The sequence below is a fragment of the Schistocerca piceifrons genome, chromosome 9, assembly GCF_021461385.2.
Source record: "Schistocerca piceifrons isolate TAMUIC-IGC-003096 chromosome 9, iqSchPice1.1, whole genome shotgun sequence".
Taxonomy (NCBI): domain Eukaryota; kingdom Metazoa; phylum Arthropoda; class Insecta; order Orthoptera; family Acrididae; genus Schistocerca; species Schistocerca piceifrons.
The window spans coordinates 26,716,661-26,860,839 of NC_060146.1; the positions used below are offsets into that span (position 1 = coordinate 26,716,661).

The 144,179-nt window shown below is 42.5% G+C and overlaps 1 protein-coding gene across 1 annotated transcript; it reads right to left on the minus strand.

Annotated features, from left to right (window-relative positions):
- Positions 1-21,497: 21,497 nt before the first annotated feature.
- Positions 21,498-95,812, minus strand: LOC124717260 (hemolymph lipopolysaccharide-binding protein-like). Its single transcript, XM_047244066.1, has 5 exons — positions 95,790-95,812; positions 69,215-69,339; positions 68,993-69,128; positions 46,033-46,275; positions 21,498-21,789 (listed from the first exon to the last, which is right to left on the minus strand). Exons 1-5 carry the CDS (start codon positions 95,800-95,802, stop codon positions 21,635-21,637), a joined length of 672 nt encoding a protein of 223 aa, XP_047100022.1. The 5' UTR covers positions 95,803-95,812; the 3' UTR covers positions 21,498-21,634.
- Between the last annotated feature and the right edge of the window lie 48,367 nt (positions 95,813-144,179).

The window sequence follows — 144,179 nt, forward strand, 5'->3', positions numbered from 1 at the left end:
TATGTAGCATTGGAAAGCGATAGTATGGGAAGAAGTAGAAGACAGAGACTCACATTATCGGCTTGGTAGGACGAATGAGAAACTAGAAAGGCTAAATGAGTTCTACAAAAAAAAATTCATTTTCACGATAAGCTGTTTTAAATTCAGAAGCGGAATATGTTTACGTAGTAAAGACCCAGGGGCACTGCAAGACTCCAGCTGGATTGCATCAGGGCCACATGGGGATTAGGAAATCAGATAATGGAACGTAACGCGTTCTGATCTGTTATAGACTCGGAATGCAATTTAGTGAGAGCTGACGCAAATTTAAGACAATCGTCTGGAAGAATCACTCTGCAAGGAAATGGGTTACTAGGGCAGTGAGAAATAATAAGATATGATTAAAGCCATACTGAACACCAAAGTAGTCAGTTAAATCGAAGACTAATGTATATAAATAAAAACGGCAATCACGGAAGTTGAACAGAGAACATATTTACAACGAAGATAACTGCGAAGAAACTTTGGGTTACGGAAGAATTACTTCATCTGGCTGAAGAAAGAAGGAATTACAAAAATGTTCAGAAAAAGTTGGGAATATAGCAATATAAATCGCTTAGGAATGAAATAACTAGGAATAGCGAGGAAACCAAAGTGAAATGGGTGCATAAAAACGGAAGAAATCGAAAGATCACCAAATCAGTATACAGATAATAATTCTGTGTCAAATTAAAAGCAAGGACGTCAGTGCTAAGAGCGCAATAAGAATAGCAGTGTTAGAGGATAGAGGGGGTAGGTAGAAAGTCTACTGAGCACAGAATATGATTTGAGAGTAAAACGAAGAAAGACAAAGGTTACGAGGAATAGCAGGAGTGAGAGGGGCGGTGAACTTAACATAAAAATAGGAGACCACGAAATTTACGAACTGAAGGAACTGCGCTACCCTCCAAGCAAAATATCACATGACGCAAGTAGGACATAACAAGCTAACTAACACAGGTGAAGAGAGCGTTCGGGGCTGAAAGAAGTCTACTAGTATCAAAATTCGGTTTTACTTTGAGGGAGAAATTTCTGACAATTTATTTGTGGAGCGCAGCATGGCGTTGTAGTGAATTATGGAGTAATGGAAATGAGGAAAAGAGGAGAATCGAAGCTTTTGAGATGTGGTTGTAGAAGATGTTTAAAACTATGTGAAGAGGTAACATGCGGAATGTGGAGAAACGCCACGGGACTGGTGAAGCGGGGAACAAGAGGAAATCACTGACACGAAGAAGAGCCAAGATGATAGGATGCGTGTTACGGCATCACGAAAAGCTTCCACGGTAATAAATAGAGCTGTAGAGGATAAAACTGAAGAGGAACGCGGAGAGTGGAATAAAGTCAGCAAGTAATTCAGGACGTAAGTCGCAAACAGTACACTGAGATTAAGAGATTAGTGCAGGAAAGGAGTTCGTGGTGGAGCGTGTTACGGCGTGGAGTCAGCGCCGGCACACCAGTCGGAAACGACAGGGAAGAGAAGGCTGTGAGAAGAAGTCAGCCAATCACACGCTGACCGGACCTCCCTTCCAGGACGACAACGCGACAACAGTGGCCTCTGTGTGAAGAGAACATAAACGTTTCAGCCCGCTTCGAGAGCAGCGTCTACATTAGCCACTTCGTTAGGAATCTTAGGAATCTCTGTATAGCACAGGCCCATGTTTGTATATTCTGAAGACGACTATTTTGTATGTCGCCCTTTGCTTGCGACACATCTGTGTAATCCAAGTTCTGTAATTGTCTTTTGTAATAAAACTCATTAATACGAGTTGTTTGATTGTTTGTCTAGCGAACCGAGTAAGCAGAGTTCCTAGACACAACAAACTGCATCAAACTATTCAGAAGATTCTACATCTACATCTACATTTATACTCCGCAAGCCACCCAACGGTGTGTGGCGGAGGGCACTTTACGTGCCACTGTCATTACCTCCCTTTTCTGTTCCAGTCGCGTATGGTTCGCGGGAAGAACGACTGCCGGAAAGCCTCCGTGTGCGCTCGAATCTCTCTAATTTTACATTCGTGATCTCCTCGGGAGGTATAAGTAGGGGGAAGGAATATATTCGATACTTCATCCAGAAACGCACCCTCTCGAAACCTCGACAGCAAGCTACACCGCGATGCAGAGCGCCTCTCTTGCAGAGTCTGCCACTTGAGTTTGCTAAACATCTCCGTCACGCTATCACGCATACCAAATAACCCTGTGACGAAACGCGCCACTCTTCTTTGGACCTTCTCTATCTCCTCCGCCAACCCGATCTGGTACGGATCCCACACTGATGAGCAATACTCAAGTATAGGTCGAACGAGTGTTTTGTAAGCCACCTCCTTTGTTGATGAAAAAAGATTTATTACTTGAAAACTACCTAACATATTCTGTGAGATAATTCACCATCATATGGCATGTAGTACTGCATGCAACTTAATAACTTTATAAAACTGAACGGAGTGCTTTATGCACATATGAACAGCTCTCTCTCTACTTCATAACCAGGATCTATAATCCCAGTGTCCCATGGGTCACGTGAGCGAAGTCTGAGTAGTGTGGGTATTTGTACCAGACACATATATCTACTTCGTTTTAGAACCATATCGTCATTTGTTGATACCAAACAATGTCTTTACCTCTTAACTTTCTTTTAATTTTTTTGTATACAGCTCAAAACATTAAATGTATAGCTGCCGAGTTCTGGTAAAACTGTGAAGTATGTTGCTAAAAAAGAAGAAAAGAGTACTGTAACGGCAGAAACTACCTCAATCCATTGCCTGAAACTACCAAAACACAGTAGCTAGAGTTCATCAGCACAGGGCCGAAAAAATGCAGGACACTCAGAGAGTGTGTTCAGTGGTAGCAGTGTGCTATATGTGCATACGGAGGGTTTTTAATGTTAGTGATTCATCTGTGACCAGGTGGCGCCCAGGAGGGCTCTATTCTGACACTTGTAATCGTACTTGACTTACGTAACCATTATGGCACCTCAACTCAACCTCTCGATACCAGCAATATTCTACTGTGTTTCTGTAAAGTAGTTGACATATTTCTGAGACAACATTCAGATTTGATTTCATTAATGTAGAGGTACTTTGATACATCGATATGTTTATATTGCAATGATATTATTCTTACGTGTATTCTTTCTTTTGTCACTATGATCTTTGACGTACTTGTAACTCTTGATTTTTGGGCGCGTAAGCAGTTGTTAGAGAGTTGGATCTTTAAAAAGTCAAGTCTTGGACGTCATGTTGGAAAGACGCATATTGTAGTCAGCTTATAAAATGTGAACTTTAACAGTGAGGAAGATGTTTTCAAGTATGTTTTGTATTGTGAACTGATGTTTTGTGTGTTACGTGATATTGCAGCAAAAGTAATAAAAAAGAAGTGTAACTTAAATTCGGAGTGCTGATTAGTTTTTTACATCACCATTGTCCTGCAAAAGTGTAATCAAGAATGGTTTGTGAAGCGCATCTACAAAACTTTTGAATATCGCACAATAAAACCTAGGCCTCTTAGCATCCGAGCTTGAAATCATCACCACATAGATTTTCGACGATTGAGCCACGATTTTACAACGAGACCAGCGTGGGAAACACGAAAAGATGAGTGCCTAGTTTATTCATTATTACATGAAATGACTTTATTAACTGTGCTCTAATGACACCTGCCACACAATAATTTTGTTGTTGCCCGAAAATGCAAAATTTAGCAGCGTGAGCAACACCACAATCATTATTAAATTTTGACCTTTGTTGTGGTAGGGTTGTTAGACACTCGACAAAGTAACCGTGCTGTGTTTAGAGGCAAACGGTGTTCGCAACGTTCGTTCTAGTGCACAACCGTGCCGTTCCGACGAGTACAGACTTGTGCTGAACAGCTTCAGACATTTGAATGTGACCGCATTGTGGACCTGTGGGGAGCTGGATGGATGTATGGAAGGAGTGCTGCCTGTATGGGACACAGCGTATCGGAGCTGCTCTGTGTTCTGACGCGTGTCAAGATCGACCCACTGTGTGAAGAACGTAGCCGACCGAACATCATCCAGGGACAAAACCTGGGCACGTGTTCCAGCTGCTGCGTCATCAGCGACCTCTCGAACCGCCTGCTTGCATCAGGGCTAACAACACGTGTCAGTCACGGCTGCTGTGGTGTCGTGAGAGCTGACCGGAGAGTGTAATGGCGCTCTGCTGAGGGCAGGTTCTGTCTGTATCCGATGAGGGACGTGCACTGCACGGTTGGAGCTGTGAGCGGCCTATTCCGGAGAGCATTCGCCCACGATTCAGAGGTCGGACCCCAGGCTACACGGTGTAGAGGCCAGTCAGTTTGTAAGTAGGCTGTTTAGGTTTTTTTTATTGGTAACGCCACGTAGCGCTCTGTATGAAAATCACTGGCTGTGCTGTGTGCAGTCTGTGGCTGGTTTGCATTGTTGTTTGCTATTCTAGTGTTGGGCAGCTGGATGTTAACAGCGTGTAGCGTTGCGCAGTTGGAGGTGAGCCGCCAGCAGTGGTGGATGTGGGGAGAGAAATGGCGGAGTTTTGAGAGCGGATGATCTGGACATGTGTCCATCAGAGACAGTAAATTTGTAAGACTGGATGTCATGAACTGATATATATTATGACTTTTGAACACTATTAAGCTAAATACATTGTTTGTTCTCTATCAAAATCTTTCATTTGCTAACTATGCCGATCAGTAGTTAGTGCCTTCAGTAGTTAGAATCTTTTATTTAGCTGGCAGTAGCGGCTCTCGCTGTATTGCAGTAGTTTGAGTAACGAGGATTTTTGTGACGTAAGTGATTCATGAAAGGTATGGGTTATTGTTAGTTCAAATGGTTCAAATGGCTCTGAGCTCTATGCGACTTAACATCTTAGGTCATCAGTCCCCTAGAACTTAGAACTACTTAAACCTAACTAACCTAAGGACATCACACACATCCATGCCCGAGGCAGGATTCGGACCTGCGACCGCAGCAGTTGCGCGGCTCCGGACTGAAGCGCCTAGAACTGCACGACCACCGCGGCCGGCTATTGTTAGTCAGGGTCATTCTTTTGTAGGGATTATTGAAAGTCAGATTGGGTTGCGCTAAAAGTACTGTGTTTCAGTTTAAGCACAGTCATGTATAATTCTTCTAAGGGGACGTTTCAAATTACACCTCGCAGTCATATTCGTGTTTGTGCAGAGTAGCCGCTGTACTGCGCAGAAAGTAGTCCCCACGATACTGCCATTCATTCAGCAGGAAACTGAAGCGCTTTTCAGCGTGACAATGCAATTTCCTGTACGGCTGTAGCAAAGAAACGTGTTCTTCGTGGTGTAAAACTACTGGCCTAGCCAGCGAGATCACCAGGTGTCTCCAACTGAACGCGTACGGGACGGACACGATGCAGCGGGAAATTAAGTCGCTCTCCAGGGCCTGCAAGAACCACTTTTGTGATCGTCTGTATGCTGAAATACATGCCTGAGTTGCCAACAATGAGGGGGACCGGGGGGGAATGCGGTGTGAAAAGGAGAGGCTGTTTGGGCAGCCTTTTGCGTGACACGTGTGTTTCATTTGGTCCGGATTTGGTATCACGTACTCCTACAGTGATGTACAACCCGTCACCTCACTTGTTAATAGAATGAGCTTATCCTTCACGGTGTTTGTTTTTCGGTATTTTATTTATTATAATTTGCTTCTTATCTCGTTCATTGGAATGTATCATGTTATAAATGTCTTCTCTGTCGAAAAATAGCCACTTTTTTTTTTAAAGTTCTGCAAGTCCTTTTGCGGAAAAGGGTGACTAAATCGGACCTCTTAGGATGAAATGAATAGTCACTGGCCGTACGAATCAGATTTTCGGACGAAAATTAAGAAAAAGAGCATAAAAACTTATTACACTAACTACAAAAGCAAATCAGGGCCGCTATAAGAATGATTTTCTTTATTTTATAAGGTACTCAGGCAGACCGATTAAGGAACAAAAATTTCTAAGTTGATGCACAGTGTAACATTTAAAACTGCAACCTACACTTTCTTCTTTTAGTAGCAGTTAACCTAACCGTACTTTTCTTGCCACATATCCTCATCTACATATCTACATCTATAATATGCATTTGACCTTACGGTGTATTGCGGAGGGTATTTCTGGTACCAATATCAGGTCCCCGTTCCCTGTTCGTTTCGCTAATGGCGCGGGGGAAAAATGACTGTCGGCAAACATGACTTGTAATTTCCCGGATTTTCTCATTGTTGTTATTTCGCGACACGTGTTTTTGGAGGAAGTAATATGTTGGCCATGTCTCTCCGGAACGTGATCTCTCGCAGTTTTAACGTAAAATATTTGAGTGAGGCATAACGCTACCTTGTATCCTCTGAAGTTGTGGTTTGTTGACCATCTATGAAAATCTCTCACGCCGACTAATCAATCAATCCGATGGCGAAGCGCGCCGCTCTTCGTTGGGTCTTCTCTCTCTCTGTCTCTTAAAAAAAGGGTTCAAATGGCTCTGAGCATTCTGGGACTTAACATCTAAGGTCATCAGTCCCCTAGAACTTAGAACTACTTAAACCTAACTAACCTAAGGACATCACACACATTCATGCCCGAGGCTGGATTCGAACCTGCGATCGTAGCGGTCGCGTGGTTCCAGACTGAAGTGCCTAGAACCGCTCGGCCACAACGGCCGTCTCTCTCTCTCTCTCTCTCTCTCTCTCTCTCCTACTAATCCACCCTAGCTAGCGTCGCAGACTGATGAGTAAAATCAAAGGACAATCGAACAAACGTTTTGTAAGCCAATTGTGGATGAATTACAATTCCTTGAGAGTCTCCTCATGAATATCAGACTGGTACCTGCTTTGCTTTATGTAGTCATTCCACTTTAGGTTTCTCTATATTCTTACCCCCAGAAGGCCCCGGGAGTGGACAACATTCCGTTAGAACTAATGATAGCCTTGGGAGTGCCAGCCGTGACAAAACTCTTCCATCTGGTGGGCAAGATATAGGAGACAGGCGATGTACCCCCAGATTTCAAGAAGTGTATAATAATTCCAATACCAAAGAAAGCAGGTGTCGACAGGTGCGAAAATTACTGAAATATCAGTTTAATAAGCCACGGTTGCAAAATACTAACACAAATTCTTTAGAAACGATTGGGAACACTGTTAGAAGCCGACCTCCGGGAAGATCAGTTTGGATTCCGTACAAATGTTGGAACACGCAAGGCAATACTGACCCTACGACTTATCTTAGGACGTAGATTAACGAAAGGGAAATCTACGTTTCTAGCATTTGTAGACTTAGAGAAAGCTTCTGACAATCTTGACTGGAATACTCACTTTCAAATTCTGAAAGTGGCAGGGGTAAAATACAGGGAGCGAAAGGCTATTTACAATTTGTACAGATAGCAGATGGCAGTTGTAAGAGTCGACGGGCATGAAAGGGAAGCAGTTGTTGAGGAGGGAGTGAGACAGGACTGTAGCCAACCCCCATGTTATTCGATCGGTATACTGAGCAAACAGTAAAGGAAACAAAGAAATTTGGAGTAGAAATTAAAATGGATGGACAGGAAACACAAATCTTGAGCTTTGGCGACGACATTTTAATTCTATGACAGACAGCAAAGGACTTGGAAGAGCAGCTGAACGAACGGAATGGATAGTGTCTTGAAAGGAGGACACAAGATGACAAAAGCAAAACGAGGATAATAGAATATAGTCGAATTAAATCAAGTGATGCTGAGGGTATTAGATTAGGGAATGACCCACTTAAAGTAGTAAATAAGTGTTGCCGTTTGGGGAGTAAAATAACTGATGACGCTCGATGTAGAGAGGATATAAAATGTAGACTGGCAACGCCAAAGAAAGCGTTTCTAAAGAAGAGAAATTTGCTAACATTGAGTATAGATTAAGGTGCCAGGAAGTCTTTTCTATAAGTATTTGTATGGAGGGTAGCCATGTATGAAGAGAAACATGGACGATAAATAGTTTAGACAAGAAGAGAATAGAACCTTCCGAAATGTGGTGCTACGGAGGAATGCTGAAGATTAGATGAGTAGATCACGTAACTAACGAGGAGGTACTAAAAGAGAATTGGGGAGAAGAGGCATTTGTGGCACAATTTGACTAGAAGAAGATATCGGCTGGTAGGACAAGTTCTGAGGCATCAAGGGATCATTAATTTAGTACTGGAGGGAAGACTGAGGGGTAATAATCATGGAGGAAGACCAAGAGATGAATACGGTAAGCAGGCGCAGAAGAATGTAGGTTGCAGGAGTTATTCGGAGATGAAGAGGCTTGGACAGGATAGAGTAGCATGGAGATCTGCGACAACATATCGTTACCCCTGGATATTTCACAGTAGTTAGTGTTCACAGCGACTTATAAGCAACAGTGTAATTGTACTCCACTGGACGCTGTGTCCATCCTGTGCCACACGCCAGTCCCCTGCATTCGTCTGGCGTTGCTGCCCTGTCATAGGCACACGTGAAGAGCCTCGTGTAGCTTCCGGCCTTACGCACCATACCACGTATGTTTTTACTGAAAATTGTAACGGTCCTGTAACAAACCCCTGTGGTACTCCTGAATTACCTTTACATTCATTCATTTTGTTCCCTTAAGAGCGAGTTGCTGAGTTGTATCTCCAAGGAAGTCGTGAATGAAGTCACAAATCTGCTCCGGTAGTCGGTAAGCTCGTTTTCCTTTTCTTTTCTCTTTTTACTGAATGGCAGTGCAGGGCGGTGTGAAGTGTCTTTCTGAGGTTAAGGGCGCTTTCGCCTACGATGCTTTAGAACTGATGAACGAGCAGAGCGAGCTGAGTTTCGTAAGATCTTTGTTAAGGAATTTATATTGATTTTTGTAGCTGATCACATGGTATCGATGGCTGGCAGACCCTATAACATTTAACTCTTTTACAGTATTATTAATAATGCCACAGGTAAAAACCATGTTTAACATTGAATCTCCTGGCAGACAAAAACAAGTATAGCACTGCTCTTGTGTAACCTTCTTTTCTAAACGTGTCCACGTGTCAGAATGTTCGAAGAAATACCTTCTCTAAGAAATTTCTTGTTGCCTGATGTTTACTCCTTTTCTGCTGTGTGATGATACTTATCTTGTCAAGTCTGACATATATTCATTACTTTGTCCAAATTCTTCTTGTTGCTATGTTGACTGAAGCACGACAAATGACTTTAAATTACTTCTTTCCACAGGTACAATATACCTAGTGCACTGTACAAACCTTCCTTTTGTCTCCTCATGTCCTATTTCTTCCATTAGTTAGTGGAGCTCCTATTTTTCCCTTGTGCGTGTTTACTATGCAGAGATAGTTAGCCTACATGCTAGTATAAATTGTTTTTATGTAAACATAGAGATGTTCTTGCAATTATATGAAAAATATAGATTGTCATAAAGCTACTATTTTTGGACACTTCTCTGAATGTACACAACTATTTTATAGAACTGTGTTACTCATGTTACCGAATGTGACATACTTTGCTCTTGATAACTATTTTCTCACATGCCACCACTATAACTCGGTGTGTAAAGATTCTGGTCATACTGCAATTAAGCTTGCACATTACACTGAATGTAACGGGCTGTTCCCATGCCATTTGTATGCACTATAACATATTCGAGTTTGTGTATACTCTTTTCTTGCTGATATTGTTACCTTGATTATTTGCTTAGTTTTAAGTCACGTCTTTATTGTTAAGTATTGTGATATTTTTGCTCTTTAAGGTCGAAAATTCTTGTCTCACGGCAACTAAGTTTGCACTTTACACTGACATGTGGACTTCGTAAATACTTTTGAAAAACTGATTATTTGCTTAGTTTTAAGCTATTTAGTTAGCGTTAAGGTGTACTGTATTCGTTTTTTTTATTTTTTTGCACTTTAAGGTAATATCTTCCTCATTTTGTTTCTCTATGTAATGTGTGTACTAGTTCACCATTGTATTTCATTGTGTGGACATAGCCTCTTGTTTTATATGAAGCATTTTCACTTTATTTGCAGACTGCACAGATGCTGAAATATTTTCATTGAGAGGCACTGTTAGCTCTCATATTTGGATTATACCCAGGCTTGTGATTAGTCTCTACTGCACTTAAGACTATACAATTGTGGATGCCTCATGGAGACATGCTTGAAGTGAGCGGTTAGCTTCTTGCTACAGTGTGGATGGGCTAGTTTTTAGCACATTCTGAGCTTACTAGCTCCTCATTTCTGCCAATATCAAATACATCTCATGTTGGGGCCAGTGGGACTGCAAGATTGACTTGCACTGATCAGTTCTAACAAATACTTCTCATGACAGGGCCAATGGGTCTTCAAGATCGTCTCTCTGTGCTTTTCAAATAATATTTATACTGTAATAGTCTGTGGGACTGCTATATTTTCCCTCAGTGTGTCATATAGTTTGCCTACACACTTATGGTTGGCAGTTACTTACAGGTTTTACTGCTCTCAGGACACTTTTTTGTGCTCCAGTGTAGGGTGGTGATGAACATTTTCTTTGTACTTAGGACGCTACTATGTGCAGTGCATGTATGTATTCTATTGGCTCTCTGTACTAACAGTCTACACGTGAAATGCAGTTTGCACTACTGTGAGTGTACCCTAATATTTAGCAAATACTGTACTTGGAAGAGCAGTTGAACGGAATGGATGGTGTCTTGAAGGGAGGATATAAGATGAACATCAACAAAAGCAAAACGAGGTTCATGGAATGTAGTCGAATTAAGTCGGGTGATGTTGAGGGTATTAGATTAGGAAATGAGACACTTAAAGTAGTAAAGGAGTTTTGCTATTTGGGGAGCAAAATAACTGATGATGGTCGAAGTAGAGAGGATATAAAATGTAGAATGGCAATGGGAAGGAAAGCGTTTCTGAAGAAGAGAAATTTGTTAACATCGAGTATAGATTTAAGTGTCAGGAAGCCGTTTCTGAAAGTATTTGTGTGGAGTGTAGCCATGTATGGAAGTGAAACATGGACGATAAATAGTTTAGACAAGAAGAGAATAGAAGCTTTCGAAATGTGGTGCTACAGAAGAATGCTGAAGATTAGATGGGTAGATCACATAACTAATGAGGAGGTGTTGAATAGGATTGGGGAGAAGAGAAGTTTGTGGTACAACTTGACTAGAAGAAGGGATCGGTTGGTAGGACATGTTCTGAGGCATCAAGAGATCAGCAATTTAGTATTGGAGGGCAGCGTGGAGGGTACAAATCGTAGAGGGAGACCAAGGGATGAATACACTAAGCAGATTCAGATGGATGTAGGTTGCAGTAGGTACTGGGAGAAATGGTTCAAATGGCTCTGACCACTATGGGACTTAACATCGGAGGTCATCAGTCCCCTAGAACTTAGAACTACTTAAACCTGACTAACCTAAGGACATCACACACGTCCATGCCCGAGGCAGGATTCGAACCTGCGACCGTAGCGGTCGCGCGGGTGCAGACTGAAGCGCCTAGAACTGCTCGGCCACCACGGCCGGCGTCCTGGGAGATGAAGAAGCTTGCACAGGATAGAGTAGCATGGAGAGCTGCATCAAACCAGTCTCAGAACTGAAGACCACAACAACAACAACAACAACAACTGCACTTGTAACAATATGTTTATCTCCAGCAATGATTGGTACCTATTTCCAGAAATGCAACTGTTTTTGTCAAGCAATAATTTGTACCTATTTTCAGTTATGCAACTGTTTATGTCGAGCAATAATTTGTACTTATTTTCTGCCATGTATAGTTTTGTTATCACCTGTGTACTCGTATTGTTTATTTAAACTTTTGTACTCACCTTTCTACATCTTTCTATCAGAATATTGCTTTTATAAAATAAAATTTCCCAGTCTCAGCAATATCACTGACATCACTTCTCACGTGAAATTTTGGCCCGTCGGACCTCGGGATAACGATAGGTGTCATGTAGAATTTTGGTATCTGAATTTTTGATATCTGAGCAGCGATGATGTAAGCTTTATCGCAGAAGTTAAGCTAACATCGCTGATGTATGCGAGGGTGCAGTGCAAGCTGTCAATATCAAGCTTTGGCAGAGTGAGGCAGTCCAAGTGCAGCTGTGTTAAGAGTTAGACTGACAGTGTTAAGCAGTGTTAGAGTGAGGAAGCTATGGAAATGCTACGATTCAAGTTTGGTGTCTCAGTTTACCATTTTATTCAATCAACATGATTATGGAACGTATTTGTGAAGGAAGAAATCTGATGGAATCTCAGGTAAATACAATAATGATGTTACTTTTTTTTCACTACTGCTGCGCCATCCAGTGAACTTGGTTATTCTACTGAAAGTTGTTAGATTTGAGAGATAGGAAAGTGTATTGTTTAGATGATGGGTAGTTCATTAAATTTAAAATCTGGCTTGAGCACTTTTTCTCAATATACCAAAAAACATGTCATTTTTGGGCATTTTTCATTTTCTTGCCAGCCTTTCTCTTACAATTCTTTTTAATGGCACATGTTCGATAAACTGTTCGATTTGCAATTAACAGAGAACTCTGCACCTCTCGAGTGTCTCTGTGCAGATACAGTAATCTGCAGCTTTAGCATAGCGGCGCGCAAGACAGAGCACTACTGCGACGCGGTATCCAGATTTGCACAGAATAAAATTAAGGAGAAAAGATTGTGACTTTGTTTTATTTATTCAATCAGGGCCAACTTATGTTATTCAGAGAAAGTTTCTGTGATCAAATTTTGCAAAGCCAGTGACTCTAGGTTTCATGACGAAGTTAATTATTCAGGCAGTTTATACTGTTCAAAAGTCCTGCAGTCAGATTGCAAACTTTTTTTGTATGAAAAACTTTCCTTTTCATTACGATGATTAATTATTATTACAGACCAGTTTTGCTTTCACAATACGACAGTTAATTTATTATCACAGCTCAGGCTTATAATCAGAAGCAGAGTACTTCAGGCAATATTTTTATTTATATAGATAACTTTCACCTTTAGTGAGAAAAAGAGCTTCAGAGTATCGGAGCAGGTTTGCGACTGGATTCAAGACTTCCTTGCAGATAGAGCTCAACACATCGGCCTTAAAGGAAGAACAAAATCGACAGATGTAAAGGTAATTTCCGGAGTACCCCAACTAAGTGTGGTAGCACCGTCACTGTTTACAGTATGTGTAAATGATCTAGTAGAAAGCGTCGGATTCTCTTCAAGGATGTTGACAGATGATGCGGTTGTCTGTAAAAAAGTAGGGACGCCAGAAGGTAGTAACAATTTGCAGAATGACCTCCAGAAAATTGACGAATGGCGCACACTCTGGCAGTTGACCCTAAACGTAAATAAATGTAACATACCGCGCACACTATTGTACAGCTGCACTATAAATCACAAACCTCTGGAAACAATATCTACCTTAAAATAACTAGGAATAGTAGTCCAGGACGATCGTAAGTGGAATGACGACATAAAACAAATGGTGGGTAAAGCAGATGTCAGATTCCGGTATGTAGAAAGAATCTTAAGGGAATGTAATTCATCCACAAAGGAAGTGGCTTATAAGGCGCTTGTTCGACCGATTCTTGAGTACTGTTCATCTACCTGGTATCCATACCAGGTAGGACTGATAGAGAGCCGGCCGGAGTGGCCGAGCGGTTCTAGGCGCTACAGTCTGGAACCGCGCGACCGCTACGGTGGCAGGTTCGAATCCTGCCTCGGGCATGGATGTGTGTGATGTCCTTAGGTTAGTTAGATTTCAGTAGTTCTAAGTTCTAGGGGACTGATGACCATAGATGTTAAGTCCCATAGTGCTCAGAGCCATTTGAACCATTTGAACTGATAGAGAACATCCAACGCCGAGCGGTACATTTCGTCACGGGGTCATTTAGCTGGCGAGAGAGCGTTACGGAGATAGTCAACAAATTCCACTGGCACATGTTACAAGAGAGGCATTGTTGCATCAAGAAGTGCTCTGCTATTTTAATTTCAAGAGAACAGTTTCCGAAAAGATTCGGACGACACATTACTTCTCCCCAAATACGTCTCGCATGATGACCACGAGAAGAACTTTCGAGTAATCAGGGCCATTACGGAGGCTTACCGGCAATCATTCATCCCACGAGCTATTCGCGAGTGGAACAGGGTTGGAGGGCTCAGTTAGTGGTACAGAAAGTACCCTCCGCCACACACTATTAGGTGGTTTGCGGAGTATAATGTAGATGTAGATTAGCAACGACTTCACTAGAACAGGGGACAGAAATACAGAAGAAGACGAATGGGTAGCTTTCAGAGATGACATAGTGAAGGCAGTTGAGGATCAAATAGGCAAATGATGTTTTGGTTTTGGTTTGTGGGGCCCTCAACTGCGCGGTTATCAGCGCCCATACAAATTCCAAACCTTTGCTCAGCCCAATCTCGCCACTTTCATGAATGACGATGAAATGATAAGGACAACACAAACACGCAGTCATCTCGAGGCAGGTGAAAATCCATGACCCCGCCGGGAATCGAACCTGTGCTCGGGAAGCGAGAATGCGAACGCGAGACCACGAGCTGCGTTCTCAAATAGGCAGAAGGACAAGGCCTAGTAGAAAACCTAGGATAACAAAGGAGATATTTAATTCAACTGGTGAAAGGAGAAAATATAAAAATGCTGTAAATGAAGCAGGCGAAAGGGAATGCAAACGTCTAAAAAATGAGATTGGCAGGAAGCGCAAAATGACGAAGCGGGGCGTAAGGATTTAGAAGCATATATCACTAGGGGAAAGATAGATGCTGCCTACAGGAAAAGTAAAGAGGTCTTTGGAGAAAAGAGAAGCAGCTACATTAATATCAAAAGCTCAGATGAAAAGCCAGTCGTAAGCAAAGAACGAAAAGCTGAATGATGAAAGGAGTGTGTAGAGGGTCTGTACAAGGGAAATGAACTTAAAGGCACTACTACAGAAGTGAAAGAGCGCGTAGATGAAGATGAGATGGGAGATATGACACTACAAGAAGAATTTGACAGACCACTGAAAGATCTAAGTCGGAAGAAGAACCTTGTTTAGATGCGTCCTATCACAACTGCTGACAGGCTTAAGAGAGCCAGGCATGACAAAACTCTTCCATTTGATGTACAAAATGTATGAGGCAAATGAAATACCCTCAAACTACGAGAAGAATGTAATAATTCCAGTTCCAAAGAAATCAGGTGCCGGTAGATGTGAATATTACCGAACTATAAGTGGTTGCAAAATACTAACACGAATTCATTATCGAAGAATGGAAAAACGGGTGGAAAGCCGACTTCGGGAAAGATCTGTATGGATTCCTGAGAACTGTAGGAATATGGGAGGCAATCCTACGATCTATCTTGGATCGGTTAAAGGAAGACACGCCTACGTTTGTAGTATTGGCAGACTGACAGAAAGCTTTTGACAATTGTGAGTGGAAAACACTCTGTGAAAATTCTGGAGGTATCAGGGGTAAAATACAGGGAGCGAAAGTGTCTGAAAAACACAAACCAGACGGCAGTTCTAATGATCGAGAGGCATGAAGGGAAGCAGTGATTGAGAAGGGAGAGAGGGGAGGGCTGTTGTTTACCGGCGATGTTGTTAAATCTGTAGATGGAGCAAACAATACTTTAAGGTTTGTAATTCTGTCAGAGACAGCAAAGGACGTAGAAGAGCAGCTGAACGGAATGAACAAAGTCTTGAAAGGAGGATACAAGATTAACACCAACAAACGTAAAATAAGGATGGAATGTAGTTGAATTAAATCATGTGATTCTGAGGGAATAAGACTAGGAAATGAAGCACTTGAAGTAGTAGATGATTTTTTTTTATTTGGGCAGCAAAATAACTGATGATGGCGAAGTAGGGAGGATATAAAATGTAGACTGCTAATGGCAAGAAAAGTCTTCTGAAGAAGAGAAATTTGTACCGTCGAATATAAGTTCAAGCGTAAGGAAGTGTTTCACAAAGTATTTGGATGGAGTGTAGTAACGCATAGGAGTGAAACATGAACGATAAACGGTTTAGACAAGAAGATAATAGAGGCTTTTGAAATATAATCTGCCGTCTGGTTTGTGTTTTTCAGACACTTTCGCTCCCTATATTTTACCCCTGCTACCTTCAGAATTTTCACAGAGAGTTTTCCATTCAGAATTGTCAAAAGCTTTCTGTCAGTCTGCCAATGCTACAAACGTAGGCGTGAACGCTGAAGATTAGGTGGGTAGATCGCGTAATTAACGAGAAGGGTACTGACCTGTGGAAAAATGAAATTTATGGCACAAATTGACTGTAAGAAGGCATCGGCTACTTGGACACATTCTCTGACTTCAAGGGGTCACCAATACTGAAGAGAAGTACGGAAATTTATGGTAAGTTCCTACGGGACCAAACTGCTGCGGTCATCGGTCTCTAGGCTTATACACTACTTAATCTACTTTAAACTAACTTACGCTAAGGACAATACACACACCCATGCCCAAGGGAGGACTCGAACCTCCGACGAGGGGAGCCGCGCGAACCGTGGTAAGGCGCCTCAAACCGCGCGGTTGCCCGGCGCGGAGTGGGAGGTATTGAGGGGGGGGGGGTGATAGGGGTAAAAAGCGTAGAGGGAGACCAAGAGATGAATGCAGCTAGCAAATTCAAAACGATGCAAGTTGCAGTAGTTGTTCGGAGGTGAAGAAGCTTGCACATTACAGAGTAGCATGGAGAGCTGAGCCAAATCAGTCTCCTGCTGAAGACCGCAACAGCAACAACAACAATAATAATCTCAAAGCAGTGGTGTAGAGTCCAACGGAATAAACGCTTAACTTCTCCGCAGAGAAAACAGGGTAACAAAAAACTAATGCAAATGTTGAAGGAAGACGTAAAATTGAAAAGTCATTACGGTTACAGAGAAAAATTACAAGTTTACTACCGAGACAAAATTTATTCAGCAAAGAAGAAGTAAGAGGAGATACAGTCAGAACCCCTGGAGGGTGGTAGGTGAAGTGAAAAAGCGTTTTCTGTACTCCTGTTCATATACAAACTCTACAGTCTGTAGTCAGAGTATTACAACAAATAAATAGACGATTGTAGTATTGTGCATCATTTTTTGTTGGAAGAAGCCAAGAACAGGTGATATGACGTAGAGCAGGAAAATCAAAGCATATGCGTTTGTACTTGCTACGGAAATAGCTTTGAAAAACTGCACACTATCGTCTGTAAATTGCCTTGACATTGCTTCGGATGCTTAGCTAGCTACACGTGCGCGGTTGTCCAGTCCACAGTTCACGCTTCTGCAGTCGTGAACGCTTGAATATCCGTTAGCCGTCACCAAAAACATACCGTCACTATCGTAATTACAAAGCGTTCACCATCGAATAGTGTTTCCCGATACCGTAATAAATGTTCCCTTCGCAACTTTAACAACAATTTTTCCTTGTTCTGTCTGAAGCAGGTTTCGAAAGAGAAAACCATTTTGCGCAGTTTTGGGCTTCCGTATTCCGCTTAGAACTGAAACAAGGTGTTCTCATGAAAACATAGGGGTGGACAGGATGGAAATGAAGGTTCAGAGTTGAAGGCGCGTAACGGATTAGCTTCCACTTGGTGAGAAAAGTATTTTGGGAGCGGACTGTCAGGCGCACAACAAACAGGGCGTACGTGTGCTGCGCCACAGACCAACGTTATTTGCGTGTCTTTTACAGCAACGAGGCGACACGCCCTGCCCGGCCTTTCTCTACATCGTTATCGCATTTCGGGGCGGGATAGCTGATGACCGTGGTCTTGCGTAGCAGGAGACAGCCGAATGTTTTATACATATGCAGATACAGAGGCCGAACAATGAGTGCAGAAAGGGCAGAAATATACAGCCAGAATGTCCAACGACAATGAATTACATGTACAATAAATGAAGGAACACACGTGTAACTTCCAAGTTCAAGGTAGAAACTTCTCTTCTTTAATGAGATGGTGCAATTACGTCCATAAAACATGCTAAGTTTAGAGATTATTCTTGATAGACGTGAATTATAACCACGTAGGAACTTCGTGATTAACGCCATGGAAAACCCCAGGGCATGCTGAAAAGTAATGCCTCCGAATTTTTATGCGAAAACTCTTGAAAATTTCTGAATAAAACAGACATTATTAACATTCTGCACCTATGTATTCGCATTGCTCTGCCGCTAGAGGTCTCCGAAATGCGGCGTTTTGACTGGCAGGCTGCGGCGTAATTGTATCGATGAGTGAGAAGCAGAGTGCAGTAATCGGGTTTGGGATGTGAAGTGTCCGTCCACACGTGGAGCAGCCTCTCTCTCAGCACGCCAGTGTCGGACCACACACGAGCGCTCCATCAGCGTCCGTACGCTCCCGACTTGGCCCCATCCGATTTGTCTCCAAAACTTGAACAACAGCTACTCGTACTTCACTCCGATAGTCATGAAACGAGGAAAGCAGAGGCGTGGTTGTGGCTGCATGAACAGAGATTCTACAGTGACGGCATCAACTGTAACCGCCCTTTCCAAATTGGTAGAAACTTCGTCCGCCGGTGGCGTAATTTTGAAATGAGAGTTAGTATGATAGTAGAATAATAAATATTTCGCGTGAAGCGCCGTTGCGACACAGCAAAGGTCAATTGTGGAAACTAAGCCATCGAATATTAACAGTAATGTTATTAAGGAATACATCCGACTGGCTACCCAAAATAAGAGGGCACGTACATTCACGAGTGAGTGGTTTAAGATAAGAATTAAAACTGTAAGGGAAATGGGTGATAATTGTACTTACGTCGGTACACACTGAGTTGTATACGAACGTACTATCGGGATAGTTCTAAGTACTATCGTTCCACGTGGCCTGGGTAACGAGAATTGTAGTTAAAATGCATTTATTCACCTGAGAAAGAAAATAATCGGACTTCGTAATTAAATGAAAAGAAAGATTGCAGGTTCTGAATGTCGCGGCAAATGTGAGATAAATAATGAAACTGTCATTGGTGGCCACTAAGGGAAAGAGATGAACACATTCACGTACGTCTGTCGAGCAGCGCCATCGTGAAGATAGTCGCCTCCGTCTACATTCTCCATACCAAATTAAAACAATAATAATCTCCCAGAGTTACAGGAGATGGTATCCATGGTATCGTAAATGAGAAAATCGTACTGTTCATAAATTGCTTTCATTATATAACACAATTTGACTTTAAAATTACACAGCGCGTCTTATCACCAGGACATAAGAACAACGAAAGGTAACTAGTACTAAAACTAATAAACGAAGAGCGTAAATCTTCTTTTGTCAGTCAGCGTTAAACACTTTTCAGGTGGATCTTTGGTCTGAGTGTCGAGTAATTATCTACACATTTATCAATAAAAAAATTATTAAGTTCCTTTATACAACAAACTGGTCTCTCGTGCAAGAAATGTGTTTGTCGTCAAGATGACTATGATGAGCAATAAATATGTAGAATGTTAATAACTTTCATTTTATTGAAAAAGCATATACAAAAATTCGGAGGCATAGCTTTTCAGCACGCCCTCATCCAAGGAGAAAACAACCCGTGGTCTGTCTTACGTGAAACTTACAAGAAACAAAACGGCTTACTAATAAACATAGTTAAAGCAAACAAAAGAATGATAATGGCATTAAATATGTGATTGGAATTACGCATTTCGAATTATAAGATCATCATAGTTCTTAAGAAGAACTGAAAGCGGAGTAACTTTATTTATCGATTTCCTTGGCAAATAAAACAACCAAATAATTATATGGACAAGATTATCGCTGTGTCAACAAGGTCACAGACTACACACATGGATCTTCAAAAACAAATTACATACTATTTTTGATATTAACTCATGAACAGTGACGTATGCCGCTGCAAATAAATACAACTGTCTGCTAGGGAATTGTGAATGTATCAGAGAGTTGATTAGCTACTCGTCGTTTCATTTGTCTCAACGTTCCAGTAGATGATGAAGGGGTACTTCCCTCTTAGTACTGAGATGCTTTCAGACCAGTTGGAATATCAACAAGTATTCTTTCCCTTTACGAAACACGCTTCTGTAATAACTTTAAATATGTCAAGATTCTAAGCCACATTTCTTAAATTCCTTCTCTTATTAATGTAATGTGGTAATATAGACCTGTAGTTGTATACTGAAATACCCTTTTCACAATGTATGTCGTTACACACTTCTCAAAGATGGGACCGAAAATGCTAGGCTACAACAACTAACATAACAGCACACATAATTATATCCAAGATTTGTAACACATGGGAAGCAACATACTCACGTTTGTACGTTGTTACACTCCACGTATCTGATTGTGCTTACTGTAAGCAGCACTGCATGTAGTATAATCAGCACAGTCTTTTGTCATAATGATGTGTCATAACTTATATGTTCAGGCATTACCTGAAATGTGGCACGTTCTTTTTCCCTTTTTTTTTTACATAGTTGCCTCTCTACGTAGGCTTTAGTGTACGTTGAAATGCTTCTAGACTTTCGAATCTCGTAGCTGGGATGAGTTCAAAAGTTAAAATGCATCACGATGTGCCGCTACGGAACCTATTTTTAGGACAGAACATGAAATAATGACATTCCTGTGGCTATTTTTCGGTAAAAGAAACATGTTGCAAAAAAAAAAAAAATTCTTCTGACATGGAATATTTTCTGCTGTTCTCCTTCTTCTTATTCTTTCGTTTCACTCTCTTTGGGGTAGGGTGGATCAATCATTTCCTAGTGCGTTGTTCTTTTCTTAGGTCCCAGTATTTCTTCATTCTTTCTGATCTTGTTTTCCTCTCTTCTTCCGAGATGAAGGGTTTGGACTTTTGTGTAGATTTGTCTTGGAACCTTGTGTTTTCATCTTTGGTAATTAATTTAGCTGTTCCATCGATAAGTGAATTTTCTGAAATCTTTAATTCTACTAGGTCTTTCTCAGTTTCTATAAAGCAGATGGGTTTCGTTTTGTGGTTACCGAAAAAGTCAATGATTTGTTTGGTTAATCTGTTGGAAGTCATTCTCCGAAGATGACTATAAAAATTTATCCTCCTTTCTCGCATAGTATCTGAGAGTTTTTCAGTTTTCTTGTAGAAAGTTTCACTTTTGATGTATATAATCTTATTGTCTTGAAATTTTAGTCCTACGATTTTTCTTAAAATTTTTCTTTCCTTTAACTCAAGTTTCTCCATTTGGCCTTTGAAATTCATGTTAAGTGTTTCTGCTGCATATAGTGCTTCTGGCTTAACCAGTGTCTTGTAATGTGTAATTTTGGACCCCCATGAAAGGGACTTTTTGTTCTATGTATTTTTTGTTAGTTGGAAGGCCAATTCAAGCGTATTTTTTCTGGATTCCATTTTTTGCTTTTATTAATGATGTAAGAAGTTTTTCTGTCCTTCTGCAGTACTAATAATGAAACCGGTCTTATAATCGACAGATTTCTGTTCATCTATAAAAAAAGCATAATATTGGTGCAGTCCCAGTCAGGCATCAAACACTTGGAAATACCTCAAGATTTGGGTGTCATTGGGTGCATACTGGATAACTTATGCTGCGAGTACATCCTTCACCTAAGTAACTGGATGTTGTACGAAATCAGGAAAGTTGTATTATATCTAATGAAATTAGAACAGTTTATTTAAATTAACAAGTTTTACACACGCTTGAAGACAGTACTGTGTGCGAGAATACGACGACGACGACGAGTGGAGATGGGTGGGCTAGAGCGGCACCTCGCAGACGAAGTACCTCTCGATGCGACAGCTGTCGTCGTCGATGACTCCTTCGTAGCTGACGCTGGCGCAGTTTTCGCCCGAGACATACCTGGGATGGTCGGAGTTCCAGTTCTGATATCGGAGGGAGCTGAGAGAGTCACCTGAAATAATGGGAACAGTCAGTTTAAAATTTACGTACTTGGTTGAGATGTAGCAAAGAAAAGATTTATTCTTTATTTACTTAAAATTTAGACAATACATCTGTTTATGGTTGCGAAAAGTGACAACTGGCCCTAAATAATGGAAGGTGTTGCGTGATCCACATGTTTACTGAAGGAAATCCTTAAAATTTGGGTTCCGCAATAAATCTCACTAATTGAAAGCCCATAAATTCAACTAAATACCTAAGGATTACAACTACGAACAACGTAAAATAGAAAGAACACACAGATAAAGCTGTGAGGAAGAAAAGCAAAGACTGCGTTTTGTTGGCAGAGAACTTAGAAGATGCAACAGGCCTACTAAAGAGACTGACTACTCTACGCTTGTTCGTCTTCTGCTACTATGCGGTATGGGGTCCTTAGCATAGAGGATTGACGGAGGACATCGAAGAGGATCAAAGAAGGGCATCTCGCTTTGTATTATTGCGAAATAGGGGGGGGGGGGAGGCGACAGTCACGGATATAATACGCTAATTGGTGTGGCAATCATTAAAATAGAGTCGTTCTTCGTTGTGGCAAGAACTTTTCACGAGATTTCAACAGTATACTTTCTCCTCTGAATGGCAAAACATTTTACTGTCGCAACCTACAATTGGAGAAATGATCATCGTAATAAAATAAGAGAAATCAGAGCTCGTGCTCAAAGATTTAAGAGTTCATTTTTCCCAAGCACCGTCCGAGAGTCGAACTGCAGAGATAAAGTCTGAAAGTGATTGGATGAACTCTCTGCCCGGCACATTGGAGTGAATTGCGGAGCAGTCGTGATACACCTGTAGATGATATACATTCCTTTCCGAAAGGCCTATATATCCGATCCCAGGTGCTGTTCATGATCTCTTTAATCCTCTCGAATCAACGGCGCATTGAAGTTTCCTCATTGTTATGAAACACGCAGATTTACTGAAATGTGGGTATGGGAAGAATTAGAGACGAGAATTAAAGTTCAAGGAGAAGAAATAAAAGATATGAGGCTTCCCAATGACATTGTAGTTCCATCAGAGACAGTAAAGGAACGGAAGAGCAACTGAGCGGAATGTATAATGTCTTGAAAACAGTTCATGAGACTGACATCAACAAAAGTAAAACAAAAATAATGGAATGTAGTTGAATTACATCGGGCGATACTGAAGCAATTAGATTAGGAAATGAGACACTGAAAGCAGTTGACGAGGTTTGCTGATGATGATCGAAGTAGAGAGTATATAAAATATAGAACAGCAATAAGAGGAAGCTATTTCTTGAGAAAAAGGTACATTTGTTAACATAAATTTAATTGTTAGTAAGTCCTTTCTGAAAGTGTTTCTCTGCAGTGTAACCCTGTAAGGAAGTGAAACGTGAAGTTTAAACTGAAGGCAATAGAAGGTTTTGAAACGTGGAACTACAGAAGAGTACTGAAGCTTAGGTGGGTAGATCGCGTAGCTAAGGAGGATTTACTGAACTGAATTGGGGGAAAAGAAATTAGTGGCGCAACCTGACTAAAAAATAGGATCAGGTTCACGGGACTCGTCGTGTAGCATTAAGGAATCGTCAGTTTGATGATGGAGGGAGGTGTAGTGGGTAAAACTGTACATCGAGGGCAAGTATTGACTATACTACAAAGATCAAATGGCTATCGACTGAAGCAGTTATTGTGGCCGAGCGGTTCTAGGCGCTACAGTCTGGAACCGCACGACCGCTACGGTCGCAGGTTCGAATCCTGCCTCGGGTATGGATGTGTGTGATGTCCTTAGTTAGGTTCTAGGGGACTGATGACCTCATAAGTTAAGTCCCATAGTGCTCAGAGCCATTTGAGCCTTCTTTTTTTTTTTTTTTTGGGAAGAGCCACATCGAGCCAGTCTTCAGACTGAAGACCGCAACACAAACTTCTGACTAATGTAATTCCGTGTGTTTACACTAGTGTGCAATTAGAAACAGGTCGGATGATAACGGAATAGCGAGTAGGAGATAGGGAACGTGCTGTCTTCCCGCGTGTCGACACACGTAACGCAGGACAAGAGGCGCACAACTTGACACGATTATGCTTCAGAGGCCACATCCTGTGCCAACTCTCAGTGTTAATTTTTTTTTTTCCTATATGCTGTGTGAACGACGAGTGGCTGAAGGCTGAGGTGAAGATGTATTGTTAGGCCTTAACGTCACTCGCAATCACGAGAGAAAAAGCGGAAGAAGTGCGCACGTATTAGTGTGCAGATGCAGCTATAGCAAAATTATGAGTAAATATTTCATTAGATCCACAAAAGAACTAATCAGGACTTTTTAATGAGTGCGAGTTGTTCTCCGGAAAGATGGAGAACTCAAAGTACGAATGGGACGCAAATACGTATATGTGATGTACATGTATAGAAAAACAAATGATTATAATTCAGAAAAATTGGATAATTACTCGAGACATAGAGCTTCACAAATAGAACAAGTCAACAATATGTTGGTCCACCTCTGACCCTAAAAAAGAAGTTATCGGCTTGGCATTGATTGATAGAATTTTTAGATGTCTTCATGAGGGGTATCGTACCAAATTCTGTCCAATTGGCGCGCTAGGTCGTCAAAATCCCGAGCTGGTTGCAGGGCTACGCTCGTAATGCTCCAAACTTGTCAGATGGGACGAGATCCGGCGACCTTGCTTGCCAAGGTAGGGTTTTACAAACGCAAAGACAGAGGAATCTGTCGCCATGTGTGGGTGGGGATTACCTTGCTGAACTGTGAGCCAAGGACTGCTTCTTGCCATGTGACAACAAAACGGCGCGTAGAATAGCGTCGACGTACCTGTGTGTTGCGAGGCTGCCGCGGATGGCAGCCAAAGGGGTCTTCCTATCAAAGGGAACGGCACCCCGGACCACTGCTACCATCATACGTGATGGGCGACAGTCCGACTGGGCCGCCTCTACCTGACCCTCATGTACGGGGGTGCGGGGCAGACCGCGGCATCTGCCCCTGGTGCAATTTCAGAGGGCGCCGAAATCGTATTCTCGAAGAAACAAACAAAGCGCCTAGCTTCCAGCGCACATTGGTCTATCGATTGTTCGTATGATTTCGAAACGCTTCCCTGTTGGTTTTTGAACATTATTGAACACATTCTAAGTTGATTTCTGAAGAATAAAAGAGTTGATTTTTGAATGTGTGACTTCTGTACGTGATGTCTCCGCCAGGGGAATCTCTGTCGCATGTTGTTGTTGTTGTTGTTGTTGTGGTCTTCAGTCCTGAGACTGGTTTGATGCAGCTCTCCATGCTACTCTGTCCTGTGCAAGCTTCTTCATCTCCCAGTACCTACATACTTCTGAATCCGATTAGTGTATTCATCTCTTGGCCTCCCTCTACGATTTTTACCCTCCACACTGCCCTCCAATGCTAATTTGTGATCCCCTGATGCCTCAGAAGATGTCCTACTAACCGGTCCCTTCTTCTTGTCAAGTTGTGCCACAAACTCCTCTTCTCCCCAATTCTATTCAATACCTCCTCATTAGTTATGTGATCTACCCATCTAATCTTCAGCATTTTTCTGTAGCACCACATTTCGAAAGCTTCTATTCTCTTCTTGTTTAAACTATTTATCGTCCATGTTTCACTTCCATACATGGCTACACTCCATACAAATACTTTCAGAAACGACTTCCTGACACTTAAATCAATACTAGATGTTAAAAAATTTCTTTTCTTCAGAAACGCTTTCCTTGCCATTGCCAGTCTACATTTTATATCCTCTCTTTTATATCTTCGATCACCATCAGTTATTTTGCTCCCCAAATAGCAAAACTCCTTTACTACTTTAAGCGTCTCATTTCCTAATCTAATTCCCTCAGCACCACCAGGGTTCATTGGACTACATTCCATTATCCTCGTTTTGCTTTTATTGATGTTTATCTTATATCCTCCTTTCAAGACACTATCCATTCCGTTCAACTGCTCTTCCAAGCCCTTTGCTATCTCTGACAGAATTACAATGTCATCGACGAACCTCAAAGTTTTTATTTCTTCTCCATGGATGTTAATACCTACTCCCAATTTTTCTTTTGTTTTCTTTACTGCTTGCTCAATATACAGATTGAATAACATCGGGGAGAGGGTACAACCCTGTCTCACTCCATTCCCAACCACTGCTTCCCTTTCGTGTCCCGTGACTCTTATCTGCCATCTGCTTTCTGTACAAATTGTAAATAGCCTTTCGCTCCCTGTATTTTACCCCTGCCACCTTTAGAGTTTGAAAGAGAGTATTCCAGTCAACATTGTCAAAAGCTTTCTCCAAGTCTACAAATGCTAGAAACGTAGGTTTGCCTTTCCTTAATCTTTTCTAAGATAAATCGTAAGGTCAGTATCGCCTCACGTGTTCCAACATTTCTACGGAATCCAAACTGATCTTCCCCGAGGTCGGCTTCTACCAGTTTTTCCATTCGTCTGTAAAGAATTCGCGTTAGTATTTTGCAGCTGTGACTTATTAAACTGATAGTTCAGTAATTTTCACACGTCGCATATAGAAATAAAAAACTTTCCCGCAGACAAAACGGGACGGGGCAATACGAGCTGAGCCGAATAAACCCGAACGGGTGAATGCTACTCGCTATTTGTTTATGTGGTTGATTAGGTGTGCGAATGATAACCGTTATTAGCGAAATCCGTGGAGTCAGGCTACCAGAGTGGAAATAAACGACTAACAGGAATAACGGGTAAGAAAGATTACACATTATTTTCTCAGTGTATCCAACAAAATGAGGTTTCGACAGAAAGATTTTGCCAGATCACTACACTACTAACGGCCATTTGTACAGTCTGCAGTTAGCAGTCGCTTCAGTTCTATTCTCGGAATAGCGCGTAGGACGCGCTGTACGAACACGTAATGACGCCTAAGCGGAGAATAAACGCAGGATACCTAGTCCGATGATTCTGGGAGGGTTAGTGAAAGTAACCCGGAGAAAAAGTATTGACAATGGCAGGAATAGGTACAGAATTAGTGATGGCAATATTGTTTGTTACAACAAGGAAGGAGAAGAACGGCGACCTCGCAAAAATTTTATGGACGAATATGACGATTCCAAATTTATATAAAAATGTCGTACTACTATTTTTGGAAGTCATGCTTGTGAAACTGGAACGTATGAATGAAATGTGAAAGTATTTCCTAAAATGAAACTTCTTGCTTGTAGGAGGCCTAATAGGCATTTGATATTGCTGCTTCGTGAATTATATGCCGTCATGTTACTTATGTAAATAAGGTAGGTAAAAAATGACCACTTCTGCCAAATTAGTCTCGGTTATTTGGCGTGCGTTACAATTGCTACATAAAAGAAGATTATTAGCTAATAGGCAACACACAGTGCAAACTTTCTGAAGAGTTTCTTATTCTCTCGGTTACAAATAATCTCACCTAGTATGGTGATTTTTAAGGGGAGGGAGCGTGGCAAACCGCCCGATTGGAAGCAGCACATTGTGCAATTTCCACTGTCCTGAATATAGGCTTGAGGACATACATTATAAAATATTTCGGTCACTTCCGTTTGTATCTGTTAAGCACCGTCGTTAGGGGCCCACGGCAGTTGGTCCACGGCGAGCGTCTGAAGTGGTAAGATCTCCGGCTTAGCGCATCTCTGCCAAGTCCGTAGGACAATGGATTTCTAACTGAAAATTTAATCACCTTTATTTCAGGTTTAGATCTAAAATATCTAATGTTATCTTAAATTGCAACGCAGTGTAATTCGAGTGTGAAGTTCAGAATATCTTCCAGTAGTTGCTTTGTCACTACTTTGTGAGTAAAGTGGAACCACGTGTTGGTCAGTAACTCTAACTAAGATCATCAATCTTAAATGCGAATGTGCGTGAGATTATAAAGTCTCATCTTGACAATATTTTTCAATATAGCAACTTTTCTTTATGTTCAACCCACGTGAGGTGTACTTTGTGATACCAGTACCACGTGCTTATACAATTGTTTGACCCATCAGGATAATAGTAAGACGATAGTAACCAGTTCGAGGTTTTTCTTTTGTAAATTGCGTTTCGATGTAATTTATTGTAATTATCAAAATTATTGTGGAGTTACACTCTTTTTGTCAACCAAGTTGACCACGTGAAGCATGTGGTGTAATCATCAGCTATTCTTTTCGGGAAGATTTCACAGAGAGTTAGTGTGAATTTAGTATACCAGTGTGTGGTAATTTCATGACGGACAGGATTGCGCTACGAACGTAACTTCTTTGGGTGAAAATTGAATCGGTTGGTTGTGGCTAATTTCCTCTCGCATATGTTTGAACGTTCTTCGTGTGTTATTTTATGGATGCAGTGTTGTATGCAGTCTCCCAATCTTGGCTCCATATTTGATGTGTTCTATAAGATTACAAACTCACATTTTCACAATCCTAAATAAGGCACTAATTTAGTTATGAATCAAGTTTAATATGCTGAAATTTTAACCGAATAGTGATCAATGTTAAAATAAATGTCCAAATATAAACTGATTTATTTCTTTTTATTTAAATTCTCTTATATATATATATATATATATATATATATATATATATATATATATATCAGGTTGTCGTATGGCTATTAAAAGATTATAATTAATGTTAGTCTGGTTGGGAATGTGGTAAGCTAGACTGGATACCTGGTGAAACAGTTGCTCAGTAATGCAAGGTTAACTTCCCCAGATAGCTCACAGCTTTTAACTCGCTTTTATTGTCTTGAATATCAGCACCGCTTTCAGAACAACTTAATGCGTCACCATTACAGTGTGTCAAGGCGTCCTGGACATCAGTGGGATACGAACCTGACTGTCGCTTGCCATACGGCCCGACAACTAAGAGTGATGGTCTGGGACGCCATTTGATTTCATAGTAGGACTCCTTTGGTGGTCATCCCCGGAGCCCTTACAGAACATTGACGAAATTCCACGGCCCGGCCCATTGCCCTTCATGGCAAGCCATCCGGGGCTCGTGCTTCACCAAGGTAGTGCCCGCCTGCACAAAGCTGCGAGTTTCTCCTGCTTGCCTTCAAACAGTACGTCGCCCAACGAGGTCGCCCGGCCTCTCCTCAGTTGAGAAGGTTTGGAGCAGCTCGGGATTTTGATGATCGATCTAACGCGCTAACAGGACACAGAATTTTGCACCGAATCCCTCAAGAGGACATCCAACAACTCTGTCAATTAACACAGAGCCGAAGAGCTTCTTGCTTAAGGGCCGGAAGCTACCAACGCACTACTGGCCATTTAAATTTGTGAATCTCTTCCTCTTGAATAAATCATCCAATTTATCCGAAACGGAGATCATTTGTTCGTCTGTACTCTTACATTGGATAGACCGATTTCCGTCCCATTCGGATAATTCTTTCGTGGCGTGTCGTTTCCTGTGTCTTAGAATATATCATCCATACGTGTGTAAAGGAAGTTACACAAGAAACGTCACCAGTAAAACTTTCCAAAAGAGAAGTTGTTGTAGGGAAAACGTTAAACCAGCAGAAGCTGCATGTCTGTTAGTGTTTCGTTTGCCCGAAAAAATGTGGGGAATGATTCGCTGACAGATGCAACAATAGTTTCATTAAAAAAAGCTTGAGGTATAGAAAAGTAAAAGTCATGCGATTATGAAATACATTTAGAACAACCGGAGCTGAAGTAAATCTACTATGAAAGGAGATCGCTCATGCGAATAGTGAATCAGATCTCCTGCGTCATTCTAAACGTAGTGCGAAACCGAATATCATAGCTGGCACAATGTTAGAGAAACTTAAATGTAACAATAACAAGAGAACATGGTGTGGTATGTGTTTATTCTGCACATTGTATTCTTGGAAATTAAATCCCCAAAGGATGAGTTGTTCTCACTTATTTTGGAAAAAAATTTCGGAAATTTAGAATGACAAATGCCGATATGGAAAAAAGACACATGTTTCGAAAGTAATTGCAGGCTATTTTCAGGAAGCACAAGATGCAAAAAGCTCAATTCACTAATTTTTGAGAACGATGACGGTTGAAAAAGAACTGCATTTCAAAACTTGCCTGGTAGTTTATGTTTTCGTTAACTTAGGGTAATACACTACTGATGAGTCTACAAATTACCTTTGTAATCATGCCCTAGTGTTTGCGTTTGTTCCTTTGCTGCTTAACTGGACTCAGCTCGTTGCTGTGTGTGGAAAGTTGTAGCGCTACCTCTGGTCCAGTCGCCTCTCAGATATTGCTACAATGTATTGATTATCCAGCTAGATCAAGCAGTAACAAGAATTCAGTTCAAATGGTAGTCAACAGAACAAAAAGCACGTGAAACGTGTGCGAATTAGTGCCATAAAAGACAAGTTACTTGTTCTATACCAATTCCAGCTAACAGAAGCAGATGAATACGAATATTTTCGGACGCTATACACATATCAAACTGTCAACGGAAGGTATTATGCTGTTGTGGAGTCACGACAGTGATTGGTACTTGAAACTATCTGAATAACACAGTGTAGATAATTTTATTTATCTTCGAGGACCAGTACGTTTCGTATCATTAGGGATATGAACAGCTTGACGTGCTTAGGACTTCTGTTACTATCGGCGCTTTGTGTAGCAACTCTGAGGCACGTAAAACTTTAATGGAGTCTAGAAGCATCGTCGCCGAGAAAAGTAACACCTTTGCTTCAAATATAACTCTACAGTACAATTATTATACATCAGTAACAACCTTCTTCTAAAACTATCATTATCTGCCTGGGGAAACAGTGAATATACAAGTGAATATTCGTTGACGTAGTATGAAAATATCATCTAATTTTCATAATGTAATTTTTTTCCCGCTTCGTTGACGTGTTCAAGTGTTCAGTTGTAGCTTGATCGTTTCTTTTGGCTTCGTAGGTATCTAAATGAAAGACGTGATTTCAACCTGTCACAGTTTTCTCTGCCAACAGATTAGAATAAACTTACCTGACGATCTGCTGTTCTCCGAACCGTGACGGCGTTGGTGTCGTCTTCACCTACGGAAAGGCTTTCCGTTGTTTCCTGAAATTAATTGGTTAATGAAGAGAGGAGGGGAGACTCAGGTACCGTAACGGACAGCTAAGAGAAGGCACACATACTCGTATTCTCATAAATAAATTGCAATGAGACGCACTCTCGATGCAAACAGATGATAACCAGCCAGTCCATAATTTCTGACAACACAGGCGACCAGCAGGATCGCTGTTTGCCAAGCCAAAAGTGCATGGAAAGACATAAAATACGAACAAATACAACTTTATCTGCTCCAGTCACTAGAGATTCGAGCCACGCGGCTCCCCTCCCCCCCCCTCCCCCCCCCCTCCCCCCCCCCTCACCGCCTCCTCGGAGGTTCGAATCCTCCCTCGGGAATGGGTGTGTGTGTTGTCCTTAGGATAAGTTAGTTTAAGTTAGATTAAGTAGTGTGTAAGCTTAGGGACCGATGACCTCAGCAGTTTGGTCCCATAAGACCTTACCACAACTTTCCAATTTTAGAAGATTCGAGCAACCAAGTTGCTGTAGAGAGCTATGATCAGAAACACCTTACAGGCACTCGGACAGGCGAAGCCCGGCAGTGACTATGGCTGTTGTATACGACTGCGAACGGCAGCTGTTGAGCGTCCTAAATATGTTGCCAGTGTCTCTCAGACAGTCTGTGTAGTTGTGAGTGGGCCATGTCGGAGCAAAGTGTGTTCGAATGTGTGCAGACTGCTGGAGGTCGTACGGAGACTGCTTCCGTAATCGGCGTGGACGATGTGTTTGCTGTTTGAAGAGGCATCGTGTGGAAGAATTATACCGCATACAGGGAAAACGTCATCGACTAAGTCACGCTCAGGACGAAATTGCGTGTCGAGTCATCCAAACGGACGGTCATTACACCGGATTATGACTTAAAATAAGAGGGCAACAAGTGGAAAAATCGCTACGGAACTGATTGTCGCACTCGCAAAACGTGTTAGCGCCAAAAGAACACCAAGGGAGCCATAACATCCGGACTACGGAGCAATGGAAGAAAGTCATTTTGTCTGATGAGTCTTGTTTGCACTATTTTTAGCGTCTGACGGAGTTTACGTCTCATGAATGAATATGGCGGAGTGCGATGATGATTTGAGCAACCACATGCAAAGATTTCTCTGCAAGTTTCCATTACTGCCACAGATTATGTGACCATTTGGGCTGGTCAGCTACACTATGTGTCCAAAGTACCCGGAAACCCCCCAAAACAGGTTTTTCATATTAGGTGCATTGTGCTGCCGCCTACTGCCAGGTACTCCATATCAGCGGCCTCAGTAGTCATTAGACATCGTGAGAGAGCAGAATGGGGCGCTCCGCGGAACTCACGGACTTAGGACGTGGTCAGGTGATTGGGTGTCACACTAGGTCCATAGCGAGGGGGAAACGTGAAGCGACACGTACAGCACAAAAGCGTACAGGCCGACCTCGTCTGTTGACTGACAGAGACCGCTACAGTTGAAGAGGGTCGTAATGTCTATCCAGACCATCACACAGGAATTCCGAACTGCTTCAGAATCCTCTGCAAGTACTATAATAGTAAGGCGGAAATTGAGAAAACGTGGGTATCATGGTCGAGCGGCTGCTCATAGGCCACGCATCACGCTGGTAAATGCCAAACGACGCCTCGCTCGATGTAAGGAGCGTCAACATTGGACCATCGAACAGTGGAAAAACGTTGGTGTAGTGACGAATCACGGTACACAATGTGGCGATCTGATGGCAGGGTGTGGGTGTGGCGAATGCCCGGTGAACGTCATCTGCCAGCGTATGTAGTGCCAACAGTAAAATTCGGAGGCGGTGGTGTTATGGTGTAGTCGCGTTTTTCATGGAGTGGGCTTGCACCCCTTGTTGTTTGTCGTGGCACTATCACAGCACAGGCCTACATTGATGTTTTAAGCACCTTCTTACTTCCCACTGTTGAAGAGCAAATCTGGAATGGCGATTGCATCCATCGGTAACGCTGGAATTCAATATGGTGTTGGCCCCCCTGGCCTTGATGACAGCTTTCACTCTCGCAGGCATCCGTTGAGTCAGGTGCTGGAAGGTTTCTTGGGGAATGGCAGACCATTCTTCACGAACTGCTGCACTGAGGAGAGGTATCGATGTCGGTCGGTGAGGCCTGGCACGAAGTCAGCTTTCCAAAACATTCCAAAGGTGTTCTATAGGATTCAGGTCAGCACTCTGTGAGGCCAGTCCACTACACGAATGTTATTGTCGTGTAACCACTCCGCCATAGGCCGGACATTATGAACAGGTGCTCGATCGTGTTTAAAGATGCAATCGCCATCCCCGAATTGCTCTTCAACAGTGGGAAGCAAAAGGTGCTTAAAACATCAATGTAGGACTGTGCCCTGATAGTGCTACGCAAAACAGCAAGGGGTGCAAGCCCCCTCCATGAAAAACGCGACCCACCATAACACCACCGCCTACGAATTTTACTGTTGGCACTACACATGCTGGCAGATGACTTTCACTGGGCATTCGCCATACTCACACCCTGCCGTCGGATCGCCACATTGTGTCCCGTGATTCGTCACTCCACACAACGTTTTTACACTGTTCTGTCGTCCAATGTTTATGCTCCTTACATCGAGCGAGGCGTCGTTTGGCATTTACCGGCGTGATGTGTGGCTTATGAGCAGCCGCACGACCATGAAATCCAAGTTTTCCCAACTCCCGCATAACTGTCGTAGTACTTGCAGTGGATGCGGATGCAGCTTAGAATTCCTGTGTGATGGTGTGGATAGATGCCTGCCTATTACACGTTACCACCCTCTTCAACAGTCGGCGATCTACGTCAGTCAACAGACGAAGTCGGCCTGTACGCTCTTGGGCTGTACATATCCTTTCACGTTTCCACTTCACTATCACATCGGAAACAGTGGACGTAGGGATGTTTAGGGCTGTGGAAATCTCGCGCACAGACGGATGACACAAGTGACATCCTATCATCTGACCACGTTCGTAGTCTGTTTCCGCCTAGCGCACCATTCCGCTCTCTCACGATGTCTAATGACTACTGAGATCGGTGATATTTAGTATCTGGCAGTGGGTGGCAGCACAATGCACCTAATATGAAAAACGTTTGTTTTTGGGGGTGTCCGGATACTTTTGATAACGTAGTGTATCACCTAGCTGCTGAGGTACCACGCGATGGATAGATGGGAGAGAGCGGATGGAAGTGACGGAGTCTACATGGCGCCCATGGCAACCCGTCTTCCAGCCACACAGGTAAGCTGAGACAGGCCCTTGTCTTTGCGTAGCACACAGCCCTATGTCGCAGGCAACAGGTAATTTAACTCCATCTACATCCATCCGCATTTGTGAAACCTACTTACATCTACATCTACATCCATACTCCGCAAGCCATCTGACGGTGTGTGGCGGAGGGTACCTTGAGTACCTCTATCGGTTCTCCCTTCTATTCCAGTCTCGTCTTGTTCGTGGAAAGAAGGATTGTCGGTATGCCTCTGTGTGGGCTCTAATCTCTCTGATTTTATCCTCATGGTCTCTTCGCGAGATATACGTAGGAGGGAGCAATATACTACTTGACTCCTCGGTGAAGGTATGTTCTCGAAACTTCAACAAAACGCCGTACCGAGCTACTGAGCGTCTCTCCTGTAGAGTCTTCCACGGGTGTTTATCTATCATCTCCGTAACGCTTTCGCGATTACTAAATGATCCTGTAACGATGCGTGCTGCTCTCCGTTGGATCTTCTCTATCTCTTCTATCAACCCTATCTGGTACGGATCCCACACTGGTGAGCAGTATTCATGCAGTGGGCGAACAAACGTACTGTAACCTACTTCCTTTGTTTTCGGATTGCATTTTCTTAGGATTCTTCCAATGAATCTCAGTCTGGCATCTGCTTTACCGACGATCAACTTTATATGATCATTCCATTTTAAATCACTCTTAATGCGTACTGCCAGTTAATTTATGGAATTAACTGCTTCCAGTTGCTGACCTGCTATTTTGTAGCTAAATGATAAGGGATCTTTCTTTCTATGTATTCGCAGCACATTACACTTGTCTACATTGAGATTCAATTACCATTCCCTGCACCATGCGTCAATTCGCTGCAGATCCTCCTGCATTTCAGTACAATTTTCCACTGTTACAACCTCTCGATATACCACAGCATTATCCGCAAAAAGCCTCAGTGAACTTCTGATGTCATCCACAAGGTCATTTTGTATATTGTGAATAGCAACGGTCCTACGACACTTTCCTGCGGCACACCTGAAATCACTCTTACTTCGGAAGACGTCTCTCCATTGAGAATGACATGCTGCATTCTGTTATCTAGGAACTCTTCAATCCAATCACACAATTGGTCTGATAGTCCATATGCTCTTACTTTGTTCATTAAACGACTGTGGGGAACTGTATCGAACGGCTTGCGGAAGTCAAGAAACACGGCATCTACCTGTAAACCCGTGTTTATGGCCCTCTGAGTCTCGTGGACGAATAGCGCGAGCTGGGTTTCACACGATCGTCTTTTTCGAAACCCATGCTGATTCCTACAGAGTAGATTTCTAGTCTCCTGAAAAGTCATTATACTCGAACATAATACGTGTTCCAAATTTCTACAAGTGATCGACGTTAGAGATATAGGTCTATAGTTCTACACATCTGTTTGACGTCCCTTCTTGAAAACGGGGATGACCTGTGCCCTTTTCCAATCCTTTGGAACGCTACGCTATTCTGGAGGATTTTCCTCTGTTTTAGCTGCCAATGAGGCGAACGTTGTACAAGTTTTAAGGTTTTGTCAAATATCTGACTTGAAAAAAAAAACAAAAAAAGGGGGAATGCCTATGTGGTAGCTCAGCACGTATGCAACTAACACGCAACAAATAGTTGCTGTTGCGTATATCAGAGAGAAACATATTTAACAATGTCAGAGAAATGAAAAGGCCTGTTTGAGCCGTGGCGGGACTGGTGGCAGGACTATCGTTGGTTAGGCACTTCGATTCCCTCTGGCAGAAGTCTGTCTTTGGAGCGTGGGCCCGCTCGGGATATAGCGGGCAGTACGGAGTGGAAAGGGGGACAAGGTTGGGCACGGCAGGCGGAAGTGTGCGTATTAGTGAGACGACGGCGAACACGGCGTGACCGAGTACGGGCGGCAGTTAGCGCTTGACCGTACTGGGGTCAGTGACAGCGGGCCGGCGCTGTGGCTTCTGGGCCACCTCGTGAAGCTATGCGTGCGCTCGCTTCCGTGAAGGAACACGCTGTTAGTATCGGACTAAGCAACGTCTGGTGTCTTCGCCACATCGATCCAGCAGCTGGCATCAAGTTAAGTAATTCAAGTCCTACCGACGATTAGTGAAATATAATGATGATTGCTTTTGAGGCAGCAAAGTGTTGCAAGGTCTGTGATGTGATATTTCGTGCCTCTTATTGTGTGCTTCGCTCCTTAATAGTATTGTTCTTACTTCATCTGGCAAGTGTCTAATTGACACGTGTGCGCAGCCTTACCGAACGATCTATGTTCCGCGCCTAAAGATTGCCCTGTGGTACCTTACAGGCCCACATAAGGTGCTCCATGTGATGCTTGGGTTTTAATGAGCAATTTCCGTTTGCATCATTCGTGTAAGTGGTTCTGCTTAAAGGAATGAAATCAGTTTTATTATTGTCAATTTTATCAAAGTAGTTTTCTGTATAAGTTTGAGTATTAAGGTGAAGGAACGGTTGTTTGGTTCCCTGTTGTCGCTTCTGATTTATATTTCAGAGATCGGAAGCAATGGGCCACCGCAATGCAGAGTTCCCCTTTTAAATTAGTAGCGGGCGTACGGGTGGTGGACTTCGGCTGAGCTCGCGTGTGCTGTTTGGTTATGATTTCGGTGTTCTGAACGGGGTGGAAGTAAAAACGGAGTCCAGTCCTTAATTCGAAGATAAGTACTCAGTCGCGTCCACCGCTCGTGGCCAAGTCGCGGCCTCACAATCTCGGGCCTCAGCTATTGTGCAAGCTGCAGTTTTCTAAAACTTGTGGTGGTTCTGCAAAGGTTGCCCGGGTTAAATGTTTTAAATATTTGTCTTAAGAATTTTGAGGAATTTCTAGAAGCATGTGTCTTAATTGAAACCGTTTTCTAAAATTGGTTCCTTTGAAAGCGCACGGCAGATTTCCAATCTGATCCTTCGCTAGTCCAAACTTGCGCTCCATTTCTAATGACCCCGTTGTCGAAGGGTCGTGAACCTCTAACCCTGTTTCTTTTTTTCACAATGCAAGATAGAAAACCACCTTCCTGCACCCACACCTCCATTCGCCACAACTCACTGACTGTACCACGAACTACTGCTAGTCATTACCTTTCCTATTCAGTTGGCAGATGCAGCAGGGGAGAAACCACTGTCATTATAAGCCTCTGTACGAGCGCTGACATCACTTATTTCATCCTCGTGGTTCTTATGCGAAATGTACGTTGGCAGCAGTATAATCGTTGTGCAGTCGGCCTCAGCTGCCAGTACTCTAAATTGCTCTCTCGTGAAAAGAACGTCCGCTCCAGGGATTCCTATCTCAACTCACGAAACATCTCCATAATACTTGCGTACTGATTCAAGTCGTAGAAATGACAACAGCGAGAAACTTAACATCAGGATTGATGGTCACGAAGTAGATGAAGTTAAGGAATTCTGCTACCTAGCCAGTAAAATAACCAATGACGGACAAAGCAAGGAGGACATCAAACGTAGGATAGCTATCGCAAAAAGGGCATTCCTGGCCAAGAGAAGTCTACTAATATCAAATAACGGTCTTAATTTGAGGAAGAAATTTCTGAGAATGTACGTCTGGAGTACAGCATTGCATGCTAGTCAAACATGGAGTGTGGGAAAACCAGAACAGAAGGGAAGCATTTTGAGATGTGGTGCTACACATGAATGTTGAAAATTAGTTGGACTGATAAGGTAAGGAACGAAGAGGATCTATGCAGAATCGGAGAGCAAACGAATATGTGGAAAACACTGATAAGAAGAAGGGACAGGATGATAGGACATCTGTTAGACATGAGGGAATGACTTCCATGGTAGAAGAGGGAGCTGCAAAGTCCAAAAACTGTAGAGGATGACAGAGATTGGAATACATACAGAAAATAATTGACAATGTAGGTGTAGGTTGCAAGTGCTGCTGTGAGATGAAAAGGTTGGCACAGGAGAGGAATTCGTGGCGGGCCGCATCAAACCAGTCAGAAGACTGACGGCCAAAACGATAACTGATCGAAACTACCGGCAGCAAATCTATCAGCACTCCTCTCATCTGGTGGGGTGCCCAAACACTCAAGCAGCACTCGAGAATTGATCACACTAGTGTTCTATACGCCATCTCCTTTGTAGGCGAGCTACACTTCCCCAAAATTCTCCCAATAAAACTAAGCCGCCCATTAACCTTACTACTTCGCAGTACTGCACTGCTAATTGTGTATTCGAACGATATAGAAGGTGGCAGGGGTAAAATACAGGGAGCGAAAGGCTATTTACGATTTGTACAGAAACCAGATGGCAGTTATAAGAGTCCAGGGACATGAAAGGGAAGCAGTGGTTGGGAACGGAGTGAGACAGGGTTGTAGCCTCTCCCAGATGTTATTCAATCTGTATATTGAGCAAGCAATAAAGGAAAAACAAGAAAAGTTCGGAGTAGGTATTAAAATCCATGGAGAAGAAACAAAGACTTTGAGGTTCGCCGAGGACATTGTAATTATGTCAGAGACAGCAAAGGACTTGGAAAAGCAGTTGAACGGAATGGATAGTGTCTTGAAGGGAGGATATAAGATGAACATCAACAAAAGCAAAACGAGAATAATGGAATGTAGTCGAATTAAGTCGGGTGATGCTGAGTGAATTAGATTAGGTAATAAGACACAAAGTAGTAAAGGATTTTTGCTATTTGGGGAGCAAAATAACTGATGATGGTCGAAGTAGAGAGGATATAAAATGTAGACTGGCAATGGGAAGGAAAGCGTTTCTGAAGAAGAGAAATTTGTTGACATCGAGTATAGATTTATGTGTCAGGAAGTCGTTTCTGAAAGTATTTGTATGGAGTGTAGCCATGTATGGAATTGAAACATGGACGATAAATAGTTTGGACAGGAAGAGAATAGAAGCTTTCGAAATGTGGTGCTACAGAAGAATGCTGAAGATTAGATGGGTAGATCACATAACTAATGAGGAGGTATTGAATAGGATTGGGGAGAAGAGACGTTTGTGGCACAACTTGATTAGAAGAAGGAATCGGTTGGTAGGACATGTTCTGAGGCGTGAAGGGTAAAAATTGTAGAGGGAGACCAAGAGATGAATACACCAAGCAGATTCAGAAGGATGTAGGTAGCAGTAGGTGCTGGGAGATGAAGAAGCTTGCACAGGATAGAGTAGCATGGAGAGCTGCATCAAACCAGTCTCCGGACTGAAGACCACAACAACAACAACGTTACAGTATTGATTACCTACTCATAGGATATATTTCATATTTTTCTTCATGTTACTCAACTAGAATTTCCTTCTAAGTTATCTCGTATTCTCCTGCAGTCGCTGAATGGCGACAGCTTAGCAGACAGCCATGACTCGCTTCTCACCCTGACCTCAGCCCTTTTATGCATATCGAAAATTAGAGCGGTCTTTTCACACTTCCCTGGGGCACTCCCGACGATAACCTTATCTCTGATGAACACTCGCTGTCGAGGACGGCGTACTGCGTTGTATTACTTAAGAACGCTTCGAGCCACGAACGTATCCGGGCACCTAATCCGTACGCTCGGACCTGCGTGCAGTGGCGCCTCGCGTCAGACGCTACGAATACGCAACCTCCGTGGCGCCCTTCATCGGCGGTTCGCAGGCTGTTATGCGAGACACGGACCAGCTGAATCTGGCACGAGCGACGCTTTCCAAGTCCGTGTTGGTTTGGAAACAGAAACTTCTCTGTCTCAAGGAAACTTAGTGCTTTTGAGCTCAGAACACGTTCACAATTTTTCTAATAAATCGATGTCGAGGCTGTAACATTCCTGGCAATAGACGCAGCAGCACATCTACGTCAACATGGATACTCTGCAAATCACATTTAAGTGCCTGGCAGAGGGTTCATTGAACCACCTCCACAATTCTCTATTATTCCAATCACGTATAGCGCTCAGAAAGAACGAACACCTATGTACCGGGTTATGAAAAAGTTAGTATAAATTTGAATACTTAATAAACCACGGAATAATGTACATAGAGAGGTAAAAATTGACACACATGCTTGGAATGCCATGGGGTGTTATTAGAACAAAAAAAAAACAAAGTATTGCTAGACGCGTGAAAGATCTCTTGCGCGCGTCGTTCGGTGATGATCGTGTGCTCAGCCGCCACTTTCGTCATGCTTGGCCTCCCAGGTCCCCAGACCTCAGTCCGTGCGATTATTGGCTTTGGGGTTACCTGAAGTCACAAGTGTATCGTGATCGACCGACATCTCTAGGGATGCTGAAAGACAACATCCGACGCCAATGCCTCACCATAACTCCGGACATGCTTTACAGTGCTGTTCACAACATTATTCCTCGACTACAGCTATTGTTGAGGAATGATGGTGGGCATATTGAGCATTTCCTGTAAAGAACATCATCTTTGCTTTGTCTTACTTTGTTATGCTAATTATCGCTATTCTGATCAGATGAAGCGCCATCTGTCGGACATTTTTGAACTTTTGTATTTTTTTGGTTCTAATAAAACCCCATGTCATTCCAAGCGTGTGTGTCACTTTGTACCTCTCTATCTACATTATTCTGTGATTTATTCAGTTTCCAAATTTATACTGACTTTTTGATCACCCGGTATTTCTGTAGAGCTCTGATTTCCCTTATTTTATCATGGTGATCGTTTCTCCATATGTAGGTCGGAGTCAGCAAAATATTTTCGCATTAGGAGGAGAAAATTGCTGATTGGAATTTCTTCAGAAGATTTCTCCGCAATGAAAAACGCCTTTGTTTTAATTATGTCCATCCGAAATCCTGTATATTTCAGTTACGCTCTCTTCCCTATTTCGCGATGATGCAAAACGTGCTGTCCTCCTCTGAACTTTTTCGATGTACTCCGTCGATCCTATCTGGTAAGGATCCCACACTGCACAGCAGTATTCAAAAATAGGAAGCACGAGCGTGATGTAGGCAGTCTCCTTAATAGATCTGTTACATTTTGTATGCGCCCTGCCAATAAAACACAGTCTTTAGTTAGACTTCCTCACATCATTTTCTATGTGTTCCTACCAATTTAAGTTGTTCGTTATTGGAATTTCTAGGTATTTAGTTGAATTTCTAGTTTTTTTTAAAAAAATCGGTGAATATGAATCTGTATGTGTCTGGGCTATTGTGCTAATGTTCATATTGTAGGTGATCTGACTCACTGTTACTTAAATTAATAAAGTTCCTTTCCTTTCCTTATCTCCTTACTTTTTTTTAAAAAAATGACAATCTATTGGCACTGTGAGATTTCTTATATGCAGGAGTCACCTGCTTTTTTTCCAGTCCCTTGCGACTTTGTGCTGCTCGAGAGATCTGTGTTAAGTGCAAGACTTCTTCGTTCTCAAGTCTTCCAGCTGCTTCTATACGTGAGAAACGCCTAGCTCCATGACCGTGCGCTAGTCTGCACGACACCTTAATTTGTACAATCTTCGTGGGTTAAACGTGAAAATTAAAGCTTCAGCATTCAGTGCGTTTTCCGCGCGATAGCAATGGACATATTGCGCTGCCAATGCAGAGTAACTAAACATAGTTTTCCGACATGCCTTCGCAAAAGAAAACGAAGTAAATATTCCAGAATTCGAATCAAGAATAGCTGTCAGGATGAGTAACGTAGATATCCTCGGAGTAGTGAACCAACTTGACCAAAAGTAAGTCTTATGGTCCAGACTGTATACCATTCTTGCTGCAAAAATAAGATCCATAGTATCTCGGTCTTTCCTGAATGCATGTTGTTGTTCCTCAAGCGAAGGTTCTACTATCTTTGTCATTCTCATTTCTATGATCGTTTATAGCAGCTTCAAGGGGTGTGACAGCAACGTGATGCCTCTTTAATTTTCACATTTTCGTGGACTGCCCTTTTTGAACAGAACGACTCCTTTACTCCAGTTTGCTGGGATTTTGTTGTGCCTTTATATACAACCACTAACTCGGCGCAAGGGAGACAGTCCACCCTGCCTAACAACTAGTTGAGTAATTCTTGCCTGGCGCATCCACGCTGTGGGGGTGGGCATCCTCCACAGCTGTAGGCCGGTCTGAACGAAGTTCACGGAGGGACCAAGCTCCACGGGGTACAACGTGGAACCCATCTCCAGGGTTATGGGCGAGGACCGTAACGGCAGCTTCGGCAGAGAAGGAGCGGCAACCCATCCTCCCTGGAGATAATTAGAAGAGGACGCCATTGCCTTGTGGAGAAGAGGGACCTACAAAGGCTAAGGGAGTAAACCCTGAAAGAAAATCCTCACCTGTATTAGGCCTAGCAAGTCGGCAGCTGAGCAAATACATACTTCTTTCAAATCCAAACCAAGCCTCGAATGGAATTAAACACAAGACAAAGTTTGTAAATAACAATGTGGAAAATTACTGATCCTGAAACATGGAAATTTTGTATCAGCTCGTCAATAGTTAAGCGCCCGCTTTGGCGAATCGCCTCATCAACATTTTGTGTGAAGTCTTCATTCGTGACAGTAGGACATCCAGATCGTTCATCATCGTGTACATTTGTTCTTCCTCAAATAAACAGCCTACACCACTTATACGCACATTTCCATCATACACCACACCTGCACCATAAACTTCAAGAAGCTGCAGGTGAGTTCATGAGCTTTTTTTGCATTTCAGAATCGGATAAGCGAGTGCACTTCCTGATCGGCGTGATCCCTGATCGGCATGCCGAAGGACGAAGCAGTACGAGCAACCAACCAACCATCACCGGCAGAGACGTGAAGAGTAATGGCGGCCTACGGAGAGAGTGGCCGAGGGTGGCCGACCGTGAAGGGGCAGCCTGCGACGACACGACACGTGCTGCCGCTTCTTACTTTAAAAATTACCCTCGTAATAGGTAGTTTTCAACGTTTGGTCGTCAGTTCTGATATGTGCCTAATTCCAGCACGTAGCGACGTGCTTTCGGAACTTGGAGAAAAATGCTTCGGGCGAGTCGCCCACTTCACCGATTTTCAAAAAACGTCAACTCAAAATTTTCTTGGTAGTGAATATCTCTCCAATCACTCTAATTCGAGGTCGTCGCGCAAAATTATTAAAACAACTCTACAGTGGATAAGCAAAATCTGGTGCCATACGACATAATGAACACGATATTACACTACTGTCCATTAAAATTGCTACACCACGAAGATGACGTGCTACAGACGCGAAATTTAACTGACAGGAAGAAGATGCTGTGATGTGCAAATGATTAACTTTTCAGAGCATTTACACAAGGTTGGCGCCGGTGGCGACACATACAACGTGCTGACATGAGGCAAGTTTCCAACCGATTTCTCATACACAAACAGCAGTTGACCGGCATTGCCTGGTGAAACGTTGTTGTGATGCCTCGTGTAAGGAGGAGAAATGCGTACCATTACGTTTCCGACTTTGATAAGTTTCGGATTGTAGCCTATCGCGATTGTGGTTTATCGTATCGCGACATTGCTGCTCGCGTTGGTCGAGATCCAATGACTGTTAGCAGAATATAGAATCGGTGGGTTCAAGAGGGTAATACGGAACGCCCCGATGGTTCCCAACGGCCTCGTATCACTAGCACTCGAGATGACCGGCATCTTATCCGCATGGCTGTTACGGATCGTGCAGCCACGTCTCGATCCCTGAGTCAACAGATGGGGACGTTTGCAAGACAACAACCATCTGCACGAACAGCTCGACGACGTTTGCAGCAGCATGGACTATCAGCTCGGAGACCACGGCTGCGGTTACCCTTGACGCTGCATCACAGACAGGAGCGCCTGCAGTGGTGTACTCGACGACGAACCTGGGTGCACGAATGGCAAAACGTTATTTTTTGGGATGAATCCAGGGTCTGCTTACAGCATTATGATGGTCGCATCCGCGGTTGGCGACTTCGCGGTGAAAGCACATTCGAAGCGTGTATTCGTCATCGCCATACTGGCGTATCACCCGGCGTGATGGTATGGGGTCCCGTTGGTTACACGTCTCGGTCATCTCTTGTTCGCATTGACGGCACTCTGAACAGTGGACGTTACATTTCAGATGTGTTACGACCCGTGGTTCTACCCTTCATTCCATCCCTGCGAAACCCTACATTTCAGCAGGATAAAGCACGACCGCATGTTGCTGGTCCCGTACGGGCCTTTCTGGATATAGAAAATGGCCAGCACATTCTCCAGATCTCTCACCAATTGAAAACGTCTGGTCAATAGCGCCCGGGCAACTGGCTCGTCACAATACGCCAGTCACTACCCTTGATGAATTGTGGTATCGTGTTGAAGCTGCATGGGCAGCTGTACCTGTACACGCCATCAAAGCTCTGTTTGACTCAATGCCCAGGCGTATCGGGGCGGTTGTTCTGGGTACTGATTTCTCAGGATCTATGCACCCAAATTGCGTGAAAATGTAATGACATGTCAGTTCTAGTATAATATATTTGTCCAATGAATACCCGTTTATCATCTGGAATTCTTCTTGGTGTTGCAATTTTAATGGCCAGTAGTGTATAACTCGCACCAAAGAAACAGCGTATTACCTTCTGCTGGGTAGAAGCGCTCCACGGCATTCTCGGAAATAAAGCAAGAGATAAGTTCAAGCAGCCACTTACGTGCATAAAAGAAACATACAGCAGTAGCAGCTGCAGACGTTTTAAACGTCCTCGGGATAATAGTCAAAGTGGCGCGGGAACGCGGGATGGCAACGTACATCCACATTAAAAGGCTGAGATTATGCCAGAATTAACCCAGTTGAACATAACAAGCTCTGACATGAGAAATACCAAGGTTCCACAAGACTTAAGAGCATCGTAACGTGCCTCCAAGGCAGTTGTACGAAAGATTTACATTGGATTGGCTTCCTCGAATCCCCATTACGTGGCTGGGGTAAAGAAGATGGTGCAAACCACATCTTCGCCTTTTGGCGCAGCGCTGACAAGCATTACGGACTTCAGAATGGAGCACCAGTTAGTTTCATTTTCAGTTGAGGTGCAGGACACTTTCTAATGCATTTTGGTACAAGTATATTTATGGTGATGGCTCGTCACCTTTAGATGCCAAAAAGCAAAAAATAAAAGAGAAATATGTAGAGGCTGGTACGTCTTTGTTGCCTATTGGAGGATCGAAGTCATCTGACATCCCACCACTTAATTTAATTTTCTCTCGCTTTTAACAGTTTTATCACTTCCGTAAATGCTTTCATTTCACAGTATTTTCATTATTTTATTGTGGTACTTCTTTCACATTAAAATACTGATTGATGTTAACTTGTTGCCTTCCGTTAGATTTCTCGAGTACCTCTACACGTGTGGTGTTTAATGGGAAACTGGCGTAGGAGCCGATACCCAAACCATTCATCTATTTTTTTTTTTCAAAATGGGAAACACTCCAATTTCTTTTTTTGAGAAATGTGTCTGGTATGAGTGAAAATATCTAAATGTGCGAATCTTTTCGTTATTCGTGTTACGTTGACTCTCTCTCAATCGTAGAAGCTATTCCCGTTCTCAATCAAGTCTTTTTCCTCACTCTTTTTTAGTTTCATTTCACTACGCCATCCTATTATTTCACTCGAGACTTATTTATTAATCAGTTTTTGATCTTTTGTTTAAGACTATTGCAATACACCCAAATCTTACCTTACATAGTCCGAACAAAGCACGTAAGTATTCGTAGTCACAGAATAATAGAGATATTTCGGTAATATCCGAGGCCATTATATAACGTAAAATTTTCGATTAAAGAAAACTGGATAACATTTCATTAATTTTCTTGAATACTCGAGAAGATTTCTACAATTCCTACAAAATTTGACAACACAACTGAAGTTTTCCGAGCACGTAAAAGTATTCCAGAATACACCGAAAATATCTGAAAAATTCAGGATGTTTAACATCAAGAAATTCGACAACACTATTTAAATACTAGAAGTGAAAGAGATAACTTGGATTTGGACCCACATGACTTTCCAGAAAGAAGAAGAAAGGAAAAATTAAAAATGCACATTCACATACGTATAGTGGAAGGTACTAGACTACACACACAGTAATACTGACTTAAAGCATTACTTACCGAGAACGGTTCTAAATTCCTCTTTATCATCACGGTGCAATCCAATATAGGCCCATTCGGTTCCACTGTCTTTTACAATGCCTTTGACGACGTCTTCCTCCCTCTTGGAATTGATGACAACCAGATGGGCACCTTCGTTGCGACATGTTTCATTTGCTTCATTCCAGTATGACCCTCTTTTGTGAATTTTGTAATATCCGATTCCATCGTACAATTTGTAATCTGGATGGACTTCAGGAGGAACTGTTGAACAAGTAATACACATTAACATAATGCAAATACTATAGAGACGCTAACAACTTTACTTGTTTTGCAGTAATCATAAATTGTGACTGTTTTTATGCCTGTTACTATTATTATTGTTACTGGCTGATAATATTCATGTTTTTAACTGCCCAACGTGATTTGAGCGAAAACCAACACCGAATAACGCACGTGGAGTTAAATTATGATGGATATTTAGTTGATATTGGATACTCGAGAAATTCTCATGGGCCAATGTAGCAAGGTACAATTTGTGTCTGACGAGTTAAAACAATCAGAATTTCTATGGTCTATTTGTTGGATGTCGTTACAATCGCTATTGGGTTATTCAAACTAAAAGTCACTTACTAACCTAGATATTGGTAACGCAGAACACTTAAGATTCATTCGTTTCTCTGTGCTATATTTATATACACAAGGTGTTTTAAAAAAGGTGTCCCATATTCCTAGATATGTCCGGATGTAAATACATCTTCAGATATGAGCAGTACCGCGGTATGATCATCGGCCTGTTTCTACTGCGGTCGTTATGACCCCTCCCCAGCCCTCTTTCTCAAAGTACCACCTGGAAAATCTGGCTGCCATCGGATGTGGTCATACGGAAGGGACACAGATTCTTCCAATGTGTGCACGTTGTCTTTGAATGTGGAATATATCAGTTCCTTTAAACATTCTCGTAGCAGAAATCTGACACATTATGGGGGTATGAACGGTGTAGCCAAGCAACTGCGCATCGTCAATCAATTTGTTATGCATTAAATGTTAGTTACTGTCGCACGAGATGTAGAAAATGAAGAGAATGCGCGTCGTGCCTAAGACACGTATGTTGCTCTTACGCTAAGGCAACGATCTTTAATAGCGCAGGTAATGTGTCAGGTACGGACTGGTAACAAATTGTAACTGTTAAACTTCTCGATAGAATGTGTAGTCCTATGAGTTACTCAAACACGATTCCCTTGTTTGTAATGTATCGGTATGGGGGAGCAGGAACTGAATCGTCATATGCCACATCACTCATGTGTTTACATCTGACCTCTTCAACCCAGTGTGAAGCGCATGGCAAAGGGTACGTCTTTCGGTACACGTACGTTATTAGGATTTCCTCCGGTTCCATTCGCGTGCGGAGCGCGGGAAAAAAATGATTGTTTAAATGTCTCTGTGCGTGCTGTTATTAATCTAATCTTGTGCTCACCATCTCTGTGGGAGTGGTCCGTAGAGGGCTGCAGTGTATCCCTAGAGCCATCATTTCAAGCCAGTTCTTGGATATTCACAAGTAGGCTTTCTCGGTACAGTCTATATCTTCATGAGCCTGGAAGTTTAGATTCCCCAGCACCTCTGTGACACTCGCCAAACCAAACTTTGGGTATTCGTGTTGCCCGTCTATGTGTACGTTCAATATCTCTTGTTGGCCCCATTTGATATGGGTTCCACATGTTGTTGTTGTTGTGGTCTTCAGCCCTGAGACTGGTTTGATGCAGCTCTCCATGCTAATCTATCCTGTGCAAGCTTTTTCATCTCCCAGTACCTACTGCAACCTACATCCTTCTGAATCTGCTTAGTGTATTCATCTCTTGGTCTCCCTCTACGATTTTTACCCTCCAAGCTGCCCTCCAATACTAAATTGGTGATCCCTTGATGCCTCAGAACATGTCCTACCAACCGATCCCTTCTTCTGGTCAAGTTGTGCCACAAACTTCTCTTCTCCCCAATCCTATTCAATACTTCCTCATTAGTTATGTGATCTACCCACCTAATGTTTAGCATTCTTCTGTAGCACCACATTTCGAAAGCTTCTATTCTCTTCTTGACCAAACTATTTATCGTCCATGTTTCACTTCCATACATGGCTACACTCCATACGAATACTTTCAGAAATGACTTCCTGACACTTAAATCCATACTGGATGTTAACAAATTTCTCTTCTTCAGAAACTCTTTCCTTGCCATTGCCAGCCTACATTTTATATCATCTCTACTTCGACCATCATCAGTTATTTTGCTCCCCAAATAGCAAAACACCTTTACTACTTTAAGTGCCTCATTTCCTAATCTAATTCCCTCAGCATCACCCGACTTAATTAGACTACATTCCATTATACTTGTTTTGCTTTTGTTGATGTTCATCTTATATCCTCCTTTCAAGACACTGTCCATTCCGTTCAACTGCTCTTCCAAGTCCTTTGCTGTCTCTGACAGAATTACAATGTCATCGGCGAACCTCAAAGTTTTTATTTCTTCTCCATGGATTTTAATACCTACTCCGAACTTTTCTTTTGTTTCCTTTACAACTTGCTCAATATACAGATTGAATAGCATCGGGGAGAGGCTACAACCCTGTCTGACTCCCTTCCCTACCACTGCTTGCCTTTCATGCCCCTCGACTCTTATAACTGCCATCTGGTTTCTGTACAAATTGTAAATAGCCTTTCGCTCCCTGTATTTTACCCCTGCCACCTTTAGAATTTGAAAGAGAGTATTCCAGTCAACTTTGTCAAAAGCTTTCTCTAAGTCTACAAATGCTAGAAACGTAGGTTTGCCTTTCCTTAATCTTTCTTCTAAGATAAGTCGTAAGGTCAGTATTGCCTCACGTGTTCCAGTGTTTCTACGGAATCCAAACTGATCTTCCCCGAGGTTGGCTTCTACTAGTTTTTCCATTCGTCTGTAAAGAATTCGTGTTAGTATGGGTTCCATATACTAGAGCAATATTCTGGGACGGGTCACACGAGTCATTTGTAAGCAGCCTCCTTTGTAAACTGATGCACTTCCACAGTATTCTACCAACAAACCGAAGTCTACCACCTGCATTACCCACTAATGAGCCAATCTCATCATTTAGTTTCATATCCCTGCAAAGTGTTACACCCAGGCATGAGTTGGCCACGTCCAACTGTGTATCGTTGACATTATAGTCAGTGGATACTACTGTTTCCCTTCTGTGGAGTGCCCTATTGTACACTTCTCAACGTATAAAGTAAATTGCCAATCCTCCCATTAATTTGAAGTCTCATCAAGATCTAACTGAAAATTCGTGCTGCTTCTTTCACACACGTTTATTGCGTCAATTGCAAAATATCTGAGGTCGTGGACTTGGACATATTGCCGGTTCAGAGTAGAATGCATCTGAGTTCCGAACAGCAATCATTCAATTCCTAAATTATGCAAATATTGAAAAATGTGAATAAAAATACAAAGCAAATCAGCACAATGACTATACTGAAAACTGGTCTAGGCAACAGAGTAGACACGACTTCTAAAAAAATGGAAACAAAAGTGACAAAATTGAAAAGTAACATGACTGATCACAAAAGTCATATTATTTCTAGAATTAAAGCAAATAGCGCTATCTAGAAAAGTGAACGATTAATCTGAAAAGTTAAATGATTGATAGCTATAATGATATGATTAATAACATCAGTGAACTGAGTATTAGGTTAAGAGATATAAAACGTAAACAGAACGAATGTATTACAAATTTTAGTGTGTCCGTGCGTTCCGTTGGGAAACAATTAAGTGAACTTCAAAATCATGTCACAAATATTTTCCCTAGATTCGATTCAGAAGTACAAAGAATGGAAAAAATTATCGAACCTATTACAAAGATGAAAATACTGGGGTCAATTTCAGTAATGGAAACTGGACTTCATGAAGTAATGTGATTAGAAATCTGAAAACTGTGAAACACCATTAATACGAACAAAGTAATGTAGATTCTTCTGAAAAACTGTAAATGAATACGTACGGAATGCATGAAAATACTACGTCAGAAATCTGCAGCAAAGTGGAATATTTGCAACAGTAATAAAGGAGAAAAGTTGGGTCCACAAATAGAAGTGGAAATTTGTCCCCCAGAGGACTTTAGCAAGAACTGTGAAAGAATTTTACCTGCGAAAATGGGTAACCGGAGAAAAAAAATCAACATTGTTGTTGATGCTCTGCCCAGTACCACAAAAAGGTGGGGCTTAATTTAAATATACCGTTTATCGTCACTGCTAGGACGGACATCGAGAATGAGACTGGTGTACCAGCTTAGCAATACAGATCTTCCCGGTTTTGTGTCCACACAGCATACGGCGTAGACTTGATATCATTTGGCAAGGTTCTTTGACAGCGTAATCTAGGAGGGAAGTGTACACACTCCAGTTGTCTAGTTGTGCTGACGTTTCAAAAGCTTTCTGTCCGCCAACATTACCTAGGTACACAGTTTTTCTCTTGCCCTTGGCTTTTCCCTCAGTTTGCTACGGTAGCTTTGTGTAAGCGCTGTTGGCGATTCTTGGCCTTCGCGTTTTCGCTTATTCCAGTCTGTGCTTTTAGACTTGTGCGCGGTTTTTACAGGTTTTTACAGTCGACGCCTTCGTACTGTGAGGCACTCGCCATTTCCTCAGAAACCGACACGTAGCAGTCCCTCACCTGGATTTTGCATAATTGAAGTGGTGACCAACCTGACTCATGTGCGTTTAAGCTCCTAAAGTCTGATGAGTGGTTTCTGGAGCCTCGGCAGTGTCAAATAACACTGCAGGAACAAAAGCAGGAGCCGATACTGCTCCAACAAGAGCAACAGCACGATCAGATGCGACAGCATCTGCCGCTACACCAGGAGCAGTACCTGCTCAAACAAACGCATTGCTGATCCGAAACGTAAGCGTGCAGCCGGTATACTTGCGTGGCAGTCTTCGTCACCATTCGCTGTGTCTGACGACACAATAGAGAGGTGGAGAAACCACCTGTGTAGATTTATGGTGTATTGCTAGAAAGTATACCTTTTGAGGGATGGGGAAGATGAACCATGGTTTAATAGCCGAGTTAGAAAAGCGCTACGTAAACAAAAACCACTTCATCCCAAATGCAGGAGAAAAAAAAAAAAATAAAATGGCTCTGAGCACTATGGGACTTAACAGCTATGGTCATCAGTCCCCTAGAACTTAGAACTAATTAAACCTAACTAACCTAAGGACAGCACATAACACCCAGCCATCACGAGGCAGAGAAAATCCCTGACCCCGCCGGGAATCGAACCCGGGAATCCGGGCGTGGGAAGCGAGAACGCTACCGCACGACCACGAGATGCGGGCAAATGCAGGAGAAGTAAAAATCTAGCTGACACACAAAAGCTGAACGAAGCGAAAATGAGCGTAAGGAGAGCAACGAGGAAGTGTTCAATCATTTTGAAAGTAAGACGTTTTCAACGGACCTGAGTAAAAATCCTAAGAGATTCTGGTCGTACGTAAAATCAGTAAGTGGGTCAAAATCGTCTATTCATTCTCTCAGCGAAAACGCCGGCACCGAAACAGAAGATAACAGAGAGATGGCGGAAATACTGAATTCGGTCTTCCGAAATTGTTTCACCGCGGAAGATTGTAACACTGTCCCCCTTTCATTCGTCGTGCGATCGTCCAAATGGCAAATATTAAGATAACCAATCGCGGAACTGAAAAGCATCTACAATCGCATAGTAGTGGAAAAGCCAGGCAACGTTGATTTATCAGCGGCTAATCTTCAACAACTGGAACGGACTTCTGAGAAAATGAAGACCAATAAGACCCTACCCAAACGGTCTTTTCTAAGGCCACTTGTGATGATGTCGATAAACATTGAAGGAATATCGAGAGACAAAGAAGTTTTATTATCTGACTTGTGTAAAGAATATCAATGTGACTTCCTCCTGATTCGAGAAACTCATCGGGGCAGTACAAGTCCCACACCCAAAGTAGATGGAATGAAGATGATCTTGGAGAGACCACATGAACGATACGGTAGTGCCATCTTCGCCAGGCCACGAATTAGAGTCACTTCTGCATCATTGACTGACAGGCAAGACATAGAGATATTAACTGTTCGAACTCGTTACCTCTGTATACAAACCCCCACAATCGGATTTTGTCTTCACTGAGCCTGGCAATTTCAGTTACCAAGACTTTAATTTTGTGTTGGGTGATTTCAACTGTCAGATCACTACATGGGGCTATAAAGAAACTAACAGCAGCGGAATGGAACTAGAGACCTGGGCTGAGGTACACGATCTACTGCTCATACATTACCCGAAACTGCCAAGCTCCTTTAATTGTGGCACATGGAAGAAACGGTACAATCCCGATAACATCTTTGTTAGCAAGAAACTCGCTGGCCAATGTGGAAAACTGATTGGGGAGCCAATTCCCCATACGCAGCATCGGCCCATAATTTGCACGGTCAATGCAGTTGTTAAGCCTGAACAAGTTCCTTTCAAAAGAAGGTTCAATTTTAAAAAGGCCAATTGGAAGAAATTTAGAGAGCTCATTGATGCAGAAATAACAAAAATCCCTCCACAACCTGAGATGTACGACTCTTTTGTCAAACTCGTTCAGAAGGTGTCTAGGAAAACAATACCGCGAGGATGCAGAACACAGTATATTACTGGACCTTCTGAGGACGCAAAGCCACTTCTGGAAAGATACCAGAAGCTCTTCGATAACGACCCATTTGATGATGAGACACTTCTAGCAGGCGATGAACTCATGTCAGTCATAGCTGAGAACCGCAAAGCCAAATGGTGTGACCTCATGGGGAACCTGGACATGAAGGTGAACAGTAGGCGGGCTTGGAAACTGTTAAAGAACCTTAACGGTGACGCCACAAAGTCAAAAGATAAATTTACTAACGTCACGGCAGACCAAGTCGCCACTACACTCCTTATGAATGGCAAAACCCACGGCACAAAGTACCAGGAACCATCAGCACGTGATCCGGCAGAGGAAAGTCATCACCTCAAGGCACCATTTACAATGTCAGAACTCACTGCAGTCATTTCCAGCTTGAAGATTAACAGAGCTCCTGGTATCGATGAACTTAGAGTGGAGCAAATTAAAAACTTTGGCAGTAATACCCTACAGTGGCTGCTAGATTTGATAAACGCATGTGTAGAAAGGCTCCATATTCCAAAGATGTGGAGGAAAGCCCGAGTGGTTGCACTTCTGAAACCGGGGAAGGACTCTGATGATCCAAAAAACTTTCGACCTGTGTCTCTTTTATGTCACTGTTTTAAGATCTTGGAACGCCTGACGCTAAGTCGCATAGAAAGCGTCCTGGAACAACAGATCATCCCACAGCAGGCAGGTTTCCGACCAGGCAAAACGTGCTGCGGTCAAGTCCTGAACCTGACCCAACATATCGAGGATGGGTTTGAGAGGAAAGAGATCACGGGAGTAGCATTCATAGACCTTTCAGCTGCATACGATAGTGTAAACCATCGGAGGCACCTTAGGAAAGTATATAATGTGACAAGAGACTGCCATGTAACATCACTGATAGGTACTTTCCTGCATAACAGGAGATTTTTCGTCTGTCTCCAGGGCAAGAAGAGCAGGTGGAGGAATCAGAGGAATGGCGTACCTCAGGGAAGCGTCCTCGCCACAGCTCTGTATAATATATATACAAGTGACCAACCAGTGCCAAGCATCACGCGCCAATTTATGTATGCCGACGACACTGCAGTTGCAGCCCAAGGTAACAATTTCATGGATGTGGAGGAGAAACTAACCAGTACCTTTGAAGCTCTCTCCCAGTATTATGAGGCAAACCACCTAAGGCCGAACCCTTCCAAGACGCAGGTCTGTGCATTCCATTTAAAGAACAGGGAGGCAAATCGTGAATTAAATGTAATATGGAGAGGTGAACGTCTCGAGCATTGTAAAACGCCCAAATATCTTGGTGTCACTTTGGATCGCACACTGACCTATAAACATCATTGTAATGCCACAAGGGAAAAAGTTTCAACTAGAAACAATATCATCAGGAAACTAACCAGCGGATCCTGGGGTGCAAACCCGAAAGTCCTGAGAACTTCAGCCCTTGCGCTCAGTGTGTCAGCCGCAGAATACGCCGCTCCAGTATGGTCTGCATCAACACACGCGAGGAAAGTTGATGTCGCGGTGAATGAAACGGCACGGATTGTTACCGGATGCTTGAGGCCAACCCCAGTGCACAAGATGTGCTTAATCATGGGGATCACACCGCCCGACATACGACGTGACATCGCTGCCGAAGCCGAAAAAACCAAGCAAGAAAAGGAAGAATTTGCTGTCACGTACCCGAGCCCTGGAAGGGTCGGCTGCAGAGAATCGTTTGAAAAGGTGGGAAATCGACCTGAGAAACCCCCATAAAGATGTAAAAGTTGAACTGGCGCCTGGTGGAGACCTACCATACACAGTCTGGAGAACGCTAACCGTATGAGGGTGGAAGTGCCAAAGTGCAAGACAAACCTGCAGCAATGGGGTTTCCTAAAAGAGAATGAGAACACTCTCTGTCTGTGTGGTTCTGTCCAGGATCCTCGACACCTGCTTATCTGTCCGTACTTAGACCAGCCCTGCACAATGGATGACTTATGGGAGGCAAATGACAAGGCCATATTGGCTGCTGATTTTTGGAAGTCTGAAGTCTAGTTCCGGACACGGAAAGTAAGTAAGTAGGGCCAGATGAGATACCTAAAAGATTCTATACAGATTATGCGAAAGAACTTGCTCCCCTTCTAGCAGTAATTTATCGTAAATCGCTTGAGCAATGAAAGAAACCTAACGACTACAAAAAAGCGCAGGTCATTTCCGTTTTTATGAAACATCTTAAGATAGCTACATACACAATTATAGACCTATATCTTTGACGTCAATCTGTTTTAGACTTATGAAACATGTTTTGTGCGCAAAAAGATGACGTTTTTCGAAAATGAACATCTCCTCTACAAAAATCAACATTGAGTTTGGAAACTTAGCTCGCTCTGTTGGTCCATGAGATTCACAGCGCAGTGGGCAACGGCGCTCGGGTCGATGCCGTGTCCCTTGATTTCAGTATGGCAATTGACATCGTCCCGCATTGCCCTTTAATGAAAAAAATACGAGCTTATGATCGGAGTAGACTTGCGATTGGATTCAAGACTTTCTTGTAGATAGAACTCAACACGTCATTCTTAAAGGAACAAAATCGGTAGGTGTAAAGCTAATATCCGGAGTACCAGAGCGAAGTGTGATAGGACCGTTGCCGTTTACAATATATATAAATGATCTAGTGGGAAGCGCCGGACGCTCTTTAAGGCTATTCGCAGATGATACAGTTGTCTATACCAAAATAGCAACGCCAGAAGATGAGCTGCAGAGAACTGATGAAAGGTGCAGGCTCCGACAGTTGACCCTGAACGTAAATAAATGTAACATACTGCGCATACATAGGAAAAGAAATCCACTACTGTACAGCTACACTATTGACGACAAACAGCTGTAGACAGCGTCTGCCGTAAAATATCTATGCGGAACTATCCAGAGCGACCTTAAGTGAAATGACCACATAAAACACATAGTGGGAAAAGAAAATACCATTCATCGGAAGAATCTTAAGGAGATGTAACTCATGCTCGATTCTTGAGTATTGTTCATCATCTGGCGTTCCTATCAGGCAGGACCGATAGAGGAGATACAGAAGATCCAACGAAAAGCGGCGCGTTTCGTCACGGGATCGTTTAGCTGGCGAGAGAGCGATACGGAGATGCTAAACATACACCACTGGCAGACGTTACAAGGTAGCCGTTGTGCATAACGGAGAGATTTACTATTGAAATTTCCGGACAGCAGTTGTCAGGACGAGTCGGACAACATATTACTTCTCCTCACATACATTTCACGTATTGAGCAAGAGGAGAAAATTCTAGAAGTTAGAACCACTACAGAGGCTTACCGACAATCATTCTCCTCACGAACTATTCGTGAATGGACCAGGGTTGGAGAGATCAGATAGTGTTACCAAAAGTACCCTCCGCCACGCACCATATGGTGGCTTGCGGAGTATGATGTAGAGTAGATGTAGATGAAACATGTCAGACAAGAGCATCTACATCTACATCTACATACATACTCCGCACTCCATCATACGGTGCGTGGCGGAGGGTACCTCGTACCACAACTAGCACCTTTTCTCCCTGTTCCACTCCCAAACAGAACGAGGGAAAAATGACCGCCTATATGCCTCTGTACGAGCCCTAATCTCTCCTATCTTATCTTTGTGGTCTTTCCGTGAAATGTAAGTTGGTGGCAGTAAAATTGTACTGCAGTCAGCCTCAAATGCTGGTTCTCTAAATTTCCTCAGTAGCGATCCACGAAAAGAACGCCTCCTTTCCTCCAGAGACTCCCACCCCAGTTCCTGAAGCATTTCCGTAACACTCGCGTGATGATCAGACCTACCAGTAACAAATCTAACAGCCCGCCTCTGAATTGCTTCCATGTCCTCCCTCAATCCGACCTGATAGGGATCCCAAACGGTCGAGCAGTACTCAAGAATAGGTCGTATTAGTGTTTTATAAGCGGTCTCCTTTACAGATGAACCACATCTTCCCAATATTCTACTAACGAACCGAAGACGACTATCCGCCTTCCCCACTATTGCCATTACATGCTTGTCCCACTTCATATCGCTCTGCAATGTTACGCCCAAATATTTAATCTACCTGACTCTGTCGAGCGCTACACTACTAATGGAGTGTTAAAAAATTACGAGATTCTTTTTCCTATTCATCTGCATTAATTTACATTTATCTTTATTTAGAGTTAGCTGCCATTCTTTACACCAATCACAAATCCTGTCCAAGTCATCTTGTATCCTCCTACAGTCACTCAACGACGACACCTTCCCGTACACCACAGCATCATCAGCAAACAGCCGCACATTGCTATCCACCCTATGCAAAACATCATTTATGTAGATAGAAAACAACAGCGTACCTACCACGCTTCCCTGGGGCACTCCAGATGATACCCCCACCTCCGATGAACACTCACCATCGAGGACAACGTACTTGGTTGTATTACTTAAGAAGTCTTCGAGCCACACATATTTGGTAATCAATCCCAAATGCTCGTACCTTAGTTAGGAGTCTGCAGTGGGGCACCGAGTCAAACGCTTTCCGGAAGTCAAGGAATATGGCATCCATCTCATACCCTTCATCCATGGTTCGCAAGATATCATGTGAAAAAAGGGCGAGTTGCGTTTCACAGGAGCGATGCTTTCTAAAGCCGTGCTGATGCATGGACAGCAACTTCTCTGTCTCAAGGAAATTCATTATATCCGAACTGAGAATATGTTAGAGAATGGCGCAACAAACCGATGTTAAGGATATTGGTCTGTAATTTTGAGGATCCGTCCTTCTACCCTTCTTATATACTTGGTTACTTGGTTAATCAGCAGCAGTAGTAGTAGTTTGAACGACGTCATGCAAGAGCTGTGTCCGCACGGAAACCTTGATTCATCAGCATTGCGAAATTTGCTACATGGACGTTTCTGCCACCAAACGGGTATTGTGGAAGCGAGTTTAAAGTGTAACCAATACGGGGAGTGTGGCGAACACTCTTATGCGCCCCAGACAGCGGACTGGCCAGGCCACGCCCACTAGTGCGCAAACTCTGGTGTTCTATAGCTGAGCCTTCAATCAGATAAGCAGTCGTAAGATTAGCGAAAGACAAGCAAGTCCACTCTGGAACTTCGGAATCATCCAATCTGACTTAAAAGCACAACCGAAATATTGGTAAAACGTCTCTGCTGCAAAAAGACGTTTTCCGATTGTTGGCAGATATCTCTGCTCTCCGCCACGCTTTCATAACTTAGGTCCCCGCATGGCACCCAGAGTGTTACTCCTGAGCAACGAAGCGTTTCTTACTCCCAATAGATTTCAGCAGACGCAGCCTAGCCAAGCGTTTAGTGATTTCGTACGTTTCTCAGTCAATACGAAAAATTCTGCCACTGCGTCGGACATTTCACTTGGGAACAGGCACACAGACAGACAGAGTTCTGTTTTTCTATGTGCAGCGTATGACAAAGACCGCTCAGCCTCGTTGTCTAGAATGTTGGACGCACCACGAGCGTCCCCAGTTTCCACTTCTTTTTTTCGGTGTAAGCTGCAGTTTCTCAAGCAAGGCACATGGTAATAGTGTGCCAGGGTAGGAAAACAGCATGGCAGGCCAGAGCAACTACATCAATGCAATGCATAAACTGTGTGCGTAACACCTGTGTGACAGGTGCTAATAGGAAAGAATGCACGAACGATTTCCGAACACTGTTCCAGCGGATGGTTAAGAACAGGCACAAGTGAAACTTGGAGAAACGCAAGTTCTTTGCACTGTTCACGCAGTACTTGGTGTAGATCTTAAGCTGAAAATGTAACACTCTGATGGTAATTGCAACCTTTTCTGGAAAAAGTGAGCTACTATGGAAAGTTCATCCCTCAGGCAGCTCACGTAATACGTCCACTGAAACATATGAGGAACAGTGGCATTCCGTTTGTTAGCTTTCAAGAGTGTTACAAAACATTCCTGCAGTTGACTCAACACCCGAGGATCGGCTAGTGTGTAGCGACGTTCACAGCAGAAAAGCTGCAGACCTTTGCAGCCCAAATGTCACGATATGGAATTGGAACCGTTCTATACCATAAGAATGTCGATGACACAGTGCGTCTAAGACTAATAATCACACTAAAATTACTCACAAACTAAGAAGGAGGCAATGGTAATTGTGCAGAACATGAAAAATTTCCATCTTTCACCATATGGGGTAGCGTTCCAGTCACTCACTATAACAAAATCCTCATTCCTCTTTACGGTCCGTTCTCATCTTCCAGACAAAACGGCAGAGCATTTGCAGCGTTGGGCACTACCCTTCAGCAGTTATCATTATGACATTCTTTTTCGTCCCACTGGACAGCACGCAAACGCCTCGATATTGAATTTCGACTCCAGGAAACAATGTGCTTTCCCTGGAGCAGACTGTGCACCACGTCTTGCTAGATTTCCCGATCACTGGTAGAGACATAGCAGTAGCTACTAATCAGAACTCCCTCTTGCACAGAGCACTGCCAGCAGAGCTAAAATCACAGCCAGAATGGCTCCCAAAAGGATCAGAACCGGCGCTGTGAAATCATTTTGCTTAACGTCGTTAAGGGAGCAGTACCTTTGTCTACAGAGGGTGCCGAACGTCGCGTCGCTGGTCCACTTCCGCTCAATGCTTGCATCTTTTACTTGCTCTGCAGCGCGATATATCGAGGAACAAAGCTATACCTCGATGGCATGTTTATCGGCCAGCAAAAGACAGCACACACAGCGCACACTGCGACGCTTGTGCACACAACCAGCCGCTCCCAGCCAAAAGTCTTTTAATATAGCTCTGGCCTGAGCACCCACTGCAGAGGGTGCAAATCGGCTTTGGCGATCTTCTTCAGGTTGCAACGTGATTGTTGATTGTGGGTACATTGCCCAGTTTTTCTTACAAGGGAACCTCCCCATCGCACCCCTCTCAGATTTAGTTATAAGTTGGCACAGTGGATAGGCCTTGAAAAACTGAACACAGATCAATCGAGAAAACAGGAAGAAATTTTGTGGAACTATGAAAAAATAAGCAAAATATACAAACCGAGTAGTCCATGCGCAAGACAGACAACATTAAAGGATAGTGTGAGCCAAGGAGCGCCGAGGTCCTGTGGTTAACGTGAGCAGCTGCGGAAGGAGAGGTCCTTGGTTCAAGTCCGCACTTGAGTGAAAAGTTTAAAAAAATGGTTCAAATGGCTCTGAGCACTATGGGACTCAACTGCTGAGGTTATTAGTCCCCTAGAACTTAGAACTAGTTAAACCTAACTAACCTAAGGACATCACAAACATCCATGCCCGAGGCAGGATTCGAAACTGCGACCGTAGCGGTCCTGCGGTTCCAGACTGCAGCGCCTTTAACCGCACGGCCACTTCGGCCGGCAGTGAAAAGTTTAATTTTTTTTATTTTCAGACAATTATGAATGTTCAGACACTCACACATAATCAACTTCGCTCTGCAAAATTCCACGACATGTTCAGATTTGCTTGCACATATGAAGAATTTGACGGTCTACACACGGAAAAATTTGAAAACGTTAAAAACATATGTTTTGACATAGCACACGGAAAACTGTGCTACTGTGAAACTATTACCTTCATTTGTTGCAGTTTATGTGACAAACTCTTATGTTTTCATCACTTTTTTGGGAGTTATTATCACATCCAGAAGAAAACCTTCTCGTTTCGTAAGCTCTTTTCTGTTTATTTTGTTTTATTATTATTATTATTATTATTATTATTTGCGTAACAACGCATATACGAAAAGAGCCGCGAAATACCTTTTAGTAATGCTGTGCCATGAAGTTCTGTATAATCATTAATTCTCAACAAAACAGAATATATTGTATTCTTATTGTTCTGTATCTGGCTTTCTATTAAAGGAACATTTTTCGTTACTGTAACTCACTATAAAACTCAACATATCTTCCCTACTTTATAGTTATTGAAAATGTTAATGAAAATTACTTTGTTATGAATACTGATGTTACAGTTCGCAATGATTGTTCAACAACAAAATTTTGCAGTGGATTTTTGTTATCAGTAAAACACCAATAAGTACCACGACTAGCACAAGAACATGACACTATTATCTGAGAAAAATACGTTTTTTTTACTATAAGGTCAGCCAGACCAGAACTAAGCACAGCAAGATTCCTATTATATTACGAAGGTAAATTATATTTTTTGTACTGTTAGTAATATATTATCAGCAGCCCGCGTCAACCTGCAAAACACATCATAAAATCTGCTGCTCTGCTCTGCAAGTCCGGAAGCTGAAAGAAATAATTTTATTTCACTATTACCTTCCCGCTTCTTTGCGGTATGATAGATTTCATTTAATGCAGTTTGAATACGCCGCGGCAGCGGCTCGTTCGTTCGTAGCGTAACTCTGCCCCACGGATAATATTTAAATAACTGAAAATGTCTTAAAGGGATGGGATAATATGCCAAGCAAGCTGCTACAAATAATAATGCAAGGTTTCATTAAATAACTCTATTCAAAACATTTAAATATGTTAATTATTACACACCTTTAAAATGAGTACGTAATGGCGTACATCTCTCAGTCTCGACAAAAGAATGCTACGTTAGCATACAATACAACGTCACAGGCTATCCTACTCACGTAACTCCAAGAAGAAGACAGAGAAATTAATGTTCGTTCTGTATTATTTATACTAGTTGCATATTCTCATCTTTGTTTGATATTTATCGTCTGTGGCGGTTTCAGTACTCGCCGACCCAGATATTATCTAAAATAAATAATAAAAAAAGTACATAATTCCATACAATAACAAAACATGATACACAATGTTTTCTCTTTATCACATAATATGTCTTTTGCTAAGAGACGTTACAACCTAAATCGGGCAAGGTAGAAGAATCTTTTTACCCATTCGCCAAGTGTACAAGTTACGTGGGTGGACAACATATTCCTGTCATGTGACGCACATGCCGTCACCAGTGTCGTATAAAATATATCAGACTTGGTTTCCTGTGGAGGAATCGGTTGAGCTATGACCTTGCGATCAAATGTTTTCGGTTCCCATTGGAGAGGCACGTCCTTTGGTCTACTAGTCGCGCGGTTTTGCGGTGCGGTCGCAAAACACAGGCACTAAACTTATTACTGTGAACAGAGACGTCAATGAACGAACGCACAGATCATAACTTTGCGAAAATAAAGAAAATAAACTATTCACTCGAGCGAAGACTTGAACCAAGGACCTCTTGTTCCGCAGCTGCTCACGCTAACCACGGGAACCACGGCTCTCCTTAGCTTACAGTATCCTTGATGTTGCTTATCTTGCACATGGACTACTAAGTTTGTATATTTTGCTTATTTTTCTCATAGTTCCACAGAACTTCTTCCTGTTTTCTCGATTGACCTGTGTTCAGTTTTTCGAGGCCTATCCACTGTGCCAACTTATAACTAAATCTGAGGGGGGTGCGATGGGGAGGTTCCCTTGTAAGTATTACGGGAGATACCCGTGCTCTATGATTTTATTCACAAATGGTGTGCCGTGTACCATATTATCCGACAATATACTCCCCAGTACGAAATCCAATTCACGCCTTAGCCCATTTTGTTGTTTGTATTGGGGAGGGAGATGTACAGGGTGACACACGGGAGACGGACGGTTTTTAATGAAATAATACTCAGCCAATTTTAAAATTAATGCATGTTTACTTACACAAAATCAAAGCTCATTATTCGCCATTTTAGTTAACAAAGTTATTTGTGAAAAATAATGTCGTCAAGATGATGTCCATCATTTCGAATGCAGGACTCACGTCTCTTCTCAAAATCCTCCATCACACGGACTAAAATCTCTGCAGGGATGGCAGCAATTTCTTGAATTATTGCATTCTTCAACTCGTGCAAATTTCGTGGTTTGTGGTTATAGACACAGTTCTTAAAGTAGCCCCCACAGAAAAAAGTCACATACTGACAAGTCGGGCGACCTGGGAGGCCGAGGAACATTGCCAAAACGTGAGATGATCCGGCCAGGAAACGTGCGTCTAAAAACTGTCATTGAAGTGTCTGCAGTGTGCGATGTTGCCCCATCCTGCTGGAGCCAAACGCGTTTTAAAGGGATTTGTCGTCTTCTTAGTTCTAGTTTCAAGAGTGGTTCAAGCACACAAATGTAACGAACCGAATTAACAGTAACTGTGGCCCAAAAAGTAAGGTCCAATAATGCCAACAGAGCCAAGAGCACACCAGGCTGTTACTTTTTCTGTGCGTAGAGGACGCCGGTGGATAAGGTGTGGGTGCTCTGCAGCCGAGTAACGTAGGTTCTGCTTATTCACGGTCCCGTTTAAATGAAAATGAGCTTCATCGCTCATCAATAAAATTTCATTTTCATTCGATCCCCAAATCACTTGCATTCTGTAAGCGAAGTCTTCTCGTAGAGCAGAATCAGTTTCCTTAAGTTGTTGGACAATGAGCATTTTATAGGGATGTAATTTTAATTCTTTATGCAAAATTCGTCTAACCGATCCACTATTGATTCGTAACTCACTAGCACGACGTCTAGCTGACCGTCCTGGGCTTCTGACTGCCGCTCGCCTCACCCTTTCAACATTTTCTGGTGTCGTTACTCTTCGTCTCGGGCCAGGATGCTTCTTATCCAGTATGTTTCCAGTTGATCTGAAGTTTTCCACCCATCTGAGGATTATGTTACGGCTCGGAACAGCTCCATGTCGACAGACATTAAACCGCGCACGGAACAATCGCTGTGTACCAATAATAGACTGACCACTTTTCACGAAACTGTCATAGACAAACACTCGACGTTGCAAGTCCCACTGCTCCATAGTGACTGAGTAAATGAAATGGCGTCTTGTGTGGATCAGAACTATCCCCACCACGACCACCTCCCACCACCGCGCCCTCAGTACTACGCAGTTCAAAACCGTCCGTGTGTCACCCTGTACTAGGGTAATCTGTGCAGCTGTGTTATGCACATCGCCAGCGTCAGCAGTGGTTAGTGAGCAGGGGACACAGAACCGAATACCAGATTTGGTTCAAACGTGAATTCATTGCTTCGACCTACATTCATTATCGTAGATAAACTTGAGACTTAATATGTCTCTGGAACATATAATTTCACCTGATTAATGCCTCCATGTTTGTTCCGGCAGAATTTCAGGGGTTCTGCGAAAGCAAAAGGATTACAGCACGACCACTGCCCCCTTCCACTTGTTGTCAGTGGACAAAGTTGTCAGAGCGTGCAGGACGCCAATGAGGAAAGCTCAGGTGTCGATGTCATCTGAAGGAGGCTTAACAACGTTTCTTGTAACATACCGAGGCACCCCAGTCGACAGTCAAAGCCTGGCTGAGGTCTTTCACGGGTGCAGGCTGCGCACGGTCCCGCACCTGCTGTGACCTGCACCTTTGGCCCAGAGCTCAGATTACACTCTCTCCTACCAGTGGGGTGCCCCCCACAGGGCTCACACATCCGCAAGGAAGTTGAATTGGACACCAGGCACCGTTCTTAGCCACAAGGGGCGCCAAATGTTCCTTGTAGTGGCCGGGCAGGAGCACTGCAACCGGACGTGGCTGCGACATTCTCCGGACCAATCCCCACTTTTCGAGCCAGCGCTGGGGACCTCTGCTCCCATTACTCTCAACGACCGCACTTTTAGGTCTTCCCCGCGGACTGCAAGGCATGACAGGTCGCACCTGAGCCGCAGCTGTGGCGCCATCATTACCAACAGTGCCACCATCGGATGAACGAGCACTTGAAGGCTGGCAGCTCATTGAGGATGAGTCACTTCCAGCAACCCTGCAATTGCCAGTTCTCTCGGTGACTCAGCTGTGGCAGCTGCCACAACAAGTGGACCAGTCACCAAATGGAGAGGATACCGCAGTGATGGAAAGCCCAGATTTTGAGATGCCGCTGGAGGCCCTTTTTCCAGGTGGACAAAACACAGATGCGCCATTTAAAGTGGCGGAACGCTATAATATCCTCACTGCAGTCAGACATCAATGTCGGAACACAGACACTAGCATGGGTCGTGAGGAGCTGTTTGGCCTCTCGTCCGTACCACGGGCGGCGTGGAATTCCCATCAGCTGGCAAGATATTCTGGCGGCGTAAGCTAGAAAGGAAGTGTGCGCGCTTATCTCGTCAAGTTGTGTTGATATTTTCGAAGCTTCCCAATCGCCAACATTACTTTCACACACAGTTTGCTATTTTGGCTTTGTTTGTGCACTGTCGACGATTCTTTGTTTTCACGTTTTTGGGTTACTTTCCGGTTGTCCTTTTGGGTTTGTGTACGGTTTTCGTCGTCGACCACTCTATCCTTGAGTCTCGGTCCGGCACACAGTTTTAATCTGCCAGGAAGTTTAATATCAGCGCACACTCCCCTGCAGGGTGAAAATCTCATTCTGGGCGCTCTATCCTTGCTGCCTCTCGCCATTTTCTGATTCGTGGCAGTCAAAAAATGACTTGCGTATTACTAAATACTGAATATGACTTTTCTTAATTTAAAGAAAGATTAGTAGAAGAATTTTTGCCGGAACAGGGACAAGACAGCCTGTGATGATAATTTGTCATTACGTAAATGCCACACCTTCAAGGAAAGAATTCAGTGAAAAATTAGTATAACTAAACGGGAGAACGTTTTAATCTGAAACTATGTGTGACTTTTGAAATAAGCTGCCCAATGATTCATAATATACGTCGTCAGAAAACGCAAAATGTTTTCAGATTTGTATGAAAAAGCAGAAGATGACGATAACTGGCATGGAACACGCAATTAAGGGACATCCGAAAAGTTAATATGTCTGACGCGCTCGAAAGAAGCGGACATCAAATTCATTTCATGGGAGGGCGCGAGGGAGAACCGTATTCTAACCGTGGCCACAGTAGTTACAGGAACTGAGAGCGACGATTAAGAAGGGAAAACAAGTGCTGTGCAGGTTGTGGAGCTGTCGAGCGTGGAACGAAATGAACGCCTGTAAACTAATGTACATTAGAAGAGCAGCAAGAGCAAAAAAGTGTTCCTGTCAATATAGTTTCCAAAAGGAAGATTTATACGAGGATACGATGGGAATAAAAAATACAATAGAAAGAACAGAGTTGATTGCACAGTATGATAAAGAAGAAATCTGTTACAGATTGGGATATGACGGAAATTGTAGAACAAAAAATGAAACTGTGTAGCTGTGGAGGGCTGGTCAAAGTCGCAAGGGGAGGATCACAGTGTCGTTACAAGTGTCTGAAGCAGACAAAAAATGCTGAAGTCCAGAGATGTTGGTGACGATTACAGGAATCTTTTACGGATGTCTGACAGTTTCTGAGAATATGGTGTAATAGAGAAAAGTGTGAACGAATAAAAGCTGTAGTGATCTGATAAGGGTTCTAACAAACGCAACAGAAAGCTGTAGTGATCTGATAAGGGTTCTAACAAACGCAACAGAAGTCTAGCACGACGAAGAGACAGGGCCCGCTGCAGGCGACGATACCGTGCCTTTCTCAAGAAATAAAACTAGACTCAGTTCAAAAAACGAATTAATTCTTGAACGTGATTGGCACAATCCTGATATGGCTCTGGTGGAAACCCTTCTTGATTCTTATGTTTATGAGATAAAACAGAAGCGTATGATCGACAGTGATAATGATCCTGTATCGACCACTAAAGAAACAACTATGCCCAAAGGAATAGACGAGTGAATCAAAGGATTTCATGAAATACAAACGTTTAGGAAATACGGTGTTCATAAATGAAAGAAAGATGATGGTGACCTTATTCAGCACAAATAGGCTAGAAAGATGGCTGATAGGAGAAAGAAAAAAATGTTAGAAGAATGTTATAGTTTTAAAGTAGGTAAGATGTCTTGGACCGACATTACTGTAGGAAAGGATATTTTGTTGAAATATAATTAGCACAAACACACAAATGACTTAACATGGACGATCATACCAGTAAAGTTTTACATAAGTAACTCATATGTCTTTCTGTACACTGACATACAAATTGCTGTGGTGTCGAATATGTTCTGTGAAACAAGCAACAATCTTGGATAGTGATAAAGCCAGTAAGTAGTATTATATCAGTAGGCACAACTGGAAAAGTAAGCAAAAGTATCTAAAAACAAGTCGAGTTTGCTCCAAAATTATTTTGGGAATATTCTGATTAGTAAAGCAGCAAGTCATAAATTACTCTAATAGGTACATGATGTCCTGCATAGTGAATGGCTGATTATTGCGAGTAGAATTTGAGGGAGTGGGTGAGGCAAAATTAAATTAACGACCCCCTGGATTCTGTAAAAATTGTAAGTAGCCTTTCGCTCCCTGTTTTTACCCCTGACACCTTCGGAATTTGAAACAGAATATACCAGCAAACGCTATCGAAAGTTTTCTCTAAGTCTACAAGTGCTAGAAACGTAAGTTTACCTTTCCCTAGTCTATCTTCTAAGATAAGTCGTAGAGTCAGTATTGCCTCACGTGTTCCAACATTTCTACGGAACCCAAACAGGTCTTCCCTGATGTCGTCTTCTACCAGTTTTTGCATTCGTCTGTAAAGAATTCGTGTCAGTATTTTGAAGCGGTTCCTTATTAAACTGCAGGTATACAACCTTCTTTCATGATTCACAAACCGTTAGCTATGATTATGTTATGCTGTATGCAAAATTCTACCAGGCGGCTTCCTCTTTCGCCGGCCGCGGTGGTCTAGCGGTTCTAGGCGCTCAGTCCGGAACCGCGGGACTGCTACGGTCGCAGGTTCGAATCCTGCCTCGGGCATGGATGTGTCTGATGTCCTTAGGTTAGTTAGGTTTAAGTAGTTCTAAGTTCTAGGGGACTGATGACCACAGATGTTAAGTCCCAAAGTGCTAAGAGCCATTTGAACCATCTTCCTCTTTCATTCCTTACACAAAGTCCATATTTACCTACTACATTTTATTTTCTTACTTTTCCTACTATCGAATTCCAGTCCCCCATGACTATTAAATTTTACCATAGTCATTGTTAGTATGACTTTTACGTTCTTGCAAGGTATACGAAAAAGAGCGGGATTAACAGTTTGTTTCAGAAATTGTGCTTGCTGGCTCCATCAAAGTCAATAAAAGTACTGTAATGATTTTGAGTGAATAGACAGAAAACTCTCTCAAACGAGCTCCCTTCAGGACAGACGTCCATATCGTTTAGCAACTAGTAGACGTATGTCTTCTAAGGAGGAAAATTCGAATGTACTGTCTCGCATACCAGCAGTGAATGCAAGCTCTGTGGTTTAACGGACCTCTCAAGAACATTGAATTAATGACGAAAGTAAAAATTAACTGCATGTGAAAAGTAATCAGGGAAAAGAATCTTTTTAGCTTCCATTAAACACTTGGGAAACACACAGTTGCCTTAGAAATACTCCAAGGAGCTCTGTGTCATGATTAAACAATTTATGAATCTAGATTCACTAATACCGTTATTGGAAATCACCTCTTTCAAAGTCTAGCTGTCCTAAAATCATAAATTCCTTATGCAGAGCTAATGCGGCTGTAGTCTTAGGTATATGTAACTAGCTCGTGCGAGTATCAATACGCTACACGGCATACGGAAATTAAAATCTCGTGAAAAAAAAACTCGAAAACTAATATTACAAGTCGATGCTACAAGTTTCGGAAAATGGAAGATTCACAGCTGCGAAACCATCTGCAGAGTACATCCCACAGTACGTCCTTACATTAATTGAACCGCAACATGTCATGTCCTGAAGTGGAGCTGGCAGTCCTGTTTGTGGCTACGGATAACTTGAAATCAACCGTGATGTGCACTTGATTGTCTTCTTTGAATGAAATATCGGAGGAATTTCAGCAAGTTCGCTCAAGTACATTGCAATTCCTCCATTTATTTTTCTTTTTGAGCGCTCTCAAAATGATGAATCCGTGCTCACTATTTCGTGTCTTCCTTTTTTCTTCAAAATAGACTGTTACATTCTGGCTCCCAGGGGTTATCCCCGCAGTGCTATGATGTATCAATTCACTGCAAGTTCCGCTGCAGCAATGCTGTAGAAGTTCCGAGACTGACGCTGCCGTCTATTTTCTCCAGCAAGTGATGTGAGTGATGAAACAATCCAATAATTTGTCCTTGCAATAGATGTGCTGCTCAATACAGCTCGTGAAAACAATATAAGTAAGTTGTCACCGAATTATCCTCTCTACATCACATAACATGTTTACAGTCAGTACATGGGTAAAAACAGATTGGTGCTTCGACTCCAGCCCAGTACCATGGAGCAGCTTACCTCTTCTCATGCTATTCTGTTACCCGTTCGAAACATAAAGGCCCAGCATGATGCTTAAAGACAACAAAGACAAGACATTAAGTACCTGTTACTAAAATAGTCGTCACCAGCGACTGCTGATTGTTCCGTAACAGACTCGTAAACGACAAGTCGTATGTCCCCCACACTATTGTCTGTTCATTATCTTCGGGCCGTCTCTGTCCATCGTGCAGTACTGCTGTCTGGAAAGAAAGGGCACACGTCAGGCACACAGCTGGCTGGCTCCGGAGCCCCTGCAGTTAGGAGCCAGTCCCGCGGCTGTACTTACGCTGACGGTCCAGTGGCCCGTTGCGTTGCGGCTGACCGCACTTCGGAAGTGCACTGACCGGTCCGCCGACGACAGACCGCATGACGTCAGGACAAACGCCAGCAGTTTCACGCCCAGCGGAAGACCTGCAAAGCAGTCAGGCGGATACTTTCCAAAATTCACAATTAGCCATAAAACATCCACATTCCTTGCTCATAATACACTGAAGAACCAAAGAAACTGGTGCAGCTGCCTAAAATCGTGTAAGATATTTCCTAGATAACAGAACGCAGCATGTCATTCTCAATGGAGAGAAGTCTTCCGAAGTAAGAGTGATTTCAGGTGTGCCGCAGGGGAGTGTTGTAGGACCGTTGCTATTCACAATATAGATAAATGACCTTGTGGATGACATCGGAAGTTCAATGAGGCTTTTTGCGGATGATGCTGTGGTATATCGAGAGGTTGTAACAGTGGAAAATTGTACTGAAATGCAGGAGGATCTGCAGCGAATTGACGCATGGCGCATGGAATGGCAATTGAATCTCAATGTAGACAAGTGTAATGTGCTGCGAATACATAGAAAGATAGATCCCTTATCATTTAGCTACAAAATAGCAGGTCAGCAACTGGAAGCAGGTAATTCCATAAATTATCTGGGACTACGCATTAGGAGTGATTTAAAGTGGAATGATCATATAAAGTTGATCTTTGGTAAAGCAGATGCCAGACTGAGATTCATTGGAAGAATCTTAAGGAAATGCAATCCGAAAACAAAGGAAGTAGGCTACAGTACGCTTGTTCGCCCACTGCTTGAATACTGCTCAGCAGTGTGGGATCCGTACCACATAGGGTTGACAGAAGAGTTAGAGAAGATCCAACGGAGAGCAGCGCGCTTTGTTACAGGATCATTTAGTAATCGCGAAAGCGTTACGCAGATGATAGATAAACTCCAGTGGAAGACTCTGCAGGAGAGACGCTCAGTAGCTCGGTACGGGCTTTCGTTGACGTTTCGAGAACATACCTTCACCGAAGAGTCAAGCAGTATATTGCTCCCTCCTACGTATATCTCGTGAAGAGACCATGAGGATAAAATCAGAGAGATTAGAGTCCACACAGAGGCATACCGACAATCCTTCTTTCCACGAACAATACGAGACTAGAATAGAAGGGAGAACCGATAGAGGTACTCAAGGTACCCTCCGCCACACACCGTCAGGTGGCTTGCGGAGTATGGATGTAGATGTAGATGTAGAAGGCGCCAGCGACCACGCCGCAAAACGACGTAGCGTGGGCTCGACTACTGTCTGAAGTAGTGCTGCAGGGAACTGACACCAAGAATCCTGCAGGGCTCTCCATAAATCTGAAAGAGTAAAAAGGGGTGAATAGCACGTTGCAAGGCATCCCAGATATGCTCAATAGTATCCATGTCTGGGGAGTTTGGTGGCCAGTGGACTTCTTTAAAATCAGAAGAATGTTCCTAGAGCCACTCCGTAGTAATTCTGGACGTGTAGGGTATCGCATTGTCCTGCTGGAACTGCCCAAATCCGTCGGAATGCTCAATGGGCCCGAAAGGACGCAGGTGATCTAACAGGATGCTTACGCACCTGTCACACGTCGGAGTCGTAGCTAGACGTATCAGGGGTCCCATATCACTACAACTGCACACGCTCCATACCGTTATAGAGCCTCCAACAGCTTGAATAGTCCCCTGCTGACATGCAGGGTCCACGGATTCATGAGCTTGTCTCCCTACCCGTACACGTCTATCTGCTCGATACGATTTGAAACGAGACTCGTCGGACCAGACAGCATGTTTCCAGTCCAATGTCGGTGATGACGGGCACAGGCGAGACGTAAAGCTTTGTGTCGTGTAGTTCTCAAGGGTACACGAATGGGCCTTTGTCCCCGATAGGCCATATCGATGAAGTTTTATTGAATGGTTCGCATGCTGACACTTGCTAATGGCTCAGCATTGAAATCTGCAACAATTTGGGTCAGGGTTGAAATGCTGTCACGTTCAACGTTTCTCTACAGTCGTCGTCGGTCCCGATCTTGCAGTATCTTTTCTGACCGCAGCGATGTCGGAGATTTCATGTTTTACCGGATTCCTGATGTTGTTGTTGTCGTCTTCAGACCGGAGACTGGTTTGATGCAGCTCTCCATGCTATCCTATCCTGTGCAACCTTCTTCATCTCCCAGTACTTTCTGCAACCTACATCCTTCTGAATCTGCTTAGTGTATTCATCTCTTGGTCTCCCTCTACGATTTTTACCCTCCACGCTGCCCTCCAATACTAAACTGGTGATCCCTTGATGCCTCAGAACATGTCCTACCAACCGATCCCTTCTTCTAGTCAAGTTGTGCCACAAACGTTGTAGGGAAGCAGCCTACTCACGCTGTAATAAATTCACATCAGTTTCCGTTGTGTGCCAGCCAGTCTGCTGTAACTAGCTCTGACGTCATAAATGTTGCGCAATACCTTAAAAATCAAGCAAATGAACTAAAACTTTTCTAGCATGTCAGAAATAATACTAAATTAATGTGTGTTAAATATCAGTTCGATAACTTCAGCCATTTCCGAGATTTGGACGTTTTTCTGGAAAAATCATTGGCGCAACAGAAAAGAGCTAGAGACTTCAAAATTTATATTTAGATTCATCTTTCATAATGATTTAATAAAAACAGTACTTTGGATTTCACAAATTAAGACTTTAGTGGAAATTCATGATTTTCTGGTTTTCGTCTCAAAACTGAAGGAAGCAAGATAGATTAAGTAGGTTAATAAATAAGGCTAGGATGTTTAGATTTAAATAGGTTGGAGGTCCGCTATGATTATGAAGATGTGTAAAGTTTCCTTTTAATACCTATAAAATTATAGCGATAGCGGATCTCAAAAGGGACAGTTCAGAGCTCATCTGCTGCGTGCAGGGTAATTAGATTAATTCTCTCGCTCAAAGTATTTAACTTAGCCACGTCAAAATTTTATTATCAATACTTACCTGCGTGCTGAATGCACGTTTAAATTAAGAGCTTCTTCGGCCATCAGCCAAAGAAGCTATAAATTGTTATGTAACTTGAAGTGGTGCGTTACTAGCCCAGCGGCTAGTCGGGATAGCGGATTTGATCAGGCGTTCCCTCAGCCGTCCGCACCGCGGCTTTATATATAAGAACACTGCGCGAGGAAGCAAGGCCCCAGTTCTCTCCAGACGCTGAATGACACGCCATCTGTGTCGGTAGTCGCGTCGCATCAGTGTATCTGCTACAAACAGCCTCGGGTGCCGTATTAAGTTACTAGAGATACGCGGAACCATGAAAACATTTCATGTGAAGTGTTAATTCTGGAATGATTTTCATTATCTAGCTTCAGTTTGCGTACTGTCGTATTTTCACGTGCCGTCGCGGGACAGACATTCTACCAAATATTTAGCGTGGCGTTTGATGAAATATTTTCATCAAATTTTGGCGAGCATTCTTTTTAACATTTGATTCGGACATTTATAGTTGCATCAGCGCATTAGACTCTGAACTGTTCTGTTAGTTAGGTTGTAGGGATACTTGTGGTTTTTATTAGTGAATTTCAGAATATACTCAACTATTTTGGAAAACCGTTTTTGATTAGAAATCCCGGACAATCTCCTAATTCCTCAGAGCTATAAGCTGCAGCTATAAAAACATTCTCAGGTAAAGTGGGCACTAGGATATCTATTTACTGGCTCCAAGTTTTATTAAATCACTTTCTGGGGGTCACGGAGTAAATAGAGAGCCAGTGTTGAGAACGGCAAAAGACAGTAATAACAACATTCTAAAAGCTAGAAACTGATTCAACACGCAAGCGTTTATACAGCAATCAGATTTTTTAATTATTTTTACAAACACATCCGCCGCCCCACATATGGTGCATCGGCCGGGAAGCCAGTCTCGCCGTACCGCAGTCGTCCCCTGGAGCAGCCGGCGCAGAGCCTGCAATTGCGGGCCACGCAAACACACAACAGCCGTCGGAGAGCCGTCTGCAGTTCAACGTGCCACGTCGCATCAGGAATCCTGGTACGCCGCGCCGGCAACGCCATACGTCGTGCAGAAGGAACTAAGTTAAGTGAAAAGCTGTTAAAAATTTTATTAACCTGCACTAAAAGACTGTCGGCGATGGAACCGCCAAAAGAAACTGAGTTTAAACTTAAATCAGAACCTATGTCTGTTGAGGGAACTGTAAATACAGACAACGGTTCGAGTGTAAATATGCATGAAAGTAGTAATGTTAAAGTGAAATATGAAGTATTGTCTCCTGACAGTAGTGTGGGAAGGGGCAATGATTCAATAATAGAGACCCCTGTAGTAAAGCGGAAAGTAGAAATTGTAAATTTATTGGATGATAGTTCCTCTGATGAATTAAAAATGAAACAGTCATCAGAGATGGTAGAGTTTAAGAAGGAGCAGTTAGATATGACTAATCAATCAGAAGTTTCATTTGGTTTTGATGATTCTGGTATTGGAGCTAGTTTTTCGTCACCTGAGTGTGATAAAAAGCCAGCTCGTGAGCAACCCATAGATGCTGGGGCTGTGGATCTAAATGTTATATTACAAGCAATAGCTGCCAGTAATGCACAAATGATAGCTGAATTAAAATCTGAAATAAGTGAACAGGTCAAAAGCAGTAATGCTGAAATGTCAGCCAGTAATGCTAGAATGAATGCTGAATTAAAGGCTGAAATAAGTGAACAGGTCAAAAGCAGTAATGCTGAATTGTCAGCCAGTAATGCTAGAATGAACGCTGAATTAAAGTCTGAAATTTTGGCCAGCCAAACAAATTTTAATAAACGATTGGAGGTAATGGACGATACCTTCAAGGCTGGTTGCAATAAGTTGAAAGAGGATCTAGACAGTTTGAATTATAAAATTGATTGCAATCATGGGGATATTAAGAAAAAGGTTGCTCAACAGTTTTCTGAAATGTATAAAACAGTTAAATCCGAAGTTGCTGAGGTTCGCAAAGACTTCCAAATGGAAGATGCGAAGCTGGAGCACAAGTTAACAGAAAAGATCGAGGCGGAATCTGAACTGTGCTCAGATAGATTTAAAGATGTTAATATAAAAGTAAATATATGTCAAGCAGAAGTAGAAGCAATCAAAACTGACACTACTCATATTGTGCAAAGAGTAGATAATGTTGAAATGAAAGTAGAAAATATCAGTACTAACATTGCTAACATTGAAAGTAAAGTAGCTTCAGTAACTTCTGGTAATGGTAGTATACAACAAGTTGTAGCTGCAAACGCCGCTTTTATCGGGTGTCCGCAGTTCTTGCGGTTTGATCCAGATAAAAATATCCACCCGCTAGATTTCTGGAACGATTTTGAAGATGTGATTCCACCGACTTGGTCTGAACGAGAGAAAATCTCATTTATTAGAAGCCATTTAGCAGGTGACGCCATGCGTTGGTCAGCTGATGTTATGTTGAAATGTAAAACATTAGCGGAATTTAAAACAGCTTTTATTAATGAATATTGGTCTAGCAATAAGCAAAATGAAGTGTTGAGAGAATTTTGGAGTGGAAAACGCTTCAATGCAGGCAAGGAATCTATTAAAGAGTTTGCTAGGTCATGGATTTCACGTTTGTCACATTTGACGGAAAAGCTAAAACCAGAAATGATTATACTAGGTCTGGAAGCTAAACTGCCATGGTACTGGCAAACTAGAATTATATCAGCCCCTAGAGACAATCTGGATCGTTTCATTGAGTATTTGGAACGTGTAGAACGTGTTGCTGCCAATGAAGAGCAAGCACGTAATAACCGTAATGCCAATAATAATAATAGTAATTTTAGGAACGAGCAAAATGGCAATGTAAACATCAGAACAGTAGGTGTTCGTCATCCTAAGAGAGGTAGGAATTGGGGAAATAATTATCAGAACCAACAATGGCATCCAAGGGATAATAATTTTGTTCCAAACAGAAATATGCATGTAAACAACAGTACGGAAAGTAAGGCTATGCCAGTTAACTATAATGAAACTAAAGGAAACAGTAGTAGGCCGAGGCAGGAAAACTAGTTCCCGTCTATGAGGACACTGGCGCTCACCAGGCGGTTACTTTTCCTATGCCAGTAGTTAAGAGAATTGGTAAGACAGATCAGAATATTCAAACTGAACATGTGGATGAAGAGTCGGTAGCACCTAAGGATACAACAGAAATATTAGATCACTCACAGTATTTGATAGATACCGTGTTAGAGACGCTTTCTAAGTGGGAAGAGAAAGAGAAGGCTCAGCAGTGTAACGATAGGGACGAGCTACAAAATACTGAATTGACAGGTGAAGAAGCAGAAGAAATTCATGCTTATATTTACGATGAGGATGATGCGCTCTTATCTAAAGTGCCTGTGCAGGATGTTGATAATGTACTAATAGATTTAGGACAGGAGATAAGTGGGAATGTAGAGGGTAGGCTGTTTGGGGTCGATGAACCCAGTAGCTGTGACCAGTTGTCACTTGAGAAGGAAACCGACGATAATGGTGAAAGTGGTTTAGCTGTAACTAATGTTATGCCCGGTCTGGAGGCGCAGAATAGCTCAGACTACAGTAATTTGGGTCATGTTCAGCAAACTAAATGTAATGAAGTCGTGCGGTGTTTCGATTTAAAATTAATAGACCGACTGGAAAAAGCAGCTGAGAATGTAATTCAGGAAACCCCTACACACTGTGACCTAAATGTAATGAAGACAGATGTTGATCACTTTAGTTGGAGACAAATCCAAAAGGAACTATTAGATGAATGTGAGGAACCACCTGTACAACCTAGAATAAGCCACCCTATAATAATAGTGAATATGTTGGGTATCAATGTACGTTGTTTCTTAGACAGTGGAAGTGAGGTGAGTGCAATATCGCAGTCCTTCTTTGATGCATTACCTGGTAAAGACAAGCTTACAGTAATGAGGGTATCAGGACTAAGAATAATTGGTGCTACTGGCAAGGTGTCAAAAACGATAAAGCAAGAAGCTTTACTACCCTTTAACATAAGTGGTAATTTAATTGATCATCCATGTTTAATTGTAAACAATCTCAGTATTGAGGTCTTAATTGGCATAGATTTCTTGTCAAAATATCAGTGTGTTGTTGACTTTGAAAGAAGCCAGTTAAAAATGGTCTTGCCAATAACCGGAGTAATTATAGTACCTTTTAGTGATAAACATGTAGTAACTGATCATGAAACTTGGGAGCTGCCTATACGAGTGCTGAAAAATAGGAGGTATTGGGACGAAGGTGTTAATCTTAATAACAATAAACTGAATACAGAAGAAGAAGAAGCAATTATTTTAGACAAAATAGAAACTAAATTGCAGGAAATCGATAGGATTTCAGGCAATCAAAAGGAAGAACTGAGACAGGTTCTAAAAAGGCATCATAAAGTATTTTCAGATCGACCTGGCAGATTCATAGGTAGCCACTGAATGCTGTAGGGAGGAGGTTGTTCTGTAACCTCTACACAGTGTGGCAGCTGTGCAGTCCCAGCTGTGTGAGATCTTCTTTCCCATTTCAGGTCTCACTCATTCTTCAGCTTTCCTATCCTCAAAAATTTCGACATCTTCTTCCAACACATAAAATTTTCCGGTATGGTTACAAATACAGCATTAAACCAATGAATGCTGTAGGGAGGAGGTTGTTCTTTAACCTCTACACAGTGTGGCAGCTGTGCAGTCCCAGCTGTGTGAGATCTTCTTTCCTTTTCAGGTCTCACTCACTCTTCATCTTTTCTATCCACCTAAAAATTTTCTAACTCTTCTTTACAGCATTAAGCTAATGAATGCTGTAGGGAGGAGGTTGTTCTTTAACCTCTACACAGTGTGGCAGCTGTGCAGTCCCAGCTGTGTGAGATCTTCTTTCCTTTTCAGGTCTCACTCATTCTTCATCTTTCCTGTCCTCAAAAATTTCGACCTTTTCTTTCCAAATACTAAAATTTTCCGTTATGACTATCAAGCCATGAGTTATGTAACCATTCTATCCACCGATTAGTGAAAAAAGAAAAATACCTAATGTGACAAACCTAATAGTGACAAACAATAGAGAAGTATGACGTAATTAAGATACAAATGTATTTGAGTAACAATTATGTATAGTACCCTGGTAATATAGTAAGTACAAAGTGTTGTTTTATTGGAAATGGTCCACCAACAGTAATTTAAAAAGATATATTAGTTCATGTACAAGCAGGATCTGAAGTGGTAGTGAAACCTAGTGTATGCTGTAGAGCTAACTAATTAATAATAAAAGAGACTGCTTAGTGTTATGAAAAATATGCAGATAAGTTGTAAGGATAAACTCACCTGGTATAGCAAGGAAAGGCAGTGTAATGGAACTGAGCAGTGTTTGTGGTTGAGACGTGAAGGACACGTCCCTGAAGTATTTATAAGGTTGGAGCTGGCCATTATTTTAGTGTAGTGTGTGATAGGATACACCTACACGTATTGAGGTTATGAGTTGGAGGCGTGAATGCGACCATAGGTACCCTTATGTTAGATGAGACAGAGCAGCTCATGGTGTCCTATAGGTTTAAGGAAATTAGCATTACGCTCGTCCATAATTATTTGATGCAGTTTAGTAGTAGGTCTGAGAGAGACTACTTGTGGTTTCAGCGTCCGATCGAGTGGAAATGGATTGCCACGTGAGCAAACTAATCAGCTGCAATACACTATGAATATGAAACAAATGTGCTATCATATGCTTTAAATATTAATAGAGTGAGTGTTAAATAAGTACCTACACTAGCAAAATAAATAAATAACATACTGACAGAAGTGAAACATTATTTTAGCTCAGCATAAATACACTTCAAAGTAAGTAAGTACCTAATTGCAGATGTGGAACTGGCAACAGCAGAGGACCAATAAGTGGATTTTATAGTCAACTAAACGTAGTGTGTTTTGAACACTCAAAACTGTACTATTACCAAAAGTTACTCACATGTACAAAGAAGCTGAGAAAACAACCACTAATCATACTCATACTATCTCTAAGAATAAGGTAATCAAAGATGAGTTAGTTAAGTGCTTAAAATGCAAATGTATCAAGGATGTACCGAGCATTGGTTCAGTGTTCCGGCCCAGAAATAAGAAATTCAGATTAAATATGATTTATGATTGTATGCCTTAGGAGCATAAATTTTCTCCAGTACGTGACTAACGGCGTTTTGAGCCATTTGTTTACCGATTTTATGACAGTTAAGTAACCGTGAGAGTAAAATTAAAAAGGTTCTGTTAACTTTGTTCCAGCAACATATCAAAGGATAAAATGTATATATCCCCATTTCATTGTGACCCACCCTTAGATATTAAGTGAACAGAGTCTGAGGCACTCTTTTTGTTTGTTCTACAGGACAAACCAGATAATGGCAGCCTGGTAGCTGCGTGAAAGCGTGGAGTGACTTGGACACAACTCACAGTGACCCCTCCCCTTTCCCCCCATGTAATTTAGAGTGATCGAGAAGGACGCACACCATAGCAACTTCCCCTCCTCTACCCTTGTGAATGGAAGTGTAGGACGCCAGCCAAAGCGGCTACAACCACGTGTGTAAAAATTATTTGTGAACTTTTCTTTCAGGTTTAGAAAAGACTGCTAAGAGATAATCATCTGTTTATGTGTCATGTAATTTTCTTTGAACTTGTGTATGTAAAAATGTATTTAATGTAGTTAAGATTTTCATAATTTTTCAATTTGTATGTGTTTGTTTGTCTAAGGCAATATGTATGCCAAAATATTTCGTTGACTTTGCTTAAAATTTTGAGTAATGACATTGTTTAAAAAGGCAGTGAACATGCCTACAATTTAAATAATTAATGTAGGTAATAAGTTTTCTTTAATGTTTCTACAGGTTTATATTTCACTTTTGAATTTTCATAGGGAGTTAAACTGTACTCTTGCTTCCCTTTTTGTAATTAAATTTTCTTTCATTCATTAACATTCATAAACAAAAAATTTAAGTAGAGGGTGATGTAGGGAAGCAGCCTACTCACGCTGTAATAAATTCACATCAGTTTCCGTTGTGTGCCAGCCAGTCTGCTGTAACTAGCTCTGACGTCATAAATGTTGCGCAATACCTTAAAAATCAAGCAAATGAACTAAAACTTTTCTAGCATGTCAGAAATAATACTAAATTAATGTGTGTTAAATATCAGTTCGATAACTTCAGCCATTTCCGAGATTTGGACGTTTTTCTGGAAAAATCATTGGCGCAACAGAAAAGAGCTAGAGACTTCAAAATTTATATTTAGATTCATCTTTCATAATGATTTAATAAAAACAGTACTTTGGATTTCACAAATTAAGACTTTAGTGGAAATTCATGATTTTCTGGTTTTCGTCTCAAAACTGAAGGAAGCAAGATAGATTAAGTAGGTTAATAAATAAGGCTAGGATGTTTAGATTTAAATAGGTTGGAGGTCCGCTATGATTATGAAGATGTGTAAAGTTTCCTTTTAATACCTATAAAATTATAGCGATAGCGGATCTCAAAAGGGACAGTTCAGAGCTCATCTGCTGCGTGCAGGGTAATTAGATTAATTCTCTCGCTCAAAGTATTTAACTTAGCCACGTCAAAATTTTATTATCAATACTTACCTGCGTGCTGAATGCACGTTTAAATTAAGAGCTTCTTCGGCCATCAGCCAAAGAAGCTATAAATTATTATGTAACTTGAAGTGGTGCGTTACTAGCCCAGCGGCTAGTCGGGATAGCGGATTTGATCAGGCGTTCCCTCAGCCGTCCGCACCGCGGCTTTATATATAAGAACACTGCGCGAGGAAGCAAGGCCCCAGTTCTCTCCAGACGCTGAATGACACGCCATCTGTGTCGGTAGTCGCGTCGCATCAGTGTATCTGCTACAAACAGCCTCGGGTGCCGTATTAAGTTACTAGAGATACGCGGAACCATGAAAACATTTCATGTGAAGTGTTAATTCTGGAATGATTTTCATTATCTAGCTTCAGTTTGCGTACTGTCGTATTTTCACGTGCCGTCGCGGGACAGACATTCTACCAAATATTTAGCGTGGCGTTTGATGAAATATTTTCATCAAATTTTGGCGAGCATTCTTTTTAACATTTGATTCGGACATTTATAGTTGCATCAGCGCATTAGACTCTGAACTGTTCTGTTAGTTAGGTTGTAGGGATACTTGTGGTTTTTATTAGTGAATTTCAGAATATACTCAACTATTTTGGAAAACCGTTTTTGATTAGAAATCCCGGACAATCTCCTAATTCCTCAGAGCTATAAGCTGCAGCTATAAAAACATTCTCAGGTAAAGTGGGCACTAGAATATCTATTTACTGGCTCCAAGTTTTATTAAATCACTTTCTGGGGGTCACGGAGTAAATAGAGAGCCAGTGTTGAGAACGGCAAAAGACAGTAATAACAACATTCTAAAAGCTAGAAACTGATTCTACATGCAAGCATATATCCAGCAATCAGATTTAGCTTACTTTCTTTCCGCCGCCCCACAACGTCTCTTCTTCCCAATCCTATTCAATACTTCCTCATTAGTTATGTGATCCACCCATCTAATCTTCAGCATTCTTCTGTAGCACCACATTTCGAAAGCTTCTATTCTCTTCTTATCCAAACTATTTATCGTCCATGTTTCACTTCCATACATGGCTACACTCCATACAAATATTTTCAGAAATTACTTCCTGAAACTTATATCTATACTCGATGTTAACAAATTTCTCTTCCTCAGAAATGCTTTCCTTGCCATTGCCAGTCTACATTTTATATCCTCTCTACTTCTACCATCATCTGTTATTTTGCTCCCCAAATAGCAAAACTCCTTTACTACTTTAAGTGTCTCATTTCCTAATCTAATTCCCTCAGCGTCACCCGACTTAATTCGACTACATTCCAATATCCTTGTTTTGCTTTTGTTGATGTTCATGTTATATCCTCCTTTCAAGACACTGTCCATTCCGTTCAACTGCTCTTCCAAGACCTTTGCCGTCTCTGACAGAATTACAATGTCATTGGTGAACCTTAAAGTTTTTATTTCTCCTCCATGGATTTTAATACCTACTCCGAACTTTTCTTTTGTTTCCTTCACTGCTTGCTCAATATACAGATTGAATAGCATCGGGGAGTGGCTACAACCCTGTCTCACTCCCTTCCCAACCACTGCTTCCCTTTCATACCCCTCAACTCTTATAACTGCCATCTGGTTTCTGTACAAATTGTTAATAGCCTTTTGCTCACTGTATTTTACCCCTGCCACCTTCAGAATTTTAAAGAGAGTATTCCAGTCAACATTGTCAAAAGCTTTCTGTAAGTCTACAAATGCTAGAAACGTAGGTTTGCCTTTCCTTAATCTTTCTTCTAAGATAAGTTTAGGGTCAGTATTGCCTCACGTGTTCCAACATTTCTACGGAATCCAAACTGATCTTCCCCGAGGTCGGCTTCTACTAGTTTTTCCATTCGTATGTAAAGAATTCGCGTTAGTATTTTGCAGCTGTGACTTATTAACCTGATAGTTCGATAATTTTCACATCTGTCAACACCTGCTTTCTTTGGGATTGGAATTATTATATTCTTCTTGAAGTCTGAGGGTATTTTGCCTGTCTCATACATCTTGCTGACCAGATGGTAGAGTTTTGTCAGGAAATTTGATTTTTTTACTTACTGTTGGCCGCATTTGTTGCTATAGGTACACTTTTCTTCATTAGCAAGACAGATTCTTCGATGAATTTTGCACAGCGTACAAACCATACTCGTAGGTGCATGAAACTCTAGAATTTATCTAATTTATGAAAAAATGAATTAGCTGTTACATTTTAAACTTTATGTTTAGAAAAACTGAAATTTTATTGTTACTTATATTAATTTTTGCCACAGTTCTTAAAGGATTAGGAAAATTCTAAAGTTTCATACATCTGTATCTATGGTTTGTATGCTGTGCAAATTTCGTCGAACAATCTCTGTTACTTATAAAGAAAAGTGTACCTATAGCAACAGATGCTGCCAAAAGTAAGTGAAAAAATGATGGAATTTCACAGGTAAAAAAAAAATATTTTGTGAGGCTTTTGAACTTCCACTTCTATGAGTGTGAATTCTGAGTCCTTCCTGGTCGTGCCGGCAAAGTTGTATGAATTTATTTGTAGAATTATAGACAGTGGAAATTAAAATGTCCTGTGATGCCTCTCCTACTCCAATTCAGCCGTTTGACGTCCTAACCCTTAAGTCAGTCTTTGGAGAAGGTGACTGGAAATCGTACCTACCGGAAAACACCTACGACTAATCGTCTGAAGCGATAAAAAGACGAACGACAGCATAAAACTACGATCCTCGCCATTAAAATTGGAACGACGCGAAGGCGTTCCGCTGAACTGGCGTGCTTCGACGCGCAAATGATTGGCATTTAAGCGCAACCACATAAAAAGCGGTACTAGTAACGCCATATAACTTCGGCATGTAATGAAAGATGAGACAGTAGAATTGCCACTCAGAAGTACTGGTTGTCTTGAGAAGATCGCGTTAAGCCTCGTGAAGGGAGGAGGAACGGCCAGCAGCAGCTGCCGGGACTCCACAGCGGCCGGGCCGCGCCTGGTTGGGCCCTAACAGACCTGCGCTCACCGTCCCGCGGCGTGGACGTCGGCGACCCACGACCGCCGTGCGAATGTCGAGGCGCTGCTTGCAGAGTCCCGCATGATAGCCACGGCTGTTCGTTTTGGGAACACAACCTACGACCAGCTGAGAGACAGAAGTGACGACACTTTCTGCAGGACATGACCATCATTTTGCAAGGCAATGCTCAAGCACGTACAGTGCAAGCTGTTACTGATTTGTTTAACCGATGGGGCTGCTAAGTGCTATACCACCTACTGCAGTCTCACGACTTAAGCCCTCATAAGTTCAACTCGATTTCTAAACTGAAGGAAACACTTCACGGCATTCGTTTCAAAACTGCTACAAATTTGTCGGCCAATAGACCGTGCCGCTCGGACTGTCAACACAACTGGCACTGCTAAGAGTATCCTACGACTTCCACATCGCTGGCAACGGGTTATACACAATGCTGGTGACTGCTTTGAAGGTCAGTAAAACTTTGAAACACGTATCTAGTTTGTACAAGCTGTATATAAATAGTTGCCACTATTAAAGTTCCAACCCTCGTACATATTGGTTGCAAATTCCCGAAAAATCAGTAAGCGGGTCAAAATCATCAATTGATTCTCTCAGCGACCACACCGGCACCGAAACGGAAGATAAAAGAGAGAAGGCCGAAATACTGAATTCGGTCTTCCGAAGTTGTTTCACCGTAAGTAAAGGATCGTAACACTGTCCCTCCTTTTAATCGTCGTACGAACATCGAAATCGTAGATTTTGAGACAACCGGAACTGAAAAGCAGCTACAGTCGATTAGTAGTGGAAAGGCTTCAGGACCAGATGAGATACCTACAAGATTCTATAAAGATTGTGCGAAAGAACTTCGAGCAGTAATTTATCGTAGATCGCTCGAGCAACGAAAGGTACCTAACGACTGGAAAAAGCGCAGGTCATTCCCGTTTTTAAGAAGCGCCGTAAGACAAATGGTTCAAATGGCTCTGAGGACTACGGGGCTTAAAATCGATGGTCATCAGTCCCCTAGAACGTAGAACTACTTAAACCTAACTAACCTAAGAACATCACACAACACCCAGTCATCACGAGGCAGAGAAAATCCCTGGCCCCGCCGGGAATCGAACCCGGGTGCCCGGGCGCGGCCGTTAGCCAGATCCACACAATTATACACCTATTTCTTTGACGTCAGGCTGTTGTAGAACTATGGAACATGATTTATGCTCAAGAATTATGACGTTCTTGGAAAATGAACATCTCCTCTGTACAAGTCAGCATGGCTTCCGCAAACAGAGATCCTGCGAAACTCAGCTCGCTCTGTTCCTCCATGAGACCCACAGCGCAGTGGACCACGAGGCTGAGATTGAGGCGGTGTTCCTTCGTTTCAGTAAGGCTTTGACACCGTCCCGCATTGCCGTTTAACGAAAAAAGAACGAGCTTACACAGTATCGGAGCAGACCTGAGGTTGGATTCAAGACTTTCTTGTAGATAGAACTCAACACGTGGATCTTAACGGAAAAAGAAACATCGAGTACCACACCGAAGTGTGATAGTACCGTTGATGTTTACAGTATATATAAATGATCTAGTAGAAAGCGTCGGATGCTCGTTAAGGCTATTCGCAGATGATACAGTTGTCTATACCATAGTAGCAACGCCAGACGATAGTAAGAATTTGCAGAACGACCTGCAGAGAATTGATGAATGGTGCAGGCTCTGGCAGTTGACCCTGAACGTAAATAAATGTAGCATATTCCGCAAACATAGGAAAAGAAATCCACTAGTGTACAGCTACACTACTGATGACAAACAGCTGGAGACAGCGTCTGCCGTAAAATATCGAGGCGTAACTGTGCAGAGTGATCTTAAGTGGAACGACCATATCAAACAGATAATGGGAAAAACAGACACCAGACTCAGATTCATCGGAAGAATCTTAAGGCAATGTAACTCATCCACAAAAGAGGTGGCTTATAAGGCGCTTGTTCGTCCTATTCTTGAGTATTGTTCATCTGTCTGCGATCCCTATCAGGTAGGACAGATAGAGGAGATAGAGAAGATCCCACGAAGAGCGGCGCATTTCGTCACGGGACCGTTTAGCTAGCGATGGAGCGTTACTCAGACGCCAATCAAATTCCACTGGCAGATGTTACAAGAGAGACGTTGTACGTCAAGGAGAGATTTACTATTGAAATTTCCGGACAGCACTTTTCAGGAGGAGTTGGACAACATATTACCTGCCCAGACATTCATCTCGCGTATTGACTAAGAGGAGAAAATTCGACAAAGTAAAGCCAATACAGAGGCGTACCGACAATCATTCTTCCCACACACTATTGGAACAGGGTTGGAGGGATGAGACAGTGGTACCGAAAGTGCCTTCCGCCTCACGCTATTAGTTGGCTTGCGGAGTATGATGTAGATGTAGATACGTCTAGGACTAGTGGAGGAGAGTGACTGCATAACATTTTGAATAGGAACCCATGTCAGGGAAACGTTTTCGTACTACAGTCGTTTGAAAACACGTTTGTTACGTAGGCATGCAACACGGTAGTCATGAGAGGGGGAGGGGGGGGGGTGGTTACGTCAGAACGTCTGTCCTACCTCTGTGACCTGGTTCCAGCCTTCTTCACGTGCCTGTGAGTGTTAGAGCAACACAGCCGTGTACATGTTTGCAGAATACACAGACGTGATCCTTCCGAACGGCGAAGCTCACGGCAACGGATCGTTCTCCACGACATCCGGTTCCATCTCATACCGTTTTCGCTAAACTTACGCAACGACTTCGAGAAAGGGTACCTTCACCGTCAGCAGGCGTGACCGTGTTGCTCCACGGAGAGGCTGTACACCTGAATTAGAGAACTCCGTACTGCGTCAGGTTGAAGAGTAACTGTCAGCCACCACACGAACAATTTCGTTCGCTATTAGTGAGTGAAACAGTAAAACAACTAATGAACTGCTTCACGCCTAGTCAATTACTTGTAAAATTGGTCGGGTTAGCAACGTGTTTTCAAAGTGTTGCAGCACAGGAACGGCAAGTTCCCGTACATGGAATCCACTTTGAAATATTATGTACTGACTATGTTCCCTTGCAAGTCGTAGAAGTTTGTAACGGGAAACGGGAAATGTCGAACTCCGTATATATATATATATATATATATATATATATATATATATATATATATATATATATATATTTTATGTGTGTGTGTGTGTGTATTGCATATTATCTTATATTGTAGCAGTTTCAAATATGTACACTATGTGATCAGAAGTATCTGGACACCTGGTTGCAAATGACTTACAAGTTTGTAGCGCCTCCATCGGTAATGCTGGGATTCATTATGGCGTAGGCCCACCTTTTAGCCTTGATGACAACTTCCACTCTCGCAGGCATACGTTCTGCCAGGTGCTGGAGGGTTTCTTAGGGAATGGCGGCCCATTCTTCACGGAGTGCTGCACTGAAGAGTGATGTCGGTCGGTGAGGCCTGGCACGAAGTCGGCGTTCCAAAACATCCCAATGGTGTTCTATAGGTTTACAATTCAGGATTCTGTGTAGGCCAGTCCATTACAGGGATGTGATTGTCGTGTAACCACTCCGCCACAGACCCTGCATTATGAGCAAGTGATCGATCGTGTTGAAAGATGCAGTCGCCATCCCCGAATTGCTCTTCAACAGTGGGAAGCAAGAAGATGCTTAAAACATCAATGTACGCCTTTGTTGTGGTAGTTCCACGCAAAACAACAACAGGTCCAAGACCCCTCCATGAAAAACGCGACCACACTGTAGCACCACAGCCTCCGAATTTTACTGTTCGTACTTCACACGTTGGCAGATGACGTTCACCGGGCATTCGCCACACCCTGCCATCGGATCGCCACATTGCGTATCGTGATTCGTCACTCCACACAACGTTTATCCACTGTTCAATAGTTCAATGTTTACGCTCCTTACACCAAGCGAGGTGTCGTTTCGCAATTACCAGCGTGCTGTGTGGCTTACGAGCAGCCGCTCGACTATGAAATCCAAGTTTTCTCACCTCCCGCCTGTCATAGTGCTTACAGTGGATCCTGATGCAGTTTGGAAGTGTGATGGTCTGGATAGACGTCTAGCATTACACATTATGACTCTCTTCAACTTTCGGCGGTCTGTCAGCCAACAGACTAGGTCGGCCTGTACGATTTTGTGCTGTATGTGTCCTTTGACGTTTCCACTTCACTGTCACATCGGAAACAGTGGACCCAGGGATGTTTAGGTGTGCGTACAGACGTATGACACAAGTGACACCCAATCACCTGACCACGTGGTAATACCGTGAGTTCCCCGGAGGGCCCCATTCTGCTCTCTCACGATCTCTAATGACTACTGAGGTCACTGATGTGGAGTACCTGTCAGTAGGTGGCAGCACAATGCACGTAATAAGAAAAACGTATGTTTTTGGGGTTGTCCGGATATTTTTGATCACATAGTGTACTCGTAAACTGTAATTCTGTAAACTGCATACCAGTTTCAAATATGTACTTGTAAACTGTAATTCTGTAAACCACATAAGGAGTGAAGCTCCCTTATCTCTCATCCAAGTTCAGTTCCACTCAAATCGAACCACACTGAAGCCTCTGCTGCTGACAGAGGTAGCACATTGTCCTGCTAAATACGGTACCCTGTACACCTTCAGATCGCCCACAACTTTACTCCTGTATTTTTCCCACTCTGCGTACACGATGAGAAAAATTTCGTTATTTGCTGTCCATCCCGGTGCTTTAATTCTACTGGCCAGTCACGTAGATGCAGCAAAAGCAAATATCGTGCTAAGATTCTTTGGAAGATTCATGAAGAAATAAAACAAAATTCACCCACGAAAGAAGTGGCCAGTAAAAAATTTGTTCGAAGAGGGTGTAGGAAGGATGTGTTAATTTTTTTTATTTACACGACAAGTTCCGCAGGACCAAATTGACGACCAAAGCTCCAAGGTCATGGAACATGTCGGTACATGAAATGACAAGATAAGAGTAGATCAAAAGAAAATGTTTATGAACCCGAAAAATTCAGGCCATAAGTTTAAGTAAAGGCAATCAAAAATACAACAAGAATCAGCTTAATTTTTCAAGGAACTCCTCGACAGAATAGAAGGAGTGACCCATGAAGAAGCTTCTCAGTTTCGATTTAAAAACATGTGCATTGCTGCTAAGATTTTTGAATTCGAGGGGTAGCTTATTGAAAATCGATGCAGCAGTATACTGCACACTTTTCTGCAAAAGTTAAGGAAGTCCGATCCCAATGCAGGTTTGATTTCTGCTGAGCATAAACTGATTGAAACCTGCTTGTTCTAGGGAATAATTTAATATTGTTAACAAGAAATGACAGTAAGGAATATATATATATATATATATATATATATATATATATATATATATATATATATATATATATATATATTGAGAGGCCAGTGTCAAAATATGCAGACTCATGAACAGGGATCGACAAGAGATTCGTGAACTTACACCGCTAACTGCCGGAATCGCCCGTTTCTGAACCAAAAATATCCTTTTAGAATGGGGAAAGTTACCCCAAAATATAGTACCATACGATATAAGCGAATGAGAAAAAGCGAAGTAGGCTAATTTTCCTGTCGAACTATCACTTACTTCAGATACCGATCGAATAGTAAAAATTTAAAAAAAATTAAGTCATTGAACAAGATATTGAAGGTGGTCTTTCCACAACAGTTTGCTATCTATCTGAACACTGAGAAATTTATACTTTTCAGTTTTACTATTCATATGCCCGTTCTGTGCAATTAAAACCTCGGGTTTTGCTGACTTGTGTGTTAGAAACTGTAAAAACTAAGTGTTACTCTGATTTAGCGTTAGTTTATTTTCTACAAGCCATGAACTTAGGTCATGGACTGCACTATTTGAAACCGAGCCAATGTTGCACACAACCTCCTCTACTACCGATCTAGTGTCACCAGTAAACAGAAATATTTTAGAGTTAGCGGTAATACTAGAGGATTTGTCATTTATATAAATAAGGAACAGGAGTGGCCCCAACACTGATCCCTGGGGCATCCCGCATTTGGTTGCACCCCACTCAGATCCCACGTCACAGCCATTCTCAACGCTCGTTGCGAGTGCGTGTAGCAGGCGCGAGAGTGCGTTACTGACACACTCGTCAAAACCACAGTACCAACAGTAAAAGAGAGACGCTACACATAGAAGGGAAGCTTACTTTTAAAATTCCGCGAGAGTATATACAGACAATATTCATGCTAGGTGCCACAAGTATTCCACAAAATGGAAACATTGCAGAAAACAAAAAAGAAAGCTTACGAATTTATGCATTCAACTGCATAATTTCTCACGCAACTTTCGGCCCTCTGTGCCCGGAGTCACTAGTCTTACGCAATGTAGATATAGATATACTTATTGAGGCTACACATTTCTGCTTGCAATCTCGGCGGAAATCCAGCTGTAACTCATTATGGCAGAAGTAAATCGGACACCAAATACGTTAAAATAAAATTTAATACTGTTTAATGTAAATATAGCTGTCAGGAAATGTGCTTCTGAAATTTTCTCCATGTATGGTAAAGTAAACATGAACAATACCAGCACTAGCTACTCAGTGTGATTCAGGGAACTGCCTTTTGTTGCACAACATTAAGTGGATTGCCGACAAAAGGAGCGATGCGATCCCAAGCGTGATACTTATGACAGGTGAATAATCTGAGAAGGAGCTTACAGTATGAAAATACTAGAAACTTTTAATTTTCACGGTGCTACCTCTACGTCGTATGTGCGAAACGGGCTTCATGTTTACACTCAGGAGGGCAAACTACACTACTGGCCATTAAAATTGCTACACAAAGAAGAAATGCAGATGATAAATGGGTATTCCTTTGGACAACTATTTTATACCAGAACTGACAAGTGATTACATTTTCACGTTATTTGAGTGCATAGATCCTGAGAAATCAGTACCCAGAACAACCACCTCTGGCCATAATAACGGCCTTGATACGCCTGGGCATTGAGTCAAACACAGCTTGGATGGCGTGTACTGGTACAGCTGCCCATGCAGCTTCAACACGATACCACTGTTCATCAAGAGTAGTGACTGGCGTATTGTGACGAGCCAGTTGCCCGGCCACCATTGAGCAGACGTTTTCAATTGGTGAGAGATCTGGAGAATGTGCTGGCCAGGGCAGCAGTCGAACATTTTCTGTACCTCGAAAGGACCGTACAGGACCTGCAACATGCGGTCGTGCATTATCCTGCTGAAATGTAGCGTTTCGCAAGGATCGAATGAAGGGTAGAGCCACGGTGCGTAACACATCTCAAATGTAACGTTCACTGTTCAAAGTGCCGTCAATGCGAACAAGAGATGACCGAGACGTGTGACCGATGGCACCCCATACCATCACGCCGGGTTACACGCCAGTATGGCGATGACGAATACACGCTTCCAAAGTGCGTTTACCGCGATGTCGCCAAACACGGACCGTCATGATGCTGTAAACAGAATCTGGATTCGTCCGAAAAAATGACGGTTTGCCATTCGTGCTCCCAGGTTCGTCGTCGAGTACACCATCGCAGGTGCTCCTGTCTGTGATGCAGCGTCAAGGGTAACCGCAGCCATTGTCTCCGAGATGATAGTCCATGCTGCTGCAAACGTCGTCGAACTGTTCGTGCAGATGGTTGTTGTCTTTCAAACGTCCCCATCTGTTCACTCAGGAATAAAGACGTGGCTGCACGATCCGTTACAGCCATGTGGATGCCTGTCATCTCGATTGCTAGTGATACAAGGTCGTTGGGATCCAGCAAGCGTTCCGTATTATCCTCTTGAACCCACCGATTCCATATTCTGCTAACAATCATTGGATCTCGACCAACGCGAGCAGTAATGTCGCGATACGATAAACCGCAATGGCGATAGGCTACGCGAGGCATCACAACAACGGTTCACCAGGCAACGCCGGTCAAGTGCTGTTTGTGTTTGAGAAATCGGTTGGAAACTTTCCTCATGCCAGCACGTTGTAGGTGTCGCCACCGGCGCCAACCTTGTGTGAATAGTGTGAAAAGCTAATCATTTGCATATCACAGCATCTTCTTCCTGTCGGTTAAATTCCAAGTCTGTAGTACGTCATCCTCGTGGTGTAGCAATTTTAATGACCAGTAGTGTAGTTGTTTGGTAGACACCGGTCTGGCGAGCCACTGGGTGTTTGCAGGAGCACTTCTCCAGCTGCCTCTGACAGCCAAGCACTGTAGTAAACCTATTACGTTGCAGAATATTGTTTTAGTTGTGAATTATAGTCCAAACTTTTGATTTTTAAGTATTTCGTTAATTTATTTTTGATGTTGTGTTTTTCTTTAAATTTGGTTCGTTATTTAGAATGCTAGGCGTTAATTGTCAGGCTGTCGAGTCCTTTCCACTCAAGAACAGCAGTCACAACAACAACAACAACAGCAACAACAACGTCGTTTGCAAAACACTTGTCGATGTGATTTCTGTGTTAGACACAATGATCAAAATTTGTCCGGTTTTACTAGATATCGAAGAGCCTGAGATCAAATACGTGTATAATGATTTACCTTTAACGAAAATTATTTATCACTCCGCTTCTATTCACTTACAATGGATGCTCCAGAAACTGTGCTTAATGCAAACCTATAATACTGATTAGTGATTGACGTTGTCAGTTTGCATAATGAACTACGATTTTCACTGTAGGACTTTTTATCCAACTAGTGCGACTTAGCTCTGAAACGTACTTCGAATGTAATGAATCTCATACACTGAATGCTATTTGAGACTGACCTGCAGATTGCTCGGTAACCGGCAGTTGGCAAGAAGGCAGCGTGTATGCAATAGATTTGACCAACTGTCAGAGTTGAGTGGAGAGAAGCCTCGTGTAGCTGTAGATGTAGGGAACATGCAGCAGTCCTCAGCAATTAGGAGGCCTAGGTTAGTTGTAGCTAGGTACTTCTCACGGTAGAGGTGTGGGCCACCAGTTGCAGGAAGTGTTGGGAAGTGAGTACCAGGTCACCAGCATAGTGAAGCCTAGTGTAGGGTTGGCTCAAGTGAATGACAGTGTAGGGGAGTTATGTAGGAACTTTACGAAGGATGATCAGGTAGAGATAGTGGGTGGAGCAGGGAACAAGCTTGATAGGGACGGGGAATGTGATGTCGGCTGTGACCTGGTGAAGGTAGCTACTCAAACTGGTGGCACTAATGTGCATTTCGTGCAACTGTTTAAGCTTCATGAGCAGCCTCACCTTAATGCGGCTGTTAGGGGCGTTAACATGGGGCTGGGGAGGGCGCTGATGGCAGAGGGCATGGGTCGCACCTCAGCGGTGGCAGTTGGGTCTGTTAGTAGATCAGGTTTCACTAGGCAGGGCCTGCACCTCAATAGGTATGGGAAGGGGGGGCTGGCTAAGCTTATAGATAACAGTGTAGTGGGTGGTGGTGGTAGTGGTGGTGGGATCACTCATGGAAAAATTCCTGTAGTAGTTGGTGTTAGAGCTGCACCGTTTTTAGATTGAAGTCAGCTGATAGGTATACCTGCTAAAGGAAGTCCCTCTAACTAAGGGTTCAACTTCCGAGAATGTAATATTTCCAAGTAGAGACGGAATTAGCATATTTCATCAAAATATAAGATGTACTAGAGATAAAGTTAGTGAACTGCTTATGTTCAGTTTCACTAATCATATGCCTGTTCTGTGAAATTAAAATGTCGGGTTTTGCTGAATTGTGTGTTAGAAACTGTAAAACTGAGTCTACCTGTGATTCAGGGTTAGTTAATTTCTACAAGCCATGAAGTTAGGTCATGTTGTGCAGGGACAGCTGAATTTAGTGAAACTAAACTTCAAATTGTTGTTGATTATAGGTCCCCTAACTCCCACTTCAGAGCATTTCTGCTCGAGCTAGAGAGGGTTCTTGATTCCTTTTCTAGGAAGTACCAGGAGTTAGTTGTATGTGGTGAAAAAATGGTTCAAATGGCTCTGAGCACTATGGGACTAGGGTCATTAGTCCCCTAGAACGTCGAACTCCTTAAACCTAACTAACTTAAGGACATCACACACATCCATGCCCGAGTCAGGATTCGAACCTGCAGGTTTCGCGCGGTTCCGGACTGAAGCGCCTAGAACCACTCGGCCACGGCGGCCGGATTGTATGTGATGACTTCAATATTAATTTAGTATATGATGGTGCAAGAAAAAGGCTCTCCTAAATTGATATGATCTGATTCAGACTGTGTTTTTTTCCAACTAGGGTGGAGGGGAACAGTAGCACAGCTGTAGACAATATTTTTATTCATTCTTCATTACTAGATGGGCATTCTGTTAGTAAAAGTGTGAATGTCCTTTCAGACGACGATGCACAAATTTTAACACTAAAAGGCTTTTGTATTCAAACCAATGTCATATTTAATTAAAAACTATGTAGGAAAGTTAATCCAACAGCAATACAAAGTTTTTAAACCTTGTCAAGGAACGAGAGTGACAGGATGTTTATAGTGCTAATAACATAGATGATAAATACAATGCTTTTATTAACACATTTCTCATGCTCTTTGAGAGTTACTTTCCATTACAACGCTCTAAACGGGGTACTATCAGTAATGGAAAGCCTGTGTGGCTGACTAGTGGGATAAGGATATCTCGTAGAACAAAGCGGGAACTACATCAAAATGTTATGAGTAGTCACAATCAAGCTACAGTAGCCCATTACAAACAGTATTGCAAGGTACTTAAAAATGCTATTAGAAAGGCAAAGAGTATGTGGAATGCAAATGGAATAGCTAATTCACAGGGAAAAATTAAAACCATATGGTCAGTTGTGAAGGAAGTGTCTGGTCAGCAGCACAAGGCTGACGATATAAAATCAGTTCATAGTAAAAATACTTCTGTTACTGATAGATCAGATATATGTACAGTATTTCACAATCATTTTATGAGCATTGCTGGTGAATTAAATAAAAATTTAGTTTCTATAGGGAATCATATGACTTTCTTGGAAAATGCATTTCCGAGACGTCTGAAATACTCCTCTGCGATACAGACAAGAGGAAATTGAGTCAATAATTAAATCACTAAAGACTAAGGATTCATGGTTATGATGGAGGGTGTAGCAGAATATTAAAGTACTGTGCTGCACATGTTAGCCCTGTATTTAACCATATTTGTAATTTTTCCTTTAGTAATGGTCAGTTTCCTGAGCAATTAAAGTACTCAGTAGTAAAGCCGCTTTATAAAACGGGAGAAAGGGATAATGTAGATAATTTTACACCTATTTCTATGCCATCAGTGTTTGCAAAAGTTATTGAAAAGGCTGTGTATGTAAGGATAATTGATCATTTCATATTACACGATTTGCTATCAAATGTACAGTTCGGCTTTAGAAGTCGTTTAACAACTGTAAATGCTATATTCTCTTTTCTCTGTGAGGTACTGGATGGGCTAAACAAAAGGTTTCGAGCACTTGACATTTTTTTGATTTAACTAGGGCATTTCATTGTGTTGATCACAAAATATTGATTCGGAAGATGGATCATTACAGAATACAGGGAGTAGCTCACAATTAGTTCACCTCTTACTTTAGCAACAGGCAGCAAAAGTTCATTATTCACAATGTTGATAACAGCTGTGATATGGGATCTGAGTGGGGTACTGTCAAGTGGGCGGTGCCCCAAGGATCAGTGTTGGGGCCACTCCTGATCCTTATTTATATAAATAATTCGCCCTCTAGTATTACGAGTAACTCTAAAATATTCCTGTCTGCTGATGACACTAGCTCGGTATTAAAAGATCTTGTGTACAACATTGGCTCGGTTTCAAATAGTGCAGCGCATGACCTAAGTTCATGGCTTGTAGAAATTAACTAACGCTGAATCACAGGTAGACTCAGTTTCTAACACACAATTCAGCAAAATCCGACGTTTTAATTTCACAGAACAGGCATATGATTAGTGAAACTGAACAGTTCAAATTTCCAGGTGTTCAGATAGATAGTAAACTGTCATGGAAAGCCCACGTTCAGGATCTTGTTCAAAGACTTAATACTGCCATTTTTACCATTCGAACGGTATCAGAAGTGAGTGATCGTTCGACACGAAAATTACTCTAGTTTGCTTATTTTCATTCGCTTATGTCGTATGGCATTATTTTTTGGGGTAACTCTTCCCATTCTAAAAGGATATTTTTGACTCAGAAACGGGCTGTTTAGGCAGTAAGTGGTGTAAGTTCACGAACCTCTTGTCGAACCCTGACCAGGTGTGTGGGTATTTTGACATTGGCCTCTCAATATATATATTCCTTACTGTCATTTCTTGTTAACAATATTAACTTATTCCCAAGAATAAGCAGCTTTCACTCTGTTAATACTCGGCAGAAATCAAACCTGCATTTGGATCGTATTTCCTTAACTCTTGAGTAAAAAGGTGTGCAGTATACTGCTGCGTCCATTTTCAATAATCTGCCACTCGCATCCAAAATCCTTACCAGTAATTCACGCGCTTTCAAATCGAAACTGAAGAGTTTCCTCATGGGTCACTCCTTCTATCCTGTCGAGGACTTCCTTGAAAAATTAAGCTGATTCTTATTGCATTGTTGATTGCGTTTACTTAAACTTATGGATTGACTTTTTTCGGGTTCATAAACATTTATTTTTATCTGTTATTTCTTTTATGCTGTAATTCCATGACCTTGGAGATTTGCTCTTCAATTTGGTCCTACGGATCTTATTGTGTAAATAAATAAATAAATAAATTAGCCCAAACCGGTAATCAGTAAAGAAAATTGGCGATCTTGACGTAGATTTTTATCTGCGAGTGTTTGAATGCTGAATAATTGCAAATTCGACTTCAAGGGTCTTTATTTCACACGTTAGATCGGAAAATACTAAGCAGCAGTTGCTCTACCTACCTCTTCTAAATGCAAATTTCAAAAGCTGTTAGCTACTTTTAAGTGAAGCCTTCTACTATGTGACACATGTTAGTACCTTCAGCAGCCATGGCGCGCAAGTTGAGGCAGGAAGGGCGACTGACCTTGCTTCTGGACGCGTGATATATATATGTGCGTGGCATGAGTTCTTATGTGCCTCACGAGGCGAGTTTATCTCTCCTACTCAGCAACTTCTATTTGTCAGATCTTTCATAATTAGCAGTAACGACGCTTCTGATGCCTAGCTAGTTATTTTCCACTAACAAGATATCACCGTTATAAAGAGACCTTTTGGCCAGATTAACAGAGTTTTTCTATTTCCTCACTAACGTCTAAAGAAAGTAGACCTTCCTACGAATGTATCCCGTTTCTTTTCTCGTGTCGTTAATCAGGTACGGGACTGTCATTAGACCATGCCATCCACTAAAGACTATCAGCTAACGATTAAGCTTTTGAACTTTTATACAAAGCTAAAAGAATATTTTTTTTAAATGTGAATGTTTTCAAATGCCAAGTTCAGCAGCTGAATGAAATTACGAGGAAATGCTTTGACGAAATACAACGATGATGCACACCACTTCGGTTGTTGTTGTTGTTGTTGTTGTGGCCTTTATTCCGAAGGCTAGTTTGATGCAGCTCTCCACGCTACACCCTGCTGTGCGAGTCTATTTATCCACAGATAACCGCTGCAACCTACACCCTTCTGAATCTGCTTGCTGTATTCATCTCTCGGTCTCCCTCTACGATTTTTACCGCCAACGCTTTCCTCCAGCACTAAAGTGATGATGTCTCAGAATGTGTCCCATCAACTGATACCCTCTTCTGGTCAGGTTGTGCCATAAATTTTTTGTCCCCCCATTTACATTCAGGACTTATGCGTTAGTTACGTGGTCTACCCATCTAATCTTCACCATACTTCTGAACCACCACATGTTGAAACATTCTATACTCTTTTTGTCTAAACTGTTTATCGGCCATGTTTCACTTCCACACATGGCAACACTCCTGACTAATACTTTCAAAAAAGACTCCTTAACACTATATTTATATTCGACGTTCAGAAATTTTTCTTGCTCAGAAATGCTTTTCTTGCCATTACCAGTCTACATTTTATATCCTCTCGACTTGGGCTATCATCAGTTATTTTGCTGCCCAAATAGCAAAACTCATCTCCTACTTTAAGTGTCCCGTATCCCAATCGGAATCCCGTAGCGTCACGAGATTTAATTCGACTACATTCCATTATCCTTGTTTTGCTTTTGCTGATGTTCATCTTATACTCACGTTTCGAGACACTGTCCATTCCGTTCAACTGCTCTTCCACTTCTTTGCTGTCTCCGACAGAATTGCAATGTCATCAGCAAACCTCGAAGTTTTTATTTCTTTTCTCTGAACTTTAGTTCCTTCAACAAATTCTTCTTTGCTTTTATTAACTACTTGTTCGATGCACAGACTAAATAACGTCGGGGATAGGCTACTACTATGTCTCTCTCCCTTCTCAACCAGTGCTTCCTTTTCGCGTCCCTCAACTCTTATTACTGCCGTCTGGATTCTGTACAAGTTGTAAATGGCTTTTCGCTCCCTGTATTTTACCCCTGCTGCTTTCAGAATTTCAAAGAGAGTATTCGAGTCAACATTGTCAAAAGCTTTCTCTATTCCTAGAAATGCTATAAATGTAGGTCTGCCTTTCCTTCTTATGGTCAGTATTGCCTCTTGTGATCCTTCATTCTCCGTAATCCAAAGTGATCTTCCCTCAGATCAGCTTCTACCAGTTTTTCCATTCTTCTGTAGAGAATTCGCGTTAGTATTTTGCAATCACGACTTGTTGTTGTTGTTGTGGTCTTCAGTCCTGAGACTGGTTTGCTGCAGCTCTTCATGCTGCTCTATCCTGTGCAAGCTTCTCCATCTACCAGGACGCCGGCCGTGGTGGCCGAGCGGTTCTAGGCGCTTCGATCTGCACCCGCGCTCAAGGGTACACGAATGGGCCTTGATGTGTTGGCAAATGTGCCAACACCTTGTAGATAGAGGAGGCCGAAATGCACGCTATCTAACGCAGACGGGCGTGAATTCTGGAACAGGATAAGTAGTGAATGCTAATAAGAAAAATTTGCAGCTCCTCGAATACTTAACTTTTAATCCTTGTTGTATACATCGTTCTTGATGAGACATTTCATACGATAACTATCAAACTATGTAAGGCTAATGGCGCCTTGCTAGGTCGTAGCCATGGACTTAGCTGAAGGCTATTCTAACTGTCTCTCGGCAAATGAGAGAAAGGCTTCGTCAGTGTAGTCGCTAGCAAAGTCGTCGTACAACTGGGCGAGTGCTATTCCGTATCCCGAGACCTGCCTTGTGGTGGCGCTCGGTCTGCGATCACACAGTGGCGACACGCGGGTCCGACATGTACGAGGGCAGTTCAATAAGTAATGCAACACATTTTTTTTCTGAATCAGGGGTTGTTTTATTGAGAATTGAAATACACCAGGTTATTCCCCAATCTTTTAGCTACACAACACTATTTTTCAACGTAATCTCCATTCAATGCTACGGCCTTACGCCACCTTGAAATGAGGGCCTGTATGCCTGCACGGTACCATTCCACTGGTCGATGTCGGAGCCAACGTCGTACTGCATCAATAACTTCTTCATCATCCGCGTAGTGCCTCCCACGGATTGCGTCCTTCATTGGGCCAAACATGTGGAAATCCGACGGTGCGAGATCGGGGCTGTAGGGTGCATGAGGAAGAACAGTCCACTGAAGTTTTGTGAGCTCCTCTAGGGTGCGAGGTCTTGCGTTGTCATGAAGAAGGAGAAGTTCGTTCAGATTTTTGTGCCTACGAACACGCTGAAGTCGTTTCTTCCATTTCTGAAGAGTAGCACAATACACTTCAGAGTTGATCGTTTGACCATGGGGAAGGACATCGAACAGAATAACCCCTTCAGCGTCCCAGAAGACTGTAACCATGACTTTACCAGCTGAGGGTATGGCATTAAACTTTTTCTTGGTAGGGGAGTGGGTGTGGCGCCACTCCATTGATTGCCGTTTTGTTTCAGGTTCGAAGTGATGAACCCATGTTTCATCACCTGTAACAATCTTTGACAAGAAATTGTCACCCTCAGCCACATGACGAGCAAGAAATTCCGCACAGATGGTTCTCCTTTGCTCTTTATGGTGTTCGGTTAGACAACGAGGGACCCAGCGGGAACAAACCTTTGAATATCCCAACTGGTGAACAATTGTGACAGCACTACCAACAGAGATGTCAAGTTGAGCACTCAGTTGTTTGATGATGATCCGTCGATCATCTCGAACGAGTGTGTTCGCACGCTCCGCCATTGCAGGAGTCACAGCTGTGCATGGCCGGCCCGCACGCGGGAGATCAGACAGTCTTGCTTGACCTTGCGACGATGATGATACACGCTTTGCCCAACGACTCACCGTGCTTTTGTCCACTGCCAGATCACCGTAGACATTCTACAAGCGCCTATGAATATCTGAGATGCCCTGGTTTTCCAACAAAAGAAACTCGATCACTGCCCGTTGTTTGCAACGCACATCCGTTACAGACGCCATTTTAACAGCTCCGTACAGCGCTGCCACCTGTCGGAAGTCAATGAAACTATACGAGACGAAGCGGGAATGTTTGAAAATATTCCACAAGAAATTTCCGGTTTTTTCAACCAAAATTGGCCGAGAAAAAAATGTGTTGCATTACTTATTGAACTGCCCTCGTACTAATTGGACCGCGGCCGATTTAAGCTACCACCTAGCAAGTGTGGTGTCTGGCGGTGACACCACAGGCCTTTGTCCCCGATAGGCCATATCGATGTAGTTTTATTGAATGGTTCGCATGCTGACACTGGCTAATGGCTCAGCATTGAAATCTGCAGCAATTTGGGTCAGGGTTGAAATGCTGTCACGTTCAACGTTTCTCTACAGTCGTCGTCGGTCCCGATCTTGCAGTATCGTTTCTGACCGCAGCGATATCGGAGATTTCATGTTTTACCGGATTCCTGATGTTGTTGTTGTGTTCTTCAGCCCGGAGACTGGTTTGATGCAGCTCTCCATGCTACTCCATCCTGTGCAAGCTTCTTCATCTCCCAGTACTTTCTGCAACCTACATCCTTCTGAATCTGCTTAGTGTATTCATCTTGTTCTCTCTCTACGATTTTTACCCTCCACGCTGCCCTCCAACGCTAAATTTGTAACCCCTTGATGCCTCAGAACATGTCCTACCAACCGGTCCCTTCTTCTTGTCAAGTTGTGCGACAAACTTCTCTCCTCCCCGATTCTATTCAATACCTCCTCATTAGTTATGTGGTCTACCCATCTAATCTTCAGCATTCTTCTGTAGCACCACATTTCGAAACCTTCTATTCTCTTTTTGTCCAAACTATTTATCGTCCATGTTTCACTACCATACATGGCTACACTCCATACAAATACTTTCAGAAACGACTTCCTGACATTTAAATCTATACTCGATGTTAACAAATTTCTCTCCCTCAGCATCACCCGACTTAATTCGACTACATTCCATTATCCTCGTTTTGCTTTTGTTGATGTTCATCTTATATCCTCCTTTCAAGACACAATCCATTCCGTTCAACTGCTCTTCCAAGTCCTTTGCTGTCTCTGACAGAATTACAATGTCATCAGCGAACCTCAACGTTTTTATTTCTTCTCCATGGACTTTAATACCTACTCCGAAATTTTCTTTTGTTTCGTTTACTGCTTGCTCAATATACAGATTGAATAACATCGGGGAGAGGCTATAACCCTGTCTCACTCCCTTCCCAACCACTGCTTCCCTTTCATGTCAGTAGTTCCAATGGAATGTTGTCTACTCCCGGGGCCTTGTTTCGACTCAGGTCTTTCAGTGCTCTGTCAAACTCTTCACGCAGTATCATATCTCCCATTTCATCTTCATCTACATCCTCTTCCATTTCCATAATATTGTCCTCAAGTACATCGCCCTTGTATAGACCTACTCCTTCCACCTATCTGCTTTCCCTTCTTTGCTTACAACTGGGTTTCCATCTGAGCTCTTGATATTCATACAAGTGGGTCTCTTTTCTCCAAAGGTCTCTTTAATTTTCCTGTAGGCAGTATCTATCTTACCCCTAGTGAGATAAGCCTCTACATCACGACTTATTAAACTGATATTTCGTTAATTTTCATATCTGTCAACACCTGCATTCTTTGGAATTGGGATTATTATGTTGTTGTTGAAGTGTGAGGGTATTTCGCCTGTCTCATAATCTTGCACACAAGATTACGGAAGTATCAAAAACACGCTTGTGGCCACTGCTCAGTGCGAGCCTGAACGCTGCCTGGTGGTGATGCTAGCGTATGGCGCGGTTGTGAATGTAAAGTGCAGCAGAGGCGATTGGAGAATGCCTGCGACGACGGTACAGGGCGCCGATGCTCAAGCGACTTTGGGTGGGCGCCAGTTACGAGTGTTGGGTCTGGGAACGTGCGTAAGGGAGCGGCGGCGCTGCTCAGCTGGCCGCGTGCCTCTGCCCTGGGAACTGATTCAACGTGGCCGAAGGTCGATGGAACCAGAGGAGGCGACAAGGCGTTGGACGCCCACGCCTCTTCGCGCAACTTAGTGCTCGAAGCTTGCTAGATCCGTAAATCAGGATTTGCTGCGACCTGTGACAAATCTGACGAGTACAACGTCGGTGCTGCCACAGATGTATCGGAGCACACCGTTCAACGCTCGTTGCTGAACGGGGATTCCGCAGCGGAGATCGGATGTCCTCACGTCCACTCGACGACATCACCAATTACGTTTGCAGTTCACGCGGGATCACGGAAAGTGGACGGTGAATCAGTGGCAACGAGTCGCCTGATTGGGGAATGGAGTTTCATCCCATACCTGGCGGCCGTCGTACAGGCAAACGGTTGACAGAAACATTCAACGCTCAACGGACCCAAAATGGTGGGAGGACATTTACCTGGACTCCCATGGACCAGTCCAGTGATAGAATGCGAACGCACGACAGCTCTGGACAATGTGCACGCCCTAGCAGGCTAGCTGCATTCCTTATAGTTGGACGCCTTCGCCAAGGCCGTGGCATCTTCCAGCTGGATAACTGTGCACAAGGCCAGAATCGTGATACAGTGGATTTTGGAGCACAATAGTAAACACATGTCGATGATTTTACCACCAAATTCGCCTGGTCTGAACCGAATAAAACTCATCTGGAACACTATGGCGCGCCAGATCGACGCCAACGAAACGGCTTTGAGTAATTTACGAGAATCGGGTGGCTTTTGCGTTGACATCTGGACCTCGTACCTCCGGATTCCTACTGCGGACTTGTGAAGTCCCACAACTGATACTGTACTGAGCTCCAAAGGTGAAGTCACAGGAACTTAAACAGCTGGTCATAATGTTTTGACCACCAGTGTATAAAAATTTGGTACTACCTGTTAGAACTGGCATTGCCCGAGTATTTTGTATCAGAAACGAGCACAAAAAATAAGACACGTTTCTAGCGCAATATCGAAAAATTTCATTTCCATATACGATAATATTGGAAGCTACAGATATGAATTAAAATTTGTGTCACAGCCAAAACCCGAACTCAGGTGTTCTAGGTTACTACGCGCAAAAGCTGACCATTACCACACCGCACCACTGTAATCAACATTCATGCACGAACTAGTCCGACTGCCCTCCCCAACACAATTTTCAATTCATATCTCAAGCTTATTTTCCCCATACATTGCCACTATTACCAGGGCTCCCCGACATTGAAACAGCAATCCAGTGTTGGACGTAATGGGAAAGTCCTGTACTACTTGTAATCGTATAGATCTTATAATTAAAGTTTCCCCGAGACATTTAAGTATCATCTTTATCTTCGATAATGTTGGAAGCTGCAGATATGAATTAAAATCTGTGCAGCGGCTGGGACTCGAACATGGGTCTTCTTGCTTCCTAGGCAGAAACGCTGACCATGGTGCTGCGGTTGTGTAATGGTCAGCATTTCTGTCTAGTAAGCAAGAAGACCGAGGTTCGAGTCCCGGCCGCTGCACAGATTTTAATTCATATCTGCAGCTTCCAACATCATCGTAGATAAAGTTGAGACTTAAATGTCTAGGCGAAACTTTAATTATAAGATCTATACGATAATGTCCTTATGTCCGTGAATACAGCTGTGCAGGTATGAAACACTTGTAGAAAAGAAACATGCTTAATGCACAAATGTATGAGCACACTATCCCTGACAGTTTCTTTGTGCTGGGTCCAGCTGTCTCGTCTGTCTACAACGTGACCTTGCAGACATCTCTATGACAATGCCTCTTCATACCCCTGTAGACGGCTATTATTTTCGCTACAGCCGCTTGCGCTTCGCACGCAGTACAAAGCTGTCAAAAGTGCCGCCGGCGGTATGGGTATTCCTTCATGAAACTGACCGAGAATGTCAATTTTCAATTAATTTTTTATTTATTAGTAGATCATTTGCAATAAGTTCCCAAAGTTTCAATGATGAAATTATATCTGAAGCGCCTGAAAAATGATTACCATGCGTGACTAAACCTACTTGCCACACCAGATTTTTGAAGCAACACTTCAATACTAGCTCGGAGAACAAGGATTCCCGTGGATTACTTTCAAGCAATAGTGCGCGGGATGCATCTAGAACGCTGCAATGGACGCATCCACAAGGGACTGGACTCTACACTGAGGCCACTTGTCGGTGATGTGAAGGGCAAGAGGTTGGAAGATGGAAAGGGCGTTTGTTGACACAACAGACTCGCAAAGAAGACGATGGACACTAGTGTATTATGGCAAGGGTATCAGACAGAGCCAATCCAGTGTAAGTAACACGATAAATGCGGTATGGGCTACATATCTCCACGTGACGTCAACAGATTAACACCCCATTCATCATCTGTGTCACATTAGCTGGTGTAAATATCTTAGGTTCAGAGGCATCACAACAGCTACATCCTCAAGAAGAGGCTTACAAATTCTATCCTCGATGTTGTCAAGCCTACGTACGGGTTTCTGGAGGATCTGGAACTTCTAAAATAGTGTGTTCATGGCAAGAACTACTCAAATGACTCTCTAAATTCACTAATACGCCAAAGCTAGTTTAAAACCACACTGTCATCCGCTACAGTTGTCCGAATTGCAATTTATGATGCAGTTCTTGTAGGAACGATCATGTACGAAACAGAATGGATTTTAAGGTAGGAAATTTGACACAAGATGTCTTGAGAAAAATAAATTTACAGTGCCTCTCTGGAACTGAAAAGTCAGTTGAAGACCTGGCAAAGAAGAGAAGGTAGAAAGAAGAAACCAGAAGAGAAGCCTTGAAGGGAAAGAGAACACTGAGGAGTTCTGAAGATGTGACAAGAAAAAAAAGGTCTATTGAACCTTAAATTACGTTTCCTGAAAATTATGTTTTTTAAAGTTTATGTACGTTTTTCTCAGAAACGTGTTTCTGTAAGCTCAGTAAAGTTTGTCCGGGAGTGGCTTCCGGAATTCTGGGTGTGAGCTGAGATATGAGGCAAACTACTTGGAATTATGAATTAATTTCCTATTATACTTACAGAACTATAAATAAAAAATTATTAAATTTTACATATTCGATACATTCACAAAACCTCTAGAGAGAAGCTTACCGTATACAAAAACATTAAAGAGAGAAAATTTTGTAGCAGTTCTTGAATAATGCCTGATAAAAAAGTACATATATTATTTTTTGACAAACAATTTTTTCTAATTGCAAAAAAAATTAATGATGTATAATCGAAGGAACATAATAATAATTGTCTTAATATCATATAAAGCATGGTACAAAATTTCATAGCGGTGTCTTCAAAACTGTGGATTTGGTGCAACTTTTAAATAGTGTGCGTTTCTCATCAAAGTTTCCCCTAAACCTGCTGAATCGACTGTAGGAGTGTCTTAATCGTAAAGAATGAACGTTTTTTTAGCATCTAAGCGCGTATGACGTCGTATGTTCCGAACTATGTGTGGTGCCTGGTGCCATGACACAGTTTCGTAAATGCGTTTAGCGGCACATGTGAGTATTGTCTACGATATTTGTTGCGAATATAGTTAGCAGTACAGAAGTAATAAATTTAAACTTCGTGCATGATGCGGCAGTTTTTATCGCTAATCATTGTTTATAACATCGTGTCTACTGAACTATGATAGGTAGGTGATTATTATCCCCACAGCAATTGTTGCTGACAGTGAGGGACATATGTACGAACTTTGGATGAAACCAGACTAGTGACCTAGGAGGAGATGTTAAGCATACATAACACACGTAGGTATGGATGGATTTCTGTCCCCTTTATTCACAGCGTTTCACGTGGAATGTCTGTAAATTTTCCGAATCTGAAGCAGCTTCTCTATTATTATCCGTTGTCGATCCTCCCAGAACATCCGATTGCGGCCAGTTTCAGTATGTCCGTCTGAGAAACCCACGTGTCGAGGTTCAGCATTTTGCTATTGATGAGTGAACTGACCGCTTGCTAGCTGTATGTTTGTGAGGAATACCTCACCACGTTTAAAAAACAGTCTTTCTTTGTACTTTCACGTTAAAAGGCACTACACTGCGCTTCAAGTTGATTAACACGCACTAGTGGTGATGGTATTACGTAAGGCATGTTTCTAAACAAGGGGCAAAAATTTAGCAAGTTCATGAACAGAAGAAATAATGGATACATGAAAGGGGAGAAACAAGTGTAAGCAAGTCTCAAATCGGAATTTTGTCCCTGTACACTTCTCTTTCCTAAGGCTACATGGTTCAGACCCAACCACAAGCAAAGTGTTGGCACATGTTAATTCCTAAGCCGTGGTTGCTCTTTCATTCTAGATGTTTCTAGCATTTTGGTGAATTTTACAGCGTAATGCCACAAAACAGCGATCTCTGCCACCATTGACGATTGATGTCTGTATGCCCGCACAACTAACATCAGTTATATGACAACGCTGCATTCATGACGAGTAACAGTTTGACGGTCGGGCTGACTGTCGTCGCTTTCATATCGAAGACTGTCCTGATGGAACTCTCCGTGGCCGCGTACCCTATGCAGGTATCCTCGCCTGTACACAACTACCGTAACGTACAACCATTTGAAACGGTTGACTACGGCCAAGCTTCCGTCTCCGTTTACATTTCCGATTCACACATTTATTTTAATTAACAAATTAACTAGTTCTCGATGCCATAGCAACCTAACCCTCTTTCAGTTGGGCCACATATTTCGTTTCTTCCCCATTCGATTCCCTACATATTCATTGTTTATCCGATCTTTACATGATGCCACTTCAGTATTCTTCTGTAACAGCACATTTCAAAACATCGACTTTCTTTATGCATATTTCGTATTCAATCTACGTTCGACTTCAGTATAAGGCTACACACCATTTATTCGTTTATGGAACACTTTTCTTGATACACACACTGTGGACGTTCTTCTTCAGTCGTCACTTATTTTGCAGCCCGAATTGTAAAACTCTTCTACAATTCAGCAACTCGTTTCGTAATCGAATTCCACTAGCAGCTCTTAATGTAAATTCAATCACGCATAATTAAATCGTTCTTCATTCATTCATGTTATCTTGTCACCACGCTAGCATTTCTGTTCAATTAATCGTCCAGTCTCTGACGGGCCTATAATATCGTCGGCAAATTTTAATGTTTTTATTTGTTTCCCTGACTGTTAATTTCTTTTCCAGATTCCTCCTTACTTCCCTTTACTTGGAAGAAAATGGATAATAGGCGGAATCCCTGTCTCACTCCTCAAATACTGTTTCTCTTCCGTGTTAATCAGCTCTTAGAGCTGCAGTCTCGCCTCTGACCACAGCGCATGTAACTTCTCATCCGCGATAAATTTAGAACTGCATGAAGCGTATCCCAATTACCACTGCCAAAAAGATTTCGTATATCCGCAAATGCTATAGTTGTACGTTTACCTTCCTTTAATATATAACAGGGCGTGGGGTGAACATTGCCTCTCCTGTTCCTACACCAATCGCCCTCTGCTCTGTAGATGATTAAATTTTTGCAGCTTGTCATATTAGACTAATAGCTTGGTAATGCTCTTACGTGTTAGCGCCTGCCTTCCTTTTGGAATTGAGATTATTACGTTCTCCGTCAGAGGCTTGGGAAATAAGAAACATAGAGAAGACGCAATTACAAGCCATGGAAATTGGTCACTGAGGACGAAGGGTTGGAGTCTCAAGATTATAGCATATGATAAATGAAAAATTTAGAAACATGATGGAAGTGGAAATGGGCATGAAGGAAGTTATTGAAAGGAAGAGGTTGCTATGGTATGGCCATTTAGAGCGAATGGACGGGACTAGCTGGCAAAACAGTTACGGGGGTGAAGCGTGTTGTGGTAGTATATGTGATGCCCGCTCTAGATCCGTATGTAGATAGTTCTTAAATTTTCGGCAGCGACACAAGAGCTTCTAAGTACACTTACTCTGTTGTGAAATTTTTTTGTCAACAGTCAATCACACTTTGAAAACAACAGCAACAATAATGAACATAGCACCAAAAGCAGGTATGACGTATAGTATCATAAGTCGTAAAATTAATTTCAAACAGGAAGTGAAATCATAATTGTTTGACTGCTATTTTCGCTCGATGCAGTAATTTGTGTATGTATGCTAGTACTGTGTGTGTGTGTGTTGTGTGTTTTTCAGAGACTGAACATAGTTTAGATCACTGTATCTCATGGGAAGAGGGAATTATGATGAATGAAACATGTAGAAGTAACTAAGTGATCCCAGAGGGAAATGGATTTGAGATCGATCGCTTAGAAGATGGCTGAGACTCATCAAGAAAGTAAGGACTCTAGGGACCTTAAAGACCTATTGGGTAGAGGGCATGTCGTAGCGCTGCCTAGTTCCCCATTAACCGATGGGTGAGATTTTTCGACTTTGATACTTTATTTGGAAATTTGTGGTAAGTTCCTATGGGACCAAACTGCTGAGGTCATCGGTCCCTAGGCTTACACACTACTTAATATAACTTAAACTAACTTACGCTATTGACAACACACACACCCATGGCCGAGGGATGACGGAGGGTGTTGCGTGAACCGTGACAATGCGCTCTTAGTCCGCGCGGCTACCCCGCGCGCCTTTTATACTTTAAAAAAAGTGTCTGCTCTGTTAAGTGCAACACGACTGGTAGGTAAACTTTATCACAGTCTGCAGGTCTTCCGATGGCCTACTTAAAAAATACGTTTTAATTTTTTTGATTTCGTCAAACATTCCCAATGTAATATGTCACGGTGATCAATCACACACTCATTAAAACTATCATATGAAAGTGAATAAGTAAACCTGCCTGGGTCGTCAATTGAAATGTATCTGCAAATCGGGAGAGCTAAATACAAGAAAAGTCCTGTTCTAGAGCATGCCAATTGAAAAACGATTGCCATCTGGGTGAAGGTATGTGCAATGCAACTGTCAAAAGAAACATATCCCTCATATATAAGTACGGATGATGGCCAGGTCAATTCGTAATCAAATAGTGGCAGAGGTTGTTAACTTCGAATTAATAGCAGAAGGAATTCATATTTATTTCACAGCAATCTACACATATGTTGAAAACTAAGCCTTAGGGACGTCTTAGTTCAGAATAACAAAACGGCATATGAAGCGTTAATGTCAGTTACACATAATACACACGTGACTCAGCAGCAAGGTACTGGCAAACATAGTGTAACAGAGGTTTAACCTCCAGATATCGCGACTGGACCAACTTTGAACATATATCGGAAATAACTACTATACTCGTGAGATGAAAGGAGATGGTATGGTACTCAGACACGCACAGGAACTAACACGTGCGCTTCCGTTTGGGGGGAGTTAGTTCCAAGCGTCCCTACACGAGTATTTTCACATGCTCCCCTGTATTCCCTCGCCAGCCTCCTAAGCTGTTGCGAGGAAGATCAGCTGTGCACGGCTGGGTTTCGTAACGGCGACAGCGGCCAGCTGCGTCGTTATCTCAGCGACCGCGAAAACAGAGCCAGGGGCTTCCCCGACGTTTCGCTGATTTGGTGCACATGCAGTGAGAATGTCGCAACCCAAGGGGTTGTGACCGCCGGCCGAGACCACGTGCGATGACATGACCGACATGACATGACAGGATGACGTTGAAATAGTCGTGCAAGACATTTAGAATTTACTATCGAATACTTTCACGTAATGAAATACAAACTGTACATTTTATCGTGCTTTTTGATAATCAACATAAATGTGCAAATTCGTGAAAACTGTTCGTAATACAATAATGAAATTTTATATTTTTAGGAAAGTACAGTCACATTGACTAGCTTTTAGTACCAAATGATATTTTATACAAATAAACAAGAACGCTTTTGTTCTACAGTATTACTTTTATTGTTTTAACCAGTTTTCGGCTTACGAGGACATCTTCAGACATTGACTGAGTATTGCCACCAAATATGTTACAATGTTTGTAAACAACATTGGAAGAGACGTTACACGTCTAGATTGAAGCTGAAACATACAGTATGTAACATCTTTGACAGTGTGGTGATAATGCAATGAAAACCTAAAAAAATTGAACAGTAAATATATAAAAAAATGTGATAGAAAGGAGACACATTAACACAAAATAGGAACAGCATGTCTACATAACAGTTTCTATTAATAAATAAAACTAATGAAATAAAATGAAATTAGTACTTGACAAGCCTACTTCAGGAGGTATAAAACATGGAGAGTGATACACAAACAAACTAAAAGAAGAAAAAATTATCATTGTAACTACAGAATTCATAAGGAACTTAAGCAATGTCAATAAGATAAACATAAATAAATAAATGCAGGAAAACGGAGGAGTTTGAGGGAACATACAGTAAATGCAATCTTTGAGAGTGTGGTGGTACTGTATTTTATAAAGTAAAAAGGCTGAACAATACATAAGTACAAAAGGAGCAAACAGGGAAAACATTAACATTATATTCAAAACTGTGGCTATTTAACAGTCTGCATTAAATATTTAATGTTCGAACTCCTTCTGTAAATGGACGTTCATGCCATCTTTCTGACCATCGTTCACCTTCAAAAAACTGAGTGTAACACAACACTGGATTCGTCTCGACAGCCGCTATCAAAAAATAAGTACTAAACTATAGCATCTCACTAAAAAAAAAAGGTTGACCTTCATATCTCTGAAGCGATCCCACGTAGCAACAAAAAACCAACGTCATATTATGGCCCCCGTTGTCTCATGCAAAGTTTGTCCCACTATCATACTCCCGGAGTTATTCTAGGTGGCAATAGTTAGTGCCTCACCCTGTATGCTCTCCGAGCATTTATGCCTGCTAAATCTGGTACATTATAAAATGTATGGACAGGCTACCTCCTTCCGACAGTTTCCATCGTGTACTTGCAAGCCAATTGGCCAACAACATCTACTTTGTACTTTGTTTCATTGTCTCAGGCGTTGTCTTTGGTCATTTCCAGCTTTTACATTTGAAGGCAAGGAAATGAAATTTATTACATTCTTTCATAACCTTCCTCGATGCACTTGAGGAATGTATCGTCGCTTTTGAGAGCAGCAATCCCTTGTATGTCCTTGAGTGCTTTCTTCGTGCATTCAGGTACTTCCCATATGATTTTGTACACTGTAGCAAGAAAGGGCGTTCAGTTCATTTTCAGTTATTGTATCAGTGAAAGTGAGATGAACTATTTGTGACAGGTAATATTCCTTCGCCGGGCGGGTGGACGAGCGGTTCTAGGCGCTACAGTCTGGAACCGCGCGACCCCTACGGTCACAGGTTCGAATACTGCCTCGGGCATGGGTGTGTATGTGATGTCCTTAGGTTAGTTAGGTTTAAGTAGTTGTAAGTTCTAGGGGACTGATGGCCTGAGAAGTTAAGTCCCATAGTGCTCAGAGCCATTTGAACCCAATATTCCTTCCTTTATTTAGGTATAGACCTGAAGATGCATCACTACAGAGTCGCTAAGATGTTCACCACAAGGAGGAGTTTCACGTTTACCAAGGTGTTGTTGTTGTTGTGGTCTTCAGTCCTGAGACTGAGTCCTGCTACTCTATCCTGTGCAAGCTTCTTCATCTCCCAGTACCTACTGCAACCTACATCCTTCTGAATCTGCTTAGTGTATTCATGTCTTGGTCTCCCTCTACGATTTTTACCCTCCACGCTGCCCTCCAATGCTAAATTTGTGATCCCTTGATGCCTCAAAACATGTCCTACCAACCGAGGTATGGAAAAACATTTAGCATCTATTTGGTATCCCTACCGACAACCATGCTGTACTTCTCCTGAAAACTGTCTGGTTTGGAAGCCATGATCTTAGTGAACCAACATTTACAGTCGGACGGGCACAACTGTTCGTCGACGCAAATTACACGCTCTGTCAGTTTGCTACGAATTTCTGTAATGGATTTGAGATGAGAGCATGCTTGTCATCTCTTAGTCGCCCCTCATATCGAACCTGAAGTTCCTCATGATTTCTAAGAAACGATTCCGTAACTTGGCGGTTTGAAAACTTGTGTTCTCCGCTTCTGACCGATGATGTACAACATCTATTTCTTCGGATTCCGTGGCACCCCTGAAATACAGAACAGCAAGAAACTAAACAAGTTCTTCCAAAGTCATGAAAATTCTTCACCTCTCAATATTGTAATGACAACGGCCTTGCAGCAGTGGTAACACCGGTTCCCTTCAGATCTCAGAAGTTAAGCGCTGTCGTGCTGGGCTAGCACTAGGATGGGTGACCATCCGGTCTGCCGAGGAGTGTTGCCAAGCGGGCTGCACTCAGCCTTTGTGAGGCAAACTGAGGAACTACTCGACTGAGAAGTAGCGGCTCCGGTCTCGTAAACTGACATACGGCCTGGAGAGCGGTGTGCTGACCACATGACCCTCCGTATCCGCATCCAGTGACGCCTGTGGTTCTGAGGATGACACGGCGGCCGGTCGGCACCGTTGGGCCTTCCTAGGTCTGTTTGGACGGAGTTCAGAGTTTAGTTCTCAATATTGAATGCGCCTAAGTTTCGGTGCACTTTTCAGTCTGATTTGACTAGATTCGTCAATAAACAAATGCCAATGGCTGTAGGGAAAAATCCCTGATGACACACCTTTTCGCACACGCAAAAGTCCCAGAATCCTCCCAGAGAACGATGATGATGATGATGATGATGATGATGATGATGTTTGGCATGTGGGACGCTCAACTGCGCGGTCATCAGCGCCTGTACAAAGTCCCAATTTCTACACAATCCAATTTTTTACACAGTCCGGTCTAGCCACTGTCGCGAATGATGATGATGATGAGATGACAAGGACCACACAAACACCCAGTCCCCGGGCAGGAAAAATTCCCAACCCGGCCGGGAATCTATCCCGGGACCCCGTAATTCAGAGGCAGCATCACTAGAGCACGACCTGCAGACTCTCGCGGAGAGCGTTTTGCTGTCCACTGCTCCCAGGAGTTCCATTACTAGTGGGAAGTAGTTTCCACTTCGTTCCTTCAGGAGCTTCAAACTATGTACTGACAGTGAAATTACTGAGAAAGATCTTTTATCTGAATTATGCAACATTTGCTTTGCATGACAAACATAATCAGCTGAAATCCTTCGGATTCAGGTTCTTCGACATTACTTTACCAAACTACCATCTGTTCATGCACGGGAGTGTGACGGGAGGAGGGGGGGGGGGGGGGGCACGCTGCACAGCTTTGCAATGCCTGTTGTTTATTCTAATTATACAAAGTTACATTCGTCTAAGACATCACACTTACAGTTTCATGCTGGCACTGCTGCAACAGACTCAGTAGACACTTCCAACAATGTGTAACAATCGACAGCGCTTAATTTATTCAATGGGACAAGAAATTCCACACCGGCAGTACTAGGGATTTATTGTTTTTTTCTCCGAAACTTAGCAACTCACAGCGAGCTTTCGTTTCAAAGTGTACTAGGCTGAAAGAGAAAAGAATATTAAGCTCATGAACCCTCATCCACTTTCTACAACAATTCGAAGAGGTCACAATTTTACTATGGGGCAAAAATTTCTCATCAGCCGATCTCGTGTTAATGTCCCCTTTCGTCTTGGATACACACTAGTTTCGACAGATTTTGTATAACATTAGCCTAAGAGCCCACTTTAAGTCAAACTGGGATGTAATTTTTTTCAATTAATGTTACACTATGTGACCAAAAGTGTCCAGACATCCAGCTGAAAATGACTTACAAGTTTGTGGCGCCCTCAATCGGTAATGCTGGAATTTAATATGGGTTTGGCCCTCTGTTATCCTTGATGACAGCTTCCACTCACGCAGGCTTATGTTCAGTTGGGCGCTAGAAGGTTTCTTGGGGAATGGCAGCCCATTATTCACGGAGTGCTACACTGAGGAGAGGTATCGATGTCAGTCGGTGAAGTCTGGCACGAAGTCAGCGTTCAAAACATCCAAAAGGTGTTCTGTAGGATTTAGGTCGGGACTCCATGCAGGCCAGTCCATTACAGGGATGTTATTGTCGTGTAACCACTCCGCCACAGGCTGTGCATTATGAACAGGTGCTCGATCATGTTGAAAGATGCACTCCCATTCCCGAATTGCTTTTCAACAGTGTGGAGAGAGAGGGTGCTTAAAACATCAATGTAGGCCTGTGCTGTGATAACGCCACGAAAAACAATAAGGGGTGCAGCCCATGAAAAACCCGACCACACCATAACACCACTACCTCCGAATTTTACTGTTGGCACTACACACACTGGCAGATGACGTTCACTGGGCATTCGCCATACCCACACCCTGCCATCGGATCGCCACATTGTGTACCGAGATTCGTCACTCCATACGACGTTTTTCACTGTTCAGTCGTCCAATCTTTATGCTCCTTACACCAAGTGAGGTGTCATGTGACATTTACAGGCATGATGTGTGGCAATGAGCAGCTGCTCGACCATGATATCCAACTTTTTGCACCTACTCCCTAACTGTCATAGTACTTGCAGTGAAGCCTGATGAAGTTTGGAATTCCTGTGTGACGGTCTGGATAGATTTCTGCCTATTACACATTACAACCCTCTTTGACTGTGAGCAGTCTCCGTCAGTCAACAGATGAAGTCGGCCTGGGTTTACGTGTCTCTTCACGTTCCCACTTCACTATCACATCGGAAACAGTGGACCTAGGGATGTTTAGGAGTGTGAAAAACTCTCGCGTACAGACGTATTACACAACTGACACCCAATCACCTGACCACATCCGTGAATTTCGCGGAGTGCCTCATTCTACTGTCTCACGATGTCTAATGACTATTGAGGTTGCTGAGATGGAGCACCTGCCACTAGGTGGCTGCACAATGCACCTAATATGAAAAATGTAGGTTTGTTTGGGGTGTCTGGATGTTTTGATCACATAATGTATATTATCCCTCTTGCTTGATATGTTCTTCAGTGAAACGATTTGAAAATTTTAAAGCATGGTTCATGGTGTGGGTTCCTGTAGTCATGTCCTAGTTCATGAACCACGGGCAACGTATGAGTGGCCAAGTAAGTGGTCCCGACAGTCGGGATACCAGTTACTTTGGAATAAGGCTGGGCATCTCGGACATATTCTGAGTCGTGGTCACCTTTGTGCTCATACGACAAAGACTACCAAATCCACTGGTTAGTCCCTCAGCCGTTAGGGGTAAAACCCAATGGGACTCGGGGCAAGTAAGGCTAGCAACCTGCTTCCCTGGTACTTTAAATATGATGCTGGCAACAATCAGAGCAAAATGCCTCGGACCTTTGGAGGTGTCGAAGTCCCACCTCTAACTGACAAACCAGGGACTCCTAAGATACGACTTGGCAAACAAATGGTAATGAGATGGGGAGCTATTAATATCAATGGGGGCTACTCTTGGAAGAAGGTAGAGCTGGCAGAGGCTGCAAGTAAGATGGGGCTGGACGTTTTAGCTGTTAGTGACATTCGGGTAAGGGGTGAGAAAGAAGAAGAAGTGGGAGAATACAAGGTCTACTTGTCAGGAGTCAAAGCAGGAATAGCACAATGGGGTGTAGGGCTTTACATCAGGAAAGAAATGGAACCCAGCGTAGTTGCAATAAGGTATGTAAACGAACGACTGAAATGGATAGATTTGACAGTGTCTAGCAAGAAAATTAGGATTGTGTCAGTATATTCGCATTGTGAAGGGACTGATCAAGATAAGATGGATAGTTTTTATGGGGCACTCAGTGATGTAGTTGTTAGAGTAAAGGACAAGGACAGTGTTCTGCTCATGGGTGATTTTAACGCCAGGATTGGAAATCGAACGGAAAGGTATGAAAAGGTTATGGGTAAATTTGGAGAGGATATGGAGGCCAACAGGTACGGGCAGCAACTCTTGGATTTCTGTGCCAGTATGGGCTTAGTAATCACAAACTCCTTTTTTAAACATAAGAACATTCACCGGTATACTTGGGAAAGCAGGGGAACCAGATCTGTCATTGACTATATAATAACAGATCAGGAATTCAGGAAGGCTGTGAGGGACACACGTGTATTCAGGGGATTCTTTGATGACACTGATCATTATTTAATCTGCAGTGAAATTGGGATTGCGAGGCCGAAAGTGCAGGAAGTCAGGTCCATATGTAGGAGGATAAGAGTGGAGAAACTTCAGGATAAGGAAATCAGGCACAAGTACATAACAGCGATCTCAGAAAGGTACCAGTTAGTTGAATGTAGTCAATTACAGTCATTGGAAAAGGAATGGACAAGGTACAGGGACACAGTACTAGAAGTGGCTAAAGAATGTCTTGGAACAGTAGTGTGTAAAAGTAGGAGGAAGCAAACAGCTTGGTGGAATGACACAGTCAAGGCAGCCTGTAAAAGGAAAAAGAAGGCATATAAAAATGGCTACATACTAGAACTCAGGTAGACAGAGAAAGTTATGTTGAAGAAAGAAACAAAGCCAAACAGATAATTGCAGCATCCAAGAAGAAATCTTGGGGAGACTTTGGAAACAGGTTGGAGACATTGGGTCAAGCTGCTGGAAAACCATTCTGGAGTGTAATTAGCAGTCTTCGAAAGGGAGGTAAGAAGGAAATGACAAGTATTTTGGACAGGTCAGGAAAACTGCTGGTGAATCCTGTGGATGCCTTGGGCAGATGGAGGGAATATTTTGAAGAATTGCTCAATGTAGGTGAAAATACGATCAGTAATGTTTCAGATTTCGAGGTAGAATGAGATAGGAATGATGATGGAAATAGGATCACGTTTGAGGAAGTGGAGAAAATGGTCAATAGATTGCAGTGCAATAAAGCAGCTGGGGTGGATGAAATTAAGTCGGAACTCATCAAGTACAGTGGAATGTCAGGTCTTAAATGGCTACACAGGATAATTGAAATGGCCTGGGAGTCGGGACAGGTTCCATCAGACTGGACAAAAGCAGTAATCACACCAATCTTTAAACATTGTAACAACTACAGAGGTATCTCATTAATCAGCGTTGTGGGTAAAATCTTCTCAGGTATTGTTGAAAGGAAAGTGCGAGTATTAGTTGAGGACCAATTTGATGAAAATCAGTGTGGGTTTAGGCCTCTTAGAGGTTGTCAGGACCAGATCTTTAGCTTACGACAAATAATGGAGAAGTGTTATGAGTGGAACAGGGAATTGTATCTATGCTTTATAGATCTAGAAAAGGCATATGACCGGGTTCCTAGGAGGAAGTTATTGTCTGTTCTACGAGATTATGGAATAGGAGGCAAACTTTTGCAAGCAATTAAAGGTCTTTACATGGATAGTCAGGCAGCAGTTAGAGTTGACGGTAAACTGAGTTCATGGTTCAGAGGAGTTTCAGGGGTAAGACAAGGCTGCAACCTGTCTCCACTGTTGTTCATATTATTTATGGATCATATGTTGAAAACAATAGACTGGTTGGGTGAGATTAAGATATGTGAACACAAAATAAGCAGTCTTGCATATGCGGATGACTTAGTTGTGATGGCAGATTCGATTGAAAGTTTGCAGAGTAATATTTCAGAGCTAGATCAGAAATGTAAGGACTATGGTATGAAGATTAGCATCTCCAAAACGAAAGTAATGTCAGTGGGAAAGAAATATAAACGGATTGAGTGCCAAATAAGAGGAACAAAGTTAGAACAGGTGGACGGTTTCAAGTACTTAGGATGCATATTCTCACAGGATGGCAACATAGTGAAAGAACTGGAAGCGAGGTGTAGCAAGGCTAATGCAGTGAGCGCTCAGCTACGATCTACTCTCTTCTGCAAGAAGGAAGTCAGTACCAAGACTAAGTTATCTGTGCACCGTTCAATCTTTCGACCAACTTTGTTGTATGGGAGCGAAAGCTGGGTGGATTCAGGTTACCTTATCAATAAGGTTGAGGTTACGGATATGAAAGTAGCTAGGATGATTGCAGGTACTAGTAGATGGGAACAATGGCAGGAGGGTGTCCACAATGTGGAAATCAAAGAAAAACTGGGAATGAACTCTATAGATGTAGTAGTCAGGGCGAACAGGCTTAGATAGTGGGGTCATGTTACACGCATGGGAGAAGCAAGGTTACCCAAGAGACTCATGGGTTCAGCAGTAGAGGGTAGGAGGAGTCGGGGCAGACCAAGGAGAAGGTACCTGGATTCGGTTAAGAATGATTTTGAAGTAACAGGTTTAGCATCAGAAGAGGCACCAATGTTAGCACTGAATAGGGGATCATGGAGGAATTTTATAAGGGGGGCTATGCTCCAGACTGAACGCTGAAAGGCATAATGTCTTAAATGATGATGATGATGAAGCATTTTAAAATGTTTACATCGCGTCATAAGAGGAGATACAGATGGTTGTTTGGGCTGGTTTAAAAGCCTTATTATTTGATTGTTTGGAACATTTACACAGGTGAATCAGTTAACGACTTTTACTAGCTGGCAGGGGTGAGGGCACGGTGGGATCTTTAGGCTTCCCAGTCTTGTGTAGTGTGGATTCTGTGTCGATGGTTGTTTGCTTAAGTAATTCGGGAGGCTGGAGAAGGGTACTAAACCGACCCCTTAAGGAGGGGTGGAAGAGAGTGATGAGGGAAGAATTTTGACAAAGGGATGACAGTTGGTTCCCACCAGATCACGTTGGATATCTGGGCAGGTTTCAATGTCGGGTGATGGCGGGTGATTAAAGTTTCTTTGGCAGAGGTTGTGAGGAGTGTGAATTGTGGGAAAGTGCTGATAGAGATGCAACAGAGTACCAAGGTTTTAAGGCATCCGCATGTTTTTGACTACACATGAGCTTCACAATTATGATACAAAATAAAATCCCCAGAAAATAACTCTATATTGTTAACAGGAAGTAATTGAAATATTCTCATATACCGAATAAGAAAACAATATCTACTCTTATAACGACAGTGACATATGTAAGTGAGATAAAGTGAACGCAGTTTGGAGGCGGCCTGTGCGCGTGGCTAATGGCATTGGGAAACCACAAATAACATTAACAAGAGAAGGTCCTGCTGCTACACAGAAAGAAATAAGATGAGAACAATATAATACCTTTTAAATAAACAGAGTCGAGACCGTGGGAAACTGGCTAGACAGCAATAACAAGGCTAGCGGCGACACGGCAAGAAAAATAAATATTCACCTATAACGAGGAAGCGGTATGGGTGAAGCCACGCTGCGTGACATAGAAGAGACACAATGGGGAGAGTCAAATCATATAAAAGCATTTTTGAGAAGAAAATTAACACAGTTTTCTCGTCTTGCAGCAGGCCACACCTGTGTGTGGAAAAATAGCGAAGACGTTGAGACCTTTACATCTGTGAAGTGAGGGTAGCACGCTTCACGTATCGTGGTGACAGATGTAAAGTGGTAGTTCATATTCCTGCGGGAATTTTTGCGGGCAGAGCATTGTGCACGTCGTTCCATATCTTAGCGAGTGTGCAGTTGACATTAATTCGACTATGGAAAATTTAACGTTCTATGAAACGCAGGAAAGTTGATTCAGTCAAGACCAGAGTAGGGAATTTGCGTTTCAGATCCAGCACGGAGAGAGCGCCACCGTAGTTCCCGATTGGTAATGCACCAATGTGCATTAGGCAACATTAAATGTTTAGTCGACAGTTTGCTCACTCCAACCAACATATGCTTTGAATACAGAATGGCTCTGAGCACTATGGGACCCAATATCTTAGGTCATAAGTCCCCTAGAACTTAGAACTACTTAAACCTAACTAACCTAAGGACGTCACACACACCCATGCCCGAGGCAGGATTCGAACCTGCGACCGTAGCAGTCCCGCGGTTCCGGACTGCAGCGCCAGAACCGCTAGACCACCGCGGCTGGCGAATACAGAATTTCAAGAGTTGAATACTAACACACGCTCCATTGAGTACATGAGTGTTTGATTAGTTTAAAAGATAAAATGTGATGCTCCACCTACTTAGTCCACTGAACAGTGTAACCTCTCCACACATAATTTTGTTAAATGAAAATGGAAATGGAGCCAAGTGTAACCTCCCAACAAAAATAATGTTTAATAATAATGCAAAATGGAGCCAAGCGTAACCTCCCCACAAAAATTAAGGAATGAAAATTGACCATAAATCCACACAATAATATTAATTAAATAATGAACCATGAACTAAATGTAACCTCCTAGCAGAAATAATAATATCTGGTAAATTTTATAAGGACAGCAGCGCTGACCTTCGGCCCTGTATTCCGAATAACAAAAGCAAAAATTCTTACCTTAATAAAAACTGCAATTATATATCTGCTCTTATGTATACATTCTTCAACACAGCTTCGTGCAATGCTTGCCTATATATATATATATATATATATATATATATATATATATATATATATATATATACTCCTGGAAATGGAAATAAGAACACATTGACACCGGTGTGTCAGACCCACCATACTTGCTCTGGACACTGCGAGAGGGCTGTACAAGCAATCATCACACGCACGGCACAGCGGACACACCAGGAACCGCGGTGTTGGCCGTCGAATGGCGCTAGCTGCGCAGCATTTGTGCACCGCCGCCGTCAGTGTCAGCCAGTTTGCCGTGGCATACGGAGCTCCATCGCAGTCTTTAACACTGGTAGCATGCCGCGACAGCGTGGACGTGAACCGTATGTGCAGTTGCCGGACTTTGAGCGAGGGCGTATAGTGGGCATGCGGGAGGCCGGGTGGACGTACCGCCGAATTGCTCAGCACGTGGGGCGTGAGGTCTCCACAGTACATCGATGTTGTCGCCAGTGGTCGGCGGAAGGTGCACGTGCCCGTCGACCTGGGACCGGACCGCAGCGACTCACGGATGCACGCCAAGACCATAGGATCCTACGCAGTGCCGTAGGAGACCGCACCGCCACTTCCCATCAAATTAGGGACACTGTTGCTCCTGGGGTATCGGCGAGGACCATTCGCAACCGTCTCCATGAAGCTGGGCTACGGTCCCGCACACCGTTAGGCCGTCTTCCGCTCACGCCCCAACATCGTGCAGCCCGCCTCCAGTGGTGTCGCGACAGGCGTGAATGGTGGGACGAATGGAGACGTGTCGTCTTCAGCGATGAGAGTCGCTTCTGCCTTGGTGCCAATGATGGTCGTATGCGTGTTTGGCGCCGTGCAGGTGAGCGCCACAATTAGGACTGCATACGACCGAGGCACACAGGGCCAACACCCGGCATCATGGTGTGGGGAGCGATCTCCTACACTGGCCGTACACCACTGGTGATCGTCGAGGGGACACTGAATAGTGCACGGTACATCCAAACCGTCATCGAATCCATCGTTCTACCTTTCCTAGACCGGCAAGGGAACTTGCTGTTCCAACAGGACAATGCACGTCCGCATGTATCCCGTGCCACCCAATGTGCTCTAGAAGGTGTAAGTCAACTACCCTGGCCAGCAAGATCTCCGGATCTGTCCCCCATTGAGCATGTTTGGGACTGGATGAAGCGTCGTCTCACGCGGTCTGCACGTCCAGCACGAACGCTTGTCCAACTGAGGCGCCAGGTGGAAATGGCATGGCAAGCCGTTCCACAGGACTACATCCAGCATCTCTACGATCGTCTCCATGGGAGAATGCAGCGTGCATTGCTGCGAAAGGTGGATATACACTGTACTAGTGCCGACATTATGCATGCTCTGTTGCCTGTGCCTATGTGCCTGTGGTTTTGTCAGTGTGATCATGTGATGTATCTGACCCCAGGAATGTGTCAATAAAGTTTCCCCTTCCTGGGACAATGAATTCACGGTGTTCTTATTTCAATTTCCAGGAGTGTATATATATATATATATATATATATATATATATATATATATATATATATGTATATATATATATATATATATATATATATATATATATATATATATATATATACATATATATATTTGGGTTCTTGGAAGCAATGATGATGCATTGGAAAAATTCTTTAAATTGAAATGAATACTTTTCTTTAAAGGAGATGGTTACTTTATATTGTAAAAATTATTATTGGGGCATTTTTGAACAAATTAGATTACAATAAACGTACATTATTAATTATGCGCAATGCTGCTTCTTTACCTTCTACAACAATACTCATCCTCCAGAGTCCTGACCAGAGTCGCGACCAGAGCACACAGCCGACGCATGCCGACTCCCGCAGACTACTACTGTCCACTCGCTACTAAAGCCGACCGACTACTACTGTATCCGACAGACAACTACTACACACTCGCGCAGACAAGCGCAGACTGACTTCTACTGTCGACTTGCGGAGACTACTACTGTCCACTCGCTACTAAAGCCGACCGACTACTACTGCATCCGACTGACTACTACTGCACACTCGCGCAGACAAGCGCAGACTCGCGACAAGCAACAACTAACAATAAACTACTCTCTGGTCAGAGATTCTGTCATGCCTCGCCCATTGCCGGCGAAGCATACACCTTACATAACCCTCCACTTGGGGGGGGGGGGGGGTCGGTCAAAAATTTGGCAGCGATGGTGAGTCAATTGGGCTTGCCATGAGCAACAGTTTTTTCTTAACTAACTAACTTTACAATCACAGGATATATACATAGATATAGGTGCAGAACATGAAATAAAATATAGTGCACATGCACTGAGTACAGAACATATCATCAAATCGCAAATTGTATACGGAATGAGTAGAAATCACTTTAACAAATAGCATAAAGTGCACACGTACTGTAGTATAGAACATATCCGGAAATCACAAAATGTATACGCAATGGATGCATATCATATTAATAAATGACATAAGTGCACACGCACTGTTGTTCAGAATATATCAGCAAATCACAAAATGTATATGCAATGAATACAAATCATGTTAACAAAATGACGAAAGTGCACATGCACTGAAGTTCAGAACATATCAGCAAATGACAAAAATGTATATGCAATGAATACAAATCATGTTAACAAAATGACGAAAGTGCACACGCACTGTAATACAGAACATATCTGGGAATCACAAGAAAAATGTATACATAATGAGTACAAATGGCATAAAGTGCACACCCACTGTAAAACTCTCTAGTATTTTTACAATAAATAAACATAATGAGTACAAATCATATTGACAAATGACAAAAGTGCACACGCACTGAAGTTCAGAACATATTAAGTAAAGACAAAATGTATACACAATGAGTACAAATCATATTAACAAATGGCATAAAGTGCACACGCACTGTAAAACTCTCTCATATTTTTACCAGAAACAAACATATCAAGGAGTGAAATAAAGTGCACATGCACTATAGAAGTCTTTAGTATTATCAGGACAACTGATCTTATTAACAAATGAAAGGAAGTGCACACGCACAGTATATGTCTTTATCATTTTACAAGAATTAGGAAAGGAATGGGAAGGATTGCGTCATGGTTGTAGCACTTTAGGTTGCACGCAGCTGCACTGAAAGTCCATATCTTTCTACAGAAGCACAACACCAAGTGAGACAATCTGAAGCTCTTTCTCCTTGAAGTATTAATCAGTGTAGCCAAGACACTGAAATGTCGTAATAATATTCCATGCTATCATTTTGATAGTACACTAGGTACACCAAACAGTGGGACCATAATAACATCTCCATCGCTCAAGGTGGTGGACAGCATGTCGTGTCAACACCATGTTCTTGTAAAATAGGCCAACGTAGAATTAGTGCAAAAACCAAATATAGTGCTCCATGATCATGAGGATAGACAGGACAAATGGATATTGCAGTAATTTCTGATAATTAGGTCAGAAGGTGAAGGACATTAAGTCACATAGTAGTCTTCATTGAGAATTACACTAGTCTAACAACTGATTTGAGTAATTGGTGGCACTCATAGCCCTGTTACTGAACATTTCTGTACCATGTATGTAGTATTACAGAATAATGTTCATAAAATTATCTGAATATAGTAATTATTGGCACTCATTGCCCAGTTACAAACCATCAGAAGTCATCATTCAAAACAGAAGCTAATGAATGGTATAGTATTAACATAATTCACTTAATTATAGTAATCATTGGCATCAGGTAATCTTATTACAATAAACAGTGGCATTCATTGGCCAGCTACAAAGCATTTTTTTGGTATTATTCAGAAGTCATTACTCAAAATGAGTTATTTATTGGCATAGCATTTATACATAATTAATCAAATTATGGTAATCATTGGTATCATAGGTAATCTTATTATAATAAACAGTGGCATTCATTGGCCAGTTACAAAGCATTTTTTTGGTATTATTCAGAAGTCATTATTGAAGTGAAATACTATTCAGAGCTGATCAGTATTATTCAGAACTCTCTTAAACTAGTAGCATTATTTGGGACTGGTAATTACTTTGTTAGCTTTTCAGTTATTGCTGCAAATGAAGATGTGTAACGTCATTCGTCATGAGTCAGCTGTAGCAAGGTTATGAAACTAGTAGAGTATATGTGATCACATTCATAAACGACATAAACAACTATTTATACCACATTAATTTCATGAATAATTTCTCTTGCAAAATATACAAAATGGATTATGAAACTGAAAGAAGAAACGCATATTATGCTGAGAAGTAGTGAACTTCGAATTAACAGGTAGTGAAATGTGTATAAAAATATATATGTTCTCTAGTTGTCCTTTCTAAAACCTTCCGTCATCATACCATGCGATATAAGACATACTGTCAAAACGAACTGCAACAAATACTTAAATAACTACATAGCATCTCTTAACTAACAGCAAATATATAAACTTCATCATTATTTTCATCTGCAAAGAAAAACTTCATTATCCATATCACCATAACTCCATTATTATCATCACCTGTAAAGAAAAACTTCATTATCCATAGTAGCATATTCTTCATCATTATTCATCACCATTCATTATCATCTGCAAAAGAGTCACTTCATTATTCATTATACAACTATTCCTTATTTCTATCATATTTCATCACTAAAACTAAGATGTGTAGTTCTGTCTGACAGCGTGCATCAATCGCCTCGTATTCTGAAAGAAAAAATTAGTTAAGGCTGCTATTCTGCGATGTGTATAGTATATTCTTGTTAATGCTTGTTAATTCTGATCCATTTACTCTTCAACACGAGGTATTGCATCCTCTTTCGTTCATTCCGAAGGTGAAATTCCCATTTCTGTTTAATTTATTTCGTTTACACGTTATTTCTTTCAGAAAATGATGAACAAAGATTAATGTCTTGCATTTAATTCATATACCCATTAGATAAAAACTGGTTTATAGTAACATAATTGAGAATACAGCATAGCATGACAGAAAACGTAATATGTCAAAAACATGGACAGTGTTCAGAAGCAAAAATGTACACAGTGTATCACAATGTAGCAGCAAAAAAAGTAAGGTAGTCACGATGTTTAGCTATCATAAGGCAAAATGTTAAAGTCAACTGGTGTTTGTTATATCTTAAATATTTCATAGTACATACAAACAAAACAGGAAAACAATCATACGTACATAAAAATGGAAAATATGCACGTCTAGGGTGTATAACGACAAGAAATGTGATCTTCTTTGTGTGCAGCTTGTATGTTGTGTAGTTAATAGAGGCGAGAATTGAAGACTTTAATAGAGAGAAAATTTGATAAAATTAATATATCACTAGATAGAATTGCATAATTATTCGTAAGATACGTAATTTTATCTGGAAAATGTGCACTGTCTAATGTGTAACGACAAGAAAAGCGACCTGCTAACCTTACCTTGCCAGGCACTTGCAAGAAAAAATGCGATAATCATCAGTAAGTAGTCACATAAATATAATTGCATAAGTGGTCATAAAATGTGTAAGTTCATCTGGAAAAATATGCACGGTCTGATGTGTAACGACAAGAAAAGCGACCTGCTAACCTTACCTTGCCGGGCACTTGCCAAGAAAAAATGCGATAATCATCAGTAAGTAGTCACATAAATATAATTGCATAAGTGGTCATAAAATGTGTAAGTTCTCTGGCGTGTAACGACAAGAAAAGCGACCTGCTAACCTTACCTTGCCGGGCACTTGTCAAGAAAATATGCGATAATCATCAGTAGGTGTTCATGCGAATATAATTGCATAAGCAGTCATAAAAAAATTAGGAAATGGCATTACAGTGAGATAAATCATGAAGTATCTTCATTCAATAAAAGGTTTGACGTTCGACACGTGGTGGTTCCCTTTGGTTTTTCTGGTTCTCAAAGTTTCGACGTGTACTACATTGGGGTGAGGAATGCTGCGAATCCGATATGGACCTGCGTATAGAAGCTCAAATTTACTGCATCTACTCTTTCCTTTGTTGGATAAATAGTGTGTACGTACTAATATCTTCTGTCCAATGCGAAATTCACGGCGTGTACAAACCTGTTTTTGCTGTCTTCTCCGGCGCTCTGCGGCACGTTTGATGTTGTTCAGCGCAATGTCAATTATTTCATGGTGTCGTAGTCGACGAGATGTAGGAAACGTTACTAATTCTTTAATTTTGTTAGGTGGTTCAACATTTTTCAGTATAACAGACGGAGATAGCATAGTAGATTCATTCGGTATGGAATTAATTACATCTTGGAATAAGAGTATGTGTGTGTCCCAATCAATATGCTTTTTATGGCAGTATATTCTACACAGTTTACCAATTTCTTTCATTAATCGTTCACAAGGGTTCGAAGAAGCATGGTACCTGGATATATACACTCCTGGAAATTGAAATAAGAACACCGTGAATTCATTGTCCCATGAAGGGGAAACTTTATTGACACATTCCTGGGGTCAGATACATCACATGATCACACTGACAGAACCACAGGCACATAGACACAGGCAACAGAGCATGCACAATGTCGGCACTAGTACAGTGTGTATCCACCTTTCGCAGCAATGCACGCTGCTATTCTCCCATGGAGACGATCGTAGAGATGCTGGATGTAGTCCTGTGGAACGGCTTGCCATGCCAATCCACCTGGCGCCTCAGTTGGACCAGCGTTCGTGCTGGACGTGCAGACCGCGTGAGACGACGCTTCATCCAGTCCCAAACTTGCTCAATGGGGGACAGATCCGGAGATCTTGCTGGCCAGGGTAGTTGACTTACACCTTCTAGAGCACGTTGGGTGGCACGGGATACATGCGGACGTGCATTGTCCTGTTGGAACAGCAAGTTCCCTTGCCGGTCTAGGAATGGTAGAACGATGGATTCGATGACGGTTTGGATGTACCGTGCGCTATTCAGTGCCCCCTCGACGATCACCAGTGGTGTACGGCCAGTGTAGGAGATCGCTCCCCACACCATGATGCCGGGTGTTGGCCCTGTGTGCCTCGGTCGTATGCAGTCCTGATTGTGGCGCTCACCTGCACGGCGCCAAACACGCATACGACCATCATTGGCACCAAGGCAGAAGCGACTCTCATCGCTGAAGACGACACGTCTCCATTCGTCCCTCCATTCACGCCTGTCGCGACACCACTGGAGGCGGGCTGCACGATGTTGGGGCGTGAGCGGAAGACGGCCTAACGGTGTGCGGGACCGTAGCCCAGCTTCATGGAGACGGTTGCGAATCTTCCTCGCCGATACCCCAGGAGCAACAGTGTACCTAATTTGCTGGGAAGTGGCGGTGCGGTCCCCTACGGCACTGCGTAGGATCCTACGGTCTTGGCGTGCATCCGTGCGTCGCTGCGGTCCGGTCCCAGGTCGACGGGCACGTGCACCTTCCGCCGACCACTGGCGACAACATCGATGTACTGTGGAGACCTGACGCCCCACGTGTTGAGCAATTCGGCGGTACGTCCACCCGGCCTCCCGCATGCCCACTATACGCCCCCGCTCAAAGTCCGGCAACTGCACATACGGTTCACGTCCACGCTGTCGCGGCATGCTACCAGTGTTAAAGACTGCGATGGAGCTCCGTATGCCACGGCAAACTGGCTGACACTGACGGCGGCGGTGCACAAATGCTGCGCAGCTAGCGCCATTCGACGGCCATCACCGCGGTTCCTGGTGTGTCCGCTGTGCCGTGCGTGTGATCATTGCTTGTACAGCCCTCTCGCAGTGTCCGGAGCAAGTATGGTGGGTCTGACACACCGGTGTCAATGTGTTCTTTTTTCCATTTCCAGGAGTGTATATCGGAGAAATGTTTCTTGTTCGTAACATTCGTGTCCATATAGCAGATCGAAACTGTGATCCATTGTCGGAAATTACTTTCAACACATGCCCTACATGAAATAAAAAATGTTTTACAAATGCTTTCGAAACAGTTTTAGCAGTAGCTTTGCGTAACGGAGTGAAGGTAACAAATTTTGAAGTGAGTTCAACAGCGACAAAGATGTAGCAAAAACCTCTATTAGTTCTGGGAATCGGACCAAAAATGTCTACAGCGGCCATATGTCTTAATTTAACAGAAACAGTGGGATGTAATGGAGGAATATGTGAAGTCGTGTCTGATTTAGCTTTCTGGCAGATTTTACATGACGCTAAAACTCGTCGAATACGCTTCTCCATGTTGGTAAAATAACAGTTCTGTCTCAGTATTAGAAAACATTTTCTAGCTCCGTAATGTGCGTAACTTAAATGAGTATACCGGATTAATTTGTCAACAAGTTTGTCACGAATGCATAATAACCAGTTGTTGCTGTCAGGATGAGAGCGGCGAAACAGGATGTCATTGCGTACAGTGTAATGGTTTCTAATGGTAACATTATTCCTATCTTGCCAAAGGTGTTTAATCTCTTTCCATACGTTGTCTTTACTCTGCTCTTGTGCTATGTCTTGTAATGACGACGAAATGAAATGTTCAAATGCAACTTGTTGAATGTACATGACGCTGAAATTTTCTTTGCAGATGTTGGTTGCGATGTCTTGCTGATTGTTGCTGAGAGAACGAGATAGTGCGTCTGCTACAATATTTTGTGTGCTGGGAATGTGAACAATTGAAAAATTAAATTCCTGCAAATAAAGTTTCCATCTGCTTAATCTGTTGTGTGTAAATTTAGCCGAAAGTAAAAATTGTATCGCCCTATGGTCTGTGTAAACGGTGGTATGTCTTCTATAAAGAAAATGCCGAAATCTGGTAAAAGCCCATACAACACATAATGTTTCAAGTTCTGTAACGGAATAATTTCGTTCAGCAGGTGACAGAATGCGACTTGCAAAAGCGATGTTTTTAATTACTGTACAACCATCTTCTTCAATTTCCTGAAAAATATGTACGCCTAAAGCGGTTTTAGAACTGTCGGTGGCAATGGAAAAATTTCTGGTAAGATCTGGGTGCGCTAAAAGTGGTGCATTCAACGAAACATGTTTCACATAACATTCTCGTGAATATTTAATCAAATTCTATCTGGCGTGTTATTATTTTCAGGAGGATGCTGTGGCATTTCAACTATTTGTACTGTTCTATTATTTTTTCCTGACGTCTTACGTTCTGGATGATACCTACTGTCTGGTTCATTCATGATTATTTGTTGTGGCGGATGTTCTTGCTGCTGATAAGGTAGACTGTTATTAAATGTACGCTGAAAATTGTGCTCATTACTTTCACTTCTGTCATGATAGTCATTGCTATACGGTGCATTGCGAGTCCCTTGTTGCTGTGCATTACTATTTGTTGGAGCTGACGCTGTACGTGGACGCGGCGAAACATTAAAGCTTGGTTGATCTTGTGCATTACATTGTTGGTTACGTATGCTAACCGGTTGGTTTCGTTGTTGTTGTTGGGAAAAACCTCTATTGTTACCAAAATATGGTTCCTGTTGCTGATAATTTTACACATACTGATGATTATAATTTTATCTGTTATTAATGTTACGGCGATAGTTGGTCATTTCGGGAGTGTCTAAAGAGAACTGTCACTTTCGGTAAAATTTGTCGTATCAGGTTTTCTTTACTCATTTCTTAATCCTAGATAGAGCAATAGTTGAAGAACTGTTTTGATAGATGTAAAGGATAGTAGAAGAGAAGGCAGCAGTGCAGAAAATTAAAGATGAAACAGCACTACTATGGCTCGGGGCCCTGTGCACGCTACGGCACATACTCATTAAAGCGTAATGAATCCCCTGAGGTCCATCACGTGCTGCAAATAAATTTTAGCTTTTGCGTTATAGGCAATGCCGGTGAAAATTCAAAAGCAAATTGCTGTATCCATGCTAATTCTAATTTCTGCATTACAGGCAATGCTGATGAAAGTACAAAAATAAATCGACGTATCCAGTTCAAAGCGTGTACCTGTGCTCTGTCATTTTCAAATACCCCAAATCTTTTCACAGATACAAATTGCTTATAATCAACGTTCTCGTCACTGAATGTGGGAACAGGTTCACGATTACATAAGAATCTGTTTGTCTGTATCTTTTCGGATTTTAACTCTATCCGAGTTATACTGGCTGTACGAGTGTGAGAAATGTTCGGAATGTGGCGTCTGCTGTGATGTATTAAACGCCGAAACATTTTTCATCTCTGTTACCTCTTGCTGTAAAGTTGACAATTTTCTACGTAACGTACGAGTATTATTAGACGAATCTATCTCACTGATTGTCTGCTGTATATTTTAGAATTCAGGTGTTTGATTAAACGAAATCTGTGAAGTATCATCTGATTTGCTGTCATTATTACTTTCAATAACATCAATACGACTGGCCAATTCATCATATTTTTCAGTCAGTATTTTTACCTGATCATCGTTTTTAGTGTCAGAAGCATTAATTTGTTTTTGTATTTTACGTGTAGTTTCGTTTAATTTTTTAACGTCAGCTTTGATGACATCGGAATCCTGTGTTAGTTTAATTGCTCGAGTCTGTCGGTCACTGTTTGAAAATCTGTTTTTGATTTAAGATCGGAAATTTCATCACGCAATTCTGTGTTCAACTGTTTGATTGTATTAATTTCGTCTGATACAGTAGCAATATTGTTGTCTATGTATGTTTTTTCTTCGCAAACAATTTACGTTTATCTTCCTGTCTCTGTGCGGTAATTGTCTCCATGACTTGTCGCTTTACTTTATTCTGTTCCTGTATAAATTTACGGAAACGCGTTTCACTGTTTTGCAGGCGATGATTAAAACGTTCGTCAGTTTGACTATTCTGTTGGTCGAATTTCGCGTCTATTTTTGCATCCAGTGTGCGCGAAAATTCAGCTGTCATTAACTTAAACTCGTCGCGTAACTGTGTTGCTTTATCAGAGCATTGTTTACCGACTGCACTAATATCGTCTCTAAGTGATTCTGTTGCAGCTGTTTGCATATCCCTTAATTCTTGAGCAACAGATCTAATTTCTTCACTACTTTTCCTAGCGCAAGCCTCAATTTCCCCACGTAATTGTTCTTTAGTATCATAACACTGCGCGGCAACGGCTGTAATCTGTTCACTAAGCTGTCTGGAATTGTTGTCTAGTTTTTCATTAAGTTGTTCGTTCTGTTCACTAAGTTGTTTGTGATTGTATTCTTGTTCTTTTTTCGATTGTCTAAGACTTTCACTAATTTGACATTTTCATTAGTTTCATTAAGTTGTTGTTTGACATTTTCGTTAAGTTGTACCATTAATGCTATGACTCGATCCATGCCAAAATTTGCTACTGTATTGTCTGTACTGTGTGATGGTGTATCTGCTTTTGTCACGTTTTCTGTAACTATTTGGTCATTCTGTAATTCTTGGAAAGGTTTACCAATCGGATGTGCACTGTTAGTTACTACACCGGAATTAAATGAATCTGTCGTACTCTGATTACACTGTTGATTTTCATTAAAAAAAAATGGTCTGTTCATTACGTAAATTTTGCAAACCGGGTGTGTCAAGCTGGGCAGCGTTCATTGTAACAGAACGTCCCACGTCATCAATTGTCGTTAAATTAACAGAGGACACAATTGAATTCGTCTGTTCATCACTAGGATCAAAATCAACATTAGTGGTCGGTACACACTGATTGTCTGTAATTGAAGGATTGTCATCATTACACAGCGTGTCGCAAGTACTATCGGTCAAGTTATTTAAGTCGGCTATTTCACTCATTATACATCGCGATGTACTGTTAACAGTTATTCGCGGCATTTTTCACAAATCAAAATTATTCACAAGTGAAACAAAGACAATGCAAAATGCAACAAACACAAATACAACAAAGAGCAAAATAACTGCCGATGATCTGTGAAAGAAAGAGTGTCAAATTAGTAAATGCGTTGCGCCAAATGCTAATTACATTTAAGTAAATAAGAGCAGATATATGACTACTTCTCAGAAGATTCCCAAAGAAATACGATCCTAGCCGGATGTCGCCAAGTGTAACCTCTCCATACGTAATTTTGTTAAATGAAAATGGAAATGGAGCCAAGTGTAACCTCCCAACGAAAATAATGTTTAATAATAATGCAAAATGGAGCCAAGCGTAACCTCCCCACAAAAATTAAGGAATGAAAATTGACCATAAATCCACACAATAATATTAATTAAATAATGAACCATGAACTAAATGTAACCTCCTAGCAGAAATAATAATATCTGGTAAATTTTATAAGGACAGCAGCGCTGACCTTCGGCCCTGTATTCTGAATAACAAAAGCAAAAATTCTTACCTTAATAAAAACTGCAAATATATATCTGCTCTTATGTATACATTCTTCGACACAGCTTCGTGCAATGCTGGCATATATATATATTTGGATTCTTGGAAGCAATGATAATGCATTGGAAAAATTCTTTAAATTGAAATGAATACTTTCCTTTAAAGGAGATGGTTACTTTATATTGTAAAAATTATTATTGGGGCATTTTTTGAACAAATTAGATTACAATAAACATACATTATTAATTATGCGCAATGCTGCTTCTTTACCTTCTACAACAATACTCATCCTCCAGAGTCCTGACCAGAGTCGCGACCAGAGCACACAGCCGACGCATACCGACTCCCGCAGACTACTACTGTCCACTCGCTACTAAAGCCGACCGACTACTACTGTATCCGACTGACTACTGCACACTCGCGCAGACAAGCGCAGACTGACTTCTACTGTCGACTCGCGGAGACTACTACTGTCCACTCGCTACTAAAGCCGACCGACTACTACTGCATCCGACTGACTACTACTGCACACTCGCGCAGACAAGCGCAGACTCGCGACAAGCAACAACTAACAATAAACTACTCTCTGGTCAGAGATTCTGTCATGCCTCGCCCATCGCCGGCAAAGCATACACGTTACAACAGCTACGACAAAGCAGATGTAAATTTCACTGACGAAGATTTAATTGTTTTGCTAGTTATAACAGTCTCATGTATAGAGATAAAGATTTAATGACCACATATACAATGTCTAAATGTTAATTATTTTATTGAAAGTAATTGAACTTGCTTGTTATGTATCACTTTAACCCCGCAAGCAGAGATAAATGTAGAACGAAAAAGGGAGAGGTTGTGTTGTCATTTTATAAAAAAATCCCAAACTCTCATTTATTTCAATTAGTGCATTCTTGTTATGTCACAGCAGAATTTCTAATTAATTTGAGAGGATCCGCGCCTAACATTAGCGGTATTACAGGGGCAAAATTAATAGCTATGCAGAATGTCTGTTTAGCACCCAGGGCTTGAGAAGACAGAAAGATACATTATCCACTTGTGCGCGATCACAAAATAGCTTTACCCACCAGCACTTTATACAAAATGACAACAGCATTACAAATGGCTTACCTCCCAGGATTCTGAATTAACAGCATTTTTATAGTCTGACAGGATAGTAAACCGATACATTACCGGTGAACAAAAAACTGACGAAATTGAAGAAAAATAAATTTTGTAAAAGTAAATTAGACTCAACTGTGCTGTAGTAAGTAAACAAGTAAATAAGTAAATAAGTGTAGATAGAAGTGTATTCATTGTATGTTTAATTGCTGGTGCAATATACTGTTGAATTCGGTTGTGTTGAGTTCTGTCTCAAGTCCAGTAAATAAAAATCACAAATGATACATGAAGAAACGGATTGAATATAGGACTGTGTGAATGATATTGTGGAGTAAACTCGTCTTATAATCTGATGTTAACGCGTAGTCAAGTTCCAAAATTTCACGATCAACAAGGCTTAGAGGAACGCTCAAAAGTGACAGAAAATGTTACGTCGAGGGAGAGAGAGGTAATGGCAGATCGTCAAGGGAGAGAGAAGTAATGGCAGATCTTGACAGGATCGAGTTGGACACGCAACAGCTAGATCAGTGTGAACAGCACGAAACAGAGTACGTAGAAATACCGAATGGGACCGAAGATCCAAACCGTGGTGTTCAATCTGGTCAAAAAAATGGACATGGGAACAGCGTTCCAAATGATTTAGACGTAGAATCCGTTGCCAGTGTTGAAGCGAAAGTGATCGTGGACCACCACTGTTGCCATTCTGGTGTGCGTGTACGTACGGTTTGCGGCACTTGGCGACCCGCCGTCACGGCTGTTGTTGTGGCCGTGTCCGTCCGTATTCGCAGACTCCGAGCCATTGTTGCCAGTCCTGCTGTCGTATCTTCTTGTATTAGATATGCTACCACAATAACAGGCAGCAATGACTGTAAGGCTGCAATAGTAATTCTAAATAGAACTTATAACATAGTTAAGGTAACACAGTTATGCAATCAACACTTGGTTACCATAGAGATAACTAACGGGAACGTCACATGGGTTATTGCATCCATGTACGCCCAATACAGCCATCAAATACAGCCGTATGCCAGAGGCAAAAAATTAGTGATAAGTGCTGACATTAATTCCAGATCGACCCTCTGGAACTCAGACAGAACAGATGACAGAGGACGCATAATCACCGATCTAATACAAGAAACACAACTACATGTAATGAATACGGAATGACCTATACCAACATATGCAGGGTTCGATGGTACGAGCAGTAATATCGACTTCACGCTAGCAAATAATGCAGCAATGGCATACGTAACAAACTGGACTGTACACGACAACATAACCAGTAGTAATCATAATGTCATAACATACACACTAACTCACACTCAGAACACAATGACCAAATCACACACCAGACACTTGCTGTTGCACAAAGCAGACTGGAACAAATTAACGGAAATTATACAACGACACGATCTACAAAACATCAATGGAAGTATCGATTATAGAGCACACAAGTTAACACAGGTGATACAACATGCACAAAACACATCAATACCGACAGCAAAGAACACAAATTGCTCACCAGTACCATGGACCAACGAACTTACGAGACTCAAACAAGACGCAAGACGCAAACGAAAATTATATCAAAGGGCGATAGCAGATAGGGAGCGACGAATAAGACTTGAAGCATATAGGCATGCACAAGACTTATACAGACAGACCCTATACAACACGCGTAGACAACAATGAGAGCTATTTGTAACAACACAAACAGAGCAAAATATATGGGGGGAACCATACAAAATACTGACAGAGAAGATAAGAACGCCACTAGTTCTGGGAACGCTATGGCAGGATGACGGCACGATGACGAGGGGATGGAGGAATACAGCGGAGCTTCTGCTGTATAAACTGCTCCCTGACGACGTTATCGATACAGACACACAATATCATGCAACACTAAGAGGAAACCTACACACACCATACAACACTGCAACTGTCACCTGTCCTTTTGCGCAAGAAGAGGTTGCGCTAGCAATCTCAGAGCTCAAAAACAACAAAATTTTATTTATATTTCAACCTCAAATTATTCTTATTTTGAATCATTCTTTGTAAATTTTGTAGATAAAACAAAAGGAAAGAAAACTGTAAAAAGATGAAAAACGAAAATTGTAAGATGTACGACCTGTTTTAAACATCAGGTAACAGGTCTATAATTTGGCAATAAATAAATTAGGTCCACGGTATCAAGCACTGACAGAAAGTGTTAAAGGTCAAAATCAGGGACTGTTATTAACTGTTCTCTTACGCGCAGAGGCAACTTTGCCTCTAAGATGCGCAATATTCTTTGTGCGCCACCGGCTCGTCCCAGTGTTTCATTAAATTAATGTATTTTTGCAAATATTTCCTAAGTCCACCCTGCTTTGGGTTGTAAATTTCTGGGCTGAAGAAATTTCTGGGCTGAAGACCTGTTTTCTAAGGCGTTGTTGTATGCCCACTGACCAGTACTTAACCAGAAAAGCCTTTTCAAATTGTTCATAATGCGTTCAGTTCTCTGCAGTCTCAGTAGCACCGTCTCCTTGCGTATGTGGGGCAACGAATTGTATTCTCTGCCTCTCATTCCGTGACCTGGGCAATACGTTGCGGAATGAACGTATAAAAACTAAGGGATGGGCTTGTCCTTTGTCTGGGATAAAGACCTGAAATTGTATGCGTTTCAACAGACTTTCTTCCTGAAAGATCTCTGTTAAGGTTGCACCTGCCCCCATCTCATTATGCGATTGTTGTACAGCGGGATTTATAGGCTGATGCGGTTCTAAGTATGTCCCTGGGCTTCGTGGACCTGCAATGTACTCGTCATGCATTTGTGCATCGGTAGTCGGTGCTTCTCGTGACTGCTGTGCCGTTGTTTCCGTCGCACGTCTCTTACCCATGACGAAACTTCGTCTCGCCACCATGGAAGGTGGTGATGTATCACGAGCTTTATGTGGTCTACTTCAGAGCGGAGCGGAGCGTTTGTTCCGCCGTGCCGAGCTCGGCGATCGCTTCTCTCCCTGCGCGTCGTATTGCCGTTTTCCCCTCTGAATTTATTTTATCTGTGAGCATTTTGTCTTTTTGCTCAGTCCACGTTTTTGGTGAATTAGCTATTTAATTTTTCACTCTGCTCATCGAGCCTGGTTTTTAACACTTCTTCTTCTGTTTCTACAGTCACGCTGTCGACACGTTGTGTTAATTCGCGCATCGTACCTTCCATAGTCTTCTGTGCTGATTTTATTGTTTCCACGTCTTTTGGCAGTTTCTTGTAAATTCTTATATGCCTCCTTTAGGCTGCTAATTTCGGATGCTATTGTTCCTAAACCGGTGTTTAATTTTTTTTACTAATTCCTCATTTACCTAGAGGAAATTTGCGTGACGAATTGTATGTCATGTTCAGTCAAGGTATTATTTATTTGAGATATCAGCGCTACGTCTCTGTCAACAAGAGTAGTATTTATCCGTGAAGCAACCATTTTATCGCGTTCATTCGGTGTAATATTTATGCGTGAAGCAAGCGCTTCATCCCATTCGTTAATTGTCTTTACCAGTTCCTTATCGCGAGCATTAATAATCTCAGCAGTTTTATTGAACAACAGAGAAAACGGATTTACGGTGGGAGGAGGTATTTGCTCGTCACTTTCAATTGCTTGTGCCTGCGTATTAGCTTCTGCCTCCACATTTCGAGCATCGGATTCTGCCACCGTCGCATCGGTACTATTGTTACGTCATCGATGTTATTTTCAGAAACACTATCACCTGTGGAATCCATGTTTTCAGGTTTACCTATCTTTGTCATAACACAAATTGAAAATATATTTTGAAATAAAATCTCTTGACAACACACAGATTAATTAGCGTAAATTGACCAGAAACTAACTTTTGTATTACTAAAATGACAATATGGTTGCTTCAAACTAGAACAATCATCACTCGTTTTCATTTCGCTTGCACGCGTTGCAGACTACGAAAGCAGAGGCAACTGTTAACATGTTGATAACCATACCGTTTTTTTCCGTGTTACTGCTTGGAGTCTGCTTTAATTCCGTTACATCAGTTAATTTCATTTATGTTTCATGTAGCCGTCATCAGTTTTTTTTTTTTTTTTGTCTCCAAGAATACAGTCGATTCATGAAAAAGAGAACAAACAAGGATCAATTAATATCATACAATTTTTTGTTCGAGCCCCATGTTGGCTGCGCCAATTTAATATTACTGGTATTTAAAAAAAATAATAATGCAATATTACATTTATTGCTTTTACTGGTGGAAAGCTTCTAAAACTATATAATGGCGCATAGGAAAGTGTTACTTGTGGATGATGAAATTATACATTCCGCCAACCAGCATCCGATTCCCATCAGACCGACGAGAACGTTTTTGACCGACGGCATTGTTTAGGGACCTCTGACCGATATAAAAATTACGCAGTTTGCGTAATTACATTGCCCAGATACTGATAGAAGAGACCGGTAAAAGAGATCTCAGGGACGATGAGATAAAGTAATAGCCGATTGAAGACTAGTAGCGTTCGGTTGTGACCACCCAACAGTTCGTCGGCAACTGTCCTTCGCTGCAGCCTGAAAAATTTCTAAAATGTAGCATAATAATTTGATATGTGGAATTAATGAAAAAGGAAAGTACAGTCGTAATTAAAACACGGCTTTAAAATTAAATTTGCGTTATTATTTGCCAAACGTTACAGAGCAACACTTACATTTTTCTAACAGCCATCGAAAACAAACGAGTGTGTGTGTGTGTGTGAGAGAGAGAGAGAGAGCTCACAGTTCCTGCCTTTATATAATCCAAAAAACAAATTACGGCGACTGCCTTCAACTTGCTTCACAGTTTCGATACATAACCATTTTTCTAGAAAATTCTTTAGCTGAACAGCAAAAAAATATATTCCTTTCATTAAGTCGTGACCTTCCCCTTACTTTGCAGATTTTGTAATCTATTTAGCTAGTTTCAGGACAATGGAATTCATAATGAGTCAAGAGTAGTTCGTAAAATAAGTATACTAAGGCACTAGTGTATTAACAACATAGCAAAGAGAGTTGTTTCCTTGCTACAGGTTCATGTCAAGATGCTGTAAGAAAACACAAGATGCCGTTTTGCTACACCAGCCGAACTATTCAGTGTCTCAAGAAACACACCTAAAAGTGTAAGTAGGCTGTTTAGGTTTTTATGTTGATAACGCCACGTAGCGCTCTGTATAAAAATCACTGACTGTGTTGTGTGCAGTCTGTGGCTGGCTGGACTCATTGTTGGAGTATTCGCTTGTGTAGTGTTGGGCAGTTGGATGTGAACACGTAGCGTTGTACAGTTGGAGGTGAGCCGCTAGCAGTGGTGGATGTGAAGAGAGAGATGCCAGTTATGAGAATACGATCTGGACGTGTGTCCGTCAGAAAAAGGAAATTTGTAAGACTCGATGTCATGAACTGATATATATGTATAATGAGTTTCGAACACTATTAAGGTAAATACACTGTTTTTACGTATATCCGTAATTGAAATGGACGATTTGGGACGTCAGATAGTATAATATATGTTAGAAAATGAGGAAATTCCTCCATCTTTATTAGGGTGTTGGTTTTATTGGCGACTACTTTCGATGTTGTTAGAACATCATCTTCAGGCTCATACTTGTTGACAGCAACTGTATGTGTCTAACACTACTAGTCAGTGGTGAGACAGGCGTGTTCCATGCGGAAGGCAGGTAGTAACTGATATGAAGTTCATGGACTTGTGCTGTATTATTCGATGCTGATTGTGCACCCCCACAGTCACAACAGATGGCTGCTAGCCATCTCTGCACCTTTGATGGACCACCAATACCATTATCTCTACAAGGACTGCAGTGGGTCTGCACCTCTTGTGGCCCACCAATACCATAATCTATACCAGAAATACAGTGATTCTGCTCTATGATGAGCTACCTACCAATATTCTTCAAAACTTCGACTGACTCTGCTGTGGGTTTGCTCTGTTGTGGCCAATTACCTGTCTGCATGTCAAGAATCAGCACTATCTTCCCGTTGGAAGGACAACACTACTTCTTCATGACTGCATGAAAAGCCACTACTTTTCTTTTACTGTTCAGACTTCGAGAAAAAAACTGCAATTAATACTGTGATGAATGATCAGGACTGTCTTTATGAGAACAGTTTTTGCTTTTGACCAACATTGTATCAATAACCGTGTGCATTTTATATATTTATTAGCGTTAATATAAAATAACTTTAGCAAATTTGTCTTGGCCACTGCCCAAAAAATGTGTAAAATTTTCTTGTGGGGAGCATGGGGGCTATGTAAGTAGGCTGTTTAGGTTTTTATGTTGGAAAGACCACGTAGCGCTCTGTATGAAAATCACTGACTGTGCTGTGTGCAGTCTGTGGCTGGTTGGCATTGTTGGAATATTCGCTTTGTAGTGTTGGCAGAAGAGCCAACACTGTTTTTCTAGAGGAGGCCGAAATGCACGCGTTTAATTACACACTGACTGGCGTGAGGTCTGGAACAGGACAATATCTTGAGAATTGTAAATAAAGTACGTAGATGATGTAATACTTAACTTTAATCCACAATTGTAGAACATCTCTCGTTACGGTACATGCTTCATAATATTAATTATCAATTGAATACGGCGCCTTGCTAGGTCGTAGCAAATGTAGCTGAAGGCTATGCTAACTATCGTCTCGGCAAATGAGAGCGTATTTGTCAGTGTAGCTTCGCTAGCAAAGTCGGCTGTACAACTGGGGCGAGTGCTAGGAAGTCTCTCTAGACCTGCCGTGTGGTGGCGCTCGGTCTGCTATCACTGACAGTGGCGACACGCGGGTCCGGCGTATACTAGTGGACCGCGGCCGATTTAAAGGCTACCACCTAGCAAGTGTGGTGTCTGGCGGTGACACCACATTCCTCCCCCGCAAATCGGCGTACGGTTGTGTTATAAGGCTTCCGCCCGCCATGGGGAGGACCCCATGTTGACGTATGCGACGAGGTGGGGAGCCTAACAACAGGCGAGGCTGTGCCACCCGCACTCGGCCATTCGGTCCGAGGGGAGCTAGGAAACGCCTGAAAACCTAGTCCAGGGTGCACGTCAACATGCGGTGTATGCGCCCGTAGAGAGACAGGAGGGGCCGAAGGGTCGACCTCCATCACGTCGGAGCGGGCAAGAGTTCCATGTCGGAGGACAGCTGGTCACGGGAAGCGATCGGCGGCGCGTGACCCAGGGAGGCGCCTGGCGGTTGCAGCGAAGCGTCCACTGCGGGCGTCGCCGGCGGGAGAACAGGCGGCGGCGGCGGCAGCGGTGGCGGCGCGTCGCCATGTGGCAAAATGGAAGGCAACGTCGGTAACTCCTGGGGATGAGGCGAGCCAGTAGATGGGTCCCCAGGGCCCTGCGAGCCAACGCTGTGAACCTCGATAGTTGCGATAGTATACAACGTCGCCTGGAGCAAAAGCAGGTGGCTGCCGCTGCACAGGAACCTGATGCGGCGGATGTAGCAAAGACATCAAGGTTCGATGAGGACAACCGTGGAGCAACTCAGCCGGCGAGCGACCATCTCGGGGCTGAGAGCGATACGAAGACAAAAAGAGCAATAACGCGTCCTCCCGAGAATGCGACTCTTTCAACTTCAACATCCGTGACTTGAAAGTCCAGACCAATCGTTCAGCGGCACCGTTTGACTGAGGCGAAAACGGCGCGGATGTCAGATGTTGAATACCATTGACCTTGCAGAATGACTGAAATTCTGTGGACATGAATAGTGGGCCATTGTTGGAAACAATAGTCTGTGGAACACCTTCAATACGAAAGATAGCGGATAACGCTTGGATTGCGGCAGATGACGTCGTGGGAGACATCCTGACAACAAAAGGAAAATTACTGAACGAATCGACCACAACCAACCATCGAGCATTCCAGAATGGACCAGCAAAATCGATGTGTAAGCGTTGCCAAGGGGAAGTGGCTTTCGGCCATGCAAAGAATTTCCGCGGTGGTGCGGATTGTTGTTCGGCACACGCCATGCAAGAAGAGTACATATTCGTAATCGCAGCATCGATTCCGAACCAAGTACAGTGCTGACGAGCAAGTTGTTTCGTTCGCACTATACCCCAATGTCCTTGGTGGAGAAGTCGTAAGACAGAGGACTGTAATGAACGTGGGACCACGACCCGGGACTGATCATTATCAGAACGCAACAGCAAAACACCACGTCGAACAAAAAGTCTCTGCTTGTGAGCAAAAAATCGGCGAACCAACGAATCCTCGATCCGTGACTTTGACAAGGGCCATTGCGTAGCAACAAAACGCAAAACCGTAGCAAGGACAGGGTCAGCAGCTGTGGCTGTAGCCACACGACGAAAATCAATCGGAAACGATTCGACCACATCATCGGTTTCCGAATCAATGAAAAGGCAAGCAAGTTCGGAGGAATCGAATGCTCTATCCTCAGCAACAGGCAAACGGGACAACGCATCGGCGTTTCCGTGCTGAGCAGTGGACCGATACAAGATAGCGTAGCGGTACTGCGAGAGGAAAATAGACCAGCGAATGAATTTCTGCGCTGTACGTGGAGGTACAGGCTTGGTCGGATGAAAAAGCGATGTCAAAGGTTTGTGGTCTGTGATGATGGTAAAGTGACGACCATACAAGAAATCATGAAACTTTGTAACACCAAATACGAGAGCCAAAACTTCTTCTCTATCTGGGAATAATTTCTTTGCGCAGACGAGAGCAACGTGGACGCAAAGGCAATAGGGCGATCATGCGAACCATCTTTGTGCGCAAGCACAGCACCGATCCCGAAATCTGATGCATCTACCATCAACAAAAGGGGTTTCCGGGGATCGAATGGCGTAAGGCAAGTATTGGAAGGCAACGCCGATTTCAACTGGCGGAAGGCGCGTTCGCATTCCCTCGTCCAGAGAAACGGAACACCTTTACGGCATAAGCGATGAAGCGGAGCTGAAATGGAAGAGGCATTGCGCACATAGCGATGGTAGTAATTTATTTTACCCAGCACACTCTGTAGCTGCTTCAAATTCTGCGGCGAAGGCAAGTCTTGTACGGCACGGAGGTGCTCTGGACTGGGATGTAAGCCTTGGGCATTGATTACATGTCCCAGATATGGTAAATCACGAGCAAAAAACACACATTTGTCCTTCCGCAAGCGAAGACCATTTTGTCGCAACACCTGACATAAGGTCCTGAGATTGGCTAAATGTTCTTCTTCCATCTTTCCGGAGATCACAATATCGTCCAGATAGTTTGCTGCAGTAGAAACCGACGCACAAACAGTTTGTAGATAGTGCTGAAACAATGCAGGGGCGGATGCACACCCGAACGGCAGTCTTTTGAATCGATATAAACCAAGAATCGTGTTAACCACCAAAACGCGCTGGGATTCTTCGTCCACTGGTATTTGCAAGTACGCATCTGCTAGGTCCAGTTCCGAAAAATATTTACCCAGGAACAGTTTGTCAAAAAGATCTTCCAGGCGGGGTAAAGGAAAAGTTGCAATCACTAGTTGTGGATTCACTGTAGTTTTGAAGTCCACACAGAGTCTCAATTTTCCAGAAGGTTTTGGCAAAATTACTAAGGGTGATGCCCAGAGAGAAGCCTGCACACGTTCAATCACACCTTGTGATTCCAAATAATTTAATGTTCTTGCGACCTCATCACGCAATGCGTGGGGAACATTGCGCGCTCTGAAAAATTTTGGTTGTGCACTTACTTTCAGTTCCAAATGTGCTTTATAGTTCTTAGCGCAACCAAGGCCCGGTGCAAAAATGTCTGCAAACTCTTCACATAGACGAGAAACACTAGCTGAAGGCACAGTCTGGTTCACTGATAGGACCTGATTTACTATAGACAATTTAAACAACTGAAATAAATCTAAACCAAACAAGTTCACTGCAGAAGAAGAACGAAGGACGTAAAATGACACAAGTTTTGTTGTCCCTTGTATGTTGCAAGAAGGCTGCACTGTCCTAACACAGGGATATTCTGACCGGAATAACTATTTAACGTAACATTCGCGGCACGCAACGGAGGTGTGCCCAGTTGTATGTACGTATCTTTATTGATCAATGAAACTGCAGCTCCGGTATCGAGCTGGAATGGTATCACGTTGCCATTAATGCCCAAATCTACAAAAAGTTTATTGTCCTGCTGACGACAAGAGCGACTGTCTCGTGCAACGTGAACTACACTGGTACAGAAGCACTCGCGACTTGACATGATTTCCGTCGACGTCGACGCACACTGTTTGTGCGATGAACACAGTCACTGATAGAGAGAGTGGCACTGGGCGGAGTGGAATTAACTACATGAATGTCCATGGGCGAAGGTTCACGAGCCTGAGTATTCTTGGTTCGATTCCGGCGCGAAGCAAAGGGCCTGGAATGGTTGTGAGTGTCCGATCTGAGCTTTTTCTGGCAAACACTCTGAACATGTCCTTTTTTATTACAGAAAAAGCAAATAGCTTGGCGTGACGGGCAATTCTCACGCGAATGTCCGGTTGCACACTGCGGGCATGATTTTAGCACTGCATTTGCTTGCTGCCGCGGGACATGTGGTTGAGAGCTTGGCGGCAGCTGCGCGGACGAGCGCGAGGGCTGTTTACTGTTCCGTGCAGCTCTCCCGGCGGGCCGGTTAACGTGACACACGGCTGGCGAAGTTTGAAATGATTCCTGAGCAAAGTCAAGTGTGTTTTGCCTATCCAATATGTCCCTCAGTTGTTGAAGGGAGGGATTGACTAGTTTCAAAATCTGTTCCCTTATACGAACATCAGAAACGTTCTGTGCAATTGCATCACGTACCATAGTATCTGAATAAGGGAGTCCACATTCACACTCAAAAGCACAATCCCTAGTAAGGCCTTGCAAAGTTGCAACCCACTCCCGATTAGTTTGACCGGCCGCACGTTTTGTACAAAAGAACGTATACCTTTTTGCAACTACATTGACTGATTCCTTGAAATATGCATCTAATGCAAACAAAATTTCGTCGTAGGACAGAGTTGCTACATCGCGTCGGATAAACAATAACACTATCACACGGTACGTCTGGACGCCGATACACGATAATAAGTGAGGCTGCCGCTCATTACCTTGAATTCTATAGGCGGCGAGATGGAATCCAAATTGGTGTGACCACTCCGTCCAGCTTTCCAGTGCCGCATCAAAAGGACGAAAAGATGGTGCAACTGCATGTTGTGGCTGCGGTAGTGGTGGAGCGGCGGCTGCTGCATCGTTCTGCATTGCACGTTGACCCTGGACGAGCTGTCCAAGGGCATCCAATAAGGCCTGCGTCTG

Excerpts from the sequence above, each read along its gene's own strand:
- LOC124717260 (XM_047244066.1), bottom strand. Across the intron at positions 46,276-68,992 it reads GACGACTATTTTAGTAACAG|TTCCTCCTGAAGTCCATCCA; the intron begins GTACTTAATGTC and ends CTTGTTCAACAG. Across the intron at positions 21,790-46,032 it reads GGAATTTAGAACCGTTCTCG|GTGACTCTCTCAGCTCCCTC; the intron begins GTAAGTAATGCT and ends CCATTATTTCAG.